This window comes from Serinus canaria, chromosome 1, assembly GCF_022539315.1.
Source record: "Serinus canaria isolate serCan28SL12 chromosome 1, serCan2020, whole genome shotgun sequence".
In the NCBI taxonomy this organism is placed as follows: Eukaryota; Metazoa; Chordata; class Aves; order Passeriformes; family Fringillidae; genus Serinus; species Serinus canaria.
This window is the reverse complement of record NC_066313.1, coordinates 39334790-39449399: the sequence shown is the minus strand read 5'-3', so window position 1 is coordinate 39449399 and position 114610 is coordinate 39334790. Positions and strand designations below refer to the sequence as shown.

The 114610-nt window shown below is 37.9% G+C and overlaps 2 protein-coding genes and 1 long non-coding RNA gene across 3 annotated transcripts; 2 read left to right on the top strand and 1 right to left on the bottom strand.

The window, feature by feature from the left end:
* The first annotated feature begins 19585 nt into the window (after window positions 1-19585).
* On the top strand, window positions 19586-31017 carry LOC115484819 (uncharacterized). The gene is made up of 3 exons (XR_003945504.2): window positions 19586-19750; window positions 27893-27952; window positions 30918-31017. It is a non-coding gene; the product is annotated as an uncharacterized LOC115484819 (long non-coding RNA).
* On the bottom strand, window positions 28410-62811 carry CEP126 (centrosomal protein 126). Its single transcript, XM_030233962.2, has 10 exons — window positions 62709-62811; window positions 61767-61892; window positions 52973-53118; window positions 51501-51621; window positions 47890-48088; window positions 35837-37958; window positions 32036-32160; window positions 31651-31738; window positions 30911-31120; window positions 28410-28474 (listed from the first exon to the last, which is right to left on the bottom strand). Exons 1-10 carry the CDS (start codon window positions 62801-62803, stop codon window positions 28410-28412), a joined length of 3297 nt encoding a protein of 1098 aa, XP_030089822.2. The 5' UTR covers window positions 62804-62811.
* A 3356-nt stretch (window positions 62812-66167) lies between these two features.
* Window positions 66168-80598, top strand: ANGPTL5 (angiopoietin like 5). The gene is made up of 8 exons (XM_009102774.4): window positions 66168-66445; window positions 68147-68294; window positions 69397-69500; window positions 69865-69958; window positions 70706-70806; window positions 75110-75230; window positions 76242-76427; window positions 77508-80598. The coding sequence occupies exons 1-8, from the start codon at window positions 66344-66346 to the stop codon at window positions 77825-77827; spliced, it is 1176 nt and encodes a 391-aa protein (XP_009101022.2). The 5' UTR covers window positions 66168-66343; the 3' UTR covers window positions 77828-80598.
* The last annotated feature ends 34012 nt before the right edge of the window (window positions 80599-114610 follow it).

Here is a 114610-nt window from a genome sequence, read left to right as displayed (position 1 = left end):
AATTAATTTCTTTAATGTTGTGCCATTTACCTATCATAGATTATGATTCAGTAGTTCCACTTTAAGCAGTACACAATAATAAAAGCTAAATTGGGACTTTCAGTTTAAACACTGACCTCAGTATCCTCTGATGTCATGAACAACAGCCATGTTCATGGCTGTTGAAGAAAGTCAGGCACAGTAGTCTTTTAAACACAGACATTGAAATTGGTTTTTTAAAATGCTGACAATTTCCTCGTCTCACAGAAGACATTTGGAGGATGGAAAATTTATCTTTCTGCTGTAAAATAACGTCTGGTAAGTATATACTGCTAAGCAATATACTTACCAGATAATAGTGGTCACTCCCTTTTAGGCAGACAAATTTTCAGCTCTGTTTGTTTTTCACTTATTTTCTTATGTGTGATTGTGAAGAGTTTTACACTGCTGAATAAACTGCAGGCCTTAAGTGCAAAGCAAACAAACCAGCCTTTCCATGGCAAACAAAAATCAAATTACAGAGGACCAGCCCTGTTGTACCTCTGCAAAGTGCATCAGTCTTTAAGGCAAAGGTCAGCTGGTGACAGAGGAGCAGCCTGTTCCAGTTGGGGTGGTAGTGAAGAACCTGAATGGCAGCACCTCCCTCCCTCCTGCAGAAGGCTTCAGTATTGCTGAGGGATAATTAAGCCATGTGAATTAGCCAAATGGAGGAGGAAAGGGGTAATTATCAGTCTATACATTAATCTGTGAAATAAATTAGTCTTTCCAGTGTTAAAATAATGTGGGATAAGTCTGATGGAAAGTGAATTAAAGTTCAGATCCTGCATCCAGTCTGTAATGAGGACTAGAAACACCTGGCATAGAAGGTACTGTACATTACAGTGAAGTTCAGCTCCTGCAGAATATTTGTGGGGTATCAATGTCCAATTATAGGCACTTGCACTGATAAAAGATTACAGATTCAAGTCTGTGAGAGACAGAGGCCAATTAGAAGCCAAATAAAAATAGATCTAAGTGAATAGAAGTCTGTGGTATATCTGAGTTTCTCCCTTTCTCCACCACCACCCCGAGGGTTACTCTTTAATAATTCAAGATTGCAAGGCAGGTGTCATTGTCTGCTCCAGAGTCAGACTCTGGATGCTCAGGTGAGGGCAGGAATTAGCGCCTCTGCTTGCTCTGCTTTTTTCTTTTAAAAGACAACCAACTGGAGGCATCACCCAGGAAGAGGAAGCTCAGGTTTTTACCATCTTTCAGCCTGAGGAAGGCCAAGCTCAAAGCTTTTTTATCACAAGTGCCTCAACCACTAGGGCTGTTGTCACATCCTGAGTTAACTTGCTGCTGTCCTAGCAAGTGTATTTCTGCATGAGTGTCAGGACCCTACAGAGACTCAGCAGCCACTTTTTCCTAGTGGTAGGCCTGCTACATTCAGTGATCTTGGATCAGACAGTTGGGTGGGACAGAAGTGTAAGGCACCTTAATTGGGATCCTAATCCTCTTGGTTTGGGAGCTGCATTTCAGCCCCAGCTGTTGCCCCAGCTTCTTGTTGGAGCTGCATGGACAGCATGCTTGTGCCTGGCCATAAACCCACCAGTCCTGGGCCTGACCTCAGATTCAACCTGTCTCATCCCTTTAGACTGGTCTGATGATCTGGACTCATGGTTGAACATGGTCACTGTTGCCAGACCTGCTTTGCTGGTTAGGGTGCTGTGGGATAGGGCTGTGTCAGGGAGGGCACTGCCCTACCAACTTCGCTGTCACCTTTGGCTGCCAGCTCAGCTGATTTTACAGAGCAAACCCCTCTTGCAGCTGCCTGACACTCAGTGTGTGGTTAAAAGGTTGTCATATTTATGGCAGATTTGTCTATGTTTTCTTTCTTAGTTTAATCATCTATCTGAGTAACTGCTCCATTAAGAACCTCTGCTTCCAAAGGATGTGTGGTACATTGCTTTATACATGCACTACAGGCTATTATGAGGCTTAATTAAAAAAAAAAATAATGTATATATCTAACATGGAATGTATATATCTAAAATATGGATAATTTACAGTTTGCATCTTAGAAAGTATTTAGAAATAAGTAGTAAAGAAAATATGTCAGGTTTAATACCTACAGTAATAGGTATAATAATAAAATATAATAATGTGAGTTTAGATATTAAAGCAGCAAGCATTGCAACATCTAGATTTCTTTGGTCCTCAAGAAAGAGACATGAGATGCTGGAGATGCACAGTTATAGTTAAAATGAGGCCCAGGAAACTCAGCACAATGTGTGTGGAAACCATCCAGGCCTATTCCCCCTTCTCCAAGAGGGAAAGGAAGAGGATTCACACTTTTAACTCTCATCTCTCAATTGCAGTTTATATACTCTCCTGGAGATTCACTGCCTCCTTCAAAGGTTGGTGTCTAAACACTTTCTCTGAATCAGATATGGACTGCTGCTACTTATAAAACAAGCAGAAGAAAAAAAAGGTTGCTGAGCTGCTAATCCTCTTTTCAAGCAATAAATGAGTTTATCATATACACAACAACTGAGATGCCCAGTTTCAAATTCACCTTATGCTTTGAGAGTTCAGCAGTATACCCCATTTCTTCTAGGCCCACTAGCTAAACATATACTTGTGTACACAGTTTTCCTGCACAGTTTACATACAAAAGCTTACAAGGTGTCTGGGTAGTTGTGTCTCAGAAACTGCTTTGCTGTGTAGAAAATAATTTTTTACTGTTGTAGTTGGAAAACATAAACATGAATTTGTATCTATAATTTCTTGGTTAAGGGCTTTATGACTCTGGGGCCTGTTTGAGTTCCAAAACCCTCTTTATTACTTGGATTTAGGCCTGCAAATTCTTCACAAATCCTATTTTTAAATGTTTTTTACTTATTCTGGCTAATTTTGTCCCTTATTATTTTTGTAACCATACTTCAAGGAGTTTTGTTACAAATTCCTTTAAGCATAATAGTTTATCTCCTTGATGGTGCCTAAGCATAGCAGAACCAGGCTACCAGATGTGCTGTTTTTCTCTGGGTGTTTGTAGGAGTGACTGAAGGTCTGAGTGCTGGAAGCTTGATTCAGTTGCTTGAGCTTTTTGTCTACCACTCAAGGAGGCTGGAACATCTCCATGGGACTGTCAGATACAACACAACACCTAGAGGAGGCCTGTACTTCTCCAGACTGGTGGCTGGAGGCCAGCTGGGAATTTTAAAATGGCAGTAGACTTAGAGGTGAGAGCTGACTCCTGGGGGTATGTTTCAGGTTCAGAGACATAATTTTAGGTGTCTACTTGTAGATCTTTATAGATCAGATAATCTTCCATTATCATCAAGGGAGATCAAGATCTCAATTTAATTGCAGAGAGAGGCATTTCAGATGCCCAAGGTAGTTTTCAGATTGCCCCAGATACCTCTATTCTGGTTTTCTGGAATGGCAGCTAGAGGCTTAGTTGACTCTTAAGTATCTACCAGTTCCAGAAAGGCCATACCATTCTTTGTCTCAGATGAGACTAGGTGACTATGTGCAGGCACTTGAACTGAGTTCCAAGTCAGTATTGTGCTTAGAGTGAACATATTTATTCACTTGATGAGCTGAATAAATCTCCATAAGGTGAGCTCAAAACATCCTGAACTCAGTAACTGAACAATACAATTGAAAGCACAACTTCTATTGTAAAATTACTTGTAAAATTCTATTGTAAAATTATTTACTGTCCCTCTGGGCTCTGTACACCTTACTCTCCACCTATACTCTCAATAAAGCATTTAAGACTAATACCTTCCCACCAGTATTTTGTACATGCCAGTTTAGCCCCTCTCCTCCAAAAGAAAATGACAGCAATCTACAGCATCCTGTCTTTCTCTCTCCCTCCCTTGCTCCCAACTCTCTCACATTGTACCCAGCCTTAGGCTCCTTTGTTCCTTTTACCCACACTGACCCTCAAGGTTCTTTGCATCCTCTGCTGCTCTCTATGCCATGACTTTCAGGTCTCTCTCACTCACATGACCTTCAGTTTGTGTACCAAAGCCAGGGAGTTGTTGATCTTCCTTACAAAGAGAGGGCAGAAATATATCACCACTATCTTTTCTCCACTTTTTCTTCTCTGAAAAGGGGGCACAATATTAGTTCTATATTTAAACATCTTTTTGCATATTTTATATCAGACTGCTGAAGTACAGATGGGTTCTAAGCAGTTCACTAATGTATATTCCTTGAGTGCTTATTCTGTTAATTATTCACCTTAATATTTCTTGGCTTTCTTACTGAATGGGACTTCACAGGGTTTCCAGTTTTGGGGTATCAAATACAAAATTCAGTCAGTAATGGAGGGTTTTACGGGGTGTAATACTGCATTTGAGGAATTTATTAAAGGTTTCAAGGAGGGAAAAGGAAAGTTCCATTTCAGAAGGAAACTGTGGGTGCTTATTCAGCAGGACATATTTACTAATAATATTGTTGAGGTGACTTCGGAGGTGCATGTGTTAAAATTAGCAATGAACAAGCAAAGATTTGCCTGCAATATTGATTTTACATTGAGAGGGATGATCATGACAAGTCTAAATGTAGTTTGACATAAATAGTTTGAAGTTAGGATATTTAGGACCCACAGAGACCTTGATTTCGCCCCTACGTGTATATGACCATGTGTCATGTATGTGAGCTACCCATCAATACATTTCACTTTGAACATTTTGCCTAGTGAAAAATCAGGGTGTCCACAGCTGCTGTCAAAGTCAGGAGCTATGAAGGGTTAAGCCTTACTCTGTGGGGTTTTTTCTCATTCAGAGACTGAGGCTAAGGTACGGAGGGAAGCTATTAATATGTATGATTTAGAATTTAGCACTGCTGCCTATCAAGACTGCTGGTTTTGGCATTAAATTCAGTTTTTTTTGGGGCTGACAGGCTAAGCAAGTTCTGTTGCTCTCTTAAAAGCTGGGTAATAGATCATGTGACTTTTGCTTTTGTAAAAATAGCTCTTATTGCAAAATCAATTTTTCCTTTGTCTGCTGTTTATACTGTTTAAACAAAGCTTATGAAGCATTGTAAAATAAGGTACCCAAATGTCATCTTCCATTCTGTCTGACAAGCATCCTTCATTGCATAATCATGGATCTTAACCTAGGCTGTCTGAGAGACTGGCAATCTAAACCCCGATCCAGTCTGGAAGGGTGGAGAAACTCTTTGGTTTTGGATTTGTCTACTAAATTGATGAGGTTTTTTTCTGAACTAGAGTATTTGTTCTTTGACTTTTATAAAATGCCTTATTTGCTTGTGAACTGTTTTTAGACCATTAACTGGTCTAAAAATCCCATGCAGATTTTTTCTTGCTATTGTTTTCCATCATATGGGGAAATCTAGTCTATCCTATTCTTCCTAGCCAGGAGAGGAAAAGGTGGACTCCACTGTGAATTTGCTTCTTCTGGACTTTGCAGAACTGAAGTCGGTTTCCAGTGTGAGCACAAGCTTCTCCTGCAATCTAAGCGAGTGATTCAACACTAGACCACAAAGGGTAATGCTGTTGGGCTGAGGTGACCAAGATCCAGATTCTTAGTTGTATGTCCGAGCTGCCACTTTGGAAAGTCTCACTCTAAGCAGAAGGATACCTAAACTATCCAAGAGGAAACAATATCTGACAAAAGGACAACTTCCATGTGAACAATGAGAACTGAGTCATGCCCTCGAATTGAAGTGTCCCTGATTTCAGTTAAAAACTCTGGCTGCTAATTCTGTGGCAGAGCATTTTTCTGCTCTTCAGCTCAACTAGTATGGCAATTCTACCCAAACAGACACTTTCAACAGTGAGGCTGATGGAGACCTGTCCTATACTGCCCTCTGATCTGGAGGTTATAAAAGGCAATACACGAATGCACATTTCCCCTCTGGGTGAAATCCACACAGATGAAAGGAGAATGGTGACACAGCCACTGTCTCTCTTGTTTTATGTGTGATTCTCTCTACCAGGACACCACAGGGAATGCTTACTGAATTGAGCATGGGAAGTCACATCAAAGAGGAAAGTCTACACTTTGAATCCTGGTAGGTCTAGTACAGATATTCTGTGAAGTCAAGTTTAAGATTGTTTTAGACTTGTCCATAAAAATAAAGAAAATACCAAGAAAAGGTTTTCTGGGGGGAATTTTTCCCCCTTTTAAATTTTCCAGCTAATTATCTTGCTGTTTCCCTTCGCAATTATGATTTCTACAGCAGCCAATAGACTACCAGCCAAGACATTTTTTCTCAAGATGATGCCAGAACCTCTTGCAATGGAAAAGAGAGAGATGTTTCATGCAATTTGACTCAATTTTGTTCCATATGAGATAAAGATTCTTCCAGAGACCTGGAGCTAATAGGTTCCTTGCTAAGCATCAGGTGCTATGACTGTCCTAGTTCACCTCTACAAATTCAACTCTAGGACAGACAAACATGTCTAGGGACCTAAACATAATAAGTACAGGGGAACAGACTGCACTCATGTAAATGTGTGAAGCAAAAGGTTCTTGTTATTCTACTTAACCTAAGAGACAGGCTGTAGCAATCAGGAGTAATTGAAGAGTGAGGGTAGCCTTTCAAGGATATCTATTTTGAGAGTACTAAGGCAGCACAGCCTGAAGTCAAATATAGGGTCAATTTAGGAAAATGGGCGTTGTCAAAACAAAAATGTCACTTAGTTTAAATGAAAACTTGACATTTCTACATTTTCTATGGAAGAAAGAGGAAACAGGTAAACTTTTTGGTTAAGTTCCAGGAATTCTGTGGTTAATTCAAATCTGTTGGTGGCTCTGGGACTTTTCTTCAGTGTTGCAAAAGACTACAGGGTTTCCAGGAGACAGGAAAACCCAACGTAGTCTCCCAGGGCAGAGCTGAAAATCTAAAACTTGGGTTCCACAGCTTATGATAGAGGTCACCAAGTGCCCAGGCTTCTCCCTCAGTGCAAGACTGAAGTTCTCAAGTTTTCATTAGTGTTAGAAATTTTAGGCTCTGAGGACAGAAATATAGAGTTTAGGAAATCAGATCTATTTGTACAATAGAGCTATCTTGAGTTCACAGAACAGGGAAGACCCAGGTCCTTATTATTCTACCAAGCAGGAAACTAGGTGGGTTTTTAGGGAGAATTCAGAGCTTTGGTTTTGATTCATATAAATTGAGATTATGTAATGCAAGTCTGCTTCTCCAGAACTTACAGTTACACAACAGAATAAAATACCATATCAGTGAATGTGATTGCAGTTATCTTTGCAAACTCCTCCTCCTGGATCAGCTGGTGTTTTTCTTCCCTGTTTTCTATTCTAAGCTTCTGTGTGGTTGCTTTATAGTGTTAAATAGTAATCTGCTGATAGCATTGAGCTTCAAAATCCACATTGAAGGAGGCAATTCCTCTCTCCAGATGCAGGTTCAAGACTGAAAGGAGAGGTGGAGCTCTTGTTTATGGGCTTGACTTGTGTGGCCTAAATCTTGTGTATGTCCTCCGGTAGGAAACCAAATCAGAGAGTTCATCACTTTGTCTACAGATGCCAGAAGATAAAAGAATATGTACACTAGTTTGCTTCCATAGTTTATCTGGTGAGAATGAGTTTGCCCCTGCAAACTGAACATAAAGGCTGCCACCAATCCATAGCAACTAGATCATGATAGTATTCTTGCAAGTGCAGAAGATTCTTCTAGAATCTGTTCTTGTATTGTCTTCCCCACACGGTGTTTGCATCTCCTTTCAGTCCTTAAGTCTTACAAATCATGCTGTGTGGTTATGACATCAGCATCAATCTTGGCTTCCCTTTGATTCCATTCTGAAAGGATCAGTATGAATGAGAAGAGCATCCTCTTAGCTCTTTAAATGAGTGTGTACATCTCAGTTACTAAAACAATACTGTCCCAATGAGGAAGTGACAAACTCATTCTAAGATATGACCCAGTGAAGAGTCTCGCTTGTGTTTTGTGCTGCACTGTTTCATTTGAATAAAAGAATATGTAAGTGCTTTCTTAAAATGTTTCCAAGAAGATATAAATTTTACTTGGAATAGCAAGAAGCCAAACTGAGCCACAAACTATGAAACTGAGGAAAGCAATCCATTCCATCCCCTGCAAAAGACGCTTAATTGTCCTTTCTGTTCAAATGACGGGATGAAGAACGAATAGTCTGCTTTTATTCCTTAGCAATGAGTTTGAAAGAGAAATGGCAACATGTTGCTTTTGATTTTAATACTTTCTGTATTTCAATGTCTAAGTTAAAATTCCCCTTGCTAGAGCTCAATTAAGAAGTGATTCTAAAGTTTTTAACTTACAAACTTAATAATCAGAAGTCCTGGCAGAAGGATGTGAGGCTTTTCTTCTGAGGGATGCATGATTTACAATGCACAATCTGGCTCACAGCAGGAACAATGGGATCATTGCCATTTTCTCTAAAGCTGCAGTTCTCTCCCTATTCATGTTGTAGTTCGGCTGAGGAATATTTAGACTAGAGTGGTAAATGTTTGGGTATTAAGACCCTCTTAGGAAAAAAAAATGCATAAGGGACATTTAGAGAACATTTAGAGAACTAACATTTAAAGAAATTATTTATATAACAATAGACCAAGATGTCCTTGCCAAAATATAGACTAATTGTGCCAGACATGTGCGTACAGTAAAAGAGTTTGTCATCTGGAGGAGAGGTGTAAAGGGTTTTCAAGCTGTATCCAAGACACAGCAAGTAGAGAAAGGTTAACATGCTCTTAATAAAGCCATTACTTCCTTCAGAGCTTAATCTATTAAATGCTCTCAGAATAGTACACAATCTGACACTTCACAATTCTATTTAGAGATCTCCATACATTTCAGAAAGCACTACTTAATTTTCTAGAGAGCTTGTAAGCATTTCCTTATTTCATAAGCACAAAGAAATACAATGATTTTTCCAAAAGGCTTGTGAGAGAACTTAATACATTAATATCTTGAAATGCAAAATTATCACTTTTTGTGGATACTAAGGTTTACAATCTTAATACAAAATTTTACAGATCATACTTTTTAAAGTGAGATGTAGAACGCATTGAGAGTTATTAAGAGAATATGCAAGTGTTCAAGGAATAAACAAGGGATCTCAGGAAGCAATTTTTCCTACTGATATATCTTTTTATTTGTCATCAGACAATTCAATCTCTGATGTCAAATATCCTGAGAACTCTAATTTTAGCAAATCATCAGGCTCTGAGATGCCATTACTGTTGCCATTACTGAAACTTGGTGGGTCAAATTCCTTGACTGGAGTGTGGCTGTCTAGGACAGACAGGCAAGGAAGAAGGATCAAAGAGGTTGACCTCTACACCAAGAGGGGTGTGTGTGATAGAGCAGGAAGAGATCTCTCTGAAGAATAGCCATGAACAGATTGAAAGCTTATGGGTAAGGATGCAGATACTGAGACAACAGAGGGAACATCATGGCTGGTCTCTCCTACAGCTTGCCTCATCAAGGGAAGCCCATTGGTGAAGCCTTCTTGCTCCAGCTACAGGAGGTATCACACAGGCTCTTGTCCTGCTGGGGAGCAGTAACATAGTGGGATCAAGTACACCCCCAGCAAGTTTGCAGATGATACCAAACTGAGTGGCATTGTTGACATACCTAAGGAATGGGGCTCTGTCCAGAGGGACTCTAACAAGCTCAAGAAGTGGGCCCATATGAACCTCACAAAGATCAACGAGGCCACATGCAATGACCCAGCAATGTGCATTTGCAGCCCAGAAAGCAAATCATATCCTGGGCTGCATCCAAAGCAGTGTGGCCAGCAGAATGAGGGAGGTGATTCTGCCTCTCTGCTCTGCTCTTGTGAAACTCCACCTGCAGTGCTGCATCCAGCTTTGTAGTCCTCAGCACAGGAATCGTGTGGACCTGTTGGAGTGGGTCCAGAAAATGGTCACAAAAACAATCTGAGAACCACACAGCCACTCATCCCATCCTAGTGGGATGGGGAGAGAATCAGAAGATTGCAAATGAGAAAACTCATGGCATGAGACAAAGGCAGTTTAATATGAAAAGCAAAAGCCACACATAAAAGCAAAGCAAGGAATTAATTCACCATTTGCCATGGACAGACAGGTGTTCAGTCATCTCCAGAAAAGCAGTAACAGTTGTGTGAAACAGTTACTTGGGAAGACAAACAACCTCACTCTGACATTCCACCCCTTCCTTCTTCTTCCCCCTACTTTACATACTGATCATGATGCCATTTGGTCTGGAATATCCCTTGGGGCAGTTGGAGTCAGCTGTTCTGATTGTGTCCTCTCAACCTCTTGTGCATCCTCATTGGTGGAATGGGCTGAGGAGCAGAAAAGGCCTTGATTCCATAAGCCCTTCTCAGCTATGATGAAAACATCTCTATATTATCAACAGAATTTTCATCATAAATCCAAAGCACAGCCCCATTCAAGCCACTACGAAAAAAAGCCTCCATCTCAGCCAAAACCAGCACAATGAACTTTAAAGGTCATGTGCAACCCACACTATTCTATGAACCTGTAAAAAAATTTGATTTCATTGGAGCACTGAAGGTCATCATATATATGTAAGGTGGTCCCTGCATAAAAGTATTCAGATGTTAACAGAAAAACTTCAAACTCATTGGCATCAAGTTCCCTAAGGAAATTGAAAACGTAGTCAGAATTAGCTTATTCCTGTTCATTATTTGGGTTGCAACCAACTAAAAAGGCTGGCAAGCTACACCTCTTCCTCTCTGGGCAAAAATAAAGTGAATGCCCTTCCTAGGATCATGTTTATTTTTAGTGTCTTCCTTTATTCCAGACATTTATTTTAGCAAAATCAACATGTTGACTATGTCCTAGTGAAGCCTTGATAGTAAATGTGAACACTCTGTGCAACATTATCAGAACAGACAGATTTCTCAGACTCTCATCCTGTCATTGGACAAAAGCCCTCAGCTAGACAATACAACTGCTTGATTTGTGGGAAAGGCAATGTTAAGAGCCGTAAATTGGCATTAAATGGAATCAGAATTGTTTGCTCCTTTTCATCTCATTGAACATACAGACTGTTTGGCTGTGTTTATACTGCTGAGTTGATTCAAGCCTTGAAGCTGAATAGCACTGACTGGCTTGTGTCCACACTCCACAGGGTCAGCTCCCTGTAAACTGGCTTCTCTCAGTGACAGCTGAAGGGCTTCAAAACAGTGTCAAGGAGAGCAGTACGAATTAAGCCATGTAACAGTAGGTGTGAATGCCTGAGCTCATTACCTTCTTCCCTTTGGTTTGGAGGTATAGATATTCCCTACAGAAAAAATATTCAGTTGCTGTGAAAACTTACAAGCAAGTGATTGGAGCACCAGTGATAATGTATCCATCTGCCTAACTCTTTATCCTTCACAGGACCATTCCCAGGAATCACACCATGTGCCTGAGAGCATTGTCCAAATGCTTCTTAAACTCTGTCAAGCTTGGTGCTGTGACCACTTTCCTGGGAAGCTGCTTCCAGTGTGTCTATGTCACAGCCTAGAAAGAAGGCTCCTCCTGGAGGCTTTCAAGATATTCATGTCTGGAGAAGCAAAGCAGAGACCTGCTTCTCAAGACCATTGTCACAGCAGGAATCACAAAGAATTCTGTTGGAAGTTGGGCTTACAAGAATCACATGTACATTGGCATATCCTGGGCAGCTGTGCCTGTGTGCACCCAAGGGTTGGTTACCCCTCCTGCATGTATGTACACACACACACACAGCAGGGACACAAAATTCATATACATGGACATACAGATAGAGCTGTGAAATAAAACTAGCACTAGTCCTGTTTGTATAAAACCAGATTGTGCTATGGCAGTCAGTGTAGTATTAAAACGCTGCTAAGAAATCTTCCCAACAATGGAGACATAGATTTGCTGTGGTGCTTTTAAGATGTTGCCCTGGGCTGCTATTGGGAAGCTGCTTTGCAGGCTGCCAGATATGTCTTTTTGTTGTGTAACACCAAGGGTGGCTTAGGACATGAGGCCATCTGAAATACTGGTTAGTCTGGGAGAAGTCAAACCCGACATGAGTCACACTCACACTGCATCTTGGTACAGTGTGGGGGTGGGACACTGGCACACACTATCTCCTCCTCTCTGCCTAGCTTTTCACAGCCCATAAACAACTAACCTTTCTCCAGGTTTAAGCTTGGGGGTGAACTAACACTCGGGTAGCATGAACACTCAGGAGATAACAGGCACAAAAATCCAGGAGATACAAACAAGATAGTATAGACGTACTTTGTGTTTACTGAAGTTGAAATAAGTTCTTTCCTTTGTGTTTAATCTTCCATCCAGAGTAACCTAAACTTTTGTAGTGAAGCTGGTTAGGTTGGATTGGAATAATTATTTAGGTAATATTGAAAACTCTGCCTTGAAATCTTGAGTCTAGAGATTAGGAAGGTATAATATTGAAACTCCACCAATAGTAAATATTGAACATGCTACTGCAATATATTGATTTCCCTTGATATGCTCACAAGGTGATATGATATTGAAAATACAGCCAATTGTCCCTTCCTGATGGCCAGATTATCTTTGTGGAGGTTAAAACATGTCCTAGGCACACAGACATGTGATCTGGCTGACTGATGGATGCTGTAATCCAAATTTCCTGGGCAGATTGTCTGAGCCTCTGTATTTTATTAGACTCTTAAACTACCTCTGTAGCCTTCCTCTTTAGGAAACAAGTGGGTTTAGAGGGAATGTGTTTAGGCAGTGACCTTCTGATGGTCTGTACAATTTAATTGGCAGCATAGTCCTGGGACTCTTCCCCAGTGCCACATTAATAATGCTACCTGCTCTAGAGTATGTCACATGTTTTGGGGGCCAGAGAATTGTCTCTGATCCATTTTATTTACTGACAAATATAGCCAAATTTATCCATGCAGAGTGAGCTTAGCTTCTGAACACCCAGTGTCCCAGTTGCACTGGACACATCAGGAATTAGGATGCAGATATCTCAAATTTTCTCAGTTTAGGTTTGGCAACACAATTTCTTATTTACTTTTGGAATTCCAACGCTTAGGTTACTTGGATGAAGCAGAATTGGCTACAAGTGAATAAAGTTTTGTCTACAGGAAGGTGTTCAGTTTGGCCCAAGATATGCCACAGGTGCATATGCATTGGTGATCATCATGTTTGCATGTTATATGTCCTTTTATAGCCAAATTTGGTCATCTCAGCTTGAGATCTATTTTTTTTTTAAAACAAAGCACAATATGCCAAGAGGGAAAGTGAAGAAGTTGGTAGACCACTTCTGAGTCTGCCTCCAAAGGCATGCGTGTCACCTAACTTCTACAGTGCTTATGGCTGAGCTCATCTGTAACCTCTCTTTCAAATCATTAGAAACAAATAAATATTTTTAGGGACCGATTCATCTTACCTATTTCAGATATATAGGATCACATGGATCATATGTTAAAATTGCCTGTTTCTCTCCAGTTGTTAAAAAGGAAGCACTTGGCAATATGCTCATACATAATTTTTTCACATTTACAGGAGGTGTACATCGCTTCTAATTACTCACTCTACAATGGTGCCATACAATTCTTTGTTACATTTTCTTCACCCTTTCTGAATAAATCCATACACAGCAGAAGCAGTCTATCAAGGCATAGCTTTTGCTCATGTGCTGTTCTCCCCATGGTGGTAAGGCAGTGAAGGGTAGGAGCGCAGACCTCAGTGGGGTGTAGGTGACACGTGGTGGCCCGGGGAAGGGGGGCAGCTTAGGGGCCCTTCTCAGCACACAGCAAACGCAGTGACCATGGACCTGGTGGGACCTGTGCTCCGCTACAGCTGCAGATTTACAGCGTGGTAAATCTCCGGCTTCTCAGCTGCCAAAGGAAACATGAGCGGCCACAGGAGTCGCGTTCTTTATAGGAAATGAATAAGCACAAAAGGGCCATCTGATACCCCACAGGCTAATGTGTGAGCACTGTCTTCTTAAGGACAAAAGAGATCTGAGGAATTGGCAGAGATGTCAAAATTAGTACTCTGGCTTTTTAAAATACGTTAATAACTTCATCTTCTCTCACCCTTCAGATTTTTTTCTTCTCCAGAAGAAACAGAAAAAAACCCAAAAACCCAGTAACTTTTAGATTCATTTGGTTTAATATATCTTCCATTTTATAGTACCAGAAGGATTTTAAAATGCTGAATTAATTATGGGCCAGATGTTGTATGCAGGGCCAAGCTAAATTGATAGGACTGTTCAGGGTTGCCACAAAGCTGTGTGTTTGTTGTCAGCTCTCAGGAGAAGGGTAATGTAGCTGACAGTTATGTATCACTGAACAAGAATTTTGACAGAGAAAATCTGTATGATTCTGAGAGTTATACTGTCTTTTAAAGTGTTTTTTTTTTTTTTCTAATTTCTATAAAGGATTTATACTTTGGTATTCAGAAACTGAACTAAGCATTGTCATTGGATTATTGGATTCACCTCAATTTGCTGCAATGTGCTCTGTCCATTTATTACTCTTTTTGGGTGCCATTTAAATGCTTTTGTGCTTGGTTAATAAGTCATAACTGAGATTTAAAAAGCTTTCCAAAAATGTGGACACATAATTTCCATTAAAATGAGTGGGAACTTTGTATCCTGTACCTAACTTGAACTATTATAATGTTGTATGAATAATTATTCATCTCAGTATATTGAATACTTTATTTCACCTTCTCTCCTTTCAAAATTAAGAAGAAAAATAGAATAAAATAAGTGCTTCTGATAAGGATTTAATTGCAACGTATTTGTTTTGAATTTGGATTTTTATCAATAGCACAAAATCCAAATTAAAGTTTTTTGAGCACAAAATCCAAATTAAAGTAATTTGGATAGTCCCACTTTTCAGAATCATCTTGCTTCTACATTCAAAAGTCTCCTCCCATGTATTCTATATTCCTAGCTCCATGCAGCAAGCTACAAAACTCAAGCTTTTCCTTGGCTTCCCATTTTGCAGAAGACCCCATATGAGTGTGCAATGATATATTTAGCAACATATAATAATAGATATATACAACTTAGTATATGTACACTACAATACTTATTAAATAAATTGATATAATAATATAAGAATATTTAAAAGTAGCTTTCATAATGTTCCCCTCCATGTGGTACACATCCCCAGTGTTTAAAAAACCTGTAACAGATTCTGAGCTATCAGCATGCTGAATTAGTAGGGACATCTGACTCCCCAAATGGGGTCTGATCTATTTTATCTGACTGTTTTAGAATAAAATCATACTTACACAAATTAGATGTAGTATCTCATGATAATCTTCTTCACTGAAACTTTAAATCAAGAGATTTTGTCTTGCATACAGTTTAATTTACCACTCTTTGGTATGACCAATAGGAAACTTGAGATATGTTTTGGCAGAGCTACCTGTTTCTGCAAATCCTACTAGCCAACAAAGGCCACTTGAAAAGATAGATGAAAGAATTTTAGTATTTACTTATCTTGGAAAAACTGAGCCCAGAAGACAGGACCTCAGAAAATAGAGGCATTAGGTGTTCTGTAAGAAGATGGTACCGACTTTCTTCATGCTGTGCTGGTGTTGGGTTGAAAGGATGTTTTTCTTTTCTGTGGGGTCCATTAATGGCAGATTCAGAACAACTTAGAACTGGTCTCAACTTTTTTTTTGTACTGGATGAGGAATGGAAACGAACCACTCTCAAAACAATTTCTGCACATTTTTCTGTATGATATTCAGGCAAAGCTTATGCTGATGATGTTCTCATCATTTGGGTTGCTATAATGCAAACTATGGAGACTTAAAAGCTGTCTGGAGAGGAACTTCTCACAAGGCTATGCAGCCATAGGCAGCCATTAGAAAAAAAGAAATGGTCTTAAGCTGAAGGAGTGCAATGTTTAGATTAAACATTAGGAAAAATATTCTCTACTGCAATGGTGGTGAGGCACTTGCACAGGTTGTCCAGAGTGGTTGTGGACTCCCCATCCCTGGAAGTGTCAAATGCCACATGGGATGGGGCTCTGAGTAACATGGTTTAGTGGAAGATTTCCTGCCCGTGGCAGGAGGTTTGGACCTAGGTGGTCTTTAAGGCTCCTTCCAATCCAAACTATTACATGATTCTTTGATTCTCTGATATTTGTACAGAATCTCTCAAATGACATGTACCCCACAGCATTCTTAGGTGAAAGAAGAGATGAGGTTGAGTCTGCTAAAAGTGCTGATAAAAAGTAAAACAAAACTAGAGGCAATATGCTCTCTCCAACTCATATGCATAAAGGACAGTTGCACTGGACCTATATAGTCAATAAAGTAATACATTTAGACCACAGCTGTGCTGGAGACAGTTCAGGAGATCTTGCTGTTCAAATGACCATGTGTACTCAAATGGCTTTTGGCAAGTTTTGCACCTTGCTGCAGGGTCTCCTGGGAGTGATAATGCCATAGCTAACTGAGTTTGAAACTCCTTTCCCTTTCCTCTTCTCCTTTGCAGCCTGCCAAATCTTGGATCCAGAAGCTTCTGGCCCTGCAACCATTTTCCTCAGGTATTGATACAGCAGGGGATTTAGTGACACAAACAGAGGAAAAAAATTAAAAATAGGCCTAAACTGAGAAGAAAATAGGAATATTTTAGTATTTTAGCTGCAATCATAAATCCCGGAGGTATTAATCTGTGTAGCCAGCATTTATGTATCTGTGCAGCCACTGTGCAGTGCCAGGAGCAGTTTCCTTGTTGGAAATGGTCCCTGTATAGTGTTTATTGTTATAGTGCCATTTCCTCTCCTTTCCTATCATGTGCTCATGGTCAGAAGAGCATAAAACATCTACCAGATCCCTGAAAACAGGAAAGGTGGGTGAGTACTGAGAGCATACAGGGGGTCTCCCTTTTGCAAGTATGTGTTTTCTAACCAACTATTTCTTCTTTGAATGTCCCCTCTGTAACAGCCCTTGAGAATAGCCTGGAAAACACTTGTTTTAGCTCCAGTGCTGTCCATGACAAGACTCATGAGTCAGAGCCCTGAGGTGTCTCAAGTCCCAGCCCTGAGTGTTCATTAACATGTTTTGGGGCTGTGAAGTACAGTTGAGCCATGGGGATGCAAATACCCAGAGAAGGGGAGGATGGGCAGATGGGGTCTGTGACACCTTAAGTGACTCAATGGTTTGACTCAGGAATCTTAAGGGGTTTTATTTAAACCATAATGACCCTGTGAATTTAACATGAGCTATCAGAGCTTGTGGGCAAGGGACCTAATAGGGGTTCAATGGTACGGAGATCAGACCATGTGGCTGGACCCTTGCAAAAGCAGGAGACAGACTCAGGACACAGATATTCATTTATAGTAGAATGTAACCTCAGCATGGATGGAAAAGTATTTTATATTCCTCTTCTCTGTCCTAATTCATTGAGATAATGAGGCAGCACATCTGCTATGACTATTGGTCTGTCTGTCTATCTATCTATCTATCTATCTATCTATCTATCTATCTATCTATCTATCTATCTATCTATCTATCTATCTATCTATCTCTCTTAGAGTGACTAGAAGTCAGAGCCAATGATGTAGTTCTCCAAAGGGTATTAGCCCCTGGAAGATTCAGAATGACATGCATGTATGTTGAGAGGATACATAAGGTACATAAGGTAAGGACACAGGTGCAGTACCTAATCCATATCCAAAGTTTGGTTCTCACCCAGGAACAGAAATGCTACTACCTTGAGTTAACAGACTACCTAGACATCAGTCACTGGTTCAAGGCATTTGAGACTCCAAATCTTCTTGTCCCGGAGTGCTCTGAAAAATGAGGTACCTGTAGAGAGCACATAACAAATGTAGCTAATGGAGAACACACATTTCAGAGCAAGGTAAGGGGTGGAGGAGCTGGTCCTGGTAGCCTATTGTGGAGGGATCTAATCCTCAGACACTGAGTTTGCCATAATGGTTTGCAGTAGAACCCTTTCTGTCAAGATTACATTTTTTTCAAAATCAAAGTATGAGGACCTATTTTCATATTTCATATGACTGAGTGTGTGAATACAAAATATGATTTAAGAAGACTCACTGTGGAGCTTGTTTCCAAAGCTGAGGACAGAAGCTTTCTCCTAGAGTTCTCTTGTTTGACCTCAGCCCTGCTTTTCTTACTCTGGCACTAGGTCCCCAGAAACATGGAAAGGGCAGTTTTCTGAGGGAGGCTGGGTGATCCTGCTGTAAGCACTGTATTGGGTGTGAATGGCAATGAGACTAAGAAGGTAAACACAGAACGCAATTGAAAACTTTATTTTTTTGTTGTGAAGATTTAACATAGAATTCATTGCTTTAAGCCCTGCCTTGTCAGATCATTGCCCTTTGACAGGGCTTTAATAACTGGAATGAAACGAACTTTCAGGATTGTCTCTCAAGCTATTCATAATAAAGTAAGCATAAATGCTAGAAATCAATTGCACTTGGATAGGAAACTTGTAAAGGAGAACATTCTTTCTAGAAAGCAAGATTTATGGGAAGTGTGGCTTTTGTGGGAGATAAAGAATAGTTAAAACATTTGGAGGAAAAAAAAGAAGGAAAAGTTCACCTTTTTCTATCACTTAACACTAAGCATTCAGCCAAAGGAAAAAAAGTATGGATTAAGCAGAAGACTGCCAAAGCTAGAAAAAGCTTATCATTCACATATTGCCTAGAAAATGTCATTCATTTCTATCCTAATTATTTCAGATTTGGCCTGTCTGGCATTCAGTGACAAGTCATTAGCAAGACAGACAAGCTGCTATCGCAGTGCAGTCTGAACTCTTCTGGAAAAACATGCAAAATCTTGAAAGGCACAGAAAAAAGTGAGCAACATGTTCCTATTTCCCCATGCTTACCATAGAGCAAAGGTACAGGATAGGAAGCAAAGATCACCTGAATCCATTTCAAAATGTGTTGGAAAAAATAACGTGAAAAATTCTGTGCAATTCCTCTGTAACATTGAGGCCAGGAGTTCATGAGAGGCTGTTGTATAATTTCATTTAAACTCTATTTGGAGCTCAGGCAGAGGAGACCAAGCATAAGGCCTGGCTACAGTTCCACCACAGGATTTAATGATGACTTTTGCTGTTCATTTAACATGCAAAGACTCAGCTGTTGCGCCTTTACTGGGTCCTATTGTCACAAACTGAACACACCAAAAGTGTGCTGTCAATCTGTACAACATCCACTGCCCTCTGTGCTGCTGTACTGCAGAGTGTTTCTGTATGTACAGTCTGGCCAATCCATGTTCTTTACAACAGGAGATGCTATTTAGCAGCAGTTTTCTCTGATGTGGAGCTGGCTACGGTCTGAAGGTTTGCCTGACACGTTTCTGCTGCCCTGTCTCCTCACCTAGTCTTGGGTGCTGAATGTGTGGAAACTGCCATCAAATTTGGGGTTGAGGGGCCTCTCATCTGACATGTGCATCAGCTGTCTGGGAGAACACAGCTCACGAGAGTATTGCTACGGCACTTGATATTTGACAGGCTTGAATAACAGGCTAATAGAGCTGTGTGCTTATTTATACCAGCAACAGCACAGTAGTCAGGGCAGGTGAAATTGGGAAGTCACATGCCATGATAATGATAAGCTGTCCATGTTTCACATGAGTATGAGAAAGTGGTGATGACAGCTGTGTGGCACTTTGAAGCCAGATGCCTCCTGTATTCCAGATACAGTGCCCTTTAATCTCCTAAGAGCCATGCTGGATTTTGCTGTGCTTTGCATGACTTTATGTCTTGCTGTGACACTACAAGACAGCCTCCTGCCAAGGTTCTCAGAGCAGAATTGGTCTGCAGGCTTCAGAGCTGCATTGTGAGCACATACGGACAGGTCAGTCTATTTTCTAGCGTGGTGAGTGTGGAAAAGAACCTCCATTTTCTTTCTACTGGTGATCAGGTCAAATTGTCTGGCAGCATTACTGAAGAATTAATTAATGTGCTGTACATTTTCTGGATGCACAATGACTGCTTGGCTGTCGACTAAAGAGCAGGTTTCTCAGCTCAGAGGCTCTGGGGCAGCAGGAGGGAAAGTAGCTCTCAAGATGTTATTGTTATTTCATCTTCTGTTGGTTCTTCTGCACTGGAAGAACACTTTTTTGGTAATTATGGATGATTTCCAAATATTAGTTATTTTAGAGTGACTCAACCATGAACAAACATAAATATGTGAAAAGGTATTTTAAGCCACGCCTCCAGAAATCTTTACATGTAATAGGCTTGACTATGATGTTTCAAGTAATCATTCTGAAACTTATTAAGGCCAGAAACATAAGCCTCAGCTAAGTGAAGATTTAGACCACTCTGTATGTGACTAGCTATTTTCCTGAGAACTTTCTGACCTAACTGTGTGACAGAAGCTTTCTTTTTTAAATAACCTTATGAATGTTTGCTGGCATGGCAAAGCAAAAGAACAAGATACAATAGCCTCTTGGTATAAATCTCTGTTAATGAGATCAGGACTAGAAACCTCATTGTTCAACTCACATTCTGTCTGAACACAATCTGCTTCTCAAATTATAAATCAGGGGCAAGACACTGTACCATTGTGTAACCCTACACTCTGGCTCTGGAATGTTTCCTAGTCATAAGAGGATTGTCATCATTTCATTTACGAGAGAACTATCAAACAGGCCTGGGCCATATTTGGTCCACAACCCCCCCTCGAAAGAAGACAAATACCCCTGCTTGCAGCAGGGTATTTTTGCAGTAACAGCACAGAAGCATGAAATATAGTGTGCCACATCCTGGAGTCTAAAAACAAAACAAAAAAGCACTGTCAGAAGTGCTCACTACTAAGAAAATGAATTTGTTTATGCATACCCTATATATCGGTATGCCTCTATAAAACAAACACTCATATGTGTAATAAGATCATTAAGTTGGAAGGTTTAGTTCTGTCTGCAAGGGCGCATTTTGTGCATGAAGGCTCTGCCATCCCAGGAGACCTTACAGCACATTCTGCTTCAGAAGAAAGAACCATCCCCTCTGACAATCTCAGACAGACAGAGAGAAGGACTTAGTCACAGGGTGTGGATGGTACAGTCATTTGAAGAGCTCTGAAGGACATAATTGCTTTCACATTTTCATCCAGCTTTCTAGCAATCCAAGAAAATGGGGAAAGACTTACTAATTTTTTACTGGCTTAGAATCTGTCTAGGAAATCCCAAGCTCACTCATTAGCTCCATCAAATGCAGATTGTTAAACAATTAACCTAAATGCACAACCTGCCAGCCAAGTCACCTCTTGTCTTTGGTAGGACTCACTCTACAGGAAGGGAAAGAGGTTCACCCTTAGCACCCTGTGTTCTGTCTCCCTAGCTCTGCCTTCTGTAAAGAACAATATCATGAAAGGTCTGTGTAAATATCATCCTACCCCCATATCCCCGCATAGCTCTGTTCTCCAAAGGGAGACCGTGGGCATGTGCTGACTGGACAACACAGAAATCTGTGAATAACCACAAGAGAATAACACCAGCACTCTGACTGAGCGACCTCTGAAGGCCGTGTTCCCCAGTGCCAAGCCCTTTGCCTACAGCTAAGAACAGAGTTCAGACCTCTTGAATAGATTGTGTAAGTTTTGCTTTTTATTTGATGGCCAAACTGAGAAATCAGAAAGGGAAATAATTTCCACGGGCAAGAAATTACCAAATATTTAAGTCAACGTGAAACAAAACCCTTCATAGAGCTTTTGACTAATCTTATTAAAATCTTATTTTGAAATGAAAAGTCAAACTTTAAAATATAAACAGAAATATTTGAACTGTAGGGTTTTTTCTTTGATGAAAACTCTGGATATGAATTATTTCAGCAGCATTTCCTTTTTTAGAAATATATGTTTTCACTTTTTCAGTTTGCTTAATGGCACAACACTTGAATGATCATTTAATAACAGATAGTGGTCCATTCTACTGGCATTTTTACCTAACTGCAGGATGAGACAACCTTCAAGAGATTCAGCATCTTTTAGAGTCTTATCATGGCACAAGTAAGAAGATCAAATAAAAACATTACTGAAAATTGAATTAAAAGCATAGAAATTTCCCTTCCCTTCCCTTCCCTTCCCTTCCCTTCCTCCCTTCCCTTCCCTGCCCTTCCCTTCCCTTCCCTTCCCTTCCCTGCCCTTCCCTTCCTTCCCTTCCCTTCCCTTCCCTTCCCTTCCCTTCCCTTCCCTTCCCTTCCCTTCCCTTCCCTTCCCTTCCCTTCCCTTCCCTTCCCGTCCCTTCCCTTCCCTCCCTTCCCTTCCCTTCCCTTCCCTTCCCTTCCCTTCCCTTCCTTCCCTTCCCTTCCCTTCCCTTCCCTTCCCTTCCCTTCCCTTCCTTCCCTTCCTTCCCTTCCCTTCCCTTCCTTCCCTTCCCTTCCCTTCCCTTCCCTTCCCTTCCCTTCCCTTCCAATTTTTCTTCCTCTTTTCCATTTTTCTTTCCTTCTTTTTTTCTTTTTTTTTTGTTCCTCTGATAAAGCAAAAACTGCTGGATACAGACTAAATAAAAATGTTAAATAATTGCTTCCTTCTCAAAAAAGGAACAAAATTAAGCAGAGTGTTCAAAATGCTTGAAACATCATTTACAGGTGTCAGTATGAGTTCTGCAAAGGCCTTCCCCCTTCACAGGGCGCAGTTCTTTTAGCCTGTGAATCTGGTAGCTAAAGAAAATACTTTTTTTCCCCATGAAAGCAAATTGACCGTGAGCAGTGGCTGGAGGAGGAGAGTCTCTGACTTCTCCCAGTCCCCCTCTTACCACCCATTACCGCTGCAGCCCTTGCCGCTGCCAAGACCTTATCAATGAGCACAGGCAAGGCCCTGAATTCTAATGACCATGGCTGGAAGAAAGTTCCAGAAGAGAAAGGAGAACCAGAGCCTTGTTCAGAACTCCCAGGTCACATGGCAGCTCCAGCTGTAGCCCAGCCTGTCCCTGTCAGTGCTGAGGACTTGTCACAGTCCCCATGTGTCTGTAGCTGCACCTATCCCTCACATCCACAGCACGGTCATGCCTGTCACTTCTGTCTCCAATGCCAATGGCAGGCCTCAGGTACATTGGCTCCTGCCATCCTCAAGTCTAGATGCAGGTGCTGGAGTAGATGGTGGCTATTTGCTGTGGTGCCCTCCCAGATACAGAGGTAGATAATTTTCTTCCTGGAAGCATTGGAGGCTGCTACACAGGTGATGGAGGAAAAGGCAGACCTTGGTAGGGTAGGGGTGCTTTCACACCCTGTTAAGCCCTGTTGGGGCATAAAAGTTGTGTTAACATCAGCCCATTTCTTCTAACCCTGGCATTCTCCTGGACATGTCTGCGCTCAGGAGGCTGTTTGTCAATGACACCCTCATAAGGCTCTGCTCTGGCTTTTCACAAGTGCTCAGAATCCCGCTGCTGCCCCTTGGCCCGCTCTCATAGTGCACATTCCTGATGCCCAAGGGTCACCCTGTTTAGACACCTAAACAAAAATCATACTTCACTGTTGTCATAAAAACCAAAGTGACCTCAGAAACAAGGTTATTACCTTATTGAAGGTAATATTACCTTAGTTTAAGCCTGTAAGGCTAAATCAAAAAACTAACTTGAAATTAATTTCCTGGAAATGTAAATGCAGGCACCTGCTTTTGAAAGAATGTTTTCAGGTAATTGAGGAAGTTGACTCATGGGCTTTACTTTTGCCACCTAAACTGCCACCCTGGAGTAGAAACCTGGTTAAGCTGCTTCTCTGACTTGATGACTAGCACTACCATGGCCTCTGGTATTTGGATTATTTGCTTTCCTCTCTCTTAATCTCTGTTGGGAAACCTTCCCCCGCTATTTAATTATGAAATCCTCACCATACTGGAATGTCACAGGAGACTGCTGACAAACAGAGATTTAAGGGCTCAGTATTTCAGGGCAAACCAATTTTGAGTTCCAAATTAAAATGCTCCTTGTTAGTTTGTTTCATGCCTTTCTCTGGGAATTCTACATTTATTTGAGACCAAAGACCAAGTAAGTACTGACACACATCAACATCCTTTAGGCATGTGGACTTCAGCTATAGTTTCCCTTTTCTGGCAGAACTGTCAGAACAGATGGCAACAGTGGTTATAAGAAACCAAGTTTCTGCAATTTTGATGTTTAAATACAGTTTATCTTAACAGTCTCCAGACTGAAGTCAGCTCCTTTAAGCCAGATTTTTCCTGCAAAGATGCAGTAATGCCTAGCTAGACAAGAAAGGTTATTTATTATTTATTATTCTATTCTTCACAATATTTTCTTGAAAAACTCAATCCTTCCCTAAACCTTCTTTGTAAAATTTAAGCTGCTATTTGCTACATGTAGTTCACCTTAGTCTTGGCTGACACAGTGCACCAGTAGGTAGATCTAAACCCTGAGAAACTGTCCATTGTTATGATAGGCACATGTTTTCCTCTTCTCTTTTTCTTGAAGGCTGGTTCCTTCCTAAGCAATGGCAGCATTTTTTAAAGACAATGATGATGATCTTGGTATGATGGGGAACAACAGAGTTTTTAAAATACTTTTGCTAAATGGTCATTTAAGAGCTTCTTTTGGCAAGACGCATTGCATTTATAGAATACCAGTCTCTAAACAGGGGGAGATGTTGCTCTGGTTGCACTCTTATGGCACTGAGTGTACTCCTGAAATAAGGCTCTCCTAAGCTTCCATACACTTTGTTTCAAAGACTAGCAGTAACACTGTGTGGGGATCAGGCACAGCTCTGGTGGAAGTACAGGAGTGCTTAACCTCCGAGACAAATCCTACAATTGTTACTGTGTAGGTATGAACAGAAAATCAGGCATCTAATACAGAGCTATAAATCTAGAGATTTTGTAAATTCTTTTTAATGCTTCTTGCAGCTAATTGCAGCCTAAATTTCTAAACTGATTCTGCTTGTTTAACAACAACAACAAAAAAAAAGAGATATGGATGTGGCACCTGCGTACTTGGTTTAGTGGCAAACACTGCAGTGTCAGGTTGAACTCAATGATCTTCCAACTGAAATGATTCTCTGATGTTATGATTCTATGAATGTTTATCTACTTTTATCAAAACAGCAGAGGAAGTGAAAAAAGAAGAAGTTAAAACTCACCATTTCTTAGCAATTAACTAACATCACAGATTTAGGTTTCATGCTGGTTAACAAAAGGCCTTTAATCCAGAACTGGCATAACAATTCAGATGGATTTTTTTAAAATTGATTTTACAATAAAGTACAGAATAAAATAGACTTAGTTATTTTAAAAATGCTTACCAGTCAATTGACATTCATTATTTGAGTTTCTGCTTTCTTCTTATTTTTGTTGCTAATTTTGTATTGTCAAACATTATACACACTGCATATAAAGTACATAAAGCCACAAGACCCTGTAGCAGATAATGTCAGTGTCTCCTGTACAATTGCAGTGGGTTGCCAGCTGGAGGTACTCTGGTACTGCTGAGGCTATTGCAGGGCTCACCCAAGAGGAGGACATGTATTGCTGAATACTCTATAATAAAACAGAATATAATGAGATATGCATGTATATAAACAGAAATGTGATTATGTATAACATTCAAGAAACATAATTTGATGGTATCATGTGATCTGTTTTCCATTCTATAAACAACTACATACCTTCATATGGATTTAGAGGTTGGTATTACAGAGGACAAGGTCCTTCACAAAAATTACTGAGTAAATATCCATGTTTTATCTGGATGCTCTGAAACAAGGAGAGCTAAAACAGGTTGTTCTCTTGGTGAAGTAAAAATTTAAAGCCCCATTGTTTCTTCCAGTAGATTTGATCTTATTCATCTGTACTTCTTCTGCAGCTGGATACTTGTATGACAGTTCATTCTTACCATCAAGAAAAAATCCAAACCAGTGGCTGAGATTTGAATGTATATCTATAGCTAGACACCTGTTTCAAAGAAGGGTCTTAAATGTCCATCAGAGAACTTAAAGTTCCAGAGACTGGACAGCCTGAGCAGTATCTAGTGTTTGTATCTTATTCATGAAATAAAAATCTTGTCAAAGAATTAGTGGGAGAAAGCTTTGTTGCAGACCAGTCAGCCAAGAAAGAATTCTGTCTACGGAAAGCCAGGGAAATGCATTGGTGAGGAAAACAGGAAAACAGCTTTGTTTCCTTTTTTTTTTTTTTTTTTAATGTAGGAAAGACCATGAAGGACCAGGGAAAAAGCTCAAAAATGCATTATTAAAACACACTTAGATCCAATAAAGGTAACTGTGCAGAAAAAACCCCAAATTTTACAAGTTGTTTAGCCATAAACAACTAAATTTATAAGATAGGAGGCAGAAGAAAGGAAGCTGAGGTTCCAAGTCACACCTATTACTGACATTCACCAGAAGAAAGGCACTGATGCACAGTTGTCTTTTCAGAGTCTCACTTCAAAACCAGGCAATCATTTTGAATTTAGGAGCTGGGATGCTTCCTGGGGTGTTTCGGTCTCAAATTCAGAGAGTTGCAAAAGCCTTATGAAAAAAGAGTATTTTCTTTAACATTTTTGGTAACATCTTATCCAGTAAAGTATATGCAGTACGTGAAGCAGATCATCTTGAGTGTGATCACAAAGCATGTACAGGACCACCAGAGTATCAGGCCCAGCCAGCATGGCTATAGGAAAGGCAGGTTCTCTTTGACCGACCTGATCTCCTTCTATGACCAGGTGACTCACTTTGTGGATGCAGGAAAGGCTGTCCATATTCTTTATCTGGACTTCAGTAACGTCTTTGACACAGTTTTTCACAGCAATCTCCTGGAAAACTGGCTGCTTATGGCTGGATGCACCCCTCACAGAGTAAAAACACTGTCAAGTTGGCTGAGCCCAGAAAGTGGTAGTGCCTGGAGTTACATCCAGCTGGCATCCAGTCACAAGTGGGTTTCCTAAGGTGCTGGGGCCAGTTCTTTATCACTGATCTGGATTAGGGGATGAATACACTCTCAGTCACTTTGCAGCTGACACCAAGTTGGGTTGGAGTGTTGATCTGCTGGTGGCTCTGCAGAGCAATCTGGACTGGCTGGATCCATGGTAAAAGTTGGTCAAAACCAACTGTATGAGGTTCAGCAAAGCCAAGTGCTGGGTCCTGCCTCTGAGTCATTGCAACCCCACGCAGTGCTACAGGCTGGGGGCATGGCTGGGAAGCTACCAAATGGAAAAAGAACCTGGCTGTGCTGGTCAACAGCAGCTGAACATGATCCAGTGTGTGCCCAGGTGGCCAAGAAGGCCGATGGCATCCTGGCCTGGATCAGCCAGGGTGTGGCCAGCAGGAGCAGGGCAGTGACGGTCCCCTTGTACTCAGCACTGCTGAGGCCACAGCTCCAATCCTGTGCTCAGTTCTGGGCCCCTCACTGCAAGAGACATTGAGGGGCTGGAGCGTGTCCAGGGAAGGGCAACAGAGCTGGGGAAGGGGCCAGTACATGAATCCTGTGAGGAGCAGCTGAGGGAGCTGGGGGTGTTCAGCCTGGAGAAAAGGAGGCTCAGGGGGAACCTCATCACTCTCTGCAACTGCCTGAAAGCAGGGTGCAGCCACGTGGGAGTTGGTCTCTTCTCCCAGGTAACAAGTGACAAGAGAAAACAGCCTCCAGTTATGTCAGGGGAGGTTTAGACTGGATATTAGGATGGTTTTTATAATGGAAAAAATTGTCAGTCATTGAAACATGCTCTAGGGTGGTGTCCATATCCCTGGAGGTATTTAAAAGACATGCAGATGAGCCCAGTATGTGGGCTAGGGATGCACTGTTAATTTCTGGGTTAATGGTTAGACTTGATGATCTGAGAGAACTTTTTCAACCAAAACAATTGTATGATACTATGTTTCTAAGTCTATGGTCATATCTATAATTTTTATTCAGTGTGAATTTAGAGTATAGAAGACTGATGATACAGAATTATAAAAACTAGTTCCTGCATCATACTTTTGAATGCATACTTTACTTTTGAAAAGTAAATTTTATACTTCAGGCACTCATATGCCTATTCATTTCTTTACATTCCAGGTATCATATTTTGTTTCCATATGACAAGATCTACAATACATGAAAAAAAAATACGAAAAGGTAACGCCTACCACTGGTAGAAAATTGTATATCTTCAGGTCAAAGTAGGAATTCATTGCATTAGCAATAATGTTATGAACTACCATGCATAATTATCCCTTTTCTCTCTACGTTGCTAAGAACTACAAATTATTTATGAGTTACATATACTTAAAATGGACCCTGCTGAAAGACTGTTCCTTAAAAGTTCTTGGGACTTCCTGGACTTAGCAAATGTCTTCAAATACCAAAATGGAAATGAAGCCAGAGGATGAGGCAGTCTGACATAAACTGTTAAAGCCTGTTTACAGTAATATAAAGTTCATGTTTGTTGGGGCTTTTTTTTACATAAACAGAAAATAGGGCAAGCCAGCTGAACAGATTGATATCAGTATTTTCAATTATATTTTTACAATAAAATAATCCATAAGGTTAGTTTGTAGAAATTAAAGCTGAACACATTTAAATTAAGTACTTACTAAGGGTTGTTTATCTGCAAAACATGTGAAGCAAATGGGTTTCTGGTAATGGCTTTTTGAACATCTGAAAAAAGCATTAAAGTATATAATGATTATTAAATAAACAAAATACTTCAATAAAAATAAGATTCACAGTCAAATGTTCAACTAAAAACTTTCTGAAGATTGTGAAAATGTAATTTAATAGCACTGGTTTTATTTCCCCTACCAACAGCTGCTGAAGTATAGGCCATACCTCTATTTTTAAAATTTGCATCTAAATACTATATGAACGAAAAATTTAGTACCAATAAAGACATCTAAAGCTAGAGAAAAGAATGCCATCTACTCTCCAGCAACAAATATTCCAAATGTGGATTGGCTAGTGATTGACTGCTATTCATTAAAAATACCTATATAAAGCTACACAATTTTTCAATTTGGTAACAGTGAAAACAAAGCCAAATGAAGGGATGCAAAAAGATAAGGGTTTAGAAAAGCAATGTACTTGTATGACGTACAAGTACGTCATACACACTTAGTTACTTACAAGTACTTGCATGTGAGTCTACCTGTAAAATTTCCCAGCTTCCTATTACCAATATTAATCCCCAAATAATTAGGCATGCTAAATAAATTTCTGAGATACATACGTGTACGTGTATGTATTACACTAACTTTCACAGTTACTTCATTTGCAATCTGTTAATTCCTAGGATTGTTTCACTGTTTCTTCTGTACTTGATATGTTTCTTCTATACTTGCTTCTGTACTTTGCTGTATCAGTGTACTTGCTATGTACTTTTCATACAGTTTTCCTTTTAACATATCAAAAATTTCAGCATTCTTGCTCCCAGTTCTTTTGCTGAATTCACCTTTCCATTCTTTGTAGTTTCTCTGTTACTTACATTTAAGTAACAAAAATTTAAAAAATTTAAAAAACAAAATTTAATTTTATATGCTCATATTTATCTTTTCATATCTACTTTCTTAACCTGAGCACATCACACTGAAAACAGTTTTCTGGTAAAAAAATGGATTTTTTAATTTCCATTTGCCTGGAAGCAATAACCACAGGTTATGATAAAATTAAATTCTGAACAACTGTTTGACAGAGCAAGAATTGTAAGCTACAGCTGCCCAAAGTTTCGAAACATTTGCAAAGATCTTTTATTCTGTTGTTGAAGTCTATAGGAAACTGAAGCCTTTTTCCACAAAGTCAGAGTATTCATCCTGTAATGTAGAAATATCTGGATAGTGTGAGTGTGCAGAAATTTAATAAACCCTGGTTTAGTTTGATTCCAGTCAATAAGGGGGTAAACTTGGGTAACCTGACCATAAACAGTGCAGTCCAGAAGGAATAGTAGTGGAATAGTGAAGTGAAATCAGTGGACTTTAAAAAAGCACATTCTAATCAACTCAAATAATTGGCATGTAAAATTTTATATGAAAAAAGTGCAAGGAAAATGTAAAATTCAGGAGAGCTGGCAATTCCACATAGAGCACAAATGGCAAGCAGTTATTCCAATCATATAGAAAAGTCAATCAGCCAAGCAGAAGAGACTAAGTCATAAGGTTCCCACTGATTTTAAGTACAGGATGGAGCACACAAAATACCAAAACTATGCCAAACTGATGTGAATTTTTAATAGAAGACCTGTATGATCACATCAGTCAAAGCAAATCCTAAATTAGCAAGAGACTCAAGAAGTAAGTTTGTTCTTCAAGTGCAATATCATAGGATGACTAATGAAACTATTAGCTGATTAATCACTGGGGAAAAAATTATTTAGAACAAGTACAGACTTTTTCCCCAGATTCTTCAGCAAAATGGAAGCTGTGACTGAGGAGTTCATATAAAGAGCACCAGTTTAAAGCAGGTAAGAAATCCACCTGGCATAAAGGAAGAACAGTTTAGAGTACACTTAGGTAAGTCTGCCATTTTTAAAATGGTTGCACAAATAATGTGAATTTATACATTTAGATTTATCTGCAGTAATGTCAGAACTCCTTGTTTATTATTTCTAACCTTTCAGAATTCATGGAGAAGAGGAACAATCTAAATTATTAGAAGTAAGAAAATGAAAAGCCCCTTCATTCTAAAGGACTACATTTGCAAAACTGTATGACATAGAGTGCAATAATTTGCACTCTATGAAGATGGATAGGCTTTGTAACAGATTTCCAAGTGAGGCTGACGCACCTGATGCACCTCAACAGAACAATTTTGACAATCATCTCTTACAAACAACAGGTATCTGAAGGTATCTTCCCATCACATTTAGAGTTATTTTTTACAAAGAAAAAGTTATCATTATTTTAAATTAAATTCATTGACTTAAAGAAGGGTTTCCTGATTTGGATACACTGTTTGATACTTTTAGTAAATAACAGTAACAATAACATTAACAAAAATATTTCTATTACAGGATTCCTCTTTTTAATCTAAAACCATCCATGGCAACAAAATATAAAGTTATTTAATCAACTGATGCAGCATTATATTTATTATCCAACTTACTTTGTAGCTTTTGATCCAGACAATCCAGAGACTGGAAAATCTTCTGTTCTTCTATGGAAAGAGTACTCATGCCTGGACACAGAGCCCTTGTAAGCAGTGAGAGCTGTTTGGCTGGCTTCACACGGTCCATGACTGCCAGGATTTCACCCTCTGCAATTGGTGTACTTGCTAGTTTTTCTGCCACTAGAAACTGAGCAGTGCTTTCTGAAACTGAAGAGACTATAGGGGGAACTTCAAATGAGAAGGGCTCATTTAAATAAACATTTAAATAAACTCCTCTTTTTCATAACCATAGGTCTGTGAAACACTCAAAATTGACTTTAAAAGAAGAAAAAGGTAGGAAAATCAAGAAATGTGATATGTTAGAAAATGAAATAATTAAGGACACTAATTCATCTTACAAATGGCACCAGAGTAGGTACTATTGAGTATGGAAATATGTAATAATAGCTAGCAATACCTGTCCACATCCTACAGTTATATGATGTGACACATCCAGTTAAAAAAGCCCAGGAATTGAATAAAAATGGAATATATGTTGTAATGCACTTATAAAACCATTAATATCATGCTATATGATGCTATATCTTATCTTTACAGGAAAAAATTGCTGTATAGAATTACCCTTTCTTACTTAGAATCACTGATGCCAAAAGACACCAGTAGTGTTACACAGTGGGTATGTTCTGTCATTCTACTTTGTGTATAACAAAGAACTGAAGTGAGTTGTGTTACTATACCTTCCTCAGATTTAGAGACGTTTTTCATCTTTTGTACTGGATCAAATGCAGATTGAATGGGACTCAGCTGGACAGCACTTAATGAATTCTATCAAAAATATTGTAAGAGTATTTTAAGAATAATTTAAAGTAACTATACTACCTTCTGAACATGTTTTAATATTTTGTATTACCAAATGTTTTCAAATGAAAAAAATATTATGGTACACAAATAAAGATATGTATTCTAGTTGGTTTTATTCTCTTCATTAGCAAGATGACAGTAATCTGACTATGAGCATTGATTCAAAATCATGTGACAATGAACAAATCTTTGATACTCCTGAAACTCCTTCCATTTTGAAGATAAACAATATTTTTATTTTTTATGGTATTTTATATTAACCTGTGCATGATGAGCAGGCTTCCATATTTTAGCGATGACACTTTGTCTTCTGCATTCTGAAAAACCTCGGTGTTCATTTTCAGAGTTGCCAAAAACCTGATTTTGACTTGTAACAGGAACACCACCTTAAATGACATGCAGACATAAGTAAACCAAAATGTGTAAACAACATGATAAATACAGTAGTAGAAGACCTAAGAATGGGTTGTAAATGTCTCTGTCCACATTTAGATATTTACATCTGATCTCCATAAATTGTCTTGGATGTGGATATAAGCAGCTTAAGTGAAGGCCCATGTTGAGTCCTAGAAAATAAAGATGGTCTGTCCTGGGGTACAAGGTGTTACCAAGTAAAAAGGAGAATGAAAGGTGAGCTGTGATATAAAAAAATATCAAATAAGTGATGTTTTAGAAAATAAACTGCATTTAGAGAACAATCTTTAAATCTAACTGTCCAGCACAATAAGTCACTGTTGATAAATTGTTGTATCTACATGTTAATTGATTCAACTTTCATTAAGATTCCATAGTAGTGTGCAGAAAACGTGTAGTAGTTCACAAAGTTTACGTGATTCACAAAATCACAGAATGGTAGAGGTGGGAAGGGACCTTCTGAGGCCATCTGGTCCAGTGCCTCCACTCTAGCAGGGCTACATAGAGGTCATTGCCCAGGACCACGCCCAGATGGCTTTTGAGTGACTCCAAGAATGGAGACTCAAGAAAGTCTCTGGGCAATTTATGCCAGTGCTCAGTCACTCACAACAAAAAAAGTTTCCTGATGTTCAGAGGGAACTTCCTGTGATTCAGTTTGTACCCACTGCTGAGGTACTTTCAGTGGGCACTATAAATCTAATAAGTCTAAAAGTCCTCTCTGCAGCTTTCTTCCAGGTATTTACAGACATTGGTAAGACTCCCTAAGGCCTTCTCTTCTCCAGGCTGAATACTCCAAGCCATCTCAGCATTGCCTCATAGCAGAGGTGCTCCTGTCCCTTTACCATCTTTGTGGCTCTTCGCTAGACTCTCTCCAGCATGTCCATCTCTCTCTCGTACTGAGGAGCCCGGAGCTGAACACAGTATTCCAGGTGTGGCCTCACGGGTATTGTGAGGTTTAAAAGTCATGGATTTAAACCTTATTTCTATAGCTTAGCATTTTGTGGTTAATCTTATTAATTCATACATCTTTGTGTTAATTTTTAAAAGGCAGTACTGCTGTGCAGCATTTTCTCTCAGCCAGAGAGATCTAATCTCGACACCGTACCTCAAATTTATCTCAGTTTTGCCTGGTGTAGCAATACATTTTCAAAATGGAAGCCTCAAGTTTCAAAATTAAAATTATGTTCTTAATTAAACTTTCATGCATACAAACTGGAGGTGCAAATTAGCATTTTCATGTGCAACTCAGGAATCTGCATACCAAGGAGATACTATATTCTTATTTGTAAACACAGTTACTAGATTTGTAAATGGAGTTACTTGATTTAAACTTGGGATCACAAATTACCTATTTATTTACACAATAAATATTTACATGTGCAGTTTAATGAGCAGTTCATAATTTGACCGAGAGTTGCATCACTGATTCTAACACAATTTTATTTCTTTTCTGGTTATTACAGTGACATTAAAGCAGCATTCTCACCACTCATAGAAAAAGAAAAGAACAGATCCTAGAAACATATTTGAAACTAGTCATCTGGCTGCTGTCATCAATAGTAACATGGGACACATTAGCTTTGAAACATTATCATTTAGTTATATACAAATTATTGTAACACAATACATGGTGGTGAATAACATCTGAAAAGGAAAGGAAATGTGATCATGTTATATTAAATATGAGACAAAATTAAAAAAAAAGAAAAAAGAACCCTCTTGTTATATTAGTAATCACATAATAAAGGTTAAACACATTTTTAAAGACTTTACTGACTGAACAAAAAAGGTGTTAAAAATTCTAATATCCAGCTAGAATAATATGCTATAATATGTGCCAGGCAGAAGATATACAACTTGAAGCCTGGAAGCCAAACTAATCTAAGATCCTATGGACAACAATTGTATTCATCTGGTTCTCACTTTCTGTACATTTGGCAAAGCATTGCAACAGATCACATTTTCTACAGGGTCTTCACAGACCTCATGGAACTCAGCAGATATTTTACTAGAAAGCAGTGCAGTATTCAGTCTCACTGCAAGCACTTTAGGACAAGACTATGGTGTCTATGTGCATTTGCAGGCAATTGAACAAATAACAGAAAGTTAGTAAGAGTTATCCAGCGTATTTAAAATAAAGAAGACTTTCAAAACACAAACTATAAGCAGATACTGAGAGAGGGTAACCCACATAAGATTTAAAAGGCAGTTACTCAGCCCTTCTCTAAAAGAGTGGAGGAATGTAGCATTTAAAGCCGCAGTGAAGACATTGTTAGTAGCGCACAACTTGGACCCAGGACATTTCCTGATTCATTGATCTGATGTGCAGATAAGGACATCAGGAGACAAAAATCTCTGCTGGAGGCAAGGCGTGGTAAAGCAAGTCTTCATTCATTTCCAATGTAAAATCAAATAGGTTAAGTCACACAGATCTTAAACTCATCTGTTTGACTTTGAACTGGAACAGACAAGCAGATAATATTTTCTGTTCCCTCCCCTGCTTTAGGCCAAGAATATTCACCTGCTTGCATCTGCTCTTACACAACAGAGCTGTTCTGAATCACTCCATTAAAACTGTAAAAACTGTTAAAACTGTATTACTGTAGAGAAAACTAAAAATGTGGAGGGGTTAAAGTTAAGGGTATTCATAATTTTGTTAGAAAGTATCTTTGAGTTCTATGGCCAATCCTTGGGGTGATCCCAGCATGCAAAGCAGTTTGGAGTACTGCTTGTACCTGAAGCAGGGACTACAGCTCTCAGGAGCTCCAGCTGCAGCCCTCAGTAGAAAGCAAACCAGCACACTACATAGAAATTACAAGCTCAAGGATGTCATTGGTGCCCAAGGCACAGAATATAGCTAGGCTGCAAGGGACAAACAAGGCAAATCAAAAAGCATGAAATGTCAATTGAAATGTAAACTCCAGGAGATTAAAGTTTATCCTCCCAAATATTTCTTATCCATCTTTCCTGTATCTTATTAACCAATTTGTGCCTCATATTGTTCCCAAGGTTAATTTTTAATAAAATGCAGGATTGTTCCTCAAATTTCTTAAAATTCTTTTAAATCAGATATACCTTGCTTCAGAGCAATATTTGCCTGGCAGAAGTTCTTTAATTTTAACTAATCTTTAATTTTTGCTCAGCTTTTAATAGTATTATTGGGACTAAGTCTCAGTAATTGTAGGCATTTAGAGTGTCAGCATTTTAAAAACAGTAGAATTAAACTTCTTTCAGCCTCACGTGGCAGTGACTGTTGGACAACAAGCTATCACTCTTAGTTACCTTGTAAAACTCACTCATATAAACTTAGTCACTTCCTCCTATATCATTATTCAGACCACCTGTCACATCTGCTCATTAGTCATGAATATAATCTCAGGGAAAATACTACCTTTTCATTTAATATTGCAGAGAGCTATTTTATATATATATGTATATATATAAATGAGGATTGACGTTTGAGAGGCCTCTGGGCACCACTAGAATAGAAATGAGAATGACAAATGGTGAAAGCTTGTTAAAACTGGCTGTGTTGTGTGAATGGATGAAAAGGTTGAATGTTTTAACTGAAAACAAACCTGTGATGTATTTGAAAAACACTTTTGTCTGAACATTTCCCCACCCCAGACCCAGAAACATGACTCTTACCAGCAGCAGAGTCTTTTGGAGCTTGGGTAGAATGTGCTCCGTGACAGAAGGTGCTTGTTTTTCCAGCTGCTGGGATATGATGGAGATGTAATCTATTTTCTGTGTTAACATGTCTTCTCTCAGAGCAAGTTACTGAATGATCTTGACAGGCGCTTGCCTTAACATTATTTACAGAACAAGTATTTTTTGCCCAAGGTTTGTATTTGGCTGTGCTGCAGTCAGGTGTAGAGATGGCAGTGGCCAAGCCAGCACAGCCAGCAATATTCTCACTGATTTCTGCACTGTTCATCTTTAAAACCTGACTGGCTGGCACAACATGCCTGTCATTGAAATAGCTGCTGCTAGCACCAGTAGCTTGCAGGCTGGCAGGCGGCAGTGACTGACACCCAGGGCTGGCTGTGTTCTCAACACTTCTGTTTCCTGGCAGAGGTGTGGAAGGTGGGTGAGGTGCGAGGTATTTCCCTGGAGCTTTTTGAGTCTTGCTGGCTTCAGTGGCTGACTGCAGTTGGATCAGAGTGCCTTTTCTCTTCTTGGGCACAAAACATGACTGGACTCTTACAGATGTTGCTCTTCTGGTTATTTTTGCCTTATTTTTGAGTTGATCACCTTCTTTAGCATTATTGCTACATACTGGGGGTTTACTTGCCTCATCTTTTAATACCATCCAAGCTTTCTTTGCAGAAAAGGATCCTGTAGATGTAAATATATTCTGAGATGTGTATTCTTTATTTGATTTTTCAGTATTAATGTTTGGTTTTGACATATAAGAATTTTCCTGATGATTTTTTATGAACATGAGGTTTGAAGGCTGAGCAACAATACTTATATTATTCTTAGGAGTGTTATTTGCAGTTTGAACACATTGCAGTTCTGAAGAACATATTTCACTGATGCTTTTTTCACAGCATTTTTCATTATTTTCTGTTATTATCTGGTCAATTTCATCACACCATTTTAGCTTCCTATTGCATTTTTCAATTTCTGCACTTTTCTTTTTTATTTTTGCTAGTTCTAAACTGTCTCTGATAGATGACATGAGCTGAGTTCCAAAACTGATCGCATGGTCTGTAACCACAGCTTTGAAATTACTAGGTTCATATTTAGAACCCTTCTTTAAGATACTTCTGAATAACTTCACTCTTTTTCTTTCAAGAATATTATTTTTCAGGATTTTGTCCTGTGCAGGAGTGCCAGAATTGAACTCTGTATCAGGTAACAGTGACATATCTTCAACCATATTTCCCTTTCCTTCTTTATTATTCTGTTGCTTAACTTCCAACAGAACTGAAGCATTTGGTATGTCCTGAAATAAAGATGTTTCTGATATAATATCATTCATACATTTATTATTTTCTTCTTTTGTTTCAGTCATTTTTCCTAAGGTATTTTTTAAAAAGCCTGTACTGATGTTTTTGTCCTTTGGTAATACATCAGCTTTGCTGGGAATGCCAGTGGAACATCCCTGATTAGGAAATAAGATTACAGATGTTGCAATAGGTTGACTGGATGCTTGCATAGATTTAGTTCTCTCCTGTGGGGTCATTTTAAAACTCTGATCTTGCATCAGATCCTGAATTTTTTCTCCTGGAATAGAATCAGGGCTGTCCCAGGCTCTGCTAGGATTGAAAACAGGATGACCAGTGGCAAATGTGCTAGCTGTTCCAGAAGATGGCTTTCTTCTGTCTTTTATGTTTTGCAGAAAACTAAATTCCTTAGTTACAGAGCTCTTTTGCTTACCAGAGGCAGAGAATTCTGCAGGTTGTTTTCCAGATCTGTGAGAAGCAGATGATTCCTCTTCTGAAGTGTTTACATGTTCAGCAGGAGTTAGAACATTATGTTTAGCTAAAAGATCATGAATAGGTATGTTGTGGTAGTGTAGCAAATCTACATTTCTCAGACAATTATTTAGATGCACATTTTTAAAAGTACTTTGATCTGTATGAAGTAAACCATTATTCCTAGTCTGGCATTTTTCTGGATCATACAGGGCACAGTCACACTGTGTGGTAAAAGATGATTCACTCTGTGTTGTGCAATTTCCATTTTGTTCTCCAGCCTCAAGACTGTCAAGGCTCATCAGACTTTCTGAATCATCTGTTTCTTTGATTTCTTGATGAAAATTCTGAAATACATGCACAAAACCAAACTCTCAGATTTATCAGAAATGTGGTTTGCTGATAATAATTTTTCATTAATGAGAGATTAGACCAAATAAATATTGAGCCTAGTATTTTTGTGACTTGGGGTCATATCTCCATGCGTGTTTCCATCAAGTCAAAATGTACCTGGGTTAAATTGCAAAAGAAAATGACATAATTTGGGAAGAAATCCAGAGGAGAGAGCAGCATAGTTCAACAAATTTAATCATAAATTATATATAAATCTGCAATATTAAAAAAGAAACTAAATTTATCTGAACAACAGTACAGTTTCTCAATTTCCCTGTGAGACTGGGTGGTTTTCATCCTCTGTAAGGGTACTTGAGTTATAAATTGAAAGAAAATCCATGAAAATGAAGGTTTGATAGGGTTTCTACCCCAAACTGCAGCTTTTCCATATTACTAGACTGAGTATATTTATTTTCACAGAAAGTGCCACAAGCGATGAGGAATTAAGCCTTGTCATGGCAAACACAGAAAAGTCTCTTGGTTATCATAAGCACAGTGATTAACAACTCCCCCCAGTGAAACTCCTTCTTCAGGTCTTTCGGAAAGAAGAAAATATCTCCTATTCTATGAGGACAGATCAAGTCCCAGGGCATAAGGGATTCATCCAGTTCCCCAACCTTTTCATTAAATTTTAATGAAGTCATGAATAAAGCAACTGGCACCTGAAACACAGTTTCAGGACAGCTGTGTGCATGTACTATACAAATGTTTACTTCACTATTACTCCTCTATCAAAGCACTGAGATGCTGACATGGTTGAAATTCATGCTTTGTTAAGTACAAGCCTTCAAAATACACATGAACATAAAGGAAAAAAGCATATTGACAATTTTCAGTCTCACACACTCTTGCCTGGAAGTTCACTTTCACAAAACTCAGCAGCAAAGTAATTTTAAACCTTATGTTGGACAAAATTGGTGTGAAAAATTAAGAAAAGCTGAATTAGATATGCACTCTTATGCAATAAATGGAAAATGTTTCAACTAGCAAAATCTGTTAACCTAGGGTGAGTGACTATATATCCCCTAGCAATGACATTGAATTAACATTTTGAAAACTCACCAAACACAGAATTCTTTAGCAAACAATAACACATTTTTGTAGTAAATATTTTTTATTCCAATAAAATTGTTATATCTAAATATTGTATATTTTATAGCTGTACAAATATATTAAACTGCAGAAAAAAAAGCTTAGGAAGTCCTGAAAGACTTTTTATTATTGAATTAAATCTTATCTTGCACTAAATATTTAGAGGTTGGTGCAGTCTTCCATTATAGTTATGATCTGAGATAAAGATACTAAATAGAAGATCAAAGAAGGAAGTGTAGGGAAAGATCCCTTTAAGGAACATTTTCAAACTAAACCTAAACAAACTGGTGTCCTTCTAACAAAAAAGAATAAGTAGCACTTTGTTACTTATTTATTAACCTTTATTTTTGCCAAAATTTTATTGTTAACCTCTGCTTGGACTTCCCAAAATAAGGAAAAAGCATATACTCAGAGTTCTTTGTATCAGGCCAAATTTAAGAACTAATTTTGAAATTTTCAGAAGGGGAAAAGAACAGTGAAAAGAAATTACAGCTGTCAGGCTTACTTCTTGTCTAATTTGGAAACTGCACCTGTATAGCAAAACATGTGTTTTGCGAATGACAGACTGAAGAAAAATTTTGCAAAGATAGGTTTTAAAAATCTTCTCTTGATAGCAGGTTAACTTGAGCAGATAAATCTGGAGGGTGCAAGAAAATTTCCAACTTTCAAAAACTAAAATAAAAAATTTACGTAGCTGTGCTGCAGCGGTTGAAAATAGACTTGTTCCTACATTATGTAAATAAGTATGCTCCTTATAAAGCAAAGCCCCATGGAAAACAAAATCTCAGTTGAGGTAACATCCAGAAATGTTAGGAACTAAAGAACAAAGAAGGAGTTCCCATTTAAACACACACTCACTCTTACTTAGTTCATGCAAATTTAGTTCATTTACATTTATTTTGTTGCATCATACAATTTCATCCTTTCACACATTAAAGATGCTTAACATTCTCATTAAAATATTTACATATTTCCCATTTTACAGTACCATGTAATGCAAATGAATGTCCCATTTCCTTATAAAAATGTGTAATTAGAAGTACTTCTGCAGAAATAAAAAAGCATTCAACAATTATCCTTTTTTAGTGATCAATAAGTGCAGGGAAATAAACCTATAAATCCCAATTACTTCGTTTTATTTAATCAGTGAGAAGATTAAAGAAGGATGATAAGAAAACAAAGCGTTGATAGAGTACTATATTTTTATTTACTGGATTTACATTTTTCCTGTTATATAAGTGCCATTTATTGTATGGCCTATAGCCTGCATTATCCTATGTTATAATGCATGAAATCTAACACCCACACATACCCACATTCCTAAGAAAGGAATACTTCCGAGGAGTTAAAGAGGTCACTTGTATGTCTTAAGACTTAGAACAGCTGTGTCAAGCAACTTCATTTTAGTAAATCACTAAAACAAAGGGAAAACATGAGCCTAAGAGATCTTTCAAAAAGGCCAATGAAAGAACAACATAGCAACAAGTAAGATTTTAAGTGAACCTGACAAGTGAATTTTCTGGCAAAGGACTCCGTCAGAATGCTATTACACTAAAGAGCTGCTACATGCGTATTTGACATTTTCTGCAAAAGTGCTGACTGCTCACAATTCCAAGATGTGAACAGGATCACTCTTCTGAAGATAAAATCCTGAAAAAATGCTACCTATTCTAAAAACCAAGGCTCCTCACATCTTTCACACTACTTGCTATTTTTGATAATTTCAACTGGTTTCTTTACAGAAATTCTTTGCTTTTCATATGTGTATATTTATCACGTTACACTTGACATTGACTGGGAAGTAAAAGACACCACTGAACTTATTTAGATGCAAAACTAACTTTCAAAGCCAGTGAGGTACCTAAACAACTCATTTCAAATTTACCAACTATGGAATGGGAAAGTCCATTCAAAACTAATAATCTCATTTCTACATGAGTTTGAAAAACATCATGTACATAGCACTATACAATACTTATTTCTCAGAAGATTTGGATAGACTCAAGAGAGCAAGTGACACTGTGAAAGGATTTTGGTGCTTACCTTACACAAGAGTTCCATTCCATTGTGCCAAACCCACCAAAGAAGCTCTGAAGGTACAGGATGACCAGAGAAAAATTATCAACACCACTCTCTTTCCCAGTCTGATGACTAAGTGCCTGATCTCCTCTCAGGCTAAGAATACAGAAACTACCTATCTATGAATCGATGAGTTTTTGAAAGGACCTATTTGAAATATCATCACAGGATGCTAGAAATGTAGTTTCAAACTTCTCAGTATAAAAAGAACTAGTTTCTAATTTCATAGGCATGCAGGCAATATCACTAAGGCATACCATCAGAAGATTTTAAAAGAAAAGTTATCTGAACACCGAATACCAATGTTTCATTCTGATTTTCAGTTTTAATAAGGTAATGTAGGTAAATGTTAATGAGGTAAATGTACAGAATTGTGTAGGAAAAATTTTCACCTGAACATGTCTCTCTGTTGCTTTAGCACCTCTGTACTCATAGTGCTGTTTCTCAGGTACCCTGTCCCAGGTGTGTTATTCTCACACATTAATCTGGTCATTCAGTTCCAGGAATGCAATTTATAATGCTAGGTAAAAATACAATTAAAATTGTTAAATGAGTAAATGGCGCTGCAGTGTGCACCATAATGCATCGTTCCCTTTTTTTGCTCTAACCCATTAATAAATTCAGTTTGAGCGGGCATCGTCTACCCTGCAAATTTGTCTTACAACAATAGCATGGGATTGCACAAATAAAAACCATGATAAGGCAGAGAGTCATATAGAAATACTGGGCATGGATATGAACTATGAATTCTAGAAGTTCTTTAGAGTTTAATAATCATTTTAATGATTACAGTTAACAGATTTGAATGAACTGAAGCCATAACATCAGTAAAAAAGAATAGATTAATACTATTTGACCATTACCCAGTTCCTGAATGAATCTGTGTGTGATTATAATTTTTAAAATAATCTCTCATTCAGCTGAGGAACCCTCCCAGAGCTCTTTATTTAAAAAAAAAATAGTATACATTTTTTTTTAGTCAGTGAAAAAGAATCGCTTTTTCTTTTAGCAGTATACTTTATAAGGATGGAAGAGTTTTTAACATGGTCTAACTGTTGTACACTGCACAGCAGCAGCCAGGGCAGAAGGTGGATTTATGTAAGAAAATCCGAATGGTCAGATACAGAAATACTTTTAGAATCAGGGAACATTCTGAGTTGAAAGGGATCCACAAGGATCACTGAGTACAAAGCTGACTCCATACAGAGCAACGTGAAGGCTAAACAATATATCTAAGAGCATTTTCTAATACTTATATTTACATCTTTCTAGAAATAAATTTACCTAATAAGGCAGTTCCATGTAATTTCCAACATTCACTGCATGCTTCACTTGAAAAAAATTCTGCGACTTATATGTTACCTCTTTTACAAATTCAACTTTTTTCAATCAGATATGTTTCAAGACATACATTCTTCCTAAGAACTTCACAGATTTGATTTTTAAGAACTTGTACAAGCTTTCTTCAAGCATCTGCCTTCCCCTAATAAGCCACCAAATTTAAAGGCTATTTTTTTTAATCTTGCCACTGTTTGAAACAGTGAAATTCTTTGTTTATTACAAGAACTTCCAGTCTTCTGAAAGAGGTCCCAGTTACTCTTTGCTTATCCTTGTCTTCTGAATTTTGGGTGTTTGGTTTGATGCTTTATTTTGTACTTTATTTACGGTGAACCATACTTCCTTATAGAGATATGCAAGTATTGGGAATAAACTGTCCAGCAAAGTTCAAGCTACTAAATACTACAGTAGTGCTGCTGCAGGTTTATAATAATTAATATTAGAAATAATGAAATAATTGATTTGGCTCCTGGTTACCCAGGCCACCATTAGAATACTAAGATATAAACAGAATACTAGGATACAAAAAAGTAGCTGAATTCTGTGTTGCTTAAAAATTCACAAAAGTCTTATCTTTTTAAAAAGACCTAAAACACAGCTCTGCCATCTTCAAAGGGGCAAAATTACTGTGGAGATTGATACTTTAATCTTCATGAGAAATCAATAGATTTTCCAACATCCCCTTGAGACCATAATATATACTACCAGTGATAATACCATGTTAGTATAATGCAGCATTCTGGTAGATCCATATGCACAAACTTTATATCATCCAGTCCCTTCCTGCAAGCAAACCTCTTAATGTAACTGCAGTACACTAAAGATTTGATGATGCTATTTTTTACTCTGTTCCTTTCTTTCAGATACATTTATGAACATCTTACTCTGTTGCAGTAAAACAAATCTTTCCAAAACCAGTCATGAAGTATAGTAGAAATATTTTAGTGCATATCTATCTATCTATCTATCTGAATGTAAACCCCATAACGAAGTCACATTAATATGTATGGCAATTCTTATGAAAAAGCTATATGCTTGTAAAAAAAGAATAGGTATATATTAAAGGACAGTATCAATTTCCTTGTTCCTGTGGTTTGTGAGCTATGCTGTATGTACAACAATCAGACAATTACAAACAATTATGTATTCACAAGCAAAAGCTTATCCATGTTTAAGCCTAACTCTGAAACAATTTCTTTTGTACTGAAAATCTGTTTCAGCTTCAATCCTACATTATTACCCATTCAAGAAGGGCTTTGAACTGAGGAAAGACACTGTTGAATGAACTCCAGATGGTCAGGTATGGAGATTGCCATGTGATTTTATACAGCACAAGCTTAGAATAAGTTATTTTATGAAAAACCACCCCCAAAACCTCAAAACCTACTCTTGAGGAATACACAATCAAAACAAGTTGGAGTATTTGGACTAAAATAATTTAGTCTGGAGATACATTTCAATTTGTCTTTATAGCACATGTGAATTTTGGATTACTGAAATAATGTGGAAGATAGCTGTTAGTCACAATATTGGTTAAAAGCCAAAGAAAACTGAACACCTCTCCTCCTGCCAAGATGAAAATAAGTAAGGAAATCGCCCAGGCCTGTCATATAATTTAAATGATCAACATAAAAATGTTAACACTCACATTTACAAGTAAAATAATGGCCAAAATTTCTAGATTTAAGGTGACCGTAGAAACCTATTTCAAGTTGTTGAATGGTCTCTACAAAATCGAGTTTGACTTCTGCTTCAATGCCATTTTATCCTAAGCATCCTTGTCTGAGTCTGTTTTCCCACTAACTAGCCCTGAGCACTCACTAGGTTTTTGATGCTTGGGAAAGACTCTGTACACAGCACTCCTTTTTTCCATGATGGTCTTGCCTATGGCTCTGAAGAATTAGACTGGCAACACCCCTTGCAGAAGGAACTTTTGGTTAACTCATCCCAGTCATACAACAGTTTTTCCATCAGTTACCTGAAACATCTCCATTTCACAGACACTGGGAAACTCAAAAGTGCAATAACACCAACAGCTAACAGCTTTACAAGTGAACTCCTGCAAGGAAGGTGATGTCCAGACCATTCAGTGGAACATCACTTAGAAAATATTCTTCATCATTTCTCAGACAATTATGTGACTTTATATGCAACATGCATAAACACACACAAATTTTTCCTGTATTAGACATAATATATTTTGGATGGCAAATTCTGAGGAATGATACTGGTGTTCCATTCCTATTTCAATAAATATTGAAGTATTTTCTTCCAAGGGGAATGGTATCCATAAAAAAAGTCGTACTGAGTACTTCAATGGCTGCACATTTTTATTCTCAGAATAAACAGCAAACCAAGGTAAAAATACTGCTTCAAATCAGCCTGAAAGGGATCTAAATTCAGATTTCACAGATACCGCTTGAGTAACCTAATTATGGTCATATAAAGGAGGAAATAGGAAAATACAATCTCCATGTGATAATCTACACCTATTTTCTCTTGAATTAACTCTTACTTCCAAGCACTTTGTTTAAAAATGAAACTATAGACATAAAATTTAATACTACCAGTTAAATTCAGGCATTTTTTTCTGGTAGAGCCTAGAAATATTGTACTGATCAAAATAATGTTGCATGGCCATGAAATTGAAGAGGTGACAAAAAGAAGAAGACAAAAAATACCTGAAAAATACTTTTCCTTGTCACATTTGAGCCATTTAGTGGAAATTTTCTAAATTATCAGTCCAAGACAGGTACCAGAAATGGAAAATTTCAACATAAGGAGTTAACAGTTCGAAAAAATGTTGAGCACCTTGGGTCTAATGTCATTTGGTTAAAAGCTGCATGCACCTTTAGCTAAAGACCATGGTACTAGCTCCACCTTAAAGGATTTATGCATGCATGCATAAAACCAGGAAAGGATGGAGAGAAAAAACCTTTATTTGTGAATGAAGTTAGCAATATTAAATTCTTCAAAATGGAACATATTCATGAACATAAAACAGTAACTTGATGTAGTGGCTTGGATGAAACTATTGCACGAAATAAAATCTACTGTTCTCAATACTTAACACAAAATAATTTTGGAAAATGGTAAAAGCCACTAAAACCCTTGGCTTACCGATGAATCTGTACAAATATTTAGAGATGTAAAGCAGGCAACACAACAAATCTACTGGTTAAGGTTCACATAGAACTTTATTGCCCTGTAGGAAAGTAAAGAATTTTAGGAATCTTTATAATCCTGTTGGGCCTGTAAAAACAGAAACAAAGAGAGGTCAAAGGATCTCAATGGATGGCTGGGTTGTAAAGCATGTGCACAGTGAAATACTTTAATTTCAGAAATTACTTTGGACAACAGGTAGTATCAAGACCACTGAGGTATATTGATTTCAGTAAGAGTATTCTAAATCATTACAAATTATAAATTTTATTAATAAGAGTCTTACAAATACTATTTCACAATACAGGACGTCACAATGCACATCCATGCCAGCCATCAGCACAATCCAAGTATTAAACTTCCAAAACTCAGGCCTTAGAACATGGTCAATAGCTTTCTTGACTATTTTTCTAATCAGAGTCCAAAGCATGCAATTTCAAGAAAGCAAGTCCAAATGTCTGAAGTATAAATATTTACATTTTGAAACTATTCATCAGAGGAAAGAAGCTGAGCAACCCCTAGTGGTAGCAGAAAAATACCTTCTGGAAAAAATACAAAATTTTTTGCAGGTATTTTCAAAAATACATTAATTTGTAAACACAAATTCCTATATTATATACACTATCCAAAGTTGATGATAACATTTAGAAAAAACTAAAAGTAAAAAATTATGCATGACTCATAGCTGTTTTTCCCTAGAATTCAATTAGGAAGTGATAATTCTGTTTGATAAAATACTCCAATATAGAACTCTTAAAATACATTTACAATAATATTTTTATATATTTTTCTCAAAGAGAATGTGTTTTGTTTTCTAATTCTAAGATGTTCTAATGCAGCTACTGTCAAATTCAGCATCATCATTTAGGGCGGGATTTGCAAACTGTCTACCAGTGAAATGCAAATGTGATATTATTAAAAAAAAGCTAATACTTTTTGTATTTTTTTAGAAGTGGTTATCTAGTTTTATCAGCTCGCCTCTATAAAATCAGTTTTAGCAGCTCTCCTCTATAAATTGTCACTTTTTCTTCCTTCTTTTATGCTTAGAAATAAGAAACAACACTGCCAGTACAAGCTATACTTTCTCTCCATTCAAATTTTTTGAACCCTACTCCAGTTGAGTGAGATTTTCTGTGTTAGCCATCAGCTGCTCAAGATTTTCACACATAACCATCAGGACAAAGTAGATACAAAGGCAGAGATGAATGTTCCTAGAAATAGCAGTATCAAACCATATCTGAACTCTCTAAAGTCTTTCACTAATTAACCATACACTTGTATTAAAAGGAAAAGCCCTTGCTCTATAGCCACCAATGATTCCATGCCTCTAGCCATGACCAAAATAGAGGGATGGGCTTCATGGAGTCCAGGTCATTTCAGATACCATGACTCTGGACACCAATAGATATTCTAGAAATAAAAGAACGAGCCCCAGACTATGCTCTCTTTTTTTCCAGAAAGTGTAATGTTGAAGACAGTATTTCCAAAATCAAAGACAACACTGAGTCATAAAATCACACTTAAAGGTGCACAACTAAAAATCACCTTAGAGCTTAGTTCTTGATTTTCACTGTTTCTTAGGTGACTTTTAAAACTTATTTTCAGTCTAAAAATTAGTTTAAGAAGAAAAAACTCATTACTGGAACACATGCAGCTATTCCAAAGATGATAAAAAGGGATCTCAAGAGACTTGAAGTCAATCTCTAACATATCACCACACACTTGGAAAAAAACAACCAAACAAAAAATATCCCCCAACATTTCACATGCCATCTTAATACCGCTATTGCATTTTGTGCAATCAAATCAGCACAGCAGAAACTTGGGTGTGCACTGAAAATCATCAATTTAAGTTTAGAGACTTAAATCACAAGATCACAAGACTCCTGTCATCGACTAATGGCTACCAATGTCAGATGCAAGAGTCTGACATACAAATGTGACATTAACAGGAAAAAAAGGACAACATAACAGGTATCTTGGATGAATTTGTGAAAACATTCTTGTAAGTATTTTTAAAGATCTCTGACTTCTTACTGGAAAATATGTATAATTTTACTAAAAATATTCTATTGATAAGGTACAGTACAGTCTGCCCTCCTGTACTGTCCAATTGACAAAGACAGACAGACAGAACTTTCATTTTTTCACATTTATGAAACTTTCTGTCACACTTAAAACCATCTTGCAATGAATCATATGAAAATATCATACCTCCAAGTTGTTGAGATGCTGTTTTTCAAGGAGCTGCTGCATTTCTTTCACATTTTTCTGGAAGAGAAGTTGCCGACTGTCCGTGTCTGTTCTACTGCTCTCTTGTATTGTTTCATCACAGCCAAACATTGCTGAATTCTGCTTCTGATGGAAAGAATCACTTCTACATGCTGGTGAGCATGATGTGTCATCTGTGGTTCTTCATACAAACAAGCAAATTATTACTCTGTCTTATTTCTATGCATCAACTATACATTTTTAAATATGTTCCTGACCAAAAGTATACAACATCAATAAACGATGAAAAGCCTGACAACTGCTGTTAGTACTATCTGAATGTGTCCAACACTTTCCATTTTAAAACTTCTCTCCTGTTTATATAGAAATAGAATTTTCTGATTTGGTTGTTGGGTGACTGCTTCAAGATACATTAATATGGAAAATGTCAGCCAACAGTTGGGTAATTTATAGAAACAGAACATGGAGGGGTTTTTTTTAACAGAAGAAAAAAACGAACAGGAAAATGGGCTTTATTTTTCCATAAAGTTGGCTTATGCAGAGTGTAATTATATTGATGCTGTCAGGTATTCCCTTATTTCAAAGAGCAAGAAGGCTTTCTAGTATCCAGAGAGCCCAAATCTACCAATGATGTGTAATGTCAGGATTGCGGTGTGTTAAAGAATTGGTATTTGCTGCCTGACAAAAAAAAAAATCTTTAGAGTAGCTAGTGTAGTTGGGCCCTCTGACAGCTCTTAGTTGAAGATACATGTTTCACACATGTACAGAAATTCAATAACCTCTTTCCTTCATTTCTATCTATTTCTTAAGCTTAAAGTTTTTCTTCTGAGTCTTTTCTTCCTGCACCTAGAATTTCCCCTTTTCTTTTTACTGGATCTGTTTCAAGTGGGTAAGTAATCTAATAAGACCTTTTTTATTTTGTATTTATCACAATACTTATAATTTTAGGGCAATGGAAAATGGAAACTTTCAAACCCTTAAGATTTTTGTTATTTTTCAGGAGATTTTATACAAGACTACAAAAAACATTGGCTCAATTGCAGTGGCCTAAGCAGAGCGTAAAATGGAATTTATTATTTCTGATGAGATGGCTGACAGCAAAAAGGGAGAACAAATTCACATATTTATTTACTGAACTTAGAAATGCTGTTTGCTTTTGAACGGCAGATATTCTCCCTATCCCAAATCTTTTTTGTTATTGTGGACCAGACTGACTGACACCTGGCCCCCAAAAATGTGGTTTGTTGATTTTCTGGACACACACAACTTTCTTCATATTTATTTCAGTGCTTAGACCATTCAAATTTATAAAAATTTCTACATGTTTGGACCATTTATATTTACAAAAGTTGCAACACTCCAACTTTTCTACAGACCATTTTTGATTTGTCATAATAAAGTTTATATCCCAAGACTCAACTTCATCAAACATAGCAATTTTAAATACCAATAGGGAAATACATCCTGTAAAAAGAGCAGCATGCCATTTACACACCTAATGTACAAACATCCCTGTGTCTGCTGGCTAATGAGTTCTTCAAAATCTTTACTTTAGCATTTAATAACTAAATCCTTCTGGAAGCAACAAGGCTCTACTGCAGCGTGGAATACACTTATTAGGTGTTCCAGGACTTTTGCTTTTTCCAAGAGGAGTTAATATGTCTCCATTGCTTAAATTATTTTTTTACACCTTTTAAAAGACAGACATTATGAATCCTAGAATCTTGTAAAATTCAGATACTCACTTGGGTCTGAAGCTATATTTATCTTGCATACTTATTACAGTATTCATTTCTTCCTTTAAGAGGGGACTGTCAATTAATTCTAGGCATTAACTTTCTGAGGAAGGGTAAATTCTAAAGATGACACAAGATTTTTGGCTTTAGCATTTATAAAATTGCAAGAAGCAACAGAAATACAGAAAGGCATCTACTACTTCATATGAGTTATTTCCCATCCCAAAATTCCCAATTAAAGGGATTATAAGAAATGTTTAAAGCTTTACAGCTCAGAACTGGTGACTTTTTAAGAACCTTCACTGTTCAGAACCTTTTCAAAATGCTCTTCTGTTTTATATGTACTAGTTGTCTTGCAACCTCCCAATGGGTCATAGTGGACTCAACTTTTAAACCTTTCAGATGGTGGGGTCACTTATTTTCATTTTTTTTCCTTGAGAAATTCCTAATTTCAAACTTACAGAGATATAATTAACCTCAAGATTCTTAGCTTTCTCTGAAATTGGTTACTAGGGCAAAACAAACTGTAAAAGAATACGAACATATAAATATAATTTCTTTAGGAAAATAGGTTAAGAAAATGAAAGCCAGAAAAGACCACACAATCATTATTAAAGAATAGTGAGTTTTTTACATAGAAATGGAGTGACAGCACTCTAAGAAATGGTGAGTGGTTTGCACAACGTGTTGCAGAAGAAGCAGCTTGAAAAAAGTTGAAAAATAAGGAAAGACATGTTTAAGGCAGTGAGATGCTGTCCTTAATCAAGCTTATGAGTGAAATGAGACAAATGATCAGGAAACCTGAGATAGGGTTCAAAACCAAAGCTATGTTTTTTGCCATAAATGAAACTCAGATTTAACAGGTAGATTCCTTGTTTGTTTCTTTGGTTTTGTTGCTGCAATCTTCCTATGAATGTTGACTAGAAAGTAGCATGAGTGTTAAGGTCTATGAGTTATAACATATTTTCTCAACTGGCCAGTTTATCACCTGCAAATGTGTTAATAAAAGCAGAGATATGTAAACAAGTTGTGTATCAAGGTCACACTGAAGAACACTCTGAACCCCAAAAGTAGAGAGACCTCTTTCAGGCAGAATTTATCCCTGTTCCAAATATCTGCATAATTTATATCATGCAGAAAATAACTGAAATGCAGAAAGGAATAACAAAACAAACAACAACAAAAATAACTCCCTGATCTGAAATGTTAAAGAAATGAGAGGTTAGGAAAGAGATAATCAGGAACTAGTAGGAAATACAACAGATAAATAAAATATATATGAAGGAACATTCTGTTATAAGTCAAGGTATCTTAGAAACAGTGTTTGGATAGAATGAAAAGTATGCAAATAAAATTTTATGTAATATAAAATGAAATTTCAGGTCAAATTGCTACCAGGACACTCTTGATTCACCCAGAGAATGAGAAATATAAAGGAATGATAGCTGGAAAGAAGATCCTTGGGTGAACATATAAACTAGTGTATCCTTGAATGTCAAAAGGAGAAAAATCCAGATAAAAAAATCACCTAGAGAGAATAATTCTGAGAACAGCAAATGGTTTGATAACCATGGCAATCTGAGTTGGGCTATAACTGACTGGAGATTGGGTTAGTCTTGACTATTCCCAGAATTTGATTGAGGGGAAAAGGTTTGTGTCATGTCCCCTACTGTCTTACCAACTGGACACAAACAACTCAACAAAATTGCACAATATTTCATTGGAAAAGTTCACAGAAGTGCTCTCTTTGCCACGAGAGAAATGCCCTACAATTTCTTAAAGGTAATTGTCTGCTTTTTATTGAATACAGCAAGAAATTTACTTCCTTTGATCATCAGAATAAACAGGAGTGCTTACCTGAAGTTAATTGTATTTATGTTTTGCAAGCACAGTCCTGGTGTTAAAACTGATCCTTTAATTTGTTCAAGAGCTTCTTCTAACTGAAAAGCTGCTTTTGTCTGGACTGGAGGGATCAGAGCTAAAAACACACAATGGGGAAAGAGCTTTTTAAAATTGGAATATTTTACCATAAATGGTTTGGTTAAGTTGCTGAAGTTTGGAAGCCTAAATCCAGACAGTTACAATAAACACAATAGTTTAGCATTATTAGATATGCAAGAGCACTTTGAGTTCCCCTGAAACAAAATCCCAGTCTATTTAAGTGTTTACAGTCACACATGTATTCAACAGCTTTGCTATTTGCTTTTAAACTGCACTATTGAAAAAATACAAGGTCAAAAAAAAACTAACTTTGTTTTTACATCATGATTATTCCACTCATGCACTAAGCCAAAGTTATGGCTTGCAGATATTTTACAGAGGCCAAATTTTAACTTAATAATTGAACCAGTGGGGAAAGAAAAAGTCCAGACAGGCACAATGTGTTGCCACTTTCAAGTGAGTAGAAGTAGGATAGAGTGTAGCAGAGGCAAAATTTCTATAAAGGAAAACCAAGAGAAAAAACTGTGATTCCTTCTATTGCTACACAGTCTAGGCCATCAGTAGAGCTATGAAGAAGCCTTAAACCAGTACTGTGCTATTTTGTTATTTTAATCTGACATTTGATCTTGAAGTCAGAGACATTACCTCACAGCTGGCACAACTGCTGTTGGGAGAGTAAATCTGTTAAAGAATACCTAAGTAATAGACCATATCTTAAGCATTTGAACACTGGAAAGTTGACGGGAAATCAGACTTGGCCAATGCTGCTACAAACTCCTGCCAATCTGCACTGATTCCAAGAAAGCAGGAACTGAGCTGAAGTGATCATTGCTTCCCAGCAAGAGAACAGCTTAGAAAGTGCACTAATTCAGGAAAAAAAAAGTTATGTGCCATATTTATATAAGCTGGGACTGCATTTACTTAATGAAAAACAAACTGCACGTTTTGGAATATTATATATCCAAAGGTTCAAAGAGGGGATCATTGCACTATCCTAGTAACTGGCCTTGTAACACCTCTCACCCATCTGTGGAAGCACAGTACTGCAACCAACAAACACACTGCAGTCAAAAATGGGGAAAACCCAGGAAGCCTCAATACCTCATGGAGGTCATGTACTTACTGTGACTGGAATACAGTGAAATATCTCAAAATACAGTTTTCAGGAAAAAAAAGTTTTTATTTCCCCTACCCAATTGTCCTATCACATCTGAGCTTCTTGTCAGTTGTTTGGCTTTTGTGAATTCAATTACTTTGAGTGAAGTTACTTGTTCTGCTTACTAACAGAAAAGACTAATGGCCTCCAGAGGTCCCTTCCAACCTTAACTATTCACTGATTCTGTGACTATAAAAACACTTGTATTGTGAATAACAGTTAATTGACAAACCTGTTTGTTTCTGCTGAGAAAAGGACTGATGACCATGTTGGAACTTAGCAGTTGCCTCCTGAAATTTAAATTTCCTCTGCTGCAGAACTTGTTCTCTAAATCTTTGTTCTTTTGCTTCTTCTTCCTTCTGTCTTTTTTCAAAGGCTCTGTATATAAGAAGCAAAAGTAGAAAATTCCTGTTTATGAATTACATTTACTGAAATACTATTAACTTACTTGCTTACCAACTTGCCATTTTAGTACAAAAGCTTGTTTGTTCATAAATTAAATGCTATTAACTTCAGCACAGATGGATTTTTAGAGTTTGTTGGAAGGTAAACAGGACAGTGGGTGATGAAGAGTCACAAAATATTTCAATTTCTTAGCCTCAACCAGGGATTTGATTACTTTTTATATGTGAATTAACATGCAGACTTGACCAGTTCTTGTCACCAATGTGATTTTTACAACAGCCTTTACAGTACCACATAAGTATACCATAGTGAGCAGATCAGTAGAAAGGTTAACTGCAAATGCTCTCATAAGCTGTTGGGGAAATAAAAACGGTTTTAAATTTGTTATTCGAAATAACACAAAGGAATTTCAGCTATTATCTATAAAGTGTAAGTGTAAGTATCAAGCTGTAGTTGTTAAGAAGCTTCCTGAAAACAATCAGTTTAGCAGCACAAAATGGGCTAAAACAGTAACACAAAACTATACTTGACAGAATCTGTTATTGTTAAAAAATAAATTAAATGGGTCCTCTCACTGGTTGGAAAGAAAAGCAGACTCTAGTCAAAAACAATCATCATCACAAAAGTTTCCTTCAGTAGGCATGAGCTTCATGAAGCTATGTAGAATCATTTCTCCTGCTGACAGAATCATCAACTTTTACTGACAAATTAGCTCCTTGAGTGAAATATACCCAGGATATTTATTGGCACAGTGTCTACATAGGCAAGTCATATCAAATGGTTTTAAACTAAAAGAGGGTAGATTCAGACCAGATATAAGGAAGAAATTTTTTTACAGTGAGGGTGGTGAAACACTGGAGCAGGTAACCCAGAGAGGCTGTAGATACCCCATCCCTGGAAACATTCTTTTCTAAAAGCAGTAATACTATAAAAGTAATGGTCTTCACAGGAAACTTCCAAAGCCTGCATGCAAAGATGACTACAGCTGGGAGCTTCCCATCTGTGTATTAGAAATGTGATTTAACAGGTCACTAATACACTAAGTAGGGTTCCCCTCTAGCCAGCATTAGTGCAAAGTTTAGCCAAGTTCTTTGTTTCTCTCAACACAATAAGATACCTCCCCATAACTCTAACAACTAGCAGTTGCTTCATAGTTCTTCCTGCTTAATGGAGCAACACTGCTACTTCACAGAGCTCCTCCTTAACTCAAGCTATTTTTATTATTATTCCCTTTGCTTTTCAGGGAAAAAGTTCAAACTGAAATCATCAACTTGACCCTCTCTAGTATCATTTCAATGTGATGACTGATCTCCTGTTAAAACAAACACAAAAATGATTTGAAATAGGTACTTTTTATTTTAGAAAGCTTAAAGGCTGTAATTGCACAACAGTAAAAAATAGAAAAACTGCCAACTAATTCCCAAGTACACACTTACACAGGAATATTCATTTTATTCCACTTGGAAGTCAAAGCATAGCAGAGAGAGAGAGAGAATGAACTTTCACTATTTTGAAAACTCATATATACATAGCTGTCAAAAAATGTTAGAACTAAAAAGTAGAACTAGAGTTCATTGTCCAGTTTCAGTATTCCTGAATTTCACTCACCGTAAAATCCAATAGAGAAATACACAATTTTATCTTGTCTAAATGAAATTCACAGAAGAGGAAACAGACTTGCTTATCCTCATAAGTACTTTAAACACATTCTTCTTGAGGCCCTTTATTATCTCTAGAAGCTGATCAAGGCCTTTAGTTGAACTGTAGTTGTTAAATTCAGACATGTGGGAAATTCTACAACTTTACAACTGGAGTAATTCCAGTATATAATTCCAAAAAGGAAAAAAGTAAATTCTGACAGAGTATTTTTTTTTTCCCAGATTATTTTGAATATGGCTTAGCTACACTCTTCCACATACCTAATAATGAGTATTAAAAAAGGATTGTTGTTCCATATACCTGGGAATGAGAAAATCCAAATGCTGATGCAAGAGGTCTTTTTCAGCACAGCTCATCATCAATATTTGGTTTGGATTAAGACAAGAAGGAGAAAAAAGGATCTTACTTCAATGTAAGAAAGTACATTAAAGTTATTCGGTAAAGCCTTATTAACTTATTGACCTTGCAGAATGTAAATTGTAACACCTAGGTTCATTATGTAAAATAAATAATTTTAAAAATGCACATTTACATCTTAGAAAAAACATTTAAAGCAAATGTTTGTTCATGCAGTCTCCTTAAGTCACCAGCTTAGGTTCATATCACAGATGTAACATTGGCAAAAGTGTATGGCTTTAAGATGGATAGCTAGCAGAAGAATTTCCTGACCAGTGTTTTTTTAACCCAATTTTTCTGTCTACTATAAACAACACAGTGGTGCAGCAATTTATGAAATGGCTGCCAAAATATTTATGGAGAATTTGGAATACAAAACTTAAAATACTTAGCTGTCTCACATATACAGACACTATGTGGAAGGCATTTTTATGTTTAAAACAGTACAACTAGATGGTAGAACTATTTCCTGGTTAATTTTGTTAAATTCTCTTCACAGTAAAGTGATAGATGCTACATTCCCAGGTGGACTAAATGCTTACTACTGCACTGGATGAAAATGATAATTAAAAAGGGATATATGTCCGTATGGAGTGCTATGAAATGAACATTTGGATACTGAGTTGATCTTATTCTTCTATTGCTACATCATGTTGCAAACCAGTGCACAGTAATTTAAAAATTGAGATAGGGAGATATTTGTATGGTCAATGACTACAGTAGGATGAAGAAAAGGCTAGAATGCAGTGTCACACTCAAAATTCCCTTCATGGGCAAACAGGAATCAATCTTATATCCTTAAAAAGATCTCTGGACATTGCCCAAAAATCAACCTTTTTTATCTAAGACACTTCCCAAGACCAGGAACACATATTAAATCTATTCCTTAATCTTCTTTGATTATCGTATGCTGAATACAAAAAGACAGCCTGAAATTGCTGCAAGAGCTTCAGAAGGACCAGCCCCTACAATACTGTAGGGGCTCACAGAGGGCTGTCCTGCAATATGCCCCAAAGATCCACAGGTGGGCTGCCTGCACTATGTACCAGTTGTCCCATTCCAAGTCTTGTTCATAGGCAAAACCCAAGCACACTATATAGGCACCCTTAAATAGTCAAGCATTTTTTTTTCTTAGCATAATTCAAATATTAGGAGTCCAATTCTCATTAATCCAGAATTGTTACTGAAAAATAATAATACTGTTAAAATACTTCTATACAGAAAAAGGCTCAGTTATAGTGATATACCAGTTTAAACTGTTATTCACACATTGAGTTTCTATCCCCTTTCATGATGCCCATTCTTGCATTGCTGTTTTGCATCCCAGGGCTTGTAGTTTCATTCTGTTTGTGCTGAAGTGTTAGGGTGAACTGGCAGCATCTGGAGTTCTTTCACCAGGACTAATAGGATCTTCATGTAAATGCTTTCTTCTCCCTCACCTTAGGATCCACTTGGAGTAATTTTTATATTTGCTAATATACTTCTACATCTCTGCTCTATCATCATTAATCCTCCAAATATTCCATATTCCATAGTACCTCCAAATATTCCATACATGGCGCCTTCTATGTATGTTACATACTATTATTTTCTTCTCTTCATTACCTCTAAAGCCAGGTTTGTCAGATCTAGTTCTGCACTTCTTTAGCTGGTTATTGGTGGGGGTCTCCAGTGCCAAGCCTGTGTGCCATCTCTTACCATTCCCTGCCTGTACTCGTATATGCCACATCTTGCACCTCCTCTTTTCAAAGCCAGGCCTGCATTTCTCTATACTACTTCATGATTTTAGAGTCATAAATATCTCATTCTCTGCATAGAATAACTGCTTCTTACTGCTATCTATATAAAACTGCAATAAAAATATAAACAAAGGCAAAAATAGCCACAGACACCTGGTCTTTTAGAGAAATTGCTGTTACAGCTAAACCAAGCAAAACGAAGCTGCTGTCAGGTCAAAAAAGTTCAGAGAGCAAGTTTGGCAAACATCTGTTCCAAGGCCTTGCAAATTCAGCACAATCCTGTGGCCCATTATTAGAAATGGCAATGCTGCATTTCAAGTCCACATCACAGTGGTTACAGTGATCACCTACTTTTCACAGTTCTATTCTGATGCAGAAAGAAATACAAAATTCTTAACATCCTGCCCTCACTGTTTACCAACTGCTGACATTGTTCTCGTATTTCTGGCCATAGACTGCTTTTCATTCTCTATCAACAAAACTGGTGAATGATTTAAAGAGCTTTTATGAAATAATCAATGTTAATCAGCCAGCAGGTGGAGCACAAAGCTTGTGCTTATGTTGAAAATAAAGTTTACGGAAAGAACAATAGATTGGAAATAGATTGATAATGGATATAGATTTCCTTCTCTAGTTTCAATAGATGGATTAGCTTTTTCAAGGTAATTCAAAATGCTGAACCAAGATAACCGACTGTAAGGTTTATTATAAAATGCACATAGACAATTGCATTTCCAGAATGAACCAGCTACCTGCAGACAGTAACATCACAGTAAAATGGGAAACACATTTTGCACTGAGCAGTATAGGCATGAAGTCTATAGTCCCCAGCAAAACTGACAGCTGGTATTTAGAAAGCAGTGTGTTACAGAAACATAAAATATGATATCCTATTAATTTGCATTAAGTATGTGCTTAGTCAGTAGCTCTTATTTCCAGAATACTGTTATTTAAACAAAATATCTGCCAGCTACTGCCCCAGAGAATACTTGATTCTTAATCTGATCTTGAAATTGCAACCTAATGTATCAGTGAGACAATAAAGAAATTGCTTTCTTGATACTTAGGCAACTTGTAAAAACTGTAGGCTGTGGTTTTTTGCTGTTGATGCACTGTTGTTAACACAAAGCTAAGGAGCTTGGTCAGTACAAGAGATGCAAAGAAACAGATGACATCCAGGGGATTGAAAATGATATGAGATTTAAGTTACTGAGACTTTTATTTCCAAAGCTATCCTTGCTCTTTCTGAGCAAGTGATGCTTTTGTCTTTTACTACTAAACCAATTAACTGTGTACAGCTTATAAAAGACGAGTATCTTTAATGCTGAAGGTGCTGCATTTTAGAAGTATTGACAACAAATCAGCAGTAGACTGTCAGGGAAAATTTTACTGCAAGTACGTATAAAAAAGGTTGAAAACAGAAGATCTCAATCTGCAAGAACCTTGCACATGCAGGTCTCATTAGCTTAAAAAGTACTTTGGTACAACCTTGTTTAAAGGAGGACTGCTGGTGGTCCCTGAAAAAAAACCACAAAGAAAAAACCACAGAAAAGTTTTCCTCCACAAAGCAACAGGAAAAGAATGAACCAAAATGACACAAGATTAAAGACAGAGCAGAAACTCTTCTGTATCTTCACTAGTGCTTCATCCTAAAGGGAATTCACTGCTTTTATTTTTTTAGTAGAAAATTTATAAACTTAAGGTTGACACAAAATTTGGCTAGGCTTGATCAACTTCATAAAATTCTGCAAAGAAATGAAAGCCCTGTAGATGAGAGGAGAGCTGTAGATATTGTCTATTTGGCCTTTAAAAAGGCTGCTGGTACTGTCTCCCCTATAATAATCCTAAACGAGATGCTGCTGTACAGGCTGAATGAGCAGAGAGTGAGGGGAATGTAAAGTTCTGAATGGTCAGACCCCAAGGGTGCTGATTAGAGACACAAAGTCCTAATGGAGGCCAGTACATAGTGGTGAACCCTAGCAGTCAGTATTGGGCCAAATCCTCTTCAGCATCTTCATTAAACATAGAAACATAGAATCATTTGGGTTAGAAAAGACCTCTAGGATCATCAGCTCCAACAACAAGCCCAGCACGGCCAAATCCACCATTAAACCACACCTTGAAGTATACCACAAGCAACCACTCAATTGAGCAGCCTTTTCTAATGCTTGACAACCATCTTCACGAAGAAAATTTTCCTAGTATCCAATCTAAACCTCCCCTGGTGCAATTTGAGGCCATTTCCTCTCATGCTGTAGCACTTGTTACTTAAGAGAAAGCCTTGCTGCCAAGTAGGTCAGTGGTATCCTGAACTGCACTTCCACCACCAAGTAGGTCAGTGGTATCCTGAACTGCACTTCCTCTAAATCCTAGCCAGGATGTAGAGGAAACTGATCCTTCCTCTCTGCTCAGTGCTAGGCAGGCCTCAGGTGAAGAACTGTGTCCAGCTCTGGACTCCTCAGTATAAGACAGACATGGACAGACTGGAGACAGTTCAGTGAAAGGCCACAGTGATGCTGAAGGGACTGGAGAAAATCTCTAGGAAGGCTGAAAGATCTGGTACTGTTCAGCCTGGAGAAGAGAAGGCTCAAAGGAATCTTCCTAATGTCTATAAATACCTGGAAGGAAGGTGCAAAGAGCAAAGAGCCAGGCTGTCTTCAGTGATGCCTACTGACAGGACCTAACTGAAACACAGAAGTTTCCTTTGGAATATCAGGAAACACTTTTTTTTTGGTAAAGATGACAGCACTGACACAGATTGCCCTGAGAGGTTGTAGAGTCTCCATTCTTGGAGAAGCTCAAAAGCAATTCCTGGGCAACCAGCTCTAGGTGGCTCTTCCTGAGTGGAGGCGTTCAACCAGATCAAAACCTCAACCATTCTATGTGAAGGTTAGAAGTAGAAAATGGATTGTCACACCTCACAGTGCACTCATTTCTACTCTCCATATAAAAAATGCAAAAATACAAATCCTCTTTTGAAATCATATACTAGTGCCAAGAATAACTCCTGATACATGCCTGTAAGCCTTGGCAGGGAGAATTTTGGGTGCTGCTGGGTGAGAATGTGGAGCTTAAGAATATCACGCTACCCTTGAGAAACCATCATCGTATCTAACACCTTTACAGGTGTAAGAAAGCTAATGGAACTTGGCTAGTATATACTTGAGACATGATCTGAGGGTTGATACATCAATTTCTACCCACATAACTCCCAGGAAAAAAATATTTAGATTCAAGGAACTTTATTTTCAAATTATTTTCCTGCACCTATGCAGCGACCCTTAATTTTTCATTACATATGCCACAGCTTATAACATTGTAGGCATTTACTATGTTACCTTTCTAACATTTAAAAACTCACTCCTTTTCAGTTATTAGGAGAAAACTAGTTACCACAGACTTCTATTTGAACTGCTTATGGTACCAATAATTATTCCCTTCTCAATTATCACAAATTGAAACATCTTCATTTTATGAATAACATACCTAAATTTTTAAGCATCTCACCTGAGTAACTTGGATTCATACTGTGTTTCATAAGGCTACAATAAAATACATATGGAAATGTATTTATGTATCCATGAGTATTACTTTAACTACACCAGTCTGTCAAAAATATGCAGGCTGTCTGGTACTTGCTGTTACATTAGAGTATAGTATTTCAAGACGAATAATACAGTGTTCATCTGAGTTGTGTAGCATTACAGTGGTTCTGTTCCAGAAAAAGAAATTAGGTAGTTAATTTTTCAACTAAGACTCAGTTTATTATCTGTAAAGGTTGTGGGTTGCACTCTGTCTTTCATTACCTACAGGTGATTATATCTCCTCTTCCATTCTTCTTTTTATTTCAAAATGTAAGTTGATAGCACATACTGTCAGGCTAAAATGGCAATATAAACTATATATATCAACTCTCTTATGAGTTATGAACATATGCAGTAAGTAAACATTGTACAAAAGTCATCAGATAAGGGAACTGTGGGGCACGAGCATTAATGAGTTAACCAGACGCAGAGGAAGCTGGTCTGAGGCTGGGGGCTTGCAAGGAGGAACCCATCTGCCTCTCCAGTACATACAGCTGAGCTCCCTGTACATGTGAGCACCACCTCAGTGTGAGGGAAAAAACCTCTATGCCCATTAAACTACTCACAGCACTTCACTGAGACATTTCAGTGAATAATTTACTTAATCCATTTGCCATACAATATTTCATGGCTTCGCACTCTCATGTATGCAGAAAACAGACTATGCAAAGCTCTGTTTAAAATGTCAGTACAAAATAAGTTTATTATAAGTACAATCCTGTACAAGAAAAATGTTGCTTTGTGTTTATTGGGAAGTGGGAGCACAAAGCCTTGGCATGAAGGGGAGGCTGTGCAGCTGTTATGCCATGCAGACAGAAAAAGACACACTTCAGAAGGCAACAAGTGCCTTCTGCTGGCCCCCACTGTACAGCTGAATGCATTTTTCATAACTCCATTGAAGCTAATAAAACCCAGAACACTAGAAATGCAGATCAGAGCCACAGGATGAAAGTGCTACCTACCTTTAGTTTATATGAGATGTGACTACAGTGAGTTTCCAAAAATTAGCAAGTAAATCAGAATACTGCTCTTTTTATTTTATTTGTCCTATAGCATGAAACTGGATTGGTGAAACTTTTCCGCTTAGATTCTTCTAGGCCAAAGCAGTGAGCTATTTATCAAAGTGAACATGAAAATAGTAGAGATATATTGATCTGTCTCAAGGTTTTGACTCTTTTTGCTTTGGTTTTCTCTTTTTTTTTTTTTTTTACAATCCTCCATTAAAGAAGCCCTAGTTACTTGCCTTCTTCTTCTGTTTGTCTCCATCAAATATTTCATTGCCTTGCTCCGATGCATTTTTTGATCCTTTTTCAATGCCCGACGTTCTTCTTGTAAATCCTGTTCAAAATGAAACATTAACTCTCTACCCCTAAGACTGTGTTAAGGACAACAGAAACTGGATGGAACTGCTCATTAAATGATATAATAGCCTGTGTGATTGGCCTTATATAGAGTAGGTCCCATAATTGTATGTTACAGTCAAAACTAACTTTATGCTCAGCTAGAAAAAAAGGTAATTGCATTTTAATTTTTAAAAAAGGTTTTAGGAGAGGCTTTGCAGTTATCTTTTATGGTACCACCAGATGAAAAATCCCGCCTTAATTATGTTCATTTTGTGTAGTTATCTAAACCTGTAACATAAGGATGCAGTTATGACAGGGAAAATGTAAAATACTAAAGCCCCCCCACACACCCTAAAGGATTAGTTGTTTACACTGAAATTGATTAACATCATTAAATAAAAGCTCTTCACACAGCCAGCTCAGCCTAGCATCACCCCAGCAATTATTTAAGTAGCACTGCGCAGGCGGGTCTTAAGAGTTTGTGTCAGTAGTTCTTACTACTAAAATTCAAAAAACAAGAACCCACAAGTTAGGATGGAAAACACTATTCCTGGTGGCATAATCTCCTAGAAAAGGGAAAACAAGAAAACTCCGAAACTGCTTGAGAAGTCAACTTTCCCACGGCAGTCTAAAACCCGCAATGTACAAGTTTCAATTTGAAGACACCCCTGAGGCGGTCCCTGACGGCGGGGCAAGGCGGAGGCCGGGACATCGCCGCCTCCCCACACGGCCCCGCCGCCGTGGCCCCCACGCATCCCCACGGCCCCGGCCCCCCTTCGCAGGGCTCGGCCAGCCCGAGGAACGCCCGCCCCGGCGGTCGGGGACCGCCTCAGGAAGGATACGTAGGGACGCTCTGCCGCCCTCCCGCGCGGTCCTGCGGTCCCCCGGTGAGGAGCTGCCCCCGCTCCGCCCCGCCGGCCTTCCCGCCGAGCTCCATGCAGGTCCCGGGTCAGCGCCGGGCCCACACCGCCGCCAGCGCCGGGCCCCGCCGCGCCGCTCTGCGCCTCCTGCCCGGCCTCGCTCGTAGCAACCGGCGACGCCGCTTCCTTCGCAACGGGGCGGGGCCGCGGTGCGGGGGGAGCGGCGCTGGGGGAGAGGCTTCGGCTGCCGTAGCATTTGCTGCCTTCGATGCTGGTGCAGGCCGGGACCCGCCTCGCCCGGTAGGGCCTTGTCGGTGTCCGTGCCAGGGTGGGAGCCACGCGTGGGAATCGCTGCACATTCTCCCCGCGGGCCCGGCCCGGCCCGTCCGGGAGAGCGGTGCCGGACACCCAGCCAGGGACGGTGCTTGGCTCTCGCTGGGCTTTCCATCCTCTGCAGCGCTGTACACCGCGGGATGACCTTTGAAAGCCCCAAACACACACGGGGTCCGAGCGAACGCGTTCTCCTGGGCGAACACCGCGTGCGGGTTTGCTGAGCTCTGCGGGTGCCTCTCAGGCCTGCTGAAGACTTGGAGTTAACCCCGTAAACTTTTTTTTTTTTTTTTTAAACCACAAGGTGCAGAAATAACAACAACAAGCACCAAAAGATGTTTTGTGCAGTTGATGCACAAAATGATGACTATTATAGAAAAAAAGATTAAAATGTTCATAAATAAACTTACACAAAGAAAAAAAACAAAAACAAAAACACCCCAGTTTGTTCTTAAGACTGCAAAACTTTTTTTTTTTTTTCTTTTTTTAAAGCAAAGCAGGGTGTGTAGTCTTGGGATATTGCCCTGCCTTGGATGAGCTGTCAGCAACAGGCTAAATGCCTTGGTGGTTTCCTGGCGAGACATTTCTTGGCTGATGTATTTGAGCTTAAACCAATTCTTCCTTTTTTTTTTTTTTTTCATTTTTTTTCAGTGTGCAGCTGTTCTATGTCTTTGACTAGGAAGGTAAAAAATAGTACTCTGCATTTGTAAAATACTTTTCCGCACAGACCCTCCCCCATATTTGTAGCACAGTTTGGGAAGTGGGTGTTGCTGTTACCATTTTACAGTCAAGACCAGTGGTGGTCAGGTTGCCAAATGTGTTTAATATTTATAGTATCCCAGTTACTGCCATTAAGAAAATCACCCTAAAATGGAAGTCTTTCACCTCTAGTTCAGAAAATCAACCCCAAATTCACTATTTCTTTGCCACATCTGCTCTGTTGTGTTGCAGAAGGGGGAAAAGTGGTTGTCAATTTACCACTGTGTGCTTTCCAACCCCCACTCACATGTAAAATCCCAGTTTGCCTGATAAAATGCACTGTCTAATTATGATGCAATAGAAGGCTTTATCAGGTTGGAGAACTGAGTTACCCAAGCAGAACTGAAGCAGAGCTGGGACACTGCAGAATTTGGGCCCATGTCACATCTTGGAAGATTGAAGGCCATGGTCAACTCATGCCACAGACAGAATTGGAGCTTCCTTGTATTTACTGAAAATTTTCATCTAATACAGCCCAACTTGCAGCTTTACCTTAAGATACCTTCTGAGATTCAGAACTTATTTGTTGTTTATATATATTTATGTCTTCCTCTTGTTTATTTTTTAATTAATTCTTCATAGTCCTCCTTTATGGTTATTGGATAATTTCTCTTCATGAGTAACCTCACATCTTTCAGACTGTGGGACAAGAAGGTGACAAGCTGAGTGCCATGTAATTCAGAAGTGTATGATTATTCTGGGGCAGCAAGAAATCTGATCTTAAGTAGTTACAGAATGGAAGGTCCTGCTCTGGCAGCTGGTTTGAAAGAAGTTTCATTTTGAAAGAAGTTTCATAATTTTTACTCTGGGCTGGATATTGACATTCAGGATAAAGATCAGCTCTTAAAACTTTGTGGGATGGATTCTGAATTTATTACAAGTCTTATTTGAAGGCTGGAGCATAGCTGTGCTGCTGCAGAAATATATTTTTCTTTCCTCCTTGTCCCAGTAGAGGATTAATCTGCTGATTTCCTATAGTTTTTCACCAAGCTGTGTAGGCAACTGCATGTGACAAGTTAATGTTTTGACTATCTTAACTATTCCTGCCTGAAATTTGTCACTCTGCCTATTTATGTACATAGAAAGAGGAAGAAAAACTGCCCTTAATGTGATATATAGAGGGCCATGGAAATCTTTTCACCTTTTTCCTGAGACTGAACTAATGATCACAACCTGCATCTTCTTGAGAAAGCATCAACTGATGCACTAATTAAACCCTAGTAAGTCTCATTGGAAAAATATTATGTACCATGGGGTACTTTAGAAAAAATTAAAAATTTGATTTTGAGAGATACAGAAGAGCCAAAGTGGTTCAGAATTTCACAGGCACTTGAATATACTCCTCCCAGTTACAGGTTCTTAGTACTATTTAGCTATTAATTTTAAAGAACACATTGGATTGAAAAGTTTATTAATCCTCACTCCCAACAAATGTTGGTTGCTCCCAACAAAGCTTGGTAGCAAAAGCTATTTCTAGTGTATTCCTGCTTTAGACAGAGGTGGAGATTAACTACTCCACTAGAGGTGGAGATTATCAAGCCAAATTTGGAACATTGCCTTCCTGTACCAGTGTAAGGTGCAATTGAACAGTGTATTCTGAAGATCCTTTAGACAGTGTATTTTCCAGTGGTACATTGGAAGCTGAGGTTTCATTTATTCAGCCAGATCACAAACAACTTAAATTCTCTAATGTGTCTAAATTCTCTAAATAGGTTGGACCTTTCTGAACTTTTTTTTTTGCTTAGACTATCAGATCCAGTTTTAAGATACAAAAGTAGTGGAATTGAGTGAAATCTGAACTGCCTCATAGTTTTAATTAAGCTTCTGTGGACTACATTTAATTTTCTTCTTTTTCATGCCATTATCATGTACTTTGACTTTTTTTTCAGGGATAAAAATCATTGTACTGAATGATAGTCTCAGTACCTGTGTTACAATGGGTGGGCTACCAGTGAGATCAAAATACTGCTATTATTCTCCTAGTAAAAGATTGTCTATTTAATAAAAAGGATTAATTTAAAATAATGTTTATTCAGTTTTTTATTTTGAAATTACTTTGATGACATATTCCAAAATTGCCTTCACAGCCTGTTCTAGTGCACTACCACCACAGCAATACAGACTCCTTAATTTTAATGATAAAAAAACTTGGTAAAAATTTGAAAACATCAAGTAATATTAATGTTTTTTTCAAGTGGCCCAGAACACTCATGCCAAATATACACAAATGCTCAAAAATAGCACGTAAGAAAATGTGTCAGAGTTTATCACTATGAAAATATATATGTTTGATGTGTCATGTAGAGGTGATAAGCAGTAATTTTCCTTCAGGATGCAAGTAGTAATATATAAAATCTGCTGTGCAGTTGAAATGTGGTTTATTAAATCCAGGCAGTAAAGGAGTGATGTGTTGGCTGCCCTTTGTGCTGTAGACATTCCCAAATAGTTAGATCAGGCCTTCATAGTGTACAATTCTTTCCACAGAAATTTGAAACCCATCAAAACATTTGCATTTGTTCAAGTAAAAGATGAACCACTACTTTAGGGTAACTTCATTTATTTGTCTTAATATTTTTTTGTTTGGTTTAGGAGAGACTGTCATAAATAATGGCGAACCTTGTTCACCTAAGGTAAGATTTTTCTATTGCTTTGTTCAGATAAGACAATAAATGTAACTGAATGATTTCTCAGAAAAGTGACAGATGTTTTAAAAATATGGATTGCCTTATTCAGAATAGATATGAAAATACAGAAGAATCAGGTATTTTCAGACAGAGAAAAAGAACTACATTGAAATTGTAGGAATTCAGTATATTTAGAACCATTTTTGTGTCCTGTATCACAGTTCAGTTGTTATGTCATATTTTTAATCTCATCTGCATGACTTTAAATGCAGAGTAACTATTGGTTTTGGCAGAGTGAGTTCTTTCTTGAATTGCTGAGATCAGACTTAATTGCTTGTTTCATGTTGGCTTTTGTTAAAGATAAATATTGATTAAAAATATTTGATTAACAGTGTTTAATTGAACATCTGGTGTAGCTGGGATAGCCCTGGAACAAGCCATACTTTCAAGTGTTCTATTTATAAATTTCTAGAGATCTGTTTATAACTCTTGCATAATTTTTCTTTCTTTATTTTGTGCCTATTTCAAAATTAAAGAAACACATTCTTTTATTTCTGTCATTCTCCAGGCATAAAAGGCAATTATACTAGTAATTCAGAAATCTTTTTTCGTAAAATTCCTTTGTTTACAGTTTTTTGTAATTTTTACTTTCACTTTTTAAGAGCAAAAATCGGGGGAAAAACCTGTTCAGTGCTTGCTGGTGTAGTAACAATTACAGAAAGAGGAAACTGAAGCAGGAAAGAAACTATGATGAAGATGTATTCAAGTCTAAATAACTTTTGTTTTTCATTAAAATCTTGACATTTCTCTGGATCCTATTTACATTTGAAAACACAGTATGTGAACATATTATAAATGATTTGCTGAGATGATTAAATCATCAAACAAAGACTCACACAAAAATATGTTGCTTAGTCTTTTGACAATGACACATATTTTGGGAATTACTTTTAGTAATTTCTTTAAGCGATGATTCAGAGGCATTCCCTTATTTTATGACATATGGCACCATGGAAGAAAAACTATTAAATATGAAAACATAATTTAAAAATAACAGCAATAGGCATAACTACTTTTACTAATGCTATTATTGTTACTGTTACAGATAATTGTTTGCCCATGAATACTGTCCCTTCACTTTCCCCTATAAGAACATTTAAAATATTTTTTTACTGCTGAATTGGTCTGCAAATCTCATGACTGCTTGTGTGCATAAGTTAAAAACTTATGCAAGTACTTCCTTGATCAGTGTCTAAATAATGAATTTAGTAATTTTCAAGAGTAAAAGTGCTTTGCTAATATCTGGTAAATCCAAAAGCCTGCTCCTTTCCAGTGATAATAAGTTCATTAGCATTTGAGATGTCTGTTGGGTGTGGTGATTCCTAAAATGCAGTACTTGCAAGTACTTGCCTCCCACTTACACTGCTTACTAGTAGAATACCTCACCACTAATGGTGGTGGTATTTTTTTAATTTATAGAGGTTATTCTTTACCTCTGACACAACTTTTTCCTTGTGAGGGGTGGCTAAGCAGAGAACATCTAATCAGTTTTGGTCTCAGCTCTGTCAATTGTTGCTTGATAAAGCCTTTAAAAAACAGGTTTTGAAGGAAGTCCTGTGAAACAATATACTTCATTTTGACAGACTGAGATATTTTATGTGCGCTTTATGTTCAATTTATTTCCCCCTCCATTGTTTGGTACAACAGGACACAAGGAATGTTGGAGCTGTGGAGGAACCACTCCAGGCAGAAGAGAAAAATAAATCTGCAGATATTTCAAAACAAAAAGAACAATGCCTTGTACCATGTGATGCTCAAGCTAAAATTTTACGAGGGGACAAACATTACATGTGCAGTATGTATTCATAAAGAATACTTTCAGTGATGAGCTGTGCAGTGCCATGCTATGCAATCCTCTCCTCTGCTATGCTATGCTGTGCAAATTTATTTTTTAATCTTCTTGAGCACACGTGACAGCCTTGTGACCCTGCTGCACAAACTGTGTGTTGTCCAGAAAATCTGGGGTACCCGGTTTTAGGGATGCAGCTGGTGTGACAAAGTATTATCATTGGTGAAGACAGGCAAATCCAAGCAGCCCCACAACTCACCTAGATCTGTTATGCTCTGAACGTCAGTCTCACTCAATTAGAGAGGAAGAGGAGGATGTCTGTTGCTCATTTAAACATCATAGCTGGGTGTGGGGGTGTAAGTGGGAGGTAATTAATTAATTAGTCAGTTACATGGGAGTAAATGTGTACTTCACCTTACTTTTATGGAGGCTTACACAGGGTATCCTCTATGCACTAGCTTGACAAACTACACAACAAGCTATACAATCAGCCTCTGAAAACAATTGTTCAAATTCGTGGTTTTCACATATGATTTCAAAATATATATTAATTATATGCCATTATGATGCTGATAATGATTTTTAGCATCAGGGCAAAAAACAGGAGTATACAATGAATGAGCAAATGTAAGGTGACAAAAAACCTTATATATATCTGGCTTTTATCATATGCATTTATATTTATGTGATATCCATTAACTGGTTGTCCAGTTTACCCAAGGATAAGAGTAATTTATTTTTCAAAACATGAGAAGATCCACCACTTCGTAAGATGTCTGTACTACAATCAGAAAGGCCAGAAGCGCATAATGGATTATCATTAATAATATATATTTTGAAATCATATGTGAAAACCAGGAATTTGCACAATTATTTTCAGAGACTAATTGTATATAATACATAGTATAATATAAAGAAGATTTTAGCACCTTTGGCTTTATTTTGCGGTCTCTGTATTACTTTCATTTCACTTTTAGGTGCTGTAAGGTAAAACACCTTCAGTATTCACTTAGACGTCATAAGTGTCATAAATAAGTATGTTGTCATTTAGTCAAGAATATTTCTAGAGTTATGAAAACAAAGTGGATGAACATATTTCTTTCTGAAGGAAATTTGCAGAACTCTCTTGCTGAATATGCCAGAAGTACAAAAAAACTGGTAAGAGACATGATGGATGATCAACAGTCTTCACTGGATTACCTTTCTAATCAGGTACTTTTTTCTTTATTATAAAGATTTGTATTTGTTATTTTTCACAGCAGGTGTTGTCTTTCTGAGGAAAAATAGGGCTCATTAAACCATTAAATTGTCATTAAACCAGTAGGATTAGAGTGTCTCATCGCCTAGTAGGGTGTGAGTGCCATTTCTATGAGGAGTGGTAGGCACCCCACTTCACAATTTAGTGTCATACATTGCAGTAGAGAAAGTGGAGGACCATTCCTTCACATTGGTACAAATTACTGCACATCACAAAAATTAACTTCAGATTATGTTTATTAGGAGTCAGAACAAAAATCTTTAGAATGTAAAATTTCTCACTGCAACCTGATTAAAGATCTTTTATTTGAATTTGCAGGTAAATGAACTTATGAACAAAATCGTTCTTTTGAACACAGTAATTTTGAGAAAACATCTGGATCCACTTCCTTATAAAGTAGTTCAATCTCATGGTAAGTATTTTTCAAACATAGTTTTGACACCTTCCCTTTTTATCTTTGTATCTTCAAAAGGAGCTAATTAAAGCAAAGGTAAGCAATTGTACATTGACATTTATCCTGTGTTAGTAACATATAAACTCTGGAAAATTAATAAACTGTTTAAAAGTGTTATCATAAATACTGCTTTAAATCATTTGCAACTGACAACTCTGGGCATCCTGTTTAGCATGCTGATTTTTGTGTAAAATACAAAGTATGATTATTAGCTAGTAAGTGATCTGAGGCTGCTGAATGGTACATTCTTTTGCAATGAAATAAGGTGCGCTCTACATCTGCAGTATCCTTCTTCAAAGGCTTTTACAAGTATAAATATAAATATGTGTAGGAAAAAGACTTCATTTCTCAGATAATATGTCTTTTACACAGTCCAGGTGTTATAAATAAAATGAAAATAATAATCTGTAAATGGACCCAGATACATAATCTTTAGTTTCATATAGGTATATAGGTATAATATCTATTAAGATTAGAAAGAACTTTGTCAATACAGTGTCATTTGTACTTAGAAGCTCAATGGTGTTTAGAGAATTTTATTGTACAAGATAAACTCATGACAAAGCATGATTTTAAAGTTTGCATGAGAAGAAAATTATATTTTAAATAATTCATGCCACTAATAAAAGTAATATTCCTGTATTAATCTGTATTTTTTAAAACATATTTTGCTCATGAACTTCCTTGTGTACCTTTTTTCTCTAGGTTTGGACTGCACTCATATTAAAGATACTGTTGGTTCAGTTTCAAAGACTCCAAGTGGTCTGTACATTATCCATCCAGAAGGATCAAATTATCCTTTTGAGGTAATAAATTTATTATTATAGTAATAATTTGGTTGGGAATATACATTTAGAATATTTTTAATAGACTTAAAGTGTTTTCCATGACAATTCCTCAACAGATGAATGAAAAATAGATTAAACCATCTGCACATGTCTGCTTTTACTATAATTTTAACAAGTTTCTTATTTTCAACAAAGAAATTTAATCTCTATCATAAGCCCCCATTGTCAGTTTTCTTATGCAGTGAGAAATACCAAAGATGAAAACCCAAGGTGTTTTCCAGCACCTCTTTTGGATATGGAGAAGAGCTGTTCTTTTCTGTTTTAGAGATGGAAAACTGAAGATCAATTGACTGATCCATTTGGCTTTTAAGACAGGACTTTTAGATTTTGAGTGATTCTGCTCTATAGCATTCCCTTCCCTTGTGATGGGACTCCGCAGTCAGTCATCCAAGTGTAGGTGCAGATGTGCCTTGGTTTGAGGAGTAGAAACCCTGTCTGAGTATCATTATAATCCAGTCTTGAGGCACAGAGGCGTCTAAAATTGTGGTTTTCCTATCCAGTTTGCAGGATTTGTACTCCTAAAACGAGGATATATATCCCTAAAACAAACTGCAGCAATCATGCTTCCTATCACTGCCTGCACTTTATGTAATTGCTCAGATTAATAGTGCTCATCTAGAAGATTGGAATTTTGGGTTTATTTCCTCAGACTCAGAATATTAAGATCTTTGCAAACACAAGGAATATTTTGTTTTATGTGTTTATTTCCATTTCAGGCTGTTTTATTTAGACAAGGCCTTATGCATAGTGGAAAGGTACATATGGTACTTTCAAACCTTCAACTTTGTCATACAGGTTGAGGTCATTATTTTTTGAAGAAAAAACAAGGAATTTAAGCCAACTAAAAACTAGCAAAGTTTGATATCTAATTTTCATAGTGTTCCTTTTATATGCAACAAAGGAAGGATGAATCCCTTTATCTCTAGCCAAGTGGAGCCCTTCAAAATGCTACAAAAAGGAGCCTAAACTGGTTAAGAAAAGGTTTCACAACTGTGCTGGCATCTCAAAATTAAAAAATGAACTTGATTCTGCTCCTTTGATTTAAAAACCTGTCATTCTCTCCATACAATGCAGTGAGCTCAGAAAAATGATTTGTAACTCATCAGTAAGTCCCTTCCATGTAAAAGAAAGGCAAAGACGTTGCAGTGTTCACAGAACAATCATATTTGTAGTATGAGCAAAATGCAACCATAGCAAAAATTGCATCTGTTTCAGAATTTCTTCTGGATTGAAGGTGATTCCAGAAATACAAAAGAAAAATCATAGCAGTTTAATTAGAAGAACAAGGTAACAATAAATAATGAGAAGAATGTTTGCAGTCATGAGTGTCTCATTTCTTGTCTGGTAAATGTTGCACAGAACTTGAAAGACAGTACCAAAAATCTTTCAGAGAAAAAATTTCTAAAATATGTGTTCCGTAAAGAATGTTATTTTAAGGGAAACTATTTAACGTGAATTATTTCATGTGTTGAAGCATAAAAGGAGTATAAGAGAAATGGTAGATAGACAAAAATATCAAGACATTTGAATATAAGCAAGAAATTTTAAAGCATCTTTTAGAGGCTAATAGCCAAGAGTTCTAAATGTTCTGCAGACTAGCAAAATAAGAAAAAATACAGAGGTAGAAAACCATAGTAAGAAACTATAAAATGGGAAACAAACCCAGCATGAAACAATTTATATCAATGAGGACCTTTGCAGCAATAAAATGTCTTTTTATGCAATGGAACCTAAATGAAAATGTGTTTAGAATACTATGCATAAAGATATCAATTAAATGAAAAGTATTTGGAAAATGTGATCCCATTCTTATTTTTCATGTTTGATACCTCATGTGTCCAAAAGTGGGTACAGATTTTTGTGCTTAACTTGGGCTAGTTGAACTCCATATTCCAGGAGCAATAAGAATACCTAGCTTTAGTGGTAGTGGCTGGTTTCTGTCACCTCAGAAAGTTACTCTCAAATAGGCTTTTTCCTGAGCATTTATATGAGGTGATTAAAACCAATTTGACTTTTGGAAAAATGAACCATAACCAATTTCTGATACATTTTTCAGTCGGTAAATTTAGATCAATGATATTTCTCAGTTGGATCAGACAAACTAAAGAGTTGTTTAGAACATACCTCTTATACACACTGCAGGTGGAAAGGGAAGAAATATTCAGTAGAAGTGTCCTTCTCATTTAATTTAGGTTGTACCTGGCACAATCATGCCCTTCATACCTTTCATTATATGAGATAGAGGAAACTGTAAAGCAGATTAACTGTTATAAGGCTTTACAATTGCAACATTTCCATAAGGGATTAAGAAAACTACACAGCCATAACTATATTTTTCTGTATCTATCTAATGTTTTTATTTAGCTGGTGTATGTATTGGCTCTGTATCTAACTGGCTGATAACCTCTCATGTAGAACCATATCTGCTCCTTCTGTGAATTATCAACAGTCACACTGATTTATATTGGACCAAAGATTGATGTTATGACAAAGTGCACTCCTCGTAGTATTTCTGACTCATAATTAGAGGAGTAGCCAAGCATGCAATTATCTTCTCAAGACAGTGGATGAGGCAATGGTATTATTTTGAATGAGGTTTAGGTATTTTCATCTAAATATTCATTTTGGAATCTTCTGTACTTCTTTTTATTCCAGTTCTATCCTCCTTGGGTGACTGAAATAAGCATGTGATTCTCCAGGGAATAAAGGTCACAATTATTTTTTCATGCACAAAAACCTTAGTATGGTTCATTTAGTATTTGTTTTGCAAGGATGGCCTGAAGTATCTAACTTGAAGATCCAAGATCCCTCAGGCTCTATTAGATCAAATTGCAGCTCTGTCCTGTTGCTTTCTTATCATTTATTGAGAAGACATTGTTAAATCACACAGACTCTTAACTATGATGTTGATGTTTTCTTGCTAAGGAACAAGCCTGGTTTCCTGAAGAATATCTGGCTACTACAGGCAATGGAGGTGCAACATATAATGCTGTTTGCCACAAATTTTTTTGAGGGTTAAACTGACTTACACCTAGTTTCACTTTTATCAGCTGGCTAAGACTGCAAATCTCTCTTTTCTGAAACATGTTTCATTTTGTACATTTCCTGTAATGTCAAAAAAATTCTTACTTTACTCCATCACTCGTGCATTGGCTTAGTGTTATCACAGCCAACATTATGTTCTGAACTTACTTTTGTTACCACAAGAAGCTTTCTGGCTCACTACCTATAACCATTTTCCAGGTTAATTCTCCTGATATTCATCACCTTTGGAGACAAAAATGAGCCCCTGTTTTCAAACACTAATTATGGATACGATCCCTTAGAACTGCATTGAATAGCTTAGGTATTGCAGTGTATAAATGTGCATTATGATCTTTCTAAATTAGATTTCCAGACTTTATAATCCCAGTTAGAAATGATCAAGATTTGGCACCGTTGATATACTTAGTAAAGTCAATTACAAATCTTAAGTTAGATGGGCTGAGGAGAAAATGCGCCACATAATGTGATATTCCAAAGCAGAGCAGATGGCAGCTGGACCACTGCCATTTGACATACTGCTGGGCACAAATTTTAGGAAAGACTCATAAAGACTCATAAATTTGAGAGTTGATCTTATGTAGTCAGTAGTACTGCTTAGTTGCAGGCAGTTATATGTTCATATTGGGACTTCCCTGGATCAGGGCCACTTCTTATGTAGTAGTTTTTGGTGCTGCAAATTATTGTTGTAGGCTGGGTTATTACTATCACTGTTTTCCATTTCCTCACCCTTATTAAAGGCCCTAAATTTCCCAGGCACCACAAACACAGTATTCTCTGGAAGAAGGCACAGTGGTGACAGAGAACATATAAGAAGTTGTGTTTATTTTGCTTTGCTGAAATAAAAGTTTGTTCGCTGTTGCTACCTGTATCAATGATACGTTGCTGGATTAATACACGACATTGCAAGTTGCTTCCCTTTCATGCTGTATATGTTACAGTGACATTTATCAAAACTTATTTATTATATCTGTTATGAGCAGACTATTACACACAGTAGTTTCTACTGGTTGAAGAAATATCCAAATCAAACAGTTCAACAAGAACATATAAGAAAATACTGCAGCTTCATTTTTTTATTTTCTTAGAGCTTTTTTTAAAGATATTTGAAAAATATGTTACTTAGCAAAACTCTGGTTAGTCTGCCTTTATTTAATTAAAATGTGTTTGTAATAAAAGCTGCTTCAAGAATGCTTAATTATGCCTATGTTTACTTTAGGTTTTGTGTGACATGGATTTTCGAGGAGGTGGATGGACTGTGGTTCAGAAAAGAACTGATGGAATCGTTCAGTTTCAGAGAACATGGTCTGAATATCTGGATGGCTTTGGTGACCTCACTGGTATTAATTTTAAATACTCTAAAGTCCTTTGGATGCCACATTTCTACTGCTTTTATGTGAGCTACATTCCACTAAATTGAGTGGTCGTTTTAGCAGTATGAAGTTCTTGTTTCTTAAAAGTCTTCTTTTTACTTAAGGTTTTTTTAAATCAAATCTGTTGTGTGATCTTCCCAATAATGACTATTACCCCACTAGTCTTTAGGTATTGCAGTCTTACAAGAGTGTTTAAAATATTATATTTTCTGCTTGAAATAATAGATTATATTTCCTCTCTTTTCAGATTAAAAAAAAAAGCCTTTATTAGTTTGAATCACTCATTTTCTTAGAGCAGTGAAAAATCAATAATATTTCACCATAGGGCATGCAAAGTTATGAACAATGGAAGTATTTCAGTAGCTTATACCAACACAACTGTGATATAAATTTTTTATTGCCACCTTTAATCCCACCAGTCTAAAGCCATTTGCTTTTTTAGAAGTTTATCTGGGATTGCAATGGAAGCATGCAGCTTTTCTGTACAAAGAAGTGCAGCTCATATGAGGCTACAAGTGTGATTTATGGAGGCAGCAAATCTTGAGGACAGGGCTCAAATTTTGAGAATAGGGTTTGCTTTTTTTTTTTTGCATTTCATAGAGCACTAACATTTATAATTTCTCAGTACTGCCCTTAGGACTGTTACTGAGTTCTGTTCATGCAAGTGGATCTTTAGCACATCCAGTTTTTGTGGTCTTCTAAGATATATTGCAGACAAATATTTGAAATCTATCATCTGGACAATTTTCTAAAAAATATCACAGAGAAAAAAACCATGATGCACACATGGGTTATCTTAGGGATTTCCTAAGGAAATAGGAAGATTACTCTGTTCCTTCATTAGTCTTTCAAAGGAATATAAGCGTATCATGCGACTTTTATTACATTTGGCTCAGGAAGGAAAGTAAAAAAACAGGAACAATCACTTTTTCTTTTGCAGTTTCCATTTCTAGACTATAAGTTATATTTCTCTTCAAGGAGAATTTTGGCTTGGACTGAGAAAGATTTTTGACATTGTAAATCAAAAGGCCACTCATTTCAGTCTTTATGTGGATTTGGAATCAGAAAATGACAAGCATGCCTATGCATCATATGATGGATTTTGGATAGAGGATGAATCATGTTATTTTAAGATCCATTTGGGGCATTATTCAGGAAATGCTGGTAAGAACTTCCTTCTTTGAAGTATTTAAATGTAGTTATTCCCTTTCTTAATATGAAAAAAATGCATGCAAAAGAATATTTCTAATGTGTTTTTCTCTGTTATATAATGAACATTTATGCAGATAAATTTTTAATTATATGGTGATCTGTTATGACTGTAATAAAAAAAAAAAGAAAGTTGAATGGGATATATATAAAATAAATGAGGGATTTAGTGGGTGTTAGTGTTTATTTACCTAATGGTTCCATTATTTAGATGCCTATTATCTCTTGACAGATGTTCTTGGCAGTCTTCCTGATGATTCTGTGGATAATTCAGAAGTGCCCAGATAGCCATGTACAAAGGATAGAGAAAGAAACTGAGTGGAACAAAGCTGTCCCACAGTGTGTAATAGTTGCTGAGTGATACATAAACACAAATTAAATCCAGACATCCTGTAATAGCATAAATACACTAAACGTGCAAAGATTTGCATTAAGCATTGCATCATGTCTTACTGCTTTTTTCTACGTTATGCAAGAATGGTCCTTATTATCAACGAAATAATTACTTTCTAATGGTGCTAGTGCTTTACTCTGTATTTGTGAAAAATGCTATTTCTTCAGTAAGTTCTTTAGTGAGACAACAGAGACAGTAATAACTGACCTTTGTGTTTAACAGTTCCATCGTGCTTCATGACTCACTCTGGGGCTTTGGGCATGTTACTGGAAAATCTGAAGTTACAAGCCTTTTTGTTTACTTTTATCTCTTCTTCCTCTGTCTTTGAGGACAGAAGCCTTTACCTTCATAGCCAGCATGCATCGCTAAAAGCAAGGAAAATACAAAGACATTTCATTGAATTTTAACTTCTTCCATATTTCTCAGTATTTTATTATTTTTTCCCTATTTTTTCTCAGTATAATATTATTTTTTTCCTGTTTTTAGCACTTTTGCAGCTCATTAGCTGGTGCTCTTGAACCGCTTTTGAAGAATTCTACTTTTTAATAAATTCAGAGGAAAACTTTGCACAGTGTGCATCAAGTAAGAAGCATTTCTCTGTAATTAACTTTTTTATCCTTCTGTTTATCTGTTGTTCTTAGGTGATGCATTTAGAGGATATAGAAGAGAGGATAACCAAAATTCCATGCCTTTCAGCACTTTTGATGTTGATAATGATGGATGCAGACCAATGTGCACTATTAAAGGACAGCCAGTAAAGAGCTGCAGTAACTTCAGTGATAACACCGGATGGTGGTTCAACAAGTGTGGCCTTGCAAATCTTAATGGTGTTCATCGCTACAGAGGTAGATTCCTTGCAACTGGCATTCACTGGGATACATGGACAATGAACAAAAAACCAGTCAAAATTAAATCAGTCTCAATGAAAATTCGGAGAACCAATTATCCATATTTCCATTAACATATGAAAATAGAAATATATCTCTCTTTGCAATTAGGTGGGATGATGTATCACTACAATCATAAATACCTTTCATCTTCACTTGAACAGTTCAGTTTTAAAAATTTGTTACATATTTCTGTTATAATATAGTTACTAATTAGTTAGTTAGTTAGTTAGTTAGTTAGTTCTATATTATAATATAGTTACTAATTTTTATTATGAAATGTCAGCATTTATAGTGTTCCAGCTTGAGAAAGATCCTAAGAACTGGGTTTTCAGAAAAAGGATTAAGATGAGTCTTTGTCAGCTTTTATTCAACTGACTCTTAAAAAAACTCAGAACCAGCAGAAAAAATTATAAAAAGAAGTGTAATACCGATTTTTGAATATATTCTTTCTATGCTCTCCATATCTAAATTGGCAAGAAGTTTCAGCAAATTTTATTTTAAAGAACCCATGTACCTGCCATTTTTATCGTAATATTTTGGAAAAATGCTTCATCTTAAGTTAAATTTCTAGCATCAGCTTTTCTTTCTGTATTCCTTATCAGACAAGATAACAATTGTTTCAATGTATAAATAAGATTTTGAATACCATAAGGGCCTGATTTTTATACAAGTAAGGTTGATAGTGACATTCAAGAACTAGAACCAGTTTTGTATTTCATTTTCATAGTCAATGTATTTCATAATACAGTTTTGACTCTACCATTGTCTACTTCACAACTGACTAAAAATTAAAACTTTTTTTCAAAGAAAACTTATATCTTTTCATATAACCTCTGCAGTTTTAATTTTTGGATATATAAGCCTGATCTTATGTTTTTCATTCTTAGTGGCTTTCACTTTGTGAATGATCATTTGTTGATGAATAAAACCAACTTAAGTTTTGTAAACACATTTAAAACTAAGAAGTCTTTGAATTTCTGTCAGTAAAAATAGAAAAATATCAATAAAAATGTGAATATTGTCATTATAGTGTTTCTGGAGCCCAGCATCAAATCTGTAGCAGCTAGGCATGATATTTTTCATCTTTGCTTCAGTTTCAGCAGACCACCTCTGTAATATCATGTGGAATGAAAATAGTTAAAAACTCCATGAATTTCCTCTTTGCTGTTTTTTATTTTATCCAAGCATTAATACAGTGAGCAGAAACCATCATCAGTTCAGAACCACCACAATTTAGGGCTTCTTCCCAAAGATTTATGTAGCCATAGAAGGAAACAAAGCTTTTCATAGGGTATGTTACAAGGTTAAGGGGGAGAAAAAATTCCTCTTTTGTGTAATTTGACTAGCCTTTAACAGTTGGAGGTAAAAAGTTGCTAAAAGCAGAAGGTTTCCTCTCTGCTAGAGAGAAACTGAGGACTGTCCTTATTAGGAGGCTTGCAGGAGAACCATGGTAGGAAGTAGCTTGAGGAAAAATACCAGAGGCCTTGTTGAGGCATTGTGAGAAAGGGTATAAGTGCTGCTCTTAGGGGAGACTGAATTCTGTGAGCACAGTGAGGGTTTGTTTTTGTCAGACACTGAAGTATTTGAAATTAAAGGTGCAGAGATTGTCTGCACACCCTCTTAAGCTTGCTCTCACACCACCCTTATCAGGAATGCAACTGCTTTGAACAGCAGCCTGGACCAGCAGACTGTATTATAAAGGCAGAGGCTTAAATGAAAGAGCTTCTGCACTAAGATTAACATGCACTGGAGCAGTGTTAATTTTGGCTGCCAGTCTGGTTGTTGTCACTGTATTAGGGCTCCTGTGTCAGAAAGAGTCCTCAGCATGTGGCACAGGAATCCTACTGGAGAATGAAAGTGGGTAAATTTCATAGAAATGTAATGGCTTTAATGAAAGCCTCAGATTTGATAGTGGGGCCTCTGTTCTGACAACCAGATCTGAGCCTGGGAGCTGGAGTCTGAGTAGGTATTTTGGATGTATATAGCTATATTCTACTGACACCCTGAGGCTGCTTTTGGTTTAATTAGAATTCCTGCTTAAAAATGAAGGTATCAAATGAAGATTGCAGACTTGTGATGGCAGATATTGCCACATTTAATTATGAGGTTTAATCTCACCATTGTCATTGGCTAGATTAGATGCAGCAACAAATCTTAAAGGAGATGGACCTGAAAAGATAATTAAATAATAATTCTTGCAAATAGACATTGTTCTAAAATGTAGAGTATGCCTAGAAAGTCAGAGTGCTAGAGATTAGTTGGCAGCTTCCTGCTGCATATCTGAAATACAGCAATGAAAATTGTTGTATTTTCTATGTGATGGATGGCTATTGTCTTCAAAGGTTCATTCAATTTCTTCCCTAGTAACAAAAAAAAAAAAAAGAAAAAGGGAAAACAAATAAATTTTTTAGTTAAACACAGAGAATTTTCAAGGACATTAAACTGTTTCCAGGGGCCTATGTTTCATATTTGCAGCTGGTGGCTCCCAACTGTCATGAGATAGCATAAGATTTGTGTGGCTATTTTTGGGACTGGTAATCAGTTGGTTATTTCCCAAATAGTCTTGTTTCAACTGTAATTTAAGGAAACATGTAGCATGTTAAGAAAAATCAACTGAGTGTTTCAAATAAAGAGTACCTTGGTTTAACTGCACTTAATATCTGCTCCAGGAACAATACTTCAAACTACGAGAAGTTGCCATTTGAAGACATCTGTAATCTCTGATGCTACAAAACTGCACTTCTTTTGTTTTCTTTTTCCAGTAGTGTGTCTTCAATTTGTAAATCACAGTTTGGTGAATTCAAATTGTTTTTTTATTTGACCATTCTGTTCACAAGCAACCTTTCTGGTGACCTTAATTTTTTTTTGCATGTCTCCCTCTGAAGTATGCCTTGTATTGTCCCACTGCCAAACCAGAAGCCAGCAGGGACAATCCCTTGGCATGGGATTTGTGGGATTTCTGTTGGACTGGCTGTATAGAGAATTTAAGATATTTAGAGAAGGGGTACTGGAAACCTGCACACCCATTTCCAGGCTGGGTATTGATCTGCCGGGTGTTCTGATCTATAAAGACAGGATGCACTTCATTTAGCAGCTCATTGTAAAATGAGTTAAAATTGAGGAGAGAAAGGCATCTATGGCTTTCAGTGGACACAGATTTTGCTGACATGTTTTATATTCATCAACCAGAAATTGTTACTTTACAACATGCTCTAATGAATATTTCTATTACAGAACAGTGCAAATTTTACTGTACTATTCAGAATTGTACAAAGATATAATACAAGTATAGAAGGGAATGGTCCTTTACTTACAGAAAGCTTTTTTGCTCCATCATTTCAATTTTTAGCTGTGCATGTGTCTGTGTGTAGAACTCACTTGTGAGCAGACAAACCCAGGTATGTATTTCCAGTGCACTTCTCCTTGAGACAGAAGGCTGCTAATACCTGTATCAAAGGGGCTCACAACCATATATTTTCCATGCATTATCCTTCCTTGCCTCAGCTTTTCCCCAGCCTCATCTGATCCAACAGTTTTGGGTTTTGTGCTTGTGGCAAGCTGTCTTGGGCAGGGGGCTCACAGGCGACGCTGTCTAACAAAAACAAGCCTTCAGAAGCAAAAACCAGGCTCAGCTTTGAGTCCAGTAAAGCTTTGTTATAAAAACCATTCAAAACTGAGAGCGTTTTTCCAGGTCTCTCGTCCGCTGCCAAGGGCCTGAATCCCACGAGGTTCCAAACCCGGCGGGGCTTGCGGTGCAGCCCGTCTGTTCGGGGCAGCCGCTAGGGGGCGCCAAAGCGCCCGGCGCGCCGCACCCTCGGGTCCTTCCCTTCCCTTCCCTTCCCTTCCCTTCCCTTCCCTTCCCTTCCCTTCCCTTCCCTTCCCTTCCCTTCCCTTCCCTTCCCTTCCCTTCCCTTCCCTTCCCTTCCCTTCCCTTCCCTTCCCTTCCCTTCCCTTCCCTTCCCTTCCCTTCCCTTCCCTTCCCTTCCCTTCCCTTCCCTTCCCTTCCCTTCCCTTCCCTTCCCTTCCCTTCCCTTCCCTTCCCTTCCCTTCCCTTCCCTTCCCTTCCCTTCCCTTCCCTTCCCTCCTTTTCTTCTCTTTTTCTGAGTGTGTTTTGCCTACAGTCTTCTCCAGCAGTGATGTCACATGTTACCTCCCTGAACTGCAGCAGCCATGCATGGGGTATCAGGAGGCACAGCCTGTTCTGTGTTTTCTTTGCAGCCCAGAACTGCAGTCACCAGTGTTTGTTTTCCATGAGAAAACCCTCAGAGCAATGCACATCAGGGTTTCCATGTGCTCTGGTTTTCTTTATGCACTTTGTACAGTGCTGTGCAATGGTTTAGGGGGGATTTTATATTTAGCTCTAGGGAAGAGGGGCTCATGGCAATGAATCTTTACACAAAAAAAAGGATTGGTAAAGATAGTGAAAGTTTGCATGCTTTCAAAAACGACTTAAACTGATTCATGGAAGACGGACCTCTAAGGTCGAGTCCCCCTGCTTAACCTGACATTGTCAGGTCCCCCACAAAACCATGTCCCTAAGCACCACATCTACACATTTTTAAAATTCCTCCAGGGATGGTGATTCTACCATCTGTTCCAGTGTTTGACCACTCTTTCAGTCAAGAAAATTTTCCTAACATCCAATATAAACCTCACCTGGTGCTATTATGCTCCCAGACATTGTCACTAGGTCAGGGAGCCCCTGCACCAGAGGTTTCTGGAGACTAAGTTCTGTTTGACCTTGATAGCTTCCACAGGCATCTGCTCCAGGCTCCCATCAGGTATGGGGCTTGCTTAGATGGACCTCTGGATGAAGACTGTGTAATGGGAATATGTGGGGTTGGTAATCGTCTGCAAGTGCTCAGGAGATGCATTTATAGAGATGGATGTAGGAAGCATTTCCTAGTTAAGGTGGGAAGGATAAGCTTTGGTTGTGGTTTAATGTCACTGTGCTTAACTCCTCTTGTGCCTGGGTGCCTGTCAGACCTTCATTTCTCTGATGCACCTGACTTTTCATTAAGAAGTAGTGCATGGCATTTCCTGGTGGGCATTAAAGGACACTTTGACCAGGTTCTGGTCAGAACACTCATCAGATCAGGACTTCTGAGTTCACCATGTACCCACACTAAGGGCAGAGGGAGAAGATGTCACTCTCTCTCCCCTTGTGCCTCTTTTCCTGGACCATGTACAAAAACATAGGTTTGTGTCTCTCAGCTGAAGCAGGGTTGGGGAAACTATGAGATATACAGGAAAATGAAGTCAATTCTTCCAGTTTCAGCTATTTTGTGGTATTTAGCTGCAGACAAAAAAATGTCAAAATCCAATTAATTTTCTACAATGAACAGATGTAAAATAAAAATTTTTTTCTTCTTTTTTTTTTTTTTGGTTGCAAAATGAAATACACAAGTTATGAAACAGAACTCAACACAGGCATACAAGTACAAAATGGAGTATTTAAAAATAAGGTTTCATATTTTATGTCTCCTGCCTATGACAACAGATTCATTTTTGTTTTTGCAGCTATTTCTGCCTCATAATATTCAATAAGGTCCTGTATTGTTGCAAGGTTAAATATTTTTCAAACTTTTCTAGCATTCTAGTTTAATTCTGATCAAATCACATTGGCAGTCCTCTAAAATGCCGAGTAATAAACAGAATTCAGCAGGCCAGAGTACAAAAGTTGAGGAGGTCCTCACAATATAAAAGAATATTTTGTACAAAGCTTTTAACTCTTACAATTTTAATAGCTTCTTTCTTATCCAGAAATTGCAATCAGAAGAAAAAGTACACTCTATTTTCTAGTGAAATATTTGACAGAATTCAGCTATGCAACTTTTCAGATTTTGCTTTAAATTCTTTTCCTAATACCTTTTTAGATGGCCCAACTATTTTTCTGCACTTTCTTTCTGTCCTTTTAAATTAATAATTAATTACAAGACATAAGCAGAAGTAACTCCTGCATTCTGATGGAAGTGAATGACTGATTAGTGCTTATCCTTCTAAAACTCTGCATTTCGTTTGTGTGTCCAGGTTTTGGTAGTGAGAGGTCTGCACTATGGGAGTGGCTTCTGTGAGAAGCTGCTGGAAGCTTCCCCCATGTCCAGTGTAGGCAATGGCAGCTGGCTCCAAGGTGGACCCACTGCTGGCCACAGCCCAGCCCATCAGAGGCAGTGGTAGCACCGCTGGGATGATGTATTTGAGATGAGCAAAAACCCTGCTATTCTTGTTGAATATTAATCAGATCCCTTGTAGAACTTGCACTTTATTTTTGCTTGGAATTAACATCAAGGAAACTGTCATCAAATTCTGTCAGGCAATCTGAAGCCAGAGAGAGGAGTGAGAATATGTGGGAGGAACAGCCCTGCAGACCCCAAGGTCAGTGCAGAAGGGGCAGGAGGTGCTCGAGGCACCAAAGCAGAGATTCCCCTGCAGCCCATGGTGCACAGCCCATGGTGAGGCAGCTGTGTCCCTTAAGTGCTTGGAGGGGCATGAGAGCTGTATCCTGTGGGAGACCCCACACTGGAGTAGGTGGATGCCCAGAGGAGGTATTTTTCTGGAAGCTGAAGTCTCAGTATAGGACCCACAAGTTGTAAATCAAAGCAAAAGATTTTTAGCTGAAATATTTCTTTCAATTTAGTATTGGACATATTGGGGCAAGTTGTTCCTTTGACTTGTATTTATAGAGTGTGCTCCTGCTATGTTGTAAAGTTCTCTATTGAATTGAATCAACTGTGATTAATCTGCTTCACAAAAGTAGCTGTAAAATAATTTTAACCTAAAAGGCTGTATGCTTCTGTTCACTTTGAGAAATGTACGTGACAAACTTTTATTTGGTGAGTTTGTCAATAATTTTATGGAGAAAGCCTTGACTTAATTTATTTTCTGGGCTGTAATGAAACAAGATTTAAAATGATAGGAAAATTCCACAGTCAGTTTGGACATGATCAAACATAATTTTTTTGAATAGTTGATGGTGTTCCTTGAAAAACCTCTGTTTTTTTCTGCATCGCTACTTACAGAGTTACTGAAGATGGTACTTGTAGGTATGGATTCACTAGCAGATACAGTTAATATCATCAACAGCAGGTATAGTCCAGTTATTTACAAACTTGCTTTCTCAAATTACATCAGAAAGGAAGTGCTCAAGCTCCAGATTCAATATTTTTAGAAGCCACCCAGAAGCATGGGGTATATGCATCACGTAGCCAAATGTGTATGCACATGTATGCATCATTGAGCCAAATGTGCCTTTCCTGATTACAGTTAAGGGAAAAGACTCTTTGGAATAGGGACTCTGCCTGCATGGGATTTTCTAAGTCAAGGATATGAAGGAGGGGTACATGAGTCTGCTTTAAACCTGCTTCATGGTAGAGAGCCTTGCATTGCACTCAAGCATGTAATCTCAGATTAAGAAATGGTTTAAACAGAGAGTCAAACTCTCTTGAGAGAAAACTTTCAAAACCCATTTTAAATGGGATTGAAGTATATTCTTCTGTAGTTTATGTTTATTATGGAATCAGGTCTGCTGATTATTCTTGTTTGATTTGGTCCATTTGTAACTTGTATAAGACTTTTTTGAAGAGGCTGATCTTTAGAAAATGTGTAACTCCTTAGCTATAAAGTAAACACAAAAAATATTACAGTAGTATTTGATGGCCCCTCTATGAAATAGTGATCATTTGAGTCCTTTACAGGTGTGAGTATAGTGAGTTGATTAAATTCTTGAGGTAGAGGGATGTTTCCTTGTTTCTGAATCTGCATAACTATGCAAGGATTTTTTTCATGAATACTGAAAGCATTTTAAGGTGTTTGCTTGTTAAATGGCCCTCTGTACATGGTTCTTATAATATAAAAAATTGTTTTATTGCTGGTGAAGCATAAATAAATAACTTTAGTGGAGATTATGAAGATTTAGAATTTTTTCTGGGCAACTGTTTTCTATTGAAAAATACTGGGTTTAGAAGCTTCTGGAAGCTTATTTGCTATATTGTTTTCTTTTAACTTTCTGATTTTTCATCTGTGTTTTTCAGTTGTTCTTCAGAAGCTCAGTGTAACCAGAGATCTGTGACCCCAGATGGGATCTAAAAATCCCCTTTGATATGTTGAGTGAAACCCCTCAGGTGTTTGAAAGGTGGCAAAAGCACAGCAGCAGAGACCAAGCCCTGCAGCAGCTATTGTACTCCGAGGAATCAGCTGTGGTTCAGGAGCAATCAGCTGAGAGCTGAGACCAAATAAAAGCCCTCCTCTTCATAGATTCCCTCTGCTTGGTGCCAAGCAGCATCTCTGCGTGTTCCTGTACCCTGACAGTCCTGGGTGTGGGGGCTCAGGGAGCCAGCACTCCTCCCTGCCCTCCCAGCCCCTGCTGCAGTCAGAGCTCCCCCCAACAGGATGGTCTCAAATGACTTTGCACTTGCTTTCCAAATTAATTTGATTCCAGGTGCCTCCCACACCCACCGTTTCCTGTGGACTGGGATGTGGGGAGGAAAGGATGACTGGGCAGAATTAGATTTTCTAGAGCTTGGCATGGAGATATCTGTAGGGGGGAAAGGAAGGAAAGCTGATGGCCATTTGTTGATTCAGACAGGGTCAGGGAACCCTGCTTTCTCACCTACGTCATGCACCCTTAAAATGTTTACATTGGCATGAGACTAAACGTGTTCACTAGACACCAGGCACATGCCTGTCCCTGGCTGAGCTCTCTTCATCTCTCTGCCTCCTCAGGGCTCTGACACATGTTGAAACCCTCTGATCCACACCAGGAAAATCATCTGCTGCTTTTATTTAGCTCTGCTTCTTGCCTTTGCTATTTTATTAAGTCTTTCTAGTTTGTTTCAGTCTCAGCCTTTCCATCAAAGCCAGTTCCTGTGGAAGAAAGAGGATGGAAATGCTGTCTGGAGAAACAAGTCACAGGTGAAACATGTACTTTTATGCCAGTGAGATTTTCCTTACAAGGTTTTTGTCCTGCTCAGTACTCAGGTACTCTTCTGTATCTTCTCAAAGTTACTAGTGCAGAAATTGGCTAATTCTGTAGAATGTTCACTTTAGGATTAACACGATGGAGAAATCCCTGCTCTGAGCTGATGATGAGCTCATTTGAGCAAATAGAAGCCATTAGAGCATAAGGGGTTTATTATTAACCTGGGAGTCCAAGGTGAGTCGTGAAGGCAAGACGGTGAAATTTTAAGGTGCTGGTATGGAGATGCAGAAAATTACCTAGTGGAGAGGGGCCAGGAGTCTGTTCCAGGGGTTGCCTGAAGACAGGTAAAAAGGAGAAAAGAAGGTGCAGAGCTATCAAGGAGAGGATGGAGCCAAGGGTAGGGGTGGAGAGAGGTGGAGGATGAAGCAGAACTGAAAACTAGACTACAGGCAGCACTGTCTTTGAAGAATTATGAAGGTGAGGTAAAGTTTGAATTTGTTGCACCAATGGAAAGGATGCCAGTGGATGCATGGCAAAAGGCAGGAGATGTAATTTTTTTTGTAGCTTTGGTTAGAGAGATGCAGGGTGTTTTGATTTCTAAACCAAAATTTTCACAGAACTTCAGAAAAGAGAGAATTGATTTGGCTAGGCCATATGGCAGTGTCAGTTACATACATACATGACACTCTGAGTTAAATGATATCCTGTTATGCTTTTCTTACACAAACACATTACCACTTTGAAATTATTGAGTCTGGGAAAAGATTCCTCATGAGATCTCATTTGTCTTTGCATAAATGGGAGAGTTTCCCACTGCTGTCATTTTCTTCTGAGGGATTATCCTCCCCTGTCCACCAGTTTTATACATACTATGAATTACATTTTTGTGTGTTCATTCATTTAATTGAACAAAATCTGTTATAAAATCCCAGAACCCCCAGACAGAAGGACCATGTGAACAGAGAATCTTGTTAATATTGGAAAGACTTCCCAACTACACTGATTTGTCAAAATACCAGTGATAGTTTGAAGATACTTGTTCCTTATGTGAGTCATTCCTAATTCAAACAAATAAAGCACCATCAATGGAACAATTAATGAAACTTAAGACAGCAGGTCCCTGAAGAAAAGAAGTTAAAAAATTAAATTCAATTTTTATTACATTTAAAATAAAATAAATACTCAAATACATGTAATTCATTTTTGTTTATAAAAGTACATTTAATAAAATATGATCTCAGTGCAGTGTGTGTCATTAAACAAGAAAATTGTGAGGTTCATTTTTCACCTCACAATAGTTTGAGTATTATAATGTTACAGGGAAAAAAATAAAATATATGCTTGTAGAACTGTCCTGAAAAGAAGCAGGTTTGATGAAAAAAAAAAAAAAAAAAAAAAGGACAAAAAAGAAGTACAAGTTCATGTTCAGGAGCTCCAGCAGAGCAAGCCTTTGCCTATACTAGTGCCAGTGTTAGAGGACAGGAAAAGCAGTGGTAACTTTTAATGCTAAGAGTAAAAATGCAAAGATTTTTTGAAGTGTTCCTATATATGTATATATACACATATATATATACACATATGTGTACACACACACACACACACATATATATACACAAGTCTCTATTTGGTTCTGCATGAGTGTCTACATATACATTTTTATTGAATGATCAGAGCAGAAAAGATGTAGAGCAAGTCACTTGAAAATACATGTGCATGACTAAATATTTCATGACAGCATATTCTCTTTGCAGATGTAGCCTCATGCAGTGGATCAGATGTGCTGACTCTGCTGCACTCATCACTGTTTTGTCTTATATTAATTGCTCAAGCTAAGGCTTTGTTTACTCATTTATTTACTTTACATCTCTCTGAAAATAAAACTAACAACTCCCTTGTGCTTTCCATCGCAATCATCATGTGAAAGATAAGGCTTTCTAACATACTAATTTAACTTCCCAAAAATACTGTTAGAAGCACTGTTTTTATCCTCATTTCATATCTTGGGGACTGAGACACAGAGGTGTCTACTAAAGACTAAGCTTTTCAAACCAGTTTTTTTTATATAACACAGAGGGAAATGTTTGGTGCTTCAAAAAAAAAAAGAGCCTGGAGCAGCTTATCAGGTATCCCAAAAATAAAAACCATGCAGTTCAGTTACTCATTAAAATCTTAATGTTAGTTGTGCATAATCAGATTATCATTCAGAGGCCAGTAGAGGAATAAATCAAGGGCAGTCACGGAGCTGATCTCTGATCTTTATTTTTCCTCAGTCAGAATCTACAGTGCCTGAGTCAAGCTCTTAGAGATGGGAGGGGCTCTCTCTGTGCATTCCTGGCCCAGTCTTGGCACCTGCTCCCTCCTGTGCTTTTAGAGAGGGAGTCTCCTCTCTAGAGTACATCTAGACCAGCCAGGAGGAAGGGTTGTTGAACCTCGAAGGGAAAAGAGTGAAGGATTGAGTTTTTCACATTCTCTCATGTGAGACTGACTGACAGTCACAGCTTGGAAACCTACCCCTGATTTGGGAACTTTAACTGCGCTTTGAACTGTAAATGACTATCTCATACTTTGTGTTCTGAACAGAACTGATTTTTAGGGGATGAAACAAGTGGTTGGAGAGCTCCATAAAGGCTGCTGCAGCCTGAGACAGACCAAGTGCACAATTTCCACTAAGTGCATGATTAAATTTGATGATGTACCCAAAGGCAACATTTCATATTTCGTTAGAGCTTCTGTTTCAGCTTGAACTTGGTCACCCAAGAGACTGCTCTGTTTTGAATATCTGCTGTGTGTGGCAGACATAATGGTAACGATTGTGATTGTCCACATGAGGCTGCTGTGGGTTTCTGTGCCTGGAAAAGCAGGTGAACACTGTCACTATGCCAGAAAATCCAGAAGTATGGTGCATCAGAATACAGAGACTAGACTACACAAGTAGGAAGAGATTAGTAGTGTAAAATAAATAAACTTCAAAGTTCTGGAAGAAATGAACAAAGCAAAATGAAGAAGAATAAGAAAGATTATAGTAAATATCCCAAAAAATTTTCTGATAGGATATTTATTTATTCATACTGGACCCTGCTTCATTGAAGACAATTATTTGCCACAAAAATGTTGAATGTCAAGGGTTTTTCTGCAGAAGATGAGAGGAGAACAAAGTTGTCTAAGCCAAGTTTTGCAATGAGGCTAGGACAGAGTTACAGCTCCCAAGCAAAGACCAGTGATGGGAACAGTCGTAAAATGAGCTGGTAGCTCATGGTAGCTATAGAGAAAAGAGGCTTCCTTTAAAATTTCACCAAAATAAGCTGTTCTTTGTAAGGAGAGACTGAGTCTCAGCAAAACATATGGCTGTTGACAGGGATGTAGGTAAGGAATGCAGAAGGTGGGTTGAGTTAAAACTCGATCTAAATAGATTATATGATCTGCTCCAGCCTCATGATAACAATGTGTAACACAGATGGACTGCAAATTCACATGTATTCAGTCAAGGAATGATGCTACTGACTGGTTGCTTTAATAATGTTCAAGAAAGTCCAGCTCACTAGGTGTGGAACCTGCAAGAGAATCCACCTGTGCAGGTCCTTAATCCTGCTCATAGCTGTAAACTAATGCAGGGATGCAAATGTTTACCCCTTCCAATCTCAGTGTAGGGTCAGGCCCTTTATTCTATCATCAGATCAAGTGTAGGGTCAGGCCCTTTATTCTATCATCAGATCAACTCAAGTTTCTGTGGTCACTAATAAACATTACTAAATATCTATGAAACTTCTTAGAACACTGTGGGACACATCCAGAGACCATAGCTATCCAGGTTCTTATGGCTGCAAGTTACTTAGGGCCTCACATCATGAATCCTGCTTCAGCAGGAACACAGATAGTTACTAGATCCATGATGATTAACTCTGTGGGGACCTTGACATTCCAATAGTTTTGTGAACAAGTTGCTATGTGATTTGATTGCTTTTCTAGTGTAGGAGAATACAACAGCCTAGGTGATACTCACTGAAGACAAACAATATTTGACTCCTGGTTGCATCCCTTGGGAATTATTTCACTCAGCCTTGCAACTTTTCTTATTGGAAGAGTAGTGATAAACATATATGTGGACCTGAATTTGCTGCTTGGTCAGCTGAATTGGCCCAGCTGAAAATGAAGCACCAATTCCTTATGTGAGAATCTAAGCTGGGGTTTGAACAAACAGAGCACCACCTGCCCAGTAAATATATCAGCAGCATATTTATACCAATAAGATGTTTAATGAGACAGCTTTAAGTAAAATTAATGCTATATATCCAGTTTTGCCCTGCCTAAAACTGTACTGTGAACCATGTGGAGGTAACCTCTGAGGATATTCTACACTGGATAGATCTCCTGCTGTAATGGTTCGGTAACATGTGGCATGGAAATCCACAAGGCAATATTCTGAACTTTGTTGCCTTTACAGCCATTCAAGTCCATAGTTATTAGTTATATTGTCACAGTTTTCCTATGCTGTGAATAATCAAAGAGAATCAATAATATTTATGGGATCCTAGCCTTTGCTTACTGAATCTTACTGTGAAAGGAGGTTAAAAAGGTGGTGCCTTTAAATCTTAAGAAAATGGAGAGGAAGGATTAAGTCCTGGTCTTCTTTTAGTGCTACTGGCTAAATTGCCAAAGGTTTACAAAAGATTTACTGGACCTCCTGAAGTTGTAGGATTTGATTACTAGTAATGTCTTCAGAACTTTTTTGTGTTCTAATAAAATTGAATTTTCTCTCCATTAATATCCATTGTGCTTTCTCAAATGTTTTCTTGCTTTTTACTTTTACAAGCTCATCTTCATCAGATTAATGTGCTAAATACTTCTCTTTGAGTAATTCTGGTGATCTCACACTTCTATAAATTTTGCTTAACCTATCAACAATATTGGATTGACCACCATCCTATTTTATCATAATGATGAAAAAACTGCACTTACAAATTTGGTAAGTGCCTTAATGAGGCCTTATTTCTTGCTGAGTAGTTCCTGAATATACTGAATTAGTATTTCAGAGCATCATTCTTTGCTTTCCCTTCCTTACAAGAGCAGCACTAGTGCAATTTTATGAAGACTGATTATCAGTAAACTGGGTAATTTCTAACTCTGTATAATAATGCCTACTCTTCTTTGCAATTAATTACTTTATGGTTTATTTATGCTTTCTCCTGTTTTCACTCAGAACACTAGCATACATAAGGCTAGAAGCAACACAAAAATACTTGCTCTTAACAGATGTCTTTGATTCCTCCTGAGTAATTGTTGGATGGTCGTTCAATTTTTAGGAAAAAATTGCTCCAGAAGGAAGTCTTAATTTTATTTATATCCACATATTTTATTCCTGAGACTTTATTACCAGTGAGTTCAAACTGAGTAAACTGTTCTGTAACACTTTTCAGCTCTTGAAAATAGAAATATTTTGAAATATGTATATGTATATATACATATGTGTGTGTTTGTGCAAATACAGAGAGCTATACTATACAGATATGGTGTAACAAGGGGAAATGGCTTCAAGTTTTACTAGAGGTGGTTCAGGTTGTATATTATGAAAAAATTATTTACTGAAAGAGTGGTTAAGCATTGTTACCAGCTGCCAAGGGAAGTGGTAGAGTCACCATCCCAGGTAATTTTCAAAAACTGATGGACATACAACTTCACGCAATATGGTTTAGTGGACAGAGTGGTATTCAGTTGAAGATTAGACTTGATGATCTTGGAGGTCCCTTCCAACCTTAGTGATACTATGATTCTAAAAGTTGATAGCAAGGTTTCCATCAAAACCAGAAAAATACTGGTGTGACTACAACAAACATATTAGCACTTGGGTGGTAACATTGTTTTTTAAGAATTGGGTTTTTTCCTTTCTTGGGGAAGGGTGGGAGATTTTAACGCAGAAGAACAAAACAGTGAATCACAGTTAGTGTTGCCACTGGGAATATGAATTTTTTCTTATAGGTATTTATATGTCCCCTGTCACTAAGTAACATCTGAATGCCTTGCAGGTTTTTGTATGTTTTCACTACACACAACACATCTTTCCTTTTTGTCTGGTGACAGCATCTGTCCCTTGCTGGCCTAGTAATGTACTTTAACTGCAGCTGAACTTAGGACAATCATTTAATATCTGACTGAAGGACTCACTTTCTGCTCCCTTTTGCTCTTGCAGGGACAATGGTCCTCTTCAGGCAAACTGCAGCACTGCTGAACACATGCCTGTCACATTTTCCTATCTATCTTCTGCTCGACTCAAACTTTTGCCCACTGTCTGATACCAATGGATGAGGGGGCTGGTTTGCCTGGCCACTGCTGTCTTTATTAAAACAACCTCTACTGTGATTTCAGCATAGTCTGAGCAATGGCAAATCAGGGCAGAGATCACAGAGCTGAATTCACTACTGAGAAGACAATTTCATAGAATTTAGTAACTTTTGAAAGGCGCTGGTGGCACCATTTGTCTCCATAGCACAGACATAGAGATAGGAATGTGGTTGATCACTTCTGTGATTTTCTCTTTCTGTCTTTACTTTCAGCACATAAACTGAGAGAAGCTGATCCTGATTTTACAGTGGTGTCTCATAATTGATTTCAAAGAAGACATTGATGTAAGGTTGGTGTGATTGACTGGCATGTTGGGATCCTGCTTTCCATTTGTTTGGTAATGCTATGGGCAGACACTAGCACAGGAGAAGTTATTAATTTTATGCATAAAGGAAGGAAATCTTAAAAAATATAAGTCACTTTTCAATTGAAATCAAAAAGAAAAAGAAAGAAAACCTTGCTGTATACTACCCACAGCTCTTGAGATCTAATAACTAACAGAGGGTGGATATATAAATCTGATCTTAGATTTTGGCATATTGGAATAACAGTATGAAGCTACACATTTTGCATCACAATAAAAATATTTTATATTGCCATTTGTTAACATGACTCACTTTGTTTTGTATTAATGCTAAATTGGAACTCTGCCCCAGGATTTCATATTGCATGAGTAGATGGTCCTCACTAGATGTGCATCTTTTCTCATTGAGATAAAACTATGAGCTTGTGTCACCCACTATGAGCTATTTAAGGAGTTTCTCAGCATTTAAGGCCACTGGAATTCAAACAGGAAATGTTGCATGTTGTGGGAAAAGATTCTTGTGTAAATGTTTGAACAATACTGACATAATGTAAAAGTCCACTGCAGGCAATTAGAACTAGAAATAAACCCTCAGTGTATGTGTGCACCAATGATACAAATCTAGTTCTGTTAAGATAGCAAAGATCACTCTGGAGTTCATGAGGATGCGTGCTAACTCCTGCTGTGAGTTATTCACATTCCTCATAAAGTTGTGTAGGACAATATCTTGATGAAGTCCTGAGTCACCCCAAGGAACACCTGGCCTTGCTGTTGGGTACCCTTCAATCCTTTGACAAAATGCCAAGTCTGAAATGGCTGGAATGCTGTTCAAGGAGGAAGGCAAGAATCACAAGATCGGAGTCTTCTGTAACAAAGGAGAGGAAGCTTAGGTCCCAGGTGTGGCAGATAGGAACTCCCCAGAGAAAGGTGGGATCCTGGTTTTCATCTTTTCTCTTAGTGCTGACTCTCCAAGGAAAATGTCTCAATAGATTTAGGAGAAGAGATGGCTCCTAGGGAGTTTTCATCTCCAAAGAGTTCTGCATTTGGTCCCTACTCTGTTTTCAGTGTCCAGGATTTTTGCATAGCTCTCAGTAGCATGGTGAGCCAGCTGGTTTCAGTGATCCCTTTTGCAGAACTGCTCTGCCAAACAGCTGTCTCAGCTCAGCTAATGGGGCTGCAAGCTATGGCTGGGGGAAGGAAGATTTGGGAGACAAATATCTTCAGATGAGTCAAGATCAGCAGACCCTCTGAGCAAGTGATCAGAGCCCAGCAGATTCTGTTCCTTATCACTCTTCCTTGGGTAGATTCAGTTCTGCATCACTCTTCCTTTTGGTGCAGAAAGGCTCCTTTACCTGTATTGGAGCTGTTGCCAGGCTCCAGCTCAGGCTGAGGTTGTTGCCCTTGCTAACAGGATTCACCTAAGTGCAGAGTGCCACAGTGCTGCTGACACAGCTGGTTAAGAGGTAGGGAGACTTCAGCATCATCTTCATGATCAAAGGTCCACAGCTTTCTATACCCTGTTGGGATGAGCCAAACCACACCAAGTCCCAGTAGAAAGGTGCTGATGGGTGTTAGATCATGTTTCCTGGCCAGTGCTGCTCCTCTGCAACACTTTTCCACAGAAGTCAGCACAGTGGTGCAGGTTGCACATCTCTGATGAGGTCTGCCCCATTGCTTGGACATCCTCCTGCCACTTTTCTTGAGGATAAGAAGTAAATTTGTTACTACCTCTGCTCAGTTCTTTCAGTCAGACTTGGAGTTTCATGCTCCTTCAGCATGCTGGGATAAAGATGACCCTGTTTATACAGTGAAAAATCCATCAAGAAAATGCTGAAATTTGTTCAGCCTCAGGTACAGAAATTTTGGTTTATTTCTCATTCCCCCTTAGTAACCTGGCTTTGTCTCCAAGCTCAGCTTTGTAACTCTGCATTCAGGTAAAGCAGTTTTTGTGGGAACAAGCTGAAATTATTTATTGTCATTCTCCAGGAAACTTTTTCCCTTTTCTTTCTTTCTTTCTTTCTTTCTTTCTTCTGCTTTCTTTCTTTCTTTCTTTCTTCTTTCTTTCTTCTTCTTTCTTTCTTTCTTTCGTTCTTTCTTTCTTTCTTCTTTCTTTCTTTCTTTCTTTCTTTCTTCTTTCTTTCTTTCTTTCTTTCTTTCTTTCTTTCTTTCTTCTTTCTTTCTTCTTTCTTTCTTTCTTTCTTTCTTTCTTTCTTCTTTCTTTCTTTCTTTCTTTCTTTCTTTCTTTCTTCTTTCTTCTTTCTTTCTTTCTTTCTTTTCTTTCTTCTTCTTTCTCCCTGGCTTCTTCAACCATAAGTTCCTTTCAAAAACAGGCATTAAAAGAAAAATTATGCACTTTCTATTTCCACTTACTATCTTTTTGATTCTTAAGTCTTCAATTTTTTCTTCCTGTACCTAACATAAAAATTCAAGTTAGAGTTTGACTGTTTGGCTTGTTGATCTGCCATCTTATCACTCTGACATCAAGTGTATCCAGACTTGAGAGCACACTTTGAGGGAAAAAATGACCAGAGATATGGAAGTGAACAAAAAAGAGGTTAAAATGCTACATTGTCCCTCATTAATCCAATATCTTTATTTTAAAAGAGTAACTCTTAGCTGCATAAGTGACGCTTTACATACTTCACATCACTGGTGGAATTTCTTGCCTAAGTAGTGATTCAGTAACTTAATTTAGTGTTGCTTTTTGTCACTTTAATTAGTTCTGTGCATTTTCAGCCTTACACAGAAAGCCTTAAATACCCTGTCAGATCCACAGAGGCAGTCCAAGAGTGCAAACACAGTGTTTAATTTAGTGTGCATCTTCCTAAAAGTGAAGTTTATGCAAAAACTTTATCCTGCATCCCTGCCTGCTCTCCCCAATACATTACAGCCAAAAAAAAAAAAAAAAAAATACAAAAACCAGAATGGTTCTTGTAACCTGCCTTTTTCACTGGGGTAAGAAAGGGTGAGAATAATTTATCACTCCATCTTTAGTCAGTGAGATATGTACCAGTTCCATTTCCCTGGAACAGGGATTAAGTCCTAGTGGAAAAATTTTAAACTCATGGTCACACAGTCCTTCAGCTAGCAAACAAATGAGCAAGCACAGTAGCATCCACTGTCATCACTTATCAGGCATCTAAAGGCCTGGGAAGACCATAAAATTACTTTAATTGTTTCTTCTCCAGGAAATCCTAGTGCTTCAAAGCAAATTGTTGTTACTTGATAATAACAAGAGGTAAGTATGTTTAAAAACAATTTGGATTAGTGAAAAAAAAAAAAAAAATTGCATCAGCACAAACAGCAACTGTTTCACACTGTATCTAACATGACCCCCCCCCTCCTTGGACCATGGGTCTGCTGGAGTCATCTGCTGACTGGGGCCCATTTTCTTATTACTTTGGATACTGGCAGCAAGGCTGCTGAGAGAATGTACTTCACAAACATCTCCCTTTCTTCTCCAGCTAATGGGCACAAATGTTTAATTTTGAACTTACAATGAGGTCTTTCTCTGCACAAACACCCACTGAGACCACAGAAATCTGCAGGATAGAACCTGCTGGTTATCCATATTTCAAACTTGACAGTGAAGAAGCCCAAGCACAGACCTTTGGTACCTGTAAGGTAGCAACAGGCTGAGAAGGATTTAATTAGCATTAGCTTACTTTGAACTCAGAAGTAAACACACTAATACAGCATAACTGGAACAAACCTATGAAGATTTTTGTACACAGTGTTCCAGTACAAATAATATTGTTGTTGCCAGTAGCAGGACATGTGCCTCATGATGTACCTTACGCTAAAAGTGCCTTATGCAAACAACACAAGCTCCAGCCAGGGCTTGTACCAACTTACTCTGTGATCTTCCTGTGTGAACTGGAGCTTGGTACCAGTTATTCCCTGTTAGGATGTGAAACTGAAGCATGAGATAGCAGTGAAAACCTTGAATGTATGGGTGCAGGTTGAAAATTGAGATCCAGGAACTGTGACCAACTTGCTGATGGTCACCCATTTGCTAGGAGCTGGTGCTGCTCTGAAACAAGAAGGTGCAGCCAGGCAAGGAAGGAAAACAGCCAGGTGATGTAGCAAGATACCTGCTACAGCCTGGAAAATAACCCCAGCAAAGCATCACCCACCTGTAATTCAGGAACCCAGGCAAAGAGCTCAGAACCATCCAGAGACTGAAAACAGGTATGAAAGGAGAAATCAGATTTGCAGGTGATGGCAAGGGGATAAAGAAAAGGCCTGTCTTAGGTCCAGCTTCTCTTGTCAAAGAGCTCCCATTGATTGCCCACACTGGATAAAAAAATGACCATTTGGGGCCATAGCCATCAGGACAGGCTACATGGCTTGAGTTTCAATGTGTGTTTTGTTTCAAAGTTTGATTTATCAGTCTCCCATCCCAGCAATCTCTAATTTGTACATATATACATTTATTCAGTATAACAATAGGCAAATAATAAAGATGCATTTTGGCAAAAAATTGTTGTCTCTATACTTTTTGTTGGAAGTACTAAAAATTCCTTATGATAATCTCAAGCCATTCAAGGTTAGACAAGACTGATGAGCTGTCATGTCCTCCTGCAAACACCAACTAAACTACTTCTGCCACTGTTGCTCACTGTCAGGTATTCATTGGAAAGGGTCTGTAGCAAAAGTGAACTTCATCTTATCTCTGCTGTATAGTAAGTGCTCCCTGAGAACAGCAAACCTATAGCTGGATCTTGACTCATCAGTCCTCCTGTCCTTCTTCTGCACCCTCTGTGTTTTGACTTTGTAGCTGGGGTGTTCTGCTCTCTGTGTTTCTTTCTAGAGAAGAGCTACTGTGCAATTTTTAAAAATATTTTTATTTTAAGGTTCCTAAGAAGCCAAAATTATCTGATTAACTGAGCACTTGCTCCCAGTTGACAGCCAAACACTGAAAAATGCAGAAGAATGAGTCCTGTATCCTTTCTGGAAGTTAATTTAGTTCATTTGGTGGTGCAGTAGGAAAGTAAAAGCTGATTTTCCAGCAGACTGACTCATCAGAGAAGGATTTAATTTCCAAATGCTAACAACAGGTGATGTACTTTACTGGTACATTACATGATTACTGCTTGGAAACCGGCTTTCAAAGTAAAGGTGATGCAGGAAAGAGAAAAAATAGGACACAACATATTGTTTCAAGTGCTCATTAACTGTGTGGTACTGTTCAACACGTAAAGATTTTGACAACCACTGAGCTGGGTTTTTTTTTTGTTGATATCATCGTGCTTCTGCCAAGTGGACTGTGCCTGGCCTATAAGGACTTCATCCCTGCTTCTCAGCATATGAGGTCAGGTAATCACTGGGGTGGCAAGCTGATAAAATACACTGGGTCACTTTGACAAGTGCAAATCTAAAAGACAAAACCAACTTGGCTTTGGAAAACTTCTGTGAGCTGATTGTTACCTGCCTTCTGGTCCCCACATGCAGCTAATTCTGTGCTGCTGGAATCTGAATTAATTTTACACTCAGTATCAAGGCTCTCTCCAGTGCAGGAGTGTGAAGGACCTTTGGCTGCACCCATGCTGGCACCTTAATTTAGGTTAGGAGAACACTTAGAAGTGAACCTCAGTCTTAGCACACTCAGCTGTGTGTTGGGTCAAATTGTCTCACAGCACACAGACTCAGTAATTTCTGAGGAAACTGAATCTGGTAGATATGCTTCAAAATCCCTTCCAATGCCCTCTGCCTTCCAAGGGGTGTTAAATTCCCAGGGACAGACCAGCTCCAATCTAAAGTTAAACCTCCCACTGTGCATCTACTGTGCACATTTTGTTCTTGGATCCAGCCCACTTCCATTGCACTTTTCAGGATCCAGTGCCTGCAGCAGCCCCAGTCCCCATGCCCTCCAGGGAGAGGACTCCAAGCAGAAACAGCAGGGAAGGCAGGAGCAACATTCAGCTGTGCTCAGCCTGAGAGCCTCTGATGCTTGAGAACAGCAGGACAAGAGCTCCTCTGGAAATAAGTGCCCACATATTTTTCTTTAAAAACTAGAGAAAGGGTCAGTCTTCATAAAAGAAAGCAAACCAAAAACTGGGTGAACTTTGCTGATGCTGTTTTTCTTCTACAGCTAGAAGGTTAGAAAATATGGTCATCCTTCAGAAGGTTTTTAAGGTGGGAATTGGAAGTTTTCTCTTTTGTATTTCAAAGTCAGGTGTCTTGTGTGTACTTCTGTTCAAACTCCATGGACAGACCACTCACTTTCCTGTGTACCTGCATCACATGTCCTTTTTTTGTCTCTGCTGAATCATGCAGTAGAAATATCAGACAATATTAAACATATCATAATTAGTAATGCTACACGTTCAATTATTACACAAAATCATTTCTATACTCTTACTACTAACTTAGGACTTCACAATGTCCTTGCTTGAGTATGTACTTAGGGACACATTTATTTTGGTAAAAGCCCCAAAAATATAGTTTGAATAGAAGTGTGATCATTATAACAATATAAATTGTTTTTGAGAGCTAATTATTCTACAGTATTCCATTTACAGGGTTTTTTTAAATTTCTGAAGGATTTGACCAGATGGGCTGTTTACAGTTTCAAGGCAAGAAGAAACCATTGTGCAAGCTATAAAATCTTAACAACAACAACAAGCCTGTGTGCTACAACCTCCTCAATATTTTTCTGATCCACTTTTCTTCTCAGACCCTGAACTTGTAAATCAGACAATTGAAGACAACAGATTTACAAATATCTTATATTTCTCTAGCTGGAAAGTGGATGGAACAGAATTCTCTCCTCTTTTTGTAAAATAGCAAAACTCCCTCCCCCAACAGGTTCTATAACAGAATTCAAAAGCCAGAGCTGAATTTCTCATATAAATTTAATCAGCAATTTCATTATACTGAAAAAAACCCCCAAAACAGTGCCATGACAACTGAATCCAATGCCTTTTACTGTCCATATGTAGAAGCAAGAGTAAAGGTTGTCCAAATCAAAAAATGTGATTTATTCCAATGTGATTTATACAAAGTTTAAATAGACTCATCTTAAGGTTTTGAACCAAATTCATTTTTAACTAGTTTCAGCTCATTCCCTACCAGTCAGTCTAACACTGGTAAAGCCTTAACTTGAACTTAAATTCAAATGTGAAACTTCAGATAATGTAAACCAAAACAAGATGCTTGTTAATAAGAATGTTAACAGGCCTAAAATACAGAGATTTTCACTAAGCTGGTGTTGACTACAGCCATCTGTTCTAATTTCAAATGCCATCATATTGTTAAAGCACCTTTAAACTATTTACTGTGATTTAGAAAACGTTTGATAAAACCATTTGACGTAACTTGTTACAACATGACTTGGAAGAAGGTCAGAGCTTGACCTTGCTGGTAGTAGTGAATTAAATATCTCCCCAGAAACTGATGGTCACATTTACAGAAATGGAAATGAAAGCAAATCAGATCCATTAAGTGCACACTTGCAAATTATCTGTTACACAAAATAGTATGAAAAGACAATCAAGGTCCTGCTGTTAGGAGAGTAATTGCAGAAATGAAGCATGAATAATGTAATTCAGATTACATACTAAAAATGGGGAAGAAATCACTTTTCTTACAGCAGATTTTGAAAAATTTGTACTCTGTCTGAAATGATCCTTAGAATTCTCAATGTTTTCATAACTGAGTTTTAAAAACTATTTTGGACAGTAGAAACTTTTGCTTTGAATATAACACTTCTTCTGAAACATTAACTTTTTTAGCTTAGAATATATTAGATTTTGTAATGAAAATTATGTGACTTAAAAGCAGAATTCATGATATGGAAAACAAGTCACTGTAAAAATTTTTAAAATACTTGGTGACAGAATCAAAACATAATTCTATTTTCTTTATTTTTTTTTTATTCATGGCTAAAAGGAAGTGTTTTTTTTTTTTTTTTTTTTTTTTAGTCAAAAGACAGTATTTGAAAAATTCATGATTAATTCTGGGACATACATTCCACTTTTAGGATACCATTCATTTGGTGAGCCAGTTTGAAGTACAAATACAGTTATTTTCCAAAATCTAGTTTCACATTCTGTGTTTTTATTTTGTTGATTCTACCCTTCTGAAACATGAATGCGTATGACTTGCATTGCTTGAAATCTTGACCTCTGTCTTCTTCATGCAGAGGCAATGCTGAAAGAGGAGAAAAAGAATAATTTGTTGGAATAATTTTGTCTTCTATTAAAGCAGTTGAGGAGCAATGGACAAGGATGCTGTATGTGTTTTTTAAAACAATCATACAATCCTAGAATATCCTGAGTTGAAAGTACCCACAAAAATCATCAAAGTCCAACTCCTGGCACTTCACAGGACAGGAGAGCCTGTACCTGAGAGCATAATCTAAACACTTCTTGAACTCAGACAGGCTTGGTGCAAGTTCTAATTTTTGATATTTTGAGATGGTTTTCCAGTCAGTTTTTGCCTCTTTAATTTAGTACAATTTTACCAACCTTGAGTCCAGGTGTCACTTCAGAATCACCCAGCATATGTTGTGGAGCAATCACTCTACATATCTGTTGAATAAGACTTGTGCACTAGTATTGAAACCACTCTGTGCATGTGGAAATGTTTAGCTGTTGCTCAGGGAAAAAAGAAAAAGGTCTGCAGAAGTCTTGTAGTTCTTAGAACCTGTGTGTTATATGTATATATCTGTGTATATCTATGTGTGTGTTGTATATATGCACAGAGACCATAGTGTTTTCAACATATGAAATATTTGTGAGGAAGAGTATAGAGATTGAAGTTAGCCACATTGATGTTTTCAGGTTATCTCCTCAGAGCCCTGTTGTCAATAGTAATCCTGTGACAAGGATTTAGTCCACCAAAAATTAATACTATGCCCACAGCTCTTAACAAAATGTCCTTGGTCTTGGGGGGAAGTCACCTGGCAACATGAAATTTCTTCTTTGTGCTAATATAAAGGCCATAAGAACATCTTGGGAAAAGGCCAGAGAAGGGCTTCTGTTCAGTGCAAGTCTTGTCTTTACAAACTGTAACAAGAGACAGAGAAATATAGACCAGATATTTTTTCTGGAGACTCTTCAGTGTCACCTCTTTTGTTTTGATGATTTTTATTTCATTTGCTAAGAGGTCATTTCCAATTAGGCAGTGTACTGTCTTGGCTATTCATCTTGGATGCTCCATAAACAGCAAATAGAGAGAGACAACTCTAAAGGTAAAATCTTGGCCTCATGGAATTCCTAAATTTCTTTTGGCAGGTATTTCAGTGTGACTGGGATTTAGGCTTTGATATTTAGGCAGTATTGTAATTAAAGTCAGTTCTGCTGCTTTGTAACATTTTAGCTGAAGAGTTCATTTGATCACAGAATGACCACTTAATGTTTCATACATAAAATAACCGGAGTAAAAACAGAAATAAAAAGTCACACAGAAAACCTAAATTTTGGCAGAAAATTGTTCCATTGATCCTTATAATATGGATAATTAGAGATTTCCCCTTTCAGAAACCTCTCAGGCAGTTTTTTTGGCAGTTAATATTCGTAAGTTATCTGAAAGTAGGCAAAAGGCAAACCAGTAACCTTTATTAATCACCTTAATGATTTTAATAGTAGAGAGTTCAGATACTGGCCAAAGTGCTTGAGTTGTGGAGCCACTGGGGTCATTGGGAATAATCTTTGTGTGGTGTGGCTGCATTGAAATTTCCCAGGTGGCTGTAGAAAATAGGGGGAGAAGTTTGCCTTAGCTGTCCTGCATGGGTTTTGTGATTTAACACATCACTGTGCATCATGCAGTAGCAACGTCTGACTGCATGCATGCTCCTAAACCTCCTTGCAAATGTGAGATGAAGTGGAATAGCTACAGACTCCTCCATCACCATGTACCATTTTGTTTTCCAAAACCTGAGAACACAGACATGATCCATGACTGTGGCTCAGTGGATGAACAGCAGTTTATGAAACTGAAACCTTGCCTGTGCCCCAGATTTTAGATAAGAGGCTGCTGCTGGTGAGCGTCCTTCAAGATGAGGTATTTTGCCAGTGCTCCTTGTCCTTCCTCACGTATTTAGGGTAAAAGGGTAGAAATCTGTGTGCAGCCTGGGGTAGGGGTTTTACTTTATTTGAGTACTGACTTTTATTTAACACGCTGAAATTATATGTAGATGGCTTTAGAGCAGAGTGCTCTTCAGTGAAGTGGCCTCTTAAGTGCATGAGTTAAAATATCCATGGGAGGTGAAGAGACTGCAAAATGTGCAAGTATTCCCCTGGAGGGAATTCTGGATTTGAAACTAGACAAGTGTCAGGCCTGTTTGGTACAATTCTTCCAAATTAAAGTGTGGCTTCTGTTTAGAAAATGTTGGATTCTGGTTAACAGTTTTCCTATATTTTGTTCCCTGTAAAATACAGAGTACTGTTGACAGGAGCCATTTTTCAAACTCCATGTAGAGGCAAAATAGTCAGGAGAACTTGTTAAACTTAAACTGGCCTGCTTTAGGAGCAGGTGGGAGAGCATGTTCTCTGAAAGATATTTTTCAAATGCCTCCATTTCAGGATCACTAACCTTATGCCATAGGGCACAGAAAATTCCAAGAGAAGCTGACTAAGCCTGTGAATTTTAGAACGTGCTTTGATAGTGACCTTTTAAATCATTCTATAAACTGGAAATAGTGGTGTTTCACAGAGAAGGGAAATGTACAGTGCACTTGGACAAGCAGATCACAGGAGGTCGTGGAAACAAAGGCCACACAACCCAAGGGAGCAATTCCACTCTGGCCCACAGTCTTTATTTGTAAATGCCATATGGTCTGGATGTCAAAGCACTTGACATTGCTGCTTTAAATAATTTGTCATGGTTGCTTTTAAAGTTCAGAGCACTTGTTCATGGCCTCTCTTGAAAACCCACAATAAATATTATCATTGCAGATGAACTCGATGGTCTTTGAAGTTGTTTTGATTCTAAAAATGGTAATAGAGCCTATATGCAATATTTTATTTTGCAAAATTAAGACTCTTGTACGCTTATGGCAGAAAAAAATATGTACAAATCCTTTTTTTTTTCTCACCTGAGATTCATTGTTCCAGAAGTACTGCAGTAGGATGCACTTTCCTAGCACTTCCAGTGTGACGTTTCACAGGGAGCTAAATTCCAAAAGGCAAACAAGATGGGGAGCTTGATCCTGCCTCATTGAACCCCAAAACATTACAGCCAGGCTTAGTAGAAGCAATCATAGCTAAACACTAGGTGGTCCTTTGGTGGCAGGACCACTGGTGGACCTCTGCCCAGAGAATCAGTAGAGACAAGATAGTAAGGGGCTGCAGAAAGATGAAAGTTGGGAAACAAATCTCAAGAATTTTCTTCCTTCTGAAGTGAAAAGTAACCTCAAGAGTCATTGGAGAGTAAAGTAGTTGGACACCAGAAGGGATGATTGTGGAATGAGAGCTGCTGGAAGAAAAATTAAAGTTATTGTTTTGGCAAATAGCAAAGCATTTAATGTGTAGAAGTGTTTTTTCCCCTAAGCCCAGCAGGAAGAAAGGTCTAGGCCTGGAAAGTTGAAGAGTGGGAAGAGTGATTGGAAAAGAACCAGATAACAGATGAAAACTTCATCTACAGCTTCTTTGTGACTTGTGACCACCAATATTTCCAGCCTCTCATACTGAACATTGGAGAGACAGGACCTTACTTGTGAGAAAGGCTTAGAAGTTACATATTCTTCTACATGTTCTCATTCAGAAGTTTATGCAGGTTTTATGTGTCACAGGAGGTTGACAACACTACATTCTCTTAAGATAACCTAAGTGTGTTTTAACCTTAATAGTTTACCCTTATCCAATCTACTTTGCCATAAACCACCAGAATTTAAAATATTACCTGAAAATAAGTTCTGGAGGCTATGGTCCCATTTTCCTAAACAAATTCAAGTGAAACATTGGTAGTCTAGTGTCTGGATGAATCTTTTGCTTTTTGCTTGTGTTGAGCTAATCAACAAAGTTGTCTTGCTTCTTCTTTTTTCTTAATTTGGGTTTTAGAATTATTTTCTTAGCTTTTTGTCCTTGTTTAGTTTAGCTTTTTATTTTTGTTTTGTTGAGGTTCCCTAAGAGTAATTATTCTATCCTTTTCTCTTGCTTTTGAAGGTATCACTGCTTTGTTTTGTATGAAAGATGTTGTTAGAATGAAGCTGCTCTTTTGTATGATTTCCTTGCTGGAAGAACCAGTCAGTCTCAGTCTGATCTAACATTTCTGCCACAAGTGTCTAAATAATAATTAAAAAAAAAAAAGTTAAATTTATAAGGAGTTTTACTTTAAATAGTTAAAGCAACTGCAGCTCATGCTCCATTCTAGACACTAAACTGCCTTTCTGAATGCCTCAGGAAAAACAGCACTTACACACAGACAACATTTGCATCTTCCCTTAAGGGGGATAAAGGCTCTCCTTTATCTGAGGGAAGGAAAGCACAGTTATGATATCCTCTTGGAAAAACAGCTGATAGAGTTACAAGCCAGACAGATTGGCATTCTGGAAGAAATTGTGGCAGTGTTCCTTAAATAAGTACTTCTCCAGCTGAGATGTACTGATGTGACAAAAGTCAGAGCCCTTCTTTCCTGCTGATGTTGCACTTGGCGCTCAGTGCCTGGCCCCTGCTCAGCTCACTGTCTGGTGCTGAAACCCCCTTGTTTTGCCTGCTATCCCATGCTATCCCCCCTTGTTTTTCCTACTCCTTTTACTGCTTCTGAACACTGTTCCTGTTTTTGCTTCTTGTCACTGTTTTGCTGGTGCTATTCCCAGTTTTTCAAACACATCTCAGCACTGCAAGATTTCTTCTCCCTTGAGGTACAGCTGCATCAGCTGTGGGTCACAGCTCAAGTCTGAGCTCTACCCCAAACCTTGTGATTTTAAAACCCCAAATCCAAGTCTGACTAAAGGTATTTTGTGTGAAACTAATCCCTGTCTCTGTTTATAAAGCCACTTATGTTTGAATTACCCTTGCTTGATTTCCTCTACAGTTAAAGCAGAAGTAACTACTATGAGAGCAAGATTCATCTCGTTCTGATAATGATGCTTAAAGTAGGTCAGGCAAATTTCACCAAATGCATGTTCCAAATGATGGGGCTCCCAAAGTGATTTTCTCAGATGTTGGCATCTTTGCTGTGTATCTCTAAATCTAGAAAAGAACTAGGAGGGTATTATGTCAGAAGAAGAATCAGGAGGGTATTATAGTGAAGTATCTTGTTCTTTTTCTCACTGTGGAAGATTACTAGCAAACAGAATGAGGGTCCTTGCCTAGATGGGCATTTTGTTGACCCAGTACAGCCATTCCCATGTTCTGATGCAAGCCCATCTTTTATGCCTAAAATGGCTTTTAAGGTATATATTTGCAAAACTGATGGCAGAGGTCTAAACTGAAAAATCAAAGTATGAGCTGCAATTTGCAGTCAGAGTACACTGCTGGGGGAGAATAAAGTCACATGAGCCCTCTACTTCATAAGGCTTCATCCCTCTTCCTTGACAGTGAGGATTCTTTTTCTCTTTTGTCATTTCCTAACTGGTTTTAAGGACTTTCTTTCTGCTGTGGGACCTGTGTCACAGCTTGGTGTTACTTCCTCACCTCCAGCATAGAGCAGGAGGTCCAGTATTTTCTTGAATAAAAATACAGATGTTAATACCATACTTAAAATGTAGAATTTTTTGTCAAAAAATTACCATAATGTATATCATGCACAAGAAAAGAAAAAGGAGAGAAAAACTTACAAAAATCAAGCAAATATTAGTAATTTCTTCTTCTCTTAAAATTATGAACATACCAACTGAATAAAAATCAGGCCAAACAGAGAGGCTGATATCAGATGAATTTCATGAAAGGAAGGAAGTATGTGGTTATCCTAAATTTAAAAAACCACTTTAAATCTTCTTGTGAAGCCATGATCTATTTTATTCAAATTGGATCCTATTTTCAGCTCATTTAAAATTCAACAATTCAGAAAAATCAAACATATTTTGTCTGTCAGTGAATAGGGTGGAGATAACAAAGAGAATGAGACAGCACTCATATGGAGATGAGGGATAGGAAACTAAGTAAACCAAGTTTGCAGAGAAAGGATTTGACACTATAGATGTGGTTTCTTGCTTATGAAGCAACAGCATTGCTGTGACAAAGCCATGATTATAACCTGAAAGTAGTTTTATCAGCCAAGCAGAAAGGCAGAAGCTGGGAGGCACCTCAGGAGATTGCCTAGTTCAATCATCTCTCTGAGAGCAAGGTCTGTAGAGAGGGCTGCTCAGGGCCATGTGCAACTGGGTTTTGCATGCCTCCAAAAAGGAGCCTTTAGACACTCCCTAGGCAATCCATTTCAGCATCTCATCACCCTCACAGTGAATTTCTTTTTTCTTATCTTTAATGGTATTTTGTGCTTAATTTCAATTTGTGTCCATTTCCTCTTGTCCTGTCACTGATCACCACAGGGAAGACTCTGGCTCTGCTTTCTTTACTCCCAGCATGAGGGATTTATACCCTGTGCTGAGATCCCCCAGAGTCTCTGTCTGTCCATGCTGAGCAGACCCATCTCTGTCTCTCCTTGTGTGATGGATGCTTCAAGCCCTTAATGGCCTTCACAGCCCTTCACTGCACTCACTCCAGTATGTTCACAGCTCTCTTGTACTGGGGAGCCCAGGTCCAGACATGTGAAATCCTCCCTGTGGATCCCCTGATGGGGAGACCCCTGAAAATTTCTGTGCCAGAATTGAGAGACAAATGGGACTTCAGTCTTCAAATGGGACTTTTTTGGTCTTCAGGTTGTTGTTTATTTTTTCTCTTATCAACAGTTCAGTATGCTGTCTACAAACCAGACATAGAAGGTACCAAAAGTCACAAGACACACAGGTTCAAGGTATTTTAAAACTACTTTGTCCAATTAGTTCTTAGAACATACTTTATTTCTACCTTTTAACCCACAATTAATTATTTGTCTGTTCACACAATGTCTGCATTGAGGCTCTTTCTAACCAATCACTCTGTGCCACCAGCACTGCAGAAAATGGAGTAGATGAAGATCAAGAAGGAGATCAGACAATGCCCAAAATCCTCCATCTTTTCTCCTATCTATCTCCATACTAAAACTCCAAACCTCTCAGTTTTTCACCCTGTGATAAACTAGACTGCTATCTATTTCACACACTTGTAGATTCCAATTCATCCCAAAGCCTTGCAAGCTTTCTTCATGGATGAAGGTTAAAAGCAGTGTTCTCCTGGGGATCAGGACAACTCAGGACAGGCAGAGAAACATTCCCTGCACCCTGGGTTCCAGCACGGACCCAGCATTCCAGGTGTGTCTCACCAGTGCTGAATGCAGGGCAAGGATCACCTCCTTCCAGCTGCTGGTGATGCTTTGCTTGATGCAGCCCAGGAGGCTGGTGGCCTTCTTTACCTCAAGGACACTTTTCTGGCTCATGGGCAACTTGTTCCCTGCCAGGACCCACGAGGCCTGCCGTGCAAAGCTGCTTTCCAGCCAGCTGGCCCCTGGTTGGAGGGTACCACTGATGCTGCTGATCCCTCTCTCAGGGCAGCTGAGGCTGAAGGTCACGAGGCTGCAGGTCTCAGAGAGGACCCAGCCACCCTGACCCTCTTCATCCTGAGGCTCTGTAGGGTCCTGGCCTCCTCCTGCTGTGAGAGTTCCCTGTGGATGCTGTGCTTGCATCCTCTTTCCCAGCAGCAGCAGGCACCCTGGTGTTCCTCAAAGGGTTCCCAGGAGTCCCGCGACAGTGTCAGGAGAAGTTTCCAGAAGACAGGCAGGATCTCAGAGCACAGCCAGAAACCACTGCCTGGACTGTGGTGTCTGCCAGCTGTGCTGTGGGGCTCTGTGGGACTGGAGGGAAGCAGCTGCTCTTGTGCAATGTTTTTTAGGAAAAAAAAGAAAAAAAAAATAAAAGTGCATCAAGGAAAGCTAAACACAAACAGAGGAAGACAAATTACTCTTCTGTGGATAATAATACACACTTCTAAAAATACTTTCAGAGGTCTTATCAGTCCTTGAAATTTCTGAGAATGTTTGGGAATATTGATAGATGAGTGTTTTATTGTGTTAAAGGCCTCTGAACACTTTTCTCCTTGGAAAGGAGAGATCAGATTAAGTCCTGTGGTTCCAGGAACTGTCAGTTCTCATAGCTGCTGCGAGTAAATTCTTAATGGAGTGTTGTGATAAAGCTGAAGTGCTTTATTCTCTTTTATCATGTTGATTTTTATAGCAAAATTTATCATGGAAAGCTTCAGTAAGAAGAGTCTTTTTGATTCATTGAAATGAAAATCCAGATAATACCCAATAATTCTGAAGTGAATTTCTCTAGAAATTTCACTTCATGGAAAGTTTGGACATTTTATTTCAGTTTCTGTCAAAAGGAAATATTGAATAACTAAATAGGCATGCAGAACAGAAATTCCAGAATTTGGGCACTGTAGCATTCTTTGAGATAAAGGTTGTGGTGTTTCTTTCCTCTTCTGCCTATCCTACTAATTTCATGTCTCTTATCAAGTTACATTTTGGTGATAAAGTCTGTACTGGGCAAGTAGATTTCGGTGTGTGCCCTAATGAGCTTCATGGGGGAACAAAACCTCTGTGTTTCAGAGCTGCTTGCATAGATCTAACATTTTGGTTGCATCTTTCATGCTTGCTGAGTTTGAGCAGCATCACTTTATAAAGGTCCAGATTTTCGCTGCAGTCTCTTGCAAAGACTGAGTTGCTTGAGGATGACTGCTGTAATTGAGAAACTAGTAGTTTAAATGCTTTGATGTGTAACATACTTAGTGTTTTCTCCTTTCTGGAGAACAGCTAATCATAGTGAACCGATTTTCTGCTGGTCTTGACAAGGAAACCATCAAAAACTTGGAGCAAACAGAACTGTGTTTCAAACACGTGTGGCATTACATTCTACAAATTGATGGTAGCCAGAGATATGGACAGAACTGATTACTGAGGCAGAGGGCTCAGTGTGGTACTCAGTTTCTCACAAAATAATTTTTGATCTTTTTTTGCAGTATCTATCTTCTTTAGAAGGTTCTATCTGGGAAAGTATGTAATTTTCATTTGAAGATATTTTCCTGTTTGAAGATTATAGGATTAAAATCCCCCCAACATACTGGGAGTAGCATTTATTCCTGCTTTAATGTGACAGGCCCATGAAAGTAAAACTATTTTTGAGGAATAAAACAATTATTATCTGGATCTAAATCCTGAGGTGGAGGACTGGACAAATAAACACAAAACTTTCTCAGAAATGTGTTCCTCTTTTCCTTATTAATTAGGAAATTAATTGGGAAATTAATTAGGAAATTAATTGCCTCTTGGAAGTATCATTCCAATAGGTAGGTATGGACATGAAGGTTTTTCCATCTCCTTGGTTCTTCCTCTATCAAGCATCTCATAGATTGTTTTCAAGAGCAGCCTTTAAATAAAAGCCCCATCCTCAAAAAGCTGTCATTTCAAATGCATCCTCCTACCCTGCAGGAAAAAATTGGTGTGAAGGTAGGAAGGAGCTAACTTTTAGTATTGGGAATTTTGTTTCTATGTTTTCCTTAAAGAGGTTCTCTCTGGGGAATAGATAAGTTGTTATAGAAAATTAATACTGTTATTAGGAAAAATGAAATGAAAATAATTTTTTTTGTTTGTAGGAAAAATTTACTTAAAGAAATAAGAAATAAAGCTGAACCTTTCTCATAAAATTCAAATAGAGTGTGATTTAATATTAACTGGGAATGATTTATCCCATAGGATTGAGTTTGGGATACACAAGTCCATCATGTGCTGGAATGAGGGGCTTGCTTCATCTTCTTAGCTGCATACTCAGTTATTTTCCAATTGAGATCATTGAAATGTGATCCTACCCTGAATAAAAACCTCTGGGTTCCTCCCCCCAGTATGAGACTCTTTGTAACACAATTTTATTTGTATGCCATGACATTCTGTTTCACAAATGCCTTTTTTCTGTGAATAACAACAACTTTTTAAGGGACTTCTCTAGGAGATAACTACTGTGGGTCAAGGTCACTGGAATCATATCTCCCCAGGAGACACATTTGGAGCATCCATCATTGAGAGCCTCACAGATGTTATTATGCATCCCTCATTTTTGGCACTATCATTTGTTTCTCTGTAACCACTGCAAAAAAAGTATTCCACTGTCATTTCCAACAGTAGTCAGAAAGTTAAGCCAGAAAGTTAATCACTGGAAAAGTCATTACCAGGTCATCCTATGACTCTGTTCATGCCCAAAACAAAATTATCACTACACAGTTCCACCATATGCCCTTTCTATTTTGTGGCTGATCCCTGAATTTTGCTTTTTGGGTCTCTCTTCTTCCTACCCACTCCCTGGGGGCTAACTGAGAACCCTTTTTGCTCTGGTTGCCCTCTCTCCCATGGATGCTGTGGTTCCTACCCAGAAATATCACCTGTGTATATTTGTGAATGCAAATTAAATCCTGTTTTAGTTGGTAGGAGGGCTGAAATAAAAGCCTGGGGAGCTATGTTTGCACTTAACTTTGAAAAAAGAAGTTGAAATAAATGAGCATCTCACTGTATTTTAAGAGAATCTGAAAACTAATGCTTGTATTTATCTTTTCACAAAATTAAGCACCTGGAATGCACAAAATTTCAGACCAAAGCATTACTAATTTGGAAATATAGGAGTTAAAATCTCTGGCAGACTTTAAAACTTTTCATCACCATTCAGAAGAAGATGCCAAAACCTCAAGATAACTCACAGGAATTCTCCAGTGCTAAAAGACACTGAGCATCTCCTTTGCTGCTGCCAAGCCTAGCATCTTTCACTATAAAGCATGACAGTGAAATGACCTTTGAGAGACTGTGTCTGGTAAACTGAGATCAAGAGTGACATCAGTCCTGAAACAGCTGCATAATGGGTGATGACTGATAATTTTTTCAAGTCATTTGATTCTTCCATTAAGAACCCAATTTTCAGAAGAGTTCATAGCTCAGCAGCTCCATCTGCAGCTCTCAAAGCTAAGGCCAGGCTTGAGAAAACACCTCCCTATGGACACTTCCCCCCAAAGTTGTGGAAAACCTCACTAGTTCTGCTCCCATGTGAGTTGGTGAACACCACAGCACTAACCTGGTGGAGAACTGGCTGGTACCTTAGACCTTCTCTTTGCTTGCTTGTAAATATCTTATCCAGCACTGCCCTGACCCATACATAGAAAAATTCAAATTTTGCTTAATATGGTTTGGCTTGTGAAGAGGTTCTAGAAGTGGAAAAGCAATTATGTAGCTTAAACCTGAAGGGCATTAAGAGATTTGTATCAGGAAGTTTTCACAGTGGTTTTGCTCTGTGCCTATATTAAACCAAGGCTATTAATAGGGTTGAAATGTTTTGGTAAGTCTCATGAACTTTCACATCAAACTGGGACAGAAACTTTTTTAAGTCTTGAAGAAACTCTTGTGTACTTTTCTGTGACTTGCTCTGCTTACCTCTGTTCTTCTTGTTTATTAGAAAAAAAACAGGAAAGGGAAGGGTCAAATGAAATTTGAGGAGTTGTTCTCACGGTGATCCCGACCTGCCTGACAGCCAGAGCCATCAGATATTGCCTGAGTACTTAGCTTTGCTCTACAGAAGAAGGGAGCAAGCATGTTCCCAATTACAGCTGGTAACCACGTGTCCTGGCCTGACTTTATTCTTGGATTTGCTTTCTAGAGGGATCCCAATTCAGAGGTTTTCTCCAAAATCTGCCCTAAACCAGGACCCCAAAATAATTAATCCAACAAATATAGCTCATTTTTAATTGGCAACCTCTAACAATACATTTTGAGAGATGTGTTCATTGTTTGAGCCAATGAATACTCTACTCAAAAGTAGTGTAAGAGATAACTAGCTAGAATTGTCTGAACTATCAGGGGTTGGACTTATGCCAAGGTTTGATTTGCTGTTTATGACTGCAGGTATTACTTCAAGGGTTCAGCATGCTTAAAAACTATGATCATTATGTCAAGTGATGAAGAGAATCAAAATAATGTTACTCCAAAAGAAGAATGACTTTTCATATAGTGAAGGTTCTCAAGCAGCTTTTTTAGTCTTCAAACTATTTTCTTTTTTTTGCCAGCATGATACCAACTTATGTTTAAACTCTGCTTGTCTTCGTCACAGGCATCCACATTAACATACAGGAACACATGCACGTGATTTTATGGAGGAACAGTTATACAGTGTTTGTTTCCATTGGTTTATTCCATGAGGAATGGTTAGTGTTCTGTTTCAGACATTCCTAACTGGGTTATCTCTTACAGTCATTAGCCTCTTCCACCAAAATATTAGATTATGCATCATAACTAAAATTAATAAGTTGACTAATTCAAGACATCAATTATTATAATTGTCAAGCATATGTTCCTGAAAATATGCTCTTCCCCTGGGGAGACTGAGGAGCTGTCTTTATGGAGAGTCTTCCTTGGATCATTATATTTATAAAGCAGAGACATTGACATTCCCAAATCTGACCACTGGTGTGTCCTTCCTTCTCATCCACTCATCCATTTTAAGGTGTTTCATCTATGAGTCCCACTTTGTCCACAGTTTCTAATTTGATTTGTAATACTTTCTGTCTTGGATTTCACTTGAAGGACCTTACACTATCCAAGAATTTGCCCACACATCCCTGTTTCTCTCTCATTTCGTATTCACTCTCTCATTCCTACCTTGTAACCTGTTCAGTATGTACCTGGTACTATTACTACACAAGAGACTTTCAAACAAGAAAAAAGATAGAAGTGACACTATCAGCCTGAACAGAATTATGTTTAAAAAATTTTTAGTCTTGTTACTATGATTTCATGTCTTAATATCTTCCTACCTTTCAGATTCTGTAGATTTGGGTTTATTTCTTATGGGTTTTTTTTTAATTTGAGAAGAAACTTGATAAAGCAATTTATTTGAGCTACCACAGAATTACCTGCCTTTCTCTATGTTTCCATAATTTTCTATACTAATTTATGTATGGTTTTGAACCTTGTAAAGATGAATAGATTATTAGTGAGCAGCAGAGTTAAGGATTAAAATCTCAGATAAATGATTCAGATTAAAGTGAAATTCTGTATTTCTGATTTAATGAGGACAGAAAGCAAGATCCAAAAAGTATTCATTATGATGCTTTGTAAAAGTGTGGCATTACATGGAATCAATTTATGCATGGTAAACAGGGTAAGCAGGCAAATAACATAAATCCAAGAAAGACCTAAAAAGCAGAGAAGCAGAGTAACTGGTTATAAATAGCTTTGATTCAAAAGACTTAACTTTCTTTCTGTTTTGGAGCACATTTCAAA

Coding starts and splice junctions, on each gene's coding strand:
- CEP126 (XM_030233962.2), bottom strand. CDS start 62,803: ATGGAGCTCGGCGGGAAGGCCGGCGGGGCGGAGCGGGGGCAGCTCCTC. Junction 32,161..35,836: donor TCCAAAAGACTCTGCTGCTG/GTAAGAGTCATG, acceptor ATGTCATTTAAG/GTGGTGTTCCTGTTACAAGT. Junction 31,739..32,035: donor AGCCTGCTCATCATGCACAG/GTTAATATAAAA, acceptor TATTTTTGATAG/AATTCATTAAGTGCTGTCCA.
- ANGPTL5 (XM_009102774.4), top strand. CDS start 66,344: ATGAACCACTACTTTAGGGTAACTTCATTTATTTGTCTTAATATTTTT. Junction 70,807..75,109: donor GATCAAATTATCCTTTTGAG/GTAATAAATTTA, acceptor TGTTTACTTTAG/GTTTTGTGTGACATGGATTT. Junction 75,231..76,241: donor TGGCTTTGGTGACCTCACTG/GTATTAATTTTA, acceptor TTTCTCTTCAAG/GAGAATTTTGGCTTGGACTG.